At 52.1% G+C, this 107,891-nt stretch overlaps 2 protein-coding genes across 4 annotated transcripts; one reads left to right on the top strand and one right to left on the bottom strand.

Annotated features, from left to right (window-relative positions):
* Window positions 1-5,763: 5,763 nt before the first annotated feature.
* PACSIN1 (protein kinase C and casein kinase substrate in neurons 1) lies at window positions 5,764-65,025 on the top strand. Of its 3 annotated transcripts, none has more exons than XM_054569239.1 (10): window positions 5,765-5,903; window positions 56,723-56,848; window positions 57,757-57,913; window positions 59,112-59,347; window positions 59,760-59,915; window positions 60,013-60,188; window positions 60,592-60,712; window positions 60,810-60,937; window positions 61,552-61,739; window positions 62,275-65,025. In XM_054569239.1, exons 2-10 carry the CDS (start codon window positions 56,786-56,788, stop codon window positions 62,382-62,384), a joined length of 1,335 nt encoding a protein of 444 aa, XP_054425214.1. In that variant the 5' UTR covers window positions 5,765-5,903; window positions 56,723-56,785; the 3' UTR covers window positions 62,385-65,025. The 3 variants fall into 3 exon arrangements, with proteins under 3 accessions (XP_054425216.1, XP_054425214.1, XP_054425215.1); XM_054569240.1 differs by lacking the exon at window positions 5,765-5,903 and adding an exon at window positions 48,097-48,229; XM_054569241.1 differs by lacking the exon at window positions 56,723-56,848 and having other exon boundaries at window positions 5,764-5,903.
* Window positions 65,026-67,688: 2,663 nt separating this feature from the next.
* Window positions 67,689-84,678, bottom strand: SPDEF (SAM pointed domain containing ETS transcription factor). The gene is made up of 6 exons (XM_054568707.1): window positions 84,585-84,678; window positions 74,234-74,698; window positions 71,898-72,095; window positions 70,479-70,526; window positions 70,200-70,346; window positions 67,689-67,967 (listed from the first exon to the last, which is right to left on the bottom strand). The coding sequence occupies exons 2-6, from the start codon at window positions 74,667-74,669 to the stop codon at window positions 67,789-67,791; spliced, it is 1,008 nt and encodes a 335-aa protein (XP_054424682.1). The 5' UTR covers window positions 74,670-74,698; window positions 84,585-84,678; the 3' UTR covers window positions 67,689-67,788.
* Window positions 84,679-107,891: the final 23,213 nt, after the last annotated feature.

Consider the following 107,891-nt stretch of genomic DNA (forward strand, 5'->3'; position numbering starts at 1 on the left):
TTGTCTCCTCCTTGGCCTTACATTTGGCTACGTGATGGAGAACCAGCTGGGAGGAAGGGCCCGGGCTCTCAGACTAAAAATAGCAAAGAAGAGACCACACAGCTGAAGGGGTATTTTGCAGCAGTGAGCCTCATTGCAGTGCCTTTGTATAAACCTCATCTTTTCCTTCAGGTGGGGTTGGCTTTGGAGGAAGTAGAGGCTGAAACGCAGCCCAGGATGGGAGAGGAACAGCCCTATAATTGAGAAGACCGGGGATTATGACACCTGCCTGCCACTGACTCACAGGACACTAAGGCACGTCACCCAACATCTCTGGGCTGAAAGGTGGAACCTTGACCTAGTGGGGCCTCTCCAGTTACAATGCCAACTCAATCAATGTTTCTTGGACAAGCCTTATTTCCTCATTTAAAAAAGTAGGCATGGCCCTGGCTTGTGTGGCTCAGTTGGTTGGAGTCTTGTCCCATGCACCTAAAGTTTGCTGGTTTGATTCCTGGTCAGGGCACATACCTAGGCTGTGGGTTCATTCCCTGGTTAGGGTGCATACAGGAGGCAACCGACTGATGCTTTTCTTTCACATTGATGTTTCTCTCTCCCTTCCTCTTTCTCCAGAGTCAATGAATGTATCCTTGGGTGAGGATTTTTAAAAAATGGGCATGAAAGTAATACTGGTTTTGGTAAGAGTTTAATGAGACAATGTACGTGAAAGCCAGTGGAAAACTAAAAAATCAGCACACCATGCATATTCTCCTTTCTCCAGGTGTTAATTTTGAGGATGACATTACAAATGGTGAACTCTGCCCATAACCATGCCTTCAGTATAAAAGGTTATTATTAGTGAACCATGCTTCTCTGTTGTTCAGGACACAGAAATTAAAAATCAAAACCAAAACACAAAGTCTTTTTTGAGTGTTGAACTTGACATCCAGCATTCTGCTTGAGTATTCTGCCTGCATTTAAGGTATTAGGCCACTAGGTGGTGATGGTGTCTAGGCCACTAAGGCCTGTTGCAGAGGAGCTATCCTATGAACCATCTCAAATATCCTTCCTTTTTATACATTGAGAGACCTCACCAAAGGATACGAGGAGCTTCAGTTTCCTCATCTGTAAAATGGGGATAAGAGCACAAATTGAGCTTATGTAAAATCCTCCTGCACACAGTAAGACCTTCTGTAAATGTTTGCTTCTTTCCAGAGTGATGAAGATCACAATTTAGGCCCTGACTGGTGTGGCTCAGTGGATTGAGCACCGACCTGTGAACCCAAAGGTCGCCGGTTTGATTCTCAGTCAGGGCACATGCCTGGGTTGTGGGCCAGGTCCCCAGTTGGGGGCATGTGAGAGGCAACCAATCAATGTTTCTCTCACACATAGATGTTTCTCTCCCTCTCTTTCTCCCTCTCTTCCCCTCTCTCTGAAAGTAAATAAATACAATCTTAAATTTAAAAAAAATCTTGGTTTTAGAACCAGGCTGTTGGGTTTAAATCTCAGCTCCACTACTGATCAGCTGTGTGACCTTGGGAAAATTACCTAACCTCTCTGGGGCTTTGTTTCCCTGTTTGTAAGTAGGGCTAGTAATCATACTATTATTTACATGTGTAAAGTGCTTAGAGAGGACCTGCTCCAGTAACAGTGCTCTGAGTTTGTCATTGGCTGTGTATGTCCTGTGGCAAACCCTAACTCCTGGCACTTCTCAAGTTGAGGGCCTGGTCAAGATGACATGTCTTCAGGGCATGTTTTTATCCCTCTTGGAATGAATCATGGACAGAGAAAGCCACAATTCCAAGACTGCTGACAACCTGGTCTAGGTCCTGGGATACAGGCCACAGTTGACAGCAACCTCTGTCCACCAGGCAGGTGATGGAAACCAATTTGCAAGTGTGAAGCCAGCTGGTTCACAGCTGGAAGGTTAGGAGAGGGCAGAGGGGCTGCGAGGCTGTTTTAAAAGTAACTTTTGTCCCTTTGGGATGTCCTGCTCACGTCCCTGTATGCTGCTGGGAGGCAGCTCAGAAAAAACACCATGGGGCCACTGGGCCAATCTCTGGCTAGCTCTGTCCTGCTGCACCTTGATGCAAGTTGGTGGGGGAGGTGGAGGAATATGGTGACGACAGCACCTGACCAGAAGGCAGATCTGTTTTTAGCCCAGCTCTGTCACTGATGCGCTACGTGACCTTCACCAGTCACTCTTCCTCCTTTCTGGGCATGGGCGTCCTGCTCTGTCAAAAGTGGGACATTCTTCCTGCCTTCTTTATAACCAGAAATGTGATGAGAATAGAGAAACTCCTCAAAACCTCAACTCCTCCTTGAAGCTTTCCACCTTGGATGGAACAAAAGGAAATCCAAAGCCTCCCCACCTCCTTCCAACTCTTCCAGCATAAACATGAGACATTAATAACCAATCCATTATGTGTCATTGATGGATCGATTCCACACACTTGTTCAGTGCTGGTCTGCCCTCCTGACGGCATGTCCTGTCTGTCTGGTCCGCATTTGAAACTCCTCCCGGGCGGGCTGTGCCTATCTCCTTGCTCTGCATGGCGTGGAGAGTGTAGCAGGGGCTTCTGACAGAACGATGCCTTGGGGCTCTCCGTGAGGAGGAAGGTCCCATGGAATCCCAGATGGGTCAGAACTTTGAAGGACTGAGAAAAAGCAGGAGATAAGAAATGTGAAAAGCACTTTGAAAACTGAAAAGTGCTGTGCAAATGAGAGAGTCTTATTCTCTGGACAGGGGCATTAAACAGTTAGAGAGGGAGAGGGTCGGAGTAGTTCAGCTTCAATCACCAGGAGTTTTGCAATCAGAGAATCTAGAAGGAGGTTAGGTCAATCTTAGGGAGCATGAAAGTTGTGTCGATTTCCAAAATAGCAGTTATTTTGGAAGAAGTGTGTGTATGTGTGTTTTCCACTGATTTTTTTTCAGGGCTTGGGTCTCTAAGGTCCTAATACCAGACAACCTCAACTCCAGATGGAGTAAGCCTAGCTTGTCTGCTCCCTCACTCCCTCTCCCTGCCACCTGACCCCGCCACCACCAGCTGCCTCTTCAGGTCTGCCTGTCTTTATCCTCCCACAACTGTCCCAAGTGGTTCTGGTTTCTTCTAACCTCTAGCCTCCAGCCTCTCTCAACCCTTCGCGTTGTGACTGCATCCTCTGCAAATGTCTGCCTGTCTCACTCTTGCCATCGCCATCAAATGCCTGGCTGCCAAGGAACACCTAGTGTCCTCTCTAGAGTCAGCATCCTGTACTCTGGACTTCACTTCCTCTGGAAACGTACCGGTCCTGGGCTCCATTCCATCTGCACCAAAGCCCGATGGCACACTGAGCCAGGCTACCGTAAGGGCAGGCATGCTAGTCTGTCCATGCTGGATTGCACTTTAACAGCCTCTTGGGAAACTAGTCTCCTCACTTTAAGAACGTTCTGTTCAAAGGGAGAATTTCACAGAGATTTGGGGGTGCATGTAGTCAATGCTAATAATAGATGCTATTTATTATTAGGCTTCAGTCACTTTGCTAGGTGCCTTACATCCTTTGTCTAACTCCAACAACTCTGTGAGGCAAATGTAAAGTGTCGTAGTAATAAACACAACAAAATTAACTGAGCACTTAGGTGCCAAGCAGTTCACTTCGATTGTCTTGTCTAATGCTCACACAACCTGCTGCAGTGTTCACTTTCCAAACAAGGGAACCAAGGCACATAGATCAATTAAGAAGCTTGATATACAGTTATTAAGATAAGGAGGCTGAACCTCAGAGGGTTTAAATAATAGCGCCCATTTTTACCCAGCAAACATGCAACTAAGTGAAGTCCGTGTCTCATTCTCTCCCTCTCCTTAGGCTCATCATGCCTTCTCCAGGGACAATGGGAAATTTCAGGATGAAGTGAGGACAGCTGGGACTAGAAACTTCTTGGGGTGGGGATGGGCATGGGACTTCATCAGCTCCAGACGCTAGCATATCCCATACATGAAGAGTATCCACAAATGCTCCAGGACCCCAGCCCCAGCCACCTGCCAAGTGTCCCCTGACTTTGCTAACTTATTCCAGTAATTCTCCCCTGTCTCCTGCTTCACATGTCCCATCAGAATCCCAGCTACCATTCAGCCCCATTGGAATGCTGTCTCCTTCAGGAAGTCTTCCTGGATGGCCCTAAACCAGATCCCTCTCAGCCTCTCAGGAACGTTATCCACTCACTTAGCTGTCCTGTTCATCCTTCAGGTAGGTACTGCCATCTGGCCTCCCTAACCAGATGTTGAACTTGTCTAGGCTTTAATGCCAAACATGCAGTCAGTGTCCAGAGAATCCTTATTGAGTGAGTAAATACTGCACTTGGGCATTCCCCTGGGTCATTGGGATCATGAACCTCAGTACCCCTGGTGAGGGGAGATGGAGAGGAAGGCAAGAAATATAAACGTATGACCAGCCCAGGTGCAAACAATAGGGGGTGGTGAGGTGTGTGCCAAACTTGCATCTGCATCCCTTCCTGAGGGTTTCTGATCGAATTCAGCCACCACCACTCCCCACAATAGCTGGGACCTAATTTTTCCCTGAACACCCTCTCTTTCCCTAGCTTTATTTTCCTACTTCATGCATTCTACTATAAAATATACTCTATATACTATTGATTCTATTTGTCTGCCTTCTGTCACAAAGGTGAACTATCTGGGACCTGAGATTTGGTCTGTTTGTACTCTGCTGTAGCCCAGTGCCTGGCACACAGTAGGCTCTCAATAGATAGGTTTAAAAAAAAAAAAAGTCTTCACCCGAGGACACATTTATTGATTTTTAGATTTTTAGAGAGAGAGGGAGAGAGAGGAACATCGATGGTTGCCTCGACTGGGGACAGAACCCTCAACCTGGGAACAGAACCGGTAACCTTGGTATGTGCCCTGACCTGGGACTGAACCACAACTTTTTGGTGTAAGGAGGACGCTCCAACCAACTTAGCCACCCAACCAGGGCTCTACAGATAGATGTCGAGTGAATTATCAGCTCCTTGCCTGTCTTTGCAGTAAAGCGAGCTGCCCCAGATGCCCCCCACCCCCGGGCAGTGTCCGGGCTCCTGGAAGCATTCAGGGTTCAAGGTAGGAAGAGTGAAGGCCGCTGGTGGTCACAGAGATCCCCAAGGAGATGGCCTGGAGTCTGCCTTGGTGACAGCAGGTCCAGCTGGAACTAGGGCAGAAGGGTTAGTGACTACCCCAAAGGGTTAACAAGAGCTCTTCTGGGAGGAGCTGATGGGGTGGTGTTTTGGGTGGGATAGTCGGGGAGAAGGGGCCGTTTCTCTACAACACACGCACACGCGCGCACACACACGCCCCTACATGCACCCGCACGTACCAAAAGACGCAGGATTAGGAGAGGCCAGAAACGGACAGACAGACAAGGCCGGAGGAAAGTACAGGGAGGTGGGGAAAGGGTAGAGAGGGGAAGGGAGCGACATCCCTGGGTGCACTGCGCACCTGCAGGAGGGTCGCAGAGGAGCGCTCAAGGGAGCCCCTCTGCCCCGACTGGGAGCATCCCTGGGGGAGGGGGCCGGCCCGGGAGCCGGGGAAGCTAGGGGTTCTCCCCGGGACCAGCTAAGCCGCTAGCTGCCTCCACAGCAGCCTCGGCCCTTCCACCTGCGCAGGCACCGCACCGCCCTGCGCCGCCTGTCATTGGCTCGCTAAAAATGCCTCTCTAATCTGCGCTCCTCTGTGTACGCCTCCTCCCTCAACCACCTCCCCCCACCCCCCACCCCCCGGCTCTGACCTTCCTCCTTCGCGCAGCCTGGGCGAGATCCCGGAGACGCGGCGGCGGCGGTGGCAGCGGCAGCGCAGCCTCCTCTTCCCCCGGGAAGCCGTCCGGGCTTGAGGCCGGGCCCCAGACGCCACGCTAGGCGCCGTGGCGCCGCCGTTGGTGCTGGGCACTCCTGCCCCCAGGTATGGGGTCTGGCCCTTGGATAGAGAAGGTGGGGAGGGAGGGGGGTCCATTTAGGGAGTGCGTGTTGGCAGCGGGCGCAGAGACTGGCGTCTTCCCGGGAGAGCGCGGGGGAGGACTGGGCAGTTACCTGGGGAGAGGTGAGCGCGGCTGGCCGGGGTGCTTTACAAGCGCTGGGGTTTGCGGACATCCCCCAGGCAGTGATAAGATGCCCCTGCTGTGGGCCCCTTCGCAGCAGGAGCTGGCGGCGGAGGCCTTCACCCATGGGAAAACGCAGGAAATGGGTTCCTTGGGAAGCTGGGACCCAGGCCACTGGAGTACCAGCGGGGTTGGTGGGCTGGTGCCAGCTTGGCGCAGAGGCCATTCATGGATCAGAGTGGGCTGGGGAGAAGCACAGCAGCTGATGAGCCCTGTGCCCTGTCTGGTTTACAATTAAAGATATTTTCTTCAGTCCCTCTGCTCCTTCCCCCGCAGCTGGGATGGGAGTGGAGAAGAAGGAGGTGACGTTAAATGGCTGACAGATACAGCAGAAGCCATGGTCAGTCTGTCACTGCCCTTCCTCCCCACGCCACTTGCTGCCTGTTGAAACTCCCCATATCCCCCCCCCCCCAATTTTTGCTGTACAGGAGGCCATGAAAACAATAAAAGGTCATCAGGGCGTGAGGGACGCAGTGACAAACCCCAGGGCTTGGCCAGAACCAGTTTCAAGCCCCAGCTGCCTCCCACCCCCTTCACCCTGCTCTGCACCCCACGTGCAGTGACACATGTGGCCGTTTTTTTCTGGGCATAACCATAAATAACCCACATTGCCCTGGCTGCGGCACAGCAGAGTGCAAACGGAACTGCCAATGATTTTGGAGGTTCTATCCCTCACCCAACCTGGCCTTCTCATCACATGTCCGAATCACCATTCAAAAGCCACCCCCTCCAGGCAGCTTCCTTGATAGACAGTTGAGATCCTCAACTCCTGCCCTGCGTTGTCTCTGACCTAGTCTGCCTTGTGGTTTGGCTACTTATGTCTTGTCTGTTGCTCTCTAGACCTTCCAGGTATGAACCTGTTTCATTCTTCTATGTCATCAACCCTGCATGTGACCAGGGTCTGGGACCAAGTAAATGTTTGTGAAATAAGTGAACGAATGAACTTGAACTCTGGGAAATAGCTGGCAACCTGAAGGAAGGGGCTGAGCCCCTTTCTAATGTTTTCCTTCCATCCCCCTGGGACTGAGGAGCCACTGAAAACGGACAATCCCATTTAGGCCCTTCCTGGACCTGGAGCTAGTGGGAAGCTATGGCATTTAAAGATAAACGCTGCAGTCTCCAGACGGTCTTTCTGGGACCCTGGTTTGAGTGCCCTGGCCTAGTCTAGGCTTAGTGGAAGACCCTGGGTGAAGATTTGGCTTTCCTTAGGCCCCTGGGTTGGCACTTTTTTCCTGGGGTACTCAGCTCAGACCAGAGCTCTCTGTCCTTCTGTCCAAGCCCTTGGGAAAGTCACAGTCAGCATTAGGGAGTCTTGGAAGCTTCAAACTCGGCCATTCTCAGCCTCTGGTGTCCTCATAGTGAGCTCTGAGCAAATCTCATGACTCCATTGTGTGGAGGAGTAAACCCAGGCCAGAAGAAGAGGCTGCCACCAAGGGTTCTCATGCTTGTGACAGACGTGGACATTTGCAGAGCTTTTTCCCACCCCTTGTTACTTCTTTGACAGCCATGCTGATAAGACATCTGTGAGTCGTTCTTGTCCTTGTCCTACAGAGAGGGAGACTGAGGCCCAGAGAAGGTCAGCAGCAGAGCTGCGTCGACACAGTTCCTGGTTCAAGGGAGTTGGGGTGAGGCCACAGAGCCAGGTCTGAGTGTCTGGTTGTCCTAGAGCCCAGAGGATCCTCCCCTCTGGCTCTGTCCTGGCCCCTAGCAATGGAGAGAGTAAGAAGAAGGTGCTTCGGGGGTCGAGGGAGGCAAGTGGAGGGTATTTTAGTTAGTGCCTTCAAGTGGTTGGCCGTGGGGACCTTGAGGGGGAGGGTGCAGTGGTAACAGTAAAAACTAACAGCACATAGCGCTTGCCATGTGCCGGGGCCTGTCCCAAGTATTTTTAACTCATTCAATCCTCACAGTAGCCCAATGATATAGGTACTATTATTATTCCCATGTTACAAATGAGAGTGAAGCACAGAGAAACTATCTGTTCAGGGTCACACTTTGAAAATGGAGGAGAAAGAATTTGAATCTAGGGTCCGGAGGCTGTGCTCTTAACCTGTACTCCCTATTGCCAGATCAAGAGAGCTGTGCACCTAGCTACTGGGGACATGCTCTATCTGTGGAGATACAGGCTTCAGGTACGCCATGGCCAAAGTCCCTGCATTGTAGGTAGTATGTGCATGATTACATGTGACTGTGATAATTGTGGATGAGTAATAACACCATATCAATGGGTCTCACAGAGCAGGAGAACAATCTCTGTAAAATGCTCATTGGAGTCTGTCACTCCCCTGCTCCGCATCCTTCAGTAGCTCCCCAGTGCCCTGAGGACAAAGTGCAGTCTCCCTAATGTGGCTGTGCTTGGGCTTCCTCTCCCTTTTCACCCTCCTTCTGCCCATCAGCTGCTCTAAACTTTTCAGTTCCTCAAATAAGTCAGGCTTCTTCCACCTGCAGGCCTTTGCCCTGGCTGTTGCCCCTGCTAGAGTACCCTTCCTCCTCCCCACACACTCCTCACCCTCTGGAGTCGCTGCTCTTCCTCCCAGAAGCTTGGGCTTGGGCTGGGAGCCCCCGTCCTCATACCTTGCTCACTTCCCCTCACACAGTTTCTTCCGTGGCTTTGGATTATGGCCCCCCCCCACCCGCATCCCCAGGCCGTGAAGTTCATGGGGACAGGGTCTGTGTCCAGTGTCCTGTTCATGGCATCTGCAGGGCATGGTACTGAGTAGCCCTAGCTTGCACCTGCGCAATGAGCCAGTGCCTATTGGTCCCATCATTCCTTTCCTCTCCTCACCAGTCTTAGAACTCATACAGCATTTTTCTTCTTCCAACAGGAGATGAGGAAACAAAAAATTTGCATATAACACCCAGCAGGGACAAGCTGGTGGTAGAAGCCTTCAGTGGAGAAGTGAAAGTGCCTGTGGGCCTAGCAGGACAGGGAAGAACGTTTGAGTGGGGGAAATCACTGATTTGGGGGAGACCTCCCTGGGGAAGCAGGTGGAAGCAGTTGGGGAGGGGAGGGGATGCCAGGTGGGTGAGGGGTGCTTGCTTTGGTTTTACATTTTTCTTAAAGAAAAAAAAGCTTTTATTGTTTTCTTTTATTACCAAAGTGATACATGATTGTTGTGGAAATTTTAGAATGTACTGGAAAGCCAAAAAAAGAAAACGTGTTAGCTAGCACCAGACCCACCAGCTGTGAGCACTCTGTGGCTGGTTTCCAGCCCAGTGGACTCGAGGGGACGATGGGGACTGGGGACTGCTGGGGCAGGCCAGGATCCCACAGAGCAGGTGGGGGCATTAATGTGTGTGGAGGGGGAGGGAGGTCCCTGAGCCTCACCTGTGGACAGCATGGGATGGAAGCAGGACAACCAGAGGGACAAGTAGACCTCAGACGCTGGCCCAGCAGGAGCCCTCAGGGACCCAAGGGGTGCTCCGGAACTAGAGGGGCCCTTTAGAGCAGAATGTGCTTGGAATGGTGAGGCCTTTAGACCTCAGCCTCCATCCGGCACCGGGCCAGCGCTTGCGCTTGGCCGCATGGCTTGCAGCAGGAGTGGCCCCGCCCCCAAAGGGCTGCCACCCGAGGGTCATGTGCTCACCGCATCCCCAGCAGCTGGGGCAACAGACAGTGCTCACCACCCAAAAAGGGACATATTTGTACTTGTACTACAAATTTCACTTTTTGCTTATCTGAAAGCCAAACTTTACTAGGTGTCCTGTATTTTTATTTGCTAAATCTGGCCCCCTGGATTGGGATGGAGGAGAGTAGAGAGAGAGGGAGGGAGTGCCTGGGGGTCCTAATTTTCTCTTATTTTGTATTGGGGAAGGGGTCAGTGGGTACTTGTCTGAATTTGGCGGTTAAAAAAATGTCCATTTTTAGAAATTAATGACATGTTTCAAATTTTGCATGTGTAACTGTTTCCGTTTACTGTCTAGAGAGTAGCTCCTCATGTGTAGCTTTTGGTTCCCTAGTGCTGCTCAGAAGTAATACAATGATATATCCTCTTATTTATTCAGGGGGGACAAAAGGAGATTTGAGGACGAAGGGTGGAGTCATTAAATAAGGCTAATCCATTTGAGAAATAGGGACACTGGAACCCTCACATCAGCCTGGGAGAACAGGTCCACTCTGCCTTTCCAGCCATTAAAGTTTTGACCTGGCAATTCCTCACCAGGGATTTCTCCTACAGACACCCTCTCAATAGGGAGCAAAGAGACCTGGGTGGGGATGGTCAGTGTGGCCAAGCCAATTGTCTGCCAGGAGGTGTGTGACATAATCAGGACCTCTCCAGACCATGTGATTTTAGGCAGCAGCTCATGCTTTCATTCAGTCAGTGAATCTTGATGCAAATCTTCTGTGCACCAGGCACTGTTTTAGGTGCTGGGGACACTGAGAGAAAAGAATGGGACAGAGCTTAATACCAGGGTGGAAAGCCAGAACATGTCATCTAGTTTAGGCAAGTGATTTGTGGAACCTGATGTGGTATGATACCATTAAAAAATACATGTCTCTCCCTGTCCATATTGCGTAAAGATGTCCAGAAGGCTGCAGACCCGTTGGTCATCAGAGCTTACCTCAGGGACAGGTGTTATGAAGCCAAGTACAGGCAAGAGGAGACCTCTGTATTTCAGCACCCTGTGCTGTTTGCATTTTATACAACAAGCATCATTCCTCATAAAAACATAATTAAAATTATACTTGATAATACCTGAGATTTTTCTTAGAAATCTGAAAAACAAAAAGAGCATTCCCCTTGATGGTGGCATTTGAGTCAGATGCTGCCCCTTGGGTTTGGAGAGTGTTTATTTGTGGCTGGTTTCTTGTTTTTCCTTTCCTCTTCCCAATCCTGGGGTGGGCAAAACCTGCTGGGATGGGGAAGGGGAGGTTAAGTCCGGGTATCAGGAGGGCAGTATTTGGGAGAGTGGTAACCAAGCACCCGTGGTGTGTGGGACATTGGAGTTCTCGTTGGGGGGCACAAGGGAGGGAGGCAGGCCCTGGAGGCCGTGCCAGGGGGCTGAGGGGCCTGAGATCCACTGACACATGCCAGGAACTGCCCATACCTGTTACCTCATTCAGTATTCTCAGGAACTTAGGAGGTTATCCCTATTTTATAGATGTGGAAACTGGGTTTAAGTGACTTGCACTGCAAGTAGGTGGCTGAGGCAGGATTCACAGCCATGCAGCCTGGATCCAGAGGCTGTGCTCTTACCCTCTGTGCCCCCGCACTGCCGGTCAGGAGTGGAGATGGCCCCTGGCTCAGGGTGCAGGCAGGCGTGCTCCCGGAGACCGGGCTGATGATGGAAGGTCTTCTGCAGGAGGCAGACCTGGAAGGGAAGGATGGTGCATTTAGAGGTAGAAGATGTCTTCCAGGCAGAGTAACAGCGGGGACGGAGATGCAGAGGCTGGACTGTGAGAGGCGGGCGTAGGAGCTGGGGAGGAAATCAGTGCAGGAACCTGAGGAAGTGGGAAGTGAGGCTGGTGGAGCAGAAGCCGGATGTTTTAGATGACCAAACTCGCCGGACTTGCTGGTGCAGGTGGCCCAGGGCTCTCCCTTCTCCTTGCAGGACTTGGCGGAAGCCCAGCGTCCTTCTGCCCCACTCTGGCCCACCTGGGCCTTCCCCAGGGCCACACACGCTCTCCCTGGCCTGCTTGGGTCCGGCCTTGACCAGCTGCTGGAGAAGAGACCACTGAGGCTGGGCAGGAGCGTGGGCTGGGTCGGGAGGCCCAGGGCGAGGTCCTGACACTGACTCACAGAGGGGCCTTGGGCCGTTCAGTGCCTTCCCTTGGACTCGGCTTCCTCTTCTTTTCCTTTATTTTAAAACTTGTTATTGTGGACAAGTGTAAACCTTTATAAAAGTAGAGAGAACAATAGAATGAACTCCCATGTACCCATCAGTCAACTTCAAATGTTATCAACTCATGGCCAATCTTGTTTCATTTCTACCCTGCCCCTCCCATAATAATTCAAACCAAATCCCAGTCATCATTTCATCACAAATACATCAAGATAAAGATCTTTCTTACCATAATCATAATACTGTTATTGCCCTTAAGAAGTAGCCTTTGCTTTATATCATCAAACATCCACTCAGTATTCACATTCCCAGTTGCCTGACATGCTTTTTTTTTTTAAGTTTGTTCAAATCATTGTCCAAATAAACTCCCCACATTGTGATTAGTTGATATGTCTTAGTCTCTTTTAATCCAGTTTCCCCTCCGTGTTTTCCTTTTTCCTTGGGAATTTATCTGTTGGAGAAGCCAGGATATTTGTCCTGTAGAATCTCCCAGTCTGGATTTTGTTGACTGCATCCTTGTGGTGTTAGTTTAACATGCTCTTTGGTCCCTTCTGTAAATTGGTGGTTAGGTCTGTCTGCCCCCTGACCCCTCAAGCAGTCATCGGCAAGTCCTCCTGGTTCTCGTAGATTCTGGCCACTTACCTCCTCTCCTGTCGCTCTCCTGGATTTTTGCGGCAGCTTCTGCCGGGTCTTCCTGCCCTTCTCTTTGCCCCACCAGCCAGAGATTCTTTTAAAACCTAAATCAGATTACATCCCTCCTTTGCTTAAAACTTCAATGACTTCTCTTATTCAGAATAAAGCCCAGAGTCCCATAGAAAGTCCTCTAACAGCCTGCAAGGCCCCGAGTGATCTGGCTGCCCGGTACCTCTGACCTCATCTCACAGCACTCCCTCCTCACCGCGCCCCTGGTCATTTCTTGGGTGTATCAAATATCCTTGTGATCATGGCCCGTGCACTGCCACTCCATATGCCCGGCCCCGGGGCCTGCACCTGCTGTTCCCTGTGCCTGGCCTCTGGTGTTCACATCTCTGCCCCTGTTACCTTCTCAGAGAGGCCTTCCCAGAGCGTCTCTTCTGCAGTAGCCCCGGTGGTCTCCGTCCCCTGACCCTGCTCTATCTTCCCTGAGAGCGCTCACGCATCCCTGATGTCACAGTCTTCTCGGTTTCCCTCGGTCTCTCCTACCTGCCTGTGAGGCCCATGGGGCAGCGGCATGACCCTGCCCACAGAGTGTACTTCTTCCTTCTCACATGGCACTGCCTGTTGCCTCCTCTTCTTTTGGGAGCATTTCCTGGAAAATAAAATAACACCATATATGTGCATTTTCTTTATAGTTTACAAAATATTTTCTGTCTTGGGTTGGATTCCCTAGAACCAGAGCCCAGCACAGGGATTCCTGAGCAGGTGATTTATTGCTAGCGAGTACACAGGAGAAGGGAGCCAGGGCGCCTATTAGGTGAGAATGTGGCTGGGAGAGGCCAGGGCGCCTATTAGGTGAGAATGGGGCTGGGAGAGGCCGCTTTCAGCAGAAGCCTAGCTCTAGGCTCATCCCGCAGGGAGCTGTTTCGTGGGAGCAGCGAGCACTACAGGCTCGTCCTTCCGGAGGCCCGGGGCCAGACCTTTGTACCCCCTCATCAGGCTGTCGTTAGCTGCCTCTGGGGCAGGGCATAACCTCCCAGGCATTCGTAGGTGAGCAGCTCACACAGAAGCCAGCATTGCCTCTCAGGACAAGAGGGCATCTGTGAGCCACTAGCAGGCAGAACCCACGGCCGCTGGGGGAGGGGTGTACCCCGCCCCCCATAAAGGGACACCAACAGCCCCTGCTACGTTTCCTTATCCATTTTGTTTTGAGCCCTGCAATAAACCTATGAGGAAGGCAGTCATTAATTACTATCATTTCCATTTGCTAGATGAAGAAGCGGAGGTTCTTGGAGTGAAATGACTTGCCTGGGGTTGCTCAGCCAGGAAGAGGCAGACCTGGGATTTGAGCTCAGATTCTTATTGGAGATCCACTGATTGGTTGATAAATTGTCTTAATGGCTACTGATTTGTAGTTTTACTCCCATGCATTCATTCAACAAATAGGTATTGAGTTCCGGACAGTGGCCATTTAGTGGTGAATGAATGGCTTTGTCCTTCCCCGCTGGAGCGTCTAGTCTATGAATCTGTCCAGCATTTAGCTATCTACCACCCTACTCATCCCTGCTGTGCCCAACTCCATAATGACAACCTGTGAATTTTGTCGAGCACTTAGGGTGTGCATTGTACTAGGCTCCTTGTGTTGACTAGCTCTGTTCACCTTCATAGCTTCATAGCACCCCATTTTCAGATGGGTAAGCTGAGGCTGCAGAGGGGTTAAGGCTTCCAGCCAGCATCCCTCATTGAGTGTGTGACAGAGCTGGGATTCAACCCTGTTCTGAACTCGCCTCTCCCCATCCTGCCTCCCCTCCCCCGGCCCCACCCACGGCAGGATATCTGGTGTCACCTCTATCAGCAGCTCCATCGGACACCAGGCTGCCACCACCTCCTGCTCCCTGAGTGTTGGGTGACCGGCTGCCATCTCACCTGCCCCACTTGGCCCTGCCCCAGATGGAGCACCTCAGATGTAGGCTTCCTCCAGTTTATAGGGCCCAGGATCCCCACCTCTGCTCTCCTCCCCAGCCCCTTTATCACTGGCCTTGACTGGCTGGGTGGGCCCTTCCACCACCCCCAGCTAAGCCTGGGCATTGGGGGCCCCTCCCCACTCGCACCAGCTGGCCTGGTAAGCTGCGAAGCTGGCTTGGCTCCCGTGCCCCTAGGCAGGGCCGGGGCAGGGTGGCAAATCACAGCAGGCTTCCTTCCCACCTCATCTCTCCCCAGGCAGGGCCAAGGCAAGACCCGCAGGGAGAAACCAAGGGATGTACAGGTGCGGAGGGTCCCCCAGACTGCCTTGGTGATGGGGACGTATGAGGCAGAGGATGGGGGTGGCGCCCCAGGCTGTGTGAGACCGCTGCTCCCACTAGGACCCCCTTACTACCCCACACCGGGCTGCTCTGAACCTTTGCTCACCTGAGCCGGGCCCTGAAGGCCTGGGCTCTGTCCTCAACCTCAGGCCTGGAGGTTCACTCCGGGGGCTGCACTAAGGAGGCGCCTGTGGCCCCCTTGGCATAACTCCTGGAATATTTGTCCAAAGTTTAGACACAGAATAGCATGCAAAGCACATGCAAATAAGCCCATCTCCCTGTTGGCCTGGCTAGAGAAGCGGTCGTGGGCAGTCTGCTCGCAGCCTGGCCACGATGGCTGGAGTGCCGTTGTCTGCAGGAAATCGGGTGCCTGCGCAGTGGTGGGGCGTGGGGGGATGCAGGGGGCGGGAGAGATGGGGAGCCCTGAAGGCTGTGGTCATCCCACCTTTGTTGCAGGTTAACATCTGATGACTGTTACATTTTTCTCCGTAACAGATGGTGATTTTTCTAACTTGATCATTTTATTTGCTTAGTTATATTTCTATAAAGAAAAACTTTATGCCTATTTTGTCATTGTGAAATATGCTACGCACACTAGGACAATGTCTCCATTCTTTCCCTTTACCAATTTTTAAAGAAATGAGTTTGTGTTCTAATAACCCCCAAAGATAATCAATGAGTGTTTTTCCCCATTTTTAAAATATAAAAGTATATAAAATAGGTTATGCATTTTATTTTATCTTTTTTTCTGAGGGGGAAAAGGAGGGAGAAAGAGAGGGAGACAAACATCGATGTGAGAGAGAAACATCAATTGGTTGTCTTCTGTACATGCCCTGACTGGGGACTGAACCCGCAAACCTAAGTATGTGCCCTGACCGGAAATCAAACCCATACCTTTTGGTTTGCGGGATTGACAGCAATCAACTGAGCCATACTGGCCTGTGCAACAGGTTATGCATTTTAATAATAATAAGCCAACATCCAAGTTGCCACCATTTAGGTCAAAAACAGAGAATTGCCACAGCTTCAAAAGACTCCCTGGGAACCCCCTTCCAAGCATTTCTCTCTTCCAGAGGTACCCTCCTTTCTAAATAGTTAGGGCTACCAGCTGCTTTGTTTTTGGTTTTATCACATATGTAGGCATCCAAAACCAAATAGTTCCATCTCTTTTTGAATTTTAATTCACAGAATTATTATTTTATGTTTGGCTTTTCTTCAATTAACATTTTCTTTTTGCCATGTATCTAGCTTGTTCTTCATAGCAGTAGTCTTTTCATGTTTCAGCATTGCCTAGTATTCCAATATGTGAATATACCATGATTAACTTCTGAGTCTACTGTTTACAGACATCAGGGTTGTTTCTGACTTGTGGCTATTGTGAAAGATCCTGCTCAGAACATTCTTCTACACGTCTCTGGGTAGACATACGCATGCAGTTCCACAGTTCCTGGGTCGTGGGGTATGTGTATCTTCAGACTTACTAGATAATGCTAAACTGTTTATCAGGGAGGTTGTACCAGTCCACACATCACAAACAGTGTGTACAGAAGCCTAGTACTCCAGATTCTTGCAGATATTTGGTTATTGGCAGTCATTGTGGGTTTTTAAATTTTCATTATCATTATGAATTTTTATAAATTTGTTGAGTTTCAGTCCTTGCACATATTTCCCTCAGCAGTGCTCAAATTTCCCTGGCTTAGGGTAGCGGGAGCCTCTTCAAGCTGACTCTGGCCCCCTTCTCACCCACCACACCGGTCTTTGACAGTGTGCTTGCTCCCTGGGATGATGTTCCAGGCTCCTCAGAGCTGCTGCCATCGGCTATTTCTCAAAGGTGCTATGGATCATTTCATATTTGTTATTTGACTTTTTTTTTTAATTTAATGACTTTTAGCACATTTACAAAGTTCTGCAACCATCACTTCTATCTAATTCCAGAAAATTTCCATCCCTCTAAAAAGAAACCCCATGCCCATTAGCAGTTACTCCTCAATTACCCCTCCCTCAAGCTCCTGGCAACCACTAATCTACTTTCTGTTTCTGTAAATTTGTCTATTCTGGACATTCATACAAATGGAATCATAGAAGTCTTTTGTGACTGGCTTCTTTCAGTTAGCATAATGTTTTTAAGGTTCATCTATGGTGTGGCATGTAACAGTACTTCATTTTTATGACTGAATGCTATTCCATTGTGTGGTTATATACATTTTGTTGATCCATTCATCCACTGAGGAATAGTTGAGCTGTTGCCACTGTGAATTGTTATGAATAATGCTTCTATTAGCACTTGTATGTACAAGTTTTTGTGTGGACATAAATGTTTTTGTGTTTTCATTTCTCCTATATACCTAGGAGTAGAATTGCCAGGTCATATCATAACTCTGTGTTAAGCTTCTGAGGAACTGCCAGACTGTTTTTCAGGCTGCACCAGTTTACACTCCTACCAGCAATGTATGGAAGTTCCAGTTTCTCCTTACCCTCACCAACACTTGCTATTGTCCATTGTTTTGATCACGGCTATTCTAGTGGGTGTGAAGAGACATCTTATTGTAGGTCTGACTTACATTTTTCTAATGACCAATGATGTTGAACATCTCTTCCTGTGCTTATTGGCCTTTTGTTTCTTCTTTTTGGTGCAATGTCTTTTGTCCATTTTTAATAGAATAATTTTATCTTTTTATTATTGAGTTATTCTAGATACCAGACCCTTATCATATATATGATTTGCAAATATATTTCCCATTTCTGTGGAGGGACTTTTCTCTGTGGATCCATTTAATAGGGAGTTGTCTTTAGAGACTCAGTCTGGGTGTTAGAGCATTAGGCTTCTTGAATTCTAGAAACCAACCTAAGAACCCACCCACCCATAGACTCAGAGGCTCTGAGCAGTAGGGTGTCATCTCACAGTGGCCCTGAGAGGCTGAGAATGGAGGTGACCTATGCAGGGGTACCCAACTGCTATGTGGCTGTAGGACACCAGCGTCAGGTCCCCAATTTAGCTGCCATTGCTCCTCTCAGGGTCCTCACTCTAGCCTAACCCACACCCTCCAAACCCCAGACTCAGCCATTCCCTTCACCTCAGGGTCCTCACTCTGCTTTCTTGCTCTCAGCCTTCTTCCTTCAAGAAGAAGCCTTCCTCGGTTGCCCTAGCCTGGGGGCTTACCCTCCCCGGGTGGGCTCCTGTGGCCCTAGGAGGTAGGAGGTTAGACTTAGATGCATTATGAATGGTCAAATTTGGGAAAAACTGGATTCACGCAAGGTAAAGAATTTTCTTTTCTTTTAAATTATATTTGATTGTTTGTTATTATAGTTGTCCCAATTTTCCCCCTTTGCCCCCCTCCATGAGGCCTTCCCCCACTCCCTCAGGCAGTCCTCACACAGTTGTCCAGGTGTCATGCATATATGTTCTTTGGCTACTCAGTTCCCTACGCTGTACTTTACAACCCCATGACTATTCTGTAACTACCAATTCATGCTTCTTAATCCCTTCGCCCTTCTCGCCCATCCTCCTGACCCCCCACCCATCTGGCAACCATCAAAACGTTCTTTGTATCTATGATTCTGTTTCTGTTCTGCTTGCTTGTTCATTTTTTTAAGGTTCAATTGTTGATCACTGTGTATTTATTGCCATTTTATTGTTCATATTTTTTATCTTCTCCTTAAAAAAGATAACATTTCATATACTGGTTTGGTGGTGATAAACTCCTTTAGATTTTTCTTCTCTGGGAAACTCTTTATCTGTCCTTTGATTCTAAACGATAACTTTACTGGGTAGAGTAATCTTGGTTGTAGGCCCTTGCTTTTTGTCACTTTGAATATTTCTTGCTAATCACTCCTTGCCTGCAAAGTTTCTTTTGAGAAATTAGCGGACTGTCTTATGGGAACTACCTTGTACGTAACCAACAGCTTTTCTCTTGCTGCTTTTAAGATTCTCTCTTTGTCTTTAACCTTTGGCATTTTAATTATAATGTGTCTTGGTGTTGGCCTCTTTGGGTCATGTTATTTGGGATTCTCTGCACTTCCTGGGCTTGTATGTCTATTTCCTTCACCAAGTTCGGGAAATTTTATTTCATTATTTTTTCAAATAGGTTTCCAATTTCTTGCTCTCCCTCTTTCCTTCTGGCAGCCCCATAATGGGAATGTTGGTGTGCCTGAAGCTGTCCCAGAGGCTCCTTACACAAACCTTGTTTTTTTTTAATTCTTTTTGCTTTCTGATTTGTTGTTTTTTGCTTCCTTATATTTCAAATCATTGATTTGATTCTTGGCTTCATCCACTTTCCTGTTGATTCCCTGTAAAATGTTCTATATTTCAATTAACATATCCTTCATTTCTGACTGGATCATTTTTATGCTGTTGACGTTCTTATTAAGTTAATTGAACATCCTTATAACCAGTGTTTTGAACTCTGTGTCTAGTAGATTGCTTGTCTCCATTTTTTTCCGTTCTTTTTCTGGAGTTTTAGTCTGTTCTTTGACTTGGGCCGTGTTTCTTTGTCTCTTCATTTTGGCAGCCTCCCTGTGTTTGTTTCTGCGTATTAGGTAGAGCTGTTATATTTCCCAGGCTTGGTAGAATGGCCTAATGTAGTAGGTGTCCTGTAGAGTCCAGTGGTTCATCCTCCCCCATTACCCAAGCTGTGTACTCAAGGTGTGCCCACCATGTGAGCTGTGTACACACTCCAGTAGTAATGGAGCCTGGATTGCTCTTGGCCCATCCATGGTCAGCAACTACCTGTGTTCTGTCTGGGGTCACACAGCATAAGCTACAAAGTGATCTGCAGATGGCTGCTACTTGTGCTGGACTTGGAGGTGCCCTGGCAAGGCCAAGCTGTGAACCAAGGCCAGCTGCTGCTGGTGCTGCTCCTGGGGCAACTTAGCAAGAGGTACAGAACTCACTGAAGCCAGATACTGCTTTTTGGAGAGAATCTAAGAAAATCTCAAGCATGGCCAAAATGAGCCATCCATATGGAAAAGCCACTGGAAACAGCTTGGGTGGGCCTGAGAGTTGGGTGGGGCAGGCCTTGGAATCACCAAGGTGGGGCAAACAGTGTGAGCAAGGCTGATGGAGTTTCAGATATGGTGTCCACCTGCTAGCTCTGCAGCTCTGTGGGAGGAGGGCTCAGCAAAGAAACAATGTTCTCTGCCAGCTCTTCTGTCTGGGAGAAAGCTGCCCCCCACCTCTCACCCCAATGCTGGACAAGTAAGTTCCTCCCATGGCTTTGATGCCTCTCAATCCCCTACCCTTCATACTGGAGCTCAGAGGCAGTGAGTCTGAATAAGTCTGTGCATGGCCTCCTAGGAGAAATTGCCTGGAAGTCCAGCTGTTTCTGTCTTCCACAGCCTCAATTCCTGCTGGTTTTTAGCCAGAAGTGATGGAGACTCATCTTCCTGACACTGAAACCCTGGGCTGGGGAGACTTCTGTGGGTCTAAGACCCTTCGTTCCTGAAATATCCCTCCTGATATTTATCTGCCACGTGTGGGTGTGGGACCAGCCTGTTCCACATCTCTACCCCTCCTACCAGTCTCAATGTGGTTTCTTCTTTAATTCCATTGTTGTAGGACTTCCATTCAGCTTGTTTTCTGATGGTTCTGAATGACAGTTGTTTTATAGTTTAGTTGTAATTTTGATGTGGTTGTGTAAAGAGAGCTGTGTTTACCTATGCTGCCATCTTGACCAGAAGTCAAGAATTTTCTTTATGCAGGACTCATCAGCACTTTTAACCTGCAATTGTGTATTGTGAGTATCAAAGAATTTGATTTCCAAAATGTAGAAGCAACCAAAATGTCCTGTAATAGGTGAATGGATAAACTGGTACAACCAGACAATGAATATTAATCAGCACTTAAAAAGAAATGAGCTATCAAGCCTTGAAAGACAAGGGGGGACCTTAGAAACATTACTAAGTGAAAGAAGTCAGTCTGACACAGGTACATACTGTTTGGTTCCAACCACAGAACATGCTGGAAAAGGTAAAACTGAAGAGACAATAAAAAGATCATGGGTGCAGGGGTGTGGAGAGGGTAGGCGGGAGGGGGGAACCCATAGGTGGACTACAAGAGATTTTGGGGGCAATGAAATTATTCTGTATGATACTATAGTGGTGGATACATGGCATTATACATTTGTTAAAAGTCCATGGCATGTGCAACACCGAGGGCAAATGCTGATGTACTTTATGGACTTTGGGTGATGATGACATGTCCATGTTAGTTCATGGATTGTATTGATGTTCGGCTCTGCTATGGGACGTTGATGGTGGGGGAGGCTGGGGGGTCGTAGGCGGGGAGATGTGGGAATTCTCTGTATTTTCTGTTCAATTTTGCTGCAAACCTAAAACTGCTCTAAAAAATAAAAGTCATTAATTAAAAATCAGGGAGTGAAAAGTGTTGCAAAGGAAAAATAAAACAGGGTCAAGGGACTAGGGGTGGGCTGGCTATTTTAGAGGGGGTGGGGAGTCAGGGATATTGATTAGAGACCTAAACAAGGGGAGGAAACAAGCCCTGTGGACATCAGGGGAAGAGCATCCTAGCTCTGGGAGCAGCAAATGCTACGGCCCTGCAGCAGGAAAGAGCCTGGTGTGTGTGAGGGATGCACAAAGGACAAAGTGGCTGGAGGGGCATGAGGAGTGAGGGAGTATTTGCAGTGAGGGCAAGCAAACAGGTTGGGACCTCCGTGTTCCACCTGTAGGCCCAGCAAGCACCAGGACCTTGTTCTCAGTGAGATGGTGAGTCACGGGAGGGCTTTGGCTAGGCTGTGACATGTCAAAATTATATTTATGTTTTAAAGAGGACAGTCTGACAGATAGTAGGAGGCAAAAGCGGAAGAAAGGGCCCTTCTTAGGAGACTGCGCAGTCTTCCAGATGAGAGAGACCCGCGTGGCCATAGCACAGGGATGCAGGGTGGGGTATGGGGCGAGGGAGGGAGAAGAACCTAGGTCTTTGGCTTGAGCATTTGGTGGAAGAGTGGTGGTATTCTCTGAGTGGAGAAGACCAGGGTTGGAGCAGGCTCGGGAGCAATCCGGGGGTCTGTCAGGGACATGTCAACCTGTTCGGTATCCAGATGGGGCACGTGGAGGTGGTTGGACTTATGAGGCTGGAGTTCAGTGGCAGAGTTGGGCCTGGATGAGATCACTTTGAGAGCAGGTGGGGAAGAGGCAAGGCCCCAGGCCTGAGCTTGGGGACCAAGCAGTGACAGAGGTAGGACATGGTGTCAGAGAGGCTGAGGGGTCATATATGTCAGAGCCTGTGTGGTGACAGCAGAGCAGCCTTAGGGGGAGGATTAAAGGGGAGCAGGGGCTTTGGTACCGTGAGGGTCAGTGGCGGCCAGTGAGAGCCAGAGCCTGATGGGAGGGCCCTCAGGAGGGAGCGGAAACAGGGCGGCTGGACAGCTTTCCCAGGAGTGTCCTCCCTGGACCCACAGGGTAGGAGCTGAGGGCAGGGCGCAGCCTGGGGAGGGTTTCTTTTCTTTTCTTTTTTTTTCAGTGAGAGGAACACCACCATGTTTCTATTGAAGGGAAGGATTCTGTGTGGAGGAAAATGGATGTGTTGCGGGGGGTGGGGGACACTGTTGGATGCAGTGATGTGGTTGGGGAGCCCAGGGCAGCGCCAGGGCCCCTGTGGGAGGCAGGCCGAGCCCAGGGCCGGGTGCAGGGCGTGGGGTGCGTGTGTGGCAGTCTCTGTGGTCTGCTCCCATTTTCTTAGAATAAGCATCACAGTCATCAGCTGAGAGTAAGGGAAGAAGGTGTGAAACTCTGGGCTTCCGTAGTGGTTCTCACAGCTGCTGTGTGAAGCAGGTGCCATCATTGCCACTTTGGGGAGGAGAAAATGGGCCCAGGGGTAGATGTCAGGAAGGGACAGGACTGGGATTTGAACAAGAGCACTCCTCTAGGTGACCCTGCCAGAGAATGGGGATCAGGATGAGGCTGCACCTCCTGTCCTTCACCTGCGGGGTGGACCCCAGGGCCCAGACCTGGGCCCAGACGCTAGGAATTCATCAACTGGGCCCCATGAACTCTCACCCAGATGGGGGCCTTGATGATTTTTTTGGGTTCCCGGCACTGACAAGCATTTGGACCCTGTGTCTAATAGTACTTGAAATGCCTGGATATCTCGCTTTCTCCAGTGATGGTTACCCCAATAAATGGCTGTGTAAGTCCCTCTGGGGAGGGACGGTGGAACCATTGCTACATATGCTTGTCCTGAGGTCGCAGCGCTGTTACTCCTGGGCTCCTGGGCCCTCCTTCAGTCAGCTGGCTCTGAAACCTTGTTCAGGTCTGGAAATTGGACGGGGAATCAGAACTTTTCGTTGGGGTACAGCCCTCAGTCCTCGGCCACCAGGCCTTGGCTTCTTTTGACCACAGGGAGTGGCAGTGTCCTGAAGGCTGCCCCTCGGCTGCCCCTGGGGCTGTGGGGCTTTATTTCTCTATTTATTATTTGAGAGAGGAGACAAACTTCGACTGGTTGTTCCACTTATTTATGCATTCATTGGTTGCCTCCTGTATGTGCCCTGACTGGAGATGGAACCCCAGCCTTGGTGTACTGGGGACAATGCTCTAACCAACTGAGCTACCAGGCCAGGGTGGAATGTGGGTTCTGTTAACTGTTTCCATAGGTGTGTTGGTCAGGCCCTTCCAGATGCTACTCTGACCCTGCCAATAGTTCTGATAATTGCACCCACTTTGCTATTGCTAAGTAAGCGCTGCCACCTGGCCTCTAATTTTGGGACCCTATCTTTCATCCCCGTTGCTTTCTGGGTGCCCAGTTCTGTGCCAGCAGCGTCTACCCTCAGGTCTTCAGAGGATGCTCACCTCTGAGCTTGTCTGTCTGCTGTGCCCCTTGCACTGGTGCCTTCCTGTGACTTTGGCAAAGGAAAGAGAGACACCTGGTGGGTCGTCTGGCTCGACGTGGCCTACCCACCTGCGCCTGCCCTGGGCTCTCCAGCCACATCGCTGCATCCAACAGTGTCCCCCACCACCCGCACTGAGATGCATTTTCTTCCACACAGAATCTTTCCCATCACTAGAAACATGGTGTTGTTTCTCTTATTTTTTATGCCTCTTGCGCAGCGTGACCTGCAGCCTTGGCAGTTCTACTTCTTGTGCTTCGGCCACCACTTTCTCCCAGCTGTGTGTTAACACCAAGGTCCTTGCTGGGACCTTGTATCGTGGAGTAAACTCCCTTATCTACCCTCCTCCCTCACCTGCCCCCTGATCCAGCCCCTCGGGGCGGCATCCTGCATGCTCTGTTGGCTCCTGCCAGGCCTGATAGCTCCTGCAGCGGGGCTGAGGTGTGACTTACCCTAGTTATTGGTTGGTGGCCAGGAGAGGGGACACCTCTGAGGGAGGATCTTCAGCACTGTCCTCAAGCAGGGGTTGTGCTACAGTCTGAGGGGTCACTTCCACACCCCACTCTTTCCCACTCTTTCCCACGCAGGGCCTGACCTTGGTGCTGCAGATGCATTGTGGGCTGAGAATTCGGCCTTCTCTGATGCTCTGCTTCACTTATAATTAAGCCCCTTGCCTGCTTCTCAGCTTTCCCCTCCCCTCCAGCTGCAGGAGAAAATTTATATGCAGCTAAGGAGGCCCTTGGCTTTCACACTTGGCCTTAAATTAGTGATTAATCACTCTCAGCCCTTCATTGTCTTTCTCCAGTGTGTGAGAGCCCCAGCAACAGCTTCTGGGCTTTCTAATTAATTACCCCTCCTCCAGCCTCTCAGACTTTGGATATCCTGACCCTGAAGTGCACGCCCACCACTGCTCTCCCAGGAGTGTTAGTTTCCTCGCTGCTGCTTGCAGGCTCTGTCCTCCTGTGCAGCCATGGTCCCCGCTGCTGGGGAACCAGCTCCCACCTCAGTGTTCAGGGGCTGTTTCTTAGAGAAACTCCTGACCCCAACCGGCTAGGCTGGATTCCTGGGGAAGCCGACTCTGAAATGAAGGTTTGTGAGGGACGGTCATTTAAGTTGCGTTCTCTGGAGCAATGCTTGCAGGAGGTAAGGATTGGGCGGAGAGAGGGGGAGGTTGAACACAGGCCACATTTGGTCCCATGGGGTACATCGCAGCTGGGCTGGCACTTCAGAGGTGTCCTGAATTAAGGGAAGGGATCCAGGCCTGTGTGAGCCAGTTATGGGATGCAAGCTGCCCCTGGAAGGGGGCTGTAAGGTAGGAGGCAATTCTTGGAGAGGGACTCCGAGAACTTTCAGCAGTAAATACTCCCCACAGTTGGGGGAAGGAGTACCTTTTGTCCTGAAGCAGAACTTCTGGGCGATGCTGCACACAGCACAGCACAGAATTTAATCTTATAACTAGTGATGAACACATGGATTGTTTTGGGTTAATATGAATACCCTGCTGTGAATATTCATGTACGTGGCTTTGGTGGCCACATGTACTCATTACTGTTGGGTGTATACCCAAGAGTGGAAATGTGGGTCTAATGTGTATATGTAGCTATTGCCGAATAGTTTCCCAAAGTGGCTGTACCATTTTACATTCCTACCATCAGTATTTGAATGTTCTGGATGCTCTGTACCCTTGCCAACACTTGCTATTGTATGTCCTTTTATTTTAGCCATTCTGGTGGTCCAGGCATCAAGGTGAGATTTGGGGAGCCCTGGGACCACCTCCATCTCATCTAACTGTACCTGATATTCATTTCCAAGGGCCTTCTTCAAAACCAAATTCTGGCAGGTATATTAAAATGTTATAAGAGAGTGAAACTTTCATGTGACTTGGTTTTTTCAACTCCTTTCCACCTGAGAGTCTAGCTCGGAAGGGCTGTGGGGAGGAAACAGGTAGATGTTGCTGCCTGTGAGGCCAGGCTTCCCATGGGGTCTCTTGAGGACACCAGGGGACAGCCATGGCGATTCATCCTGTCCAGTGTTTCATGGTTTCCAAAATGCTTTTTCATCTTGGTTCCTTTGGCCTTTACAACCACTATAAAAGGCAGCTCTGTTTGACAGAAGGGGAAATGAGGCTAATAGCTTATGCAGAAGTCATACAGCAAGTTAGTGGCAAAGTGAGCTGTGAACCCAGCAGCAGATTCTAAGTCTTGGACCTCTTAGTTTGATTGGCCCCCTCTCTTCCTTTAGAGAGCTGCTCAGGGCTGGCTCCGTAACACCACCCCCCACACAACATGTTTCATGGTGTTTCATGTTTCAAGCCCTGCCTCTTGCCCCTCAATGTCCTCTTAGAAGCAGGAAATCCCCATGGCTCTCTGGGGCTAAGTGCTAGTTAGACCAGAGCTTCTCCAACCTTGATGTGCTCAGGAGTCCCCTGGGGACCCTGCTAAAAGATTCTGAGTCAGCGGGTCAGGTGTGTCCATGATTCTGCATTTCCCACAAACTGCCAGGTGATACCAGTGCTGCTGGTCCACAAACCACCCTTTGAATAGCAAAGAGACCACTCCTCAACTGTGAGCTGTTGTGCTTGGGTCTCCCCCATGGAGCTCAAGCAGACACTGGTTAGTTACTGTCTGGCATGAGTGTTAGTTACTACAGGTTCAAGCCTCTCTTCAGTTTTTCCATTATGGGACATACCATTCAAGTCATATGGCTCAGTTCAAAGTCCTTTACTCTTACCACTTCTCTCACCAGCACCTCTCTTTCCTCCTTCTTCATGCTCTCTTCTCTTTCCTCTTCTATCAATGCTCCTAATTCTCACCCTCCTCTCCCCCACAGCAGGCAGAATCTCAGCTAAGCATTAGGCAGAAAGCTGGCCGAGTAAACTTATTTATACTAAAGTGTGAATGACTCACATCTCACACCTTAACTCTTGCAGTGGTTATTTATATGTGAAAAAGAGTTGACAGTGAGGGAAAAAACAGCAAATGCTCAGGAATTCTTTCCTGTACCTCCTAACATTTCCCAAAACTGGGTTGATTATTGAAATTATATGAGGAAACGTAAAAAAACAAAGGAAAAAAAAAAAAAACCAGGAATACTTCTGTATTATGCCAGATTGACAGAATCAGAATCTCTAGGGTAAGGTCCAGGAATGTACACTTTTCATAAAGGAGATTTTGTTGCACATCCAAGTTTGGGAATTACTTTCCTAAATCATACCATGGGTGCTGTATACAAATCTGTCTCCCCTCTGTTTCTAAAGGAGAAACAATTACTCAGTTATTCTGCCTCGTCCTGGAAACTGTGCAGCGGGGAGGAATGGGGCCCAGATGAGGTGTTGAGTAAGGGCTAACTCCTGCCGGAACTCACCTGTTGGCAGGTGACTCGTGCTCGGTGAGTGTGAGCCTGTTTCCTCATCTCTGCAGGGAGGATGAAGCCAGCTCCCTGAAGCCACCCCTGCAATTTTGGCTGGATAGTGGAGAAGCAGCAGGTTGTGAAGATGCTGGAGATTATGCCGTGGGACAAAGGGCAGCCTTGATGGGGTGGGTGGCTAGAGCATCTTGGGAGCTTGGCACCTGTGCTGAAGCCTTGGTCACAGTGGCTCATGGGGAATAATTGCTGTGGAATTATGAAGATTGCACAGGCACATGAATCCCAGTTTACATTCTGCTCCCCTGCAAAGGTCATCTATTATTGCCTGACTTCCTCCCCATGGTGGGTAGGAGGCTGGGGAGGGGGCCTGTCGGGGGGTCTCTGCCAGCCTGAGCGGGGAGGCAGGTGGGCAAGCCCCCAGCACAGAAGCCGCTCTGCCTCCCCCTCGGGGTGATGCTCTCGCCCCCAGAGCACTGCCAGCTGAACCTGCTGGAGGCCTGTCCTGCCCAGCGGTCTATCTGGAAGCCTCAGCCCCAGCTCCCCCTCAGCCTGATATGCTATGGGGCTCAGGCTGTCACCTCCTTTCTCAGGTTGTCTTTCTCTACAAAATGAAGGAGTTAGGTCAGACACAGTGGCTTGAGAAGCCCCTTCCAGGTTCAGATTCTAGAAATCCAGCCTTTGGTCCCCAAATTTCATGGAAGAGTATGCTTGGGCTTTGGAGTCTGGCAGAACAGAGTTTGAATCCTGGTTCAGTCTTGCAGTGTGATAGTGGGCTACTGACTTTACCTCTTTGATTCCCAGTTTCCTCTTTTAAAAAATAGAGATAATGGTATACATCTCTTAGGGTTGCTGTTAAGATTAAAGATGATAAGGATGGAATATATAGCTGGCCTTATTGAGTGCTTCCTCTGCGTCAGACACGGCGTCCGGGCCTTCTTCTGTCCTAACTCATGTAAGTCTCCCAGCTGCCCTGTGAGGTGGGTGCTGCTGTGAGCCCCCATTTCAAGATGAGGAAACATAACAGTGGGAAGCAATGGCCACACAGGCTTCCAACAGATCTCTGCTGCTGTTACCATGACCCCTTTTATCCCCCTGGGAAGCTTCTCCTGCGAGGCCTCTAGATTTGCTTTACACCTCTGCTGTGGCTCTTCCTCCCCTTCCTCTCTGGTTCTCCAAGGCTGCCCCCCAGCCTGGCTCCAGGCCACCCTCCTCAGCAGCCAGACCTCTCTGATTCCGTGGCACAGACAGCCTATCCCCAGTATCCAGCACTCTGTCACCATCCAACTCTGTGGCCTCTCCTGAGTCTACCCATGTTCCCCTGGGGTTGAACCCCTGGCTGGTTCTTGTTCATCGCCTCGGGTGCACCTGGCACAGCATTAGGCAGGCATGGAATGTGCTGGAGAACCCAAGTGTTTGAGGAGTTCCAGAACTAGAATCCCACAGTCACCCCAGGCCCAGCATAAACCCCTCTGGCTGCCTCCACGAGCCATGCCTGTGTTAGAAAGTGGGAACACAGAGACCAGTTCGAGGTGGCCCAGGACTAAGAATGCTGCAGTGCGGTAGGAGCCCTCAGCCTGAGGGGCCCTTGGGAACCACCTGGGAGCTTTGAGTTACTGGTGCCTGGACCCCACCACAGAGATGAAGTTGGACCCTTATCTTACACTTACCTCAAAGTGAATCAAAGACCTAAATGTAAGGAATAAAACTACAAAACTCTTCAAAGAAAACATAGGGGGAATCTTCATGACATTGAATTTGGCAGTGATTTCTTAGATATGACACCAAAAACAAAGGCAACAAAAACAATTTTTTTCTGACTTCATCAAAATTTAAAACTCCTGTGCGATCCAAGGACACTATTGAAAGAGTGGAAAATATGGGAAAAATAGTTGCAGATCATATATCTGATAGAGGATTGATATTCAGACTCTATAAAGAACTCTAAACAACAAAAAACCAAACAAACCAGTTAAAAAATGAGCAAAGGTCTTGAATAGGCATTTCTCCAGAGAAGATACACAGACAGCTAATAGGCACATAAAAAGCTGTTCAGCATTATTAATCACTAGGGAAGTGCAAATCAAAACTATAATGAGATATTACTTCACACTGCTTAGGATGCCATTATTTAAAAACAACAACAGCAACAACAACAGAAAATAACAAGTGTTGGTGAGGATGTGGAGAAATTGGAACTCTTCTGCACTGCTGATGGAAATGTAAAGTGGTACAGGCACTTCGGAAAAGTTTGGTGGGTCATCAAAATGTTAAACATAGAATAGGACCGAAAATTCCAGTTCTAGGTATCTGCCCTAAAGAATTGAAAGTAGAGGTTCAAACTGATACTGGAACACCAATGTTCATAGCAGCACTATTCACAATAGCCAAAAGGTGAAAGCTCCCCAAATGTCCATTGGTGGATGAATGGATAAACAAAATGTGGTATATATAGAATGGAATATAGTTCAGCCATAAAAAGCAATGAAGTACTGATACATGCTACATGGATGAATCTTGAAAACATTATGCTAAGTGAAAGTAGCTAGACACAAAAAGAAAAATATTGTGTCATTCCACTTAATAGGAGGTGCCTAGAGTATGCAAATTCATAGGCACAGAAGGTAGAATGGTGGTTGCCAGGGGCTGGAGGGAAGGATGTATGGGGAGCTATGGTTTTATGGGTACAGAATCTCAGTTTGGGATGATGAAAATGTTCTAGAGACGGATGGTGATGATGGTTGGATAACAATGTAACTATACTTAATGTACTGAACTACAGTACCACTTAAAAATGGTTAGAATGATAGATTTTATGTATATTTTACCACAGTTTAAAAGTGTTGCAGGTAATTCTCATGTGCGTCTAGGTTGAGAAGCACTCTAAGTTGGGCCAGAGGATCAGCATGAAAATAGTAGCTACACTTAAGTATTACAGGTCTGTGATAGACCAGGGTGTGAATGTGGAAAGGTCAGAGGTCAGGGAGAATTTTTTTTCCTCTAGGAGGCAGGCTACTATGATGATTAGGTGAGTTCTAGAGCTACACTGCTTGATTTCAAATCCCACCAAGTCAGAGAGTTATATGCAGTAAGTTGCTACTCTGCACCTCAGTTTCCTCAACTATAAAATGGGGATAATAATTATGCCTGCCTTACAGGGAAGCTCTGAGGTTAAACAAAGTAATTCATGTTAAACATTTAGGACAGTATCTGCTCAGTATATGGAAGCAGTGTAATGGGAATATGAACATATCATAACTTAATTATCAATTTCTCCAACTATGGACATTTAGGTTTTTCTCCCTTTTTTATTTTTTTAGAATTTTATTTTTTTTTAAGATTTTTAAAAATTGATTTTTTAGAGAGAGGAGAAGGGAGGGAAAAGAGAGGGAGAGAGACATTGATCAGTTGCCTCTCACACACTCTTTTGGGCCAACTGGAAACCTGGCCCGCAACCCAGGCATGTGCCCTGACCAGGAATCAAACTCGTTACCTTTCACTTCACAGGCTGGCACTCCACCCACTGAGCAACTCCGTCCAGGGCTATTTCTTTTTAGTTAAAAAAAAGAATTTTTTTTATGTGTGTTGTGGAGCTTCCAGGCAAAATAGATGCATAGATAGATATGATTCACTTCCTTACACAACCGAAAGAAGGACAACCACCAACTTAAAAACAACCAGAACCGCCAGAAAATCGAACTGTATGGAAGTCCAATAACCAAGGAGTTAAAGAAACATTCATCCAGACTAGTAGGAGGGGTGGAGATGGGAAGCCGGGGCAGTGAGGACTCACCGCAAGGCAAGGTAGCGTCTGGTGGACGAGGACAGGCGAGGCGACAGCTGGTGGACCCAGCAGTCCCACATTCACATGCCAATAAGTTGGAAGGAACAACTGGGGAGTGAGACAGATCATGCAGCCCAGGGTTCCAGCATGGGAAACGAAAGCCTCAAAACTTCTGGCTGTAAAAATCTGTGGGGGTTGCATGGCAGGAGAAACTCAGACTCACAGGAGAGCCCTTTGGAGGGGCCCACAGGGTCCTAGAATGTACACATACCCTCCAACCCAGGAATCAGCACCAGAGCAGCACCTGAAAGGGCCCAGTCCACTTGTGGGAAGCAAGGGAAGTGACTGAAAGTGGGGCGAGAGCCAAACAAGCGGCACTGTTCCCTCTCTGACCCCTCCGCACATACAGCACCACCACACAGCGAGGTGGGTTGCCCCACCCTGTCAAGTACTTAAGGCTCTGCCCCTCACAACATAACAGGTGCCCTGAGACAAAGAAATAGGGCCCAAATGAAAGAACAGATCAAAATTCCAGAAAAAGAGGCTTACTGTAAAGTTAAATTTGTACCTAATGGAGTAAAAAAATGTCTTCTTCATTGATTGTTCCTCTTCAATTCAAGGTTTAATAGACTTATTCATGATCTACAGAGTTGTTTTATGAAGGAGAAAGTCAATTCATTTGAGCTAAATGTGTTTTTATGATGTGAGAACATCAACTTTTTTGGGCTAAACTACAAATATATTGAAGGTTAGGTAGAATGGTAAGGAACTAATATTAATGTTTTATAGTGGACAAATTTTAAATTGTATAGCAGAAGAAATGCAATGATGTTGCATCTGTAACATCCAAAAAGTATATATTTCATTGTAGTTCTTATGTTATATCTTACTAGTGGAATTTTTCTATTAATAATTTGTACTGTTTCATTTCACATTGAACACAGAAAGATTTTGGAAAATATTTTCCAACCTAGCTAATTGATGATAAACATGTAATGAAAATTAATACTGTTTTACATTTATTAAGCTCTCATCTTCTTCTCAATGGCCTAAGAATATTAACAACTGATGGTCCAGGCCCTCAGATTATCTCAATTTCTAATTTTCTGGGGCCAATACTACCTATTCCACAAAAGCACTCCTTTCACTATCCTGGATTCTATTTACAGCAGTTATTTAGTGAACGCCTACTAAAGTAGATAATGAACAAAATAGGGTAGTTTTTTTTTCAATTTGCTTTCAGTTCTCAAGGATTTTAACACCTAGCATCTAAGAGGCCAACACATGGTTACCAGTTAAATAATAATCAAATGTATTTCCATTTGAGTGTTTCGAAAACATGTAAGCTGTATTCAGAAGTAACCTTGTGTGAAAATCATACTGTGCAAACACATAAAAACAGATAATGCTCTGGTTGAGCAGCTGCCTCAGAGGGTCCTGCAGATCTAACTTGAAAACCACCACCAGGAGGAGCATAATCTTTAGAGTCAGATAGAGCTGGGTTTAGATCAAATTCCACTCCTTACCACTTTTATGGCCTAGGGCAAGCTGCCTGACTGGACTGTCTCAATGTCCTTGCTTGTAAAATAGGAACAATTATAGCAAGGTTGCTTTATGAATAGGGACAGTTTCTTTATGAAGTGCTTGACATATGGTAGGTGCTCAGTAAAACGCTAATTTGAAAGATACCATTTAAAAAGAAGGGATAGAGGAAAGGAATAAACAATTTCCTATTGTGTTATTCAACTGATGTTCCCTTTAAATAATTTTCATGCTGCTATATTGTACGTATTTTCAAAAGCTACTTTAAATGCTTTTGGAAAGGACCACAGTATATAGGCATACATGCTAACATAACACATCTATATTATATTTTCTTCTGACCCTTCACATTCTAATCACTATAAAAATATTTTTCCCCACTGTGGAAAAAAACTGTTTTATACAGACTCTTTTTTTTTTTTAAGATTTAAGCAGGATCTGTCAAGCTTAATAAAAATATAAATAAATAAATATCACTGTCTTAGCAGGACGCAGAAGACCTTATAGCTGAATGATAATATAATAGCATCTATGCCAGCAAAGAACCAAAGCAAAAACTTTAAGGCTTTTTTAAACCTTTAAGTGTTCTTTTATTTATTTTTTGGGGTACTATCACAGAATCACTAACCTCAAACTTCTCTTGCTCTAAAAACACCCAGGGAAGGTTGCCTTCGAGCACATAACAGACACTACCCTTGCTACTTGAACTGAGCTGTAAATGTCGTTACTTCTCCATGGCCTGCTTCCACTGTCTACCAGCAAGGAAGTCTTAGTCTAAGCAGCATGTTGAGTGCAGAGGTTGGAAATGGAATAAAATGTTTTAAACCCATTAAGACTTATCCAACTCACTAGCAATATTATTTCTTGAGGAATGGCCTCTTTATGAAGTAAATTTTAAAAAGATTTTATTTATGTATTTTTAGAGAGAGGGGAAGGGAAGGAGAAAGAGAGGAAAAGAAACTTCAATGTGTGGTTGCCTCTCGCATACCCCCTACTGGGGATCTGGCCCACAACCAGGCATGTGCCCTGACTGGGAATCGAACTAGCCACTCTTTGGTTCGCAGGCCGGCACTCAATCCACTGAGCCACACCAGCCAGGGAACTTGTGAAATAATTTTTAAGTACATAAGCTAATAGAAAGTCTGCCTTTAACAATATCAAGAAGAGCTTACTTAACATATACTACATGCTGTGCACTATTCTAAGCCCTTTGTATATATTATTTTAATGAATTCTTTCAATAGTCCTATATGATAGACACAAATATCATCTCCCACAATTGGATCATGCAGCTAGTGGATACAAGAATCTGCATCCAGAGTCCACACTCTTCATTAGACCAACTGCATTTTATTTGCCTCTGTTTGGGAAATATGTATCATTTTCAGAAGCATTACTGAGTAGGGTGTATTTTTATGGAGGTGATAGAAGGTGGGATAAGGAAGAGATGTGCCTTTTGGAGGAAACACTATAGTTTATTACCACATAATTTGTGTACATTGAATCTTATTACCTGAAAGTACTTGTACCCTTTTTTAGTGTCTATGTATGTTTCCATATAAGCATACTTTGAGTAACTATATATGACAATTATCAATTGTCACAGTAATGCTGTATAATAAACTATTCCAAAATGTAAAAAACAACAACAAAACAAACAAAAAACACCCAACAACAACAACAACAACAAAAACCTCCAGAAAAAGAACTAAGCAATGAGGAGATATCCAAACTAAGCAACGAGGAGATAGCCAACCTATCAGATGCAGAGTTTGAAACACTGATAATCAGGATGCTCACAGAAATAATTGAGTATGGTTGCAAAATAGAGGAAGAAGTGAAGGCTATGCAAAGTGAAATAAAGAAAAATACACAGGGAACCCAACAGTGAAGGGAAGGAAACTGGAACTCAAATCAAAGATTTGGAACAGAAGGAAGAAATAAACATTCAGTTGGAACAGAATGAAGAAACAAGAATTCCAAAAAATGAGTAGAGGCTGAGGAACCTCTGGGACAACTTTAAACATTCCAACATCCGAATCATAGGGGTGCCAGAAGGAGAAGAGGAAGAGCAAGAAATTGGAAACTTACTTGAAAAAATAATGAAGGAAAACTTCCTCAGTCTGGTGAAGGAACTAGACAAGCAGGTCCAGGAGGAGAAGACACATCATAATTAAATTTTCCAAGATTAAAGACAAGGAGAGAATCTTTTTTTTTCACAGGGGAAGGGAGGGAGAAAGAGAGGGAGAGAAACGACGTCAATGTGTAGTTGTCTCTTGCGTGCCCGCTCCTGGGGACCTGGCCTTCAACCCAGGCATGTGCCCTGACTGGGAATCAAACTGGTGACCCTTTGGTTTGCTGGCTGGTACTCAATACACTGAGCCACACTGGCCAGGACTAGGAGAGAATCTTAAAAGCGGCAAGAGAAAAGGAGAAAGTTACTTACAAAGGGTAACCATAAGACTATCAGCTGATTTCTCAAAAGAAACCTTCAGTTACGAAGGGTCTGGAAAGAAGTATTCAAAGTCATGAAAGGCAAGAATCTACAACATAGATTACTCTATCCAGTAAAGCTATCATTTAGAATGGAAGGGCAGATAAAGTGCTTCCCAGAAAAAGTCAAATTAAAGGAGTTCATCATCACCAAGCCCTTATTATATGAAATATTAAAGGGATTTATCTAAGAAAAAGAAGATCAAAACTATGAACAATAAAATGACAGCAAACTTACAGCTATCAACAACTGAACCTAAAAAAAACAAACCAACTAGAACAGGAACAGAATTGCAGAAATGGAGATCACATGGAGGGTTATCAGCAGGTAGGGGAAAGAATGGGGAAAAAAGGTACAGGGAATAAGAAACATAATTGGTAGGCACAAAATAGACAGGGCGAGGTTAAGAATAGCATAGGAGATGGAGGAGCCAAAGAACTTAAATGTACAACCCATTGTACATGAACTAAGGAAGGAATGCTGGGGGTGGGGGGGAAGGGTGACGCAGGGTGGATGGAACAACTATAATACACTCAATAAAATAATCAATAAAGTACACTTTAAAAAATATGTTTACCGAGCCCTGGCTGGTGTGGTTCAGTAGATTGAGTGCCAGCCTGCAAACTAAAGGGTCTTTGATTCGATTTCCAGTCGGGGCATTTGCCTGGGTTGTGAGCCAGGTCCCCAGTAGGAGGCGCGCGAGAGGCAACCACACATTGGTGTTTCTCTCCCTCCTTTCCCCTCTCTCTAAAAATAAGTGAAATCTCTTAAAAATTGACTAAAAATAAATAAAATCTTTAAAATATATAAATAACACTAGTTGGTGTAGCTCAGTGGATTGAGTGCTGGCCTGCGAACCAAAGGTTCATTGGTTCGATTCCCAGTCACACATGCCTGGGTTGTGGGCCAGGTCCCCAGTAGGGGGCACGTGAGAGGCAACCACACAGTGACGTTTCTCTCCCTCTCTTTCTCCCTTCCTTCCCCTCTCTAAAAATAAATGAAATTTAAAAACTATACAAAGAATTTAAAAGTATGTTTATTGATTTTAGAGAGAGAGGAAGGGATAAAGAGAAATATTGATAGGAGAGAGAAACATCAATCAGTTGCCCCCCATAGATGCCTTGACCATGGGTCAAACCGGAAAACATTTTGGTGTACAGGATGACCCTCCAACCAAACTGAGCGACACAGTCCAGGGCTGGTTTTCTCCTTTTTCTGATGTAACAAAATCGCAAAGGACATTTCTGTGTTTGTTTTCCTGAGCACATGTAAGATTTTTCCCAGAGTGCTTTATAAGAAGTGAAATTCCTCTGTTGTAGCTGTGGACATGGTAAACTTTATGAGATGTGGCCAAAATGCAGACTTTGAGATAAAATTCTCAGTGTGGGTGGGGCCTGGAACTCTACATTTCTAGCAAGCTTCTAGGTAATGCTGATGCTGAAGGTCAACCAACCACACATTCAGTAGCAAGGGTTCTCAAACTTGGCTGCACATTGAAAAAACCTGGGGGAACTTTGAAAAAATACTGAATCTTGGGTCCTACACTCAGAGATTTCTGACTGAATTGTTGTGGGGCAAGTTTTTAAAGCCTCCTAGGAATTCTAATGGGCAGCAAGTTTCAGGAATTACTTGCTTAAACAAAAAGAATACTTCTTATGTCACTCACCAGGATCTCCTGAGGACAGCTTCAGCATCGGTTAGTTCTATGACTCCACTTCCAGGAGGCAGATTCTTTTCATCCTCAGTGGGTAGGTTTGGCCCACAAAATAGCTCCTACTGAGGTCACAAAATGGCTGCCACAGTTCCAGACATTAACACAGACTCCACAATGTCTAAGAACGTAAAGACAATTTTTTTCCCAAGTTTTTTTTTACCCATAAGGAAACATTTCCTGGAAGCCCTTTCCACTGCTCTGACTGTCCAGGGGAACAGGAGTGTCACAAATGACTGAGGCCAGTGGTTCCCAAAGTGGGGTCCCTCAATCAGGAGCATCAGTATCACCTGGACATTCAACAGAGATACAAGTTCTTGAGCCCTACAGACTTACTGAACCAGCAACTTTGGGCATGCGGACCTGTGTTTTCATAAGTCCTTCGGATAATTCTGATATGTGTTAAAGTTTGAGAGCCATTGGCTTAAGGTTTAAGGCATAGGCCAATGGTTCCCAACCTGGGTTGATTTTGTCCCCCAGAGGACATCTGGCAAACCTGCACGCATTTTTGGTGGTTATCAGTCAGGTGCTATTGCCATCTAGTGGGTAGAAGCCAGGGATGCTACAAAGTATCCTACGTTGCATAGCACAGCCCTCAACAAAGAATGGTCTAGCCCCAAATGTCAGTCATGCTGAAGGTGTGATCAGGCCAGTCAGCATTTCCTCTGAGTCACTGCAGTCGGGACTTTGGTCAGCAAGGGCAAAGGAGGAATGGCTGTTGGCTAGACAATCAACAGCATCTGCTACTAAGAATTCCTCTCACAATAAATCAGGCATCCCCACCATCGTTCCCACACTGTCTCCTTGCAGAGCAGTCCTTGCTTTAGAAATGACACAGAAATACTATAGAATACAAAGTATGGGGCCTGCAGTGTCAAAGCGGGTTCTGTTTGTCAGGACTCGCGGAAGCATAGCCCCTCACTGTCTGGGAGGGCTGGGGGCCCCGAAGTGGGGTTGGTTATGGCAGGGGTCATGTTTGGTGGCCTGCTCCAATGATTACTATTATTGGAAATGCAGTTTTATCAGGAGCTGCTTCATCATCTCTTTACATTTAGTGTGTGATTTTAAAGGTTGGCTGCGCCCCCAAGTGTGATTTTTGTACTCTTTTGGAGCCAATTTTTTTTTTCCAAGAACTGCAGCTCCGTTGTATCATGTGAGTGACAAAATAGCTAAAGTTTGATGTGTAGAAACTCTGCTTTTGGGTCCCATCAAGTGTGTAATGTTACCATGCCCACATCTGTGCACTGTCTGGTATGGTGGCCACTAGCGGCATGGGGCTGCTGAGCACTTGAAATGTGGCTATTGCAACTGAGGAATTAATTTCATTTTTATGTAGGAATTGAACTTGCAATTTTATTTCATTGTGTTTAACTTAAGTGTAAATAGTTGATGGTCAGTGCCACTGTGGACGCCCTGAGCTACCCGTGGCTCTTGGCAGGGTGCTGGCTTGTGGTGCGCCCTGCGAGGCATGCAGCACGCCGACCGCTCGCTGCTGCGTGGGCCTTAGAGGGCACCCTGTCCAGTCGTTCTCAGCTGAAAGCCCCCACTGTTGCAGACGGGCTTGGTTATTTAAAATATTGCAGAAGGCTGTACCCTAGTCGAACATTTCCCAAGTGGAGGCAACTCAGTCTATTCAATACCTCAGAGCTCTTTGCTTTGGGTGGGAATTTTCTCAGTTTAACATAGAAATATTGGTTGTCCCATGCCAATCAGAAACTCCACCTGATAATTCAGTAAAACACTTGTTTTTCAAAAAAAAAAAATTACTTAGCATGTGTAGATTGTTAGGTAGAGAAAAATCGTTCAATTCAGGGTCCTTGGGTTAAGAAATACGTCAAGGGTCCCTCAGTGGGGCAGAGGTTAGAAATTGCTAATCTGGTACAAGGTCCTCACTTTGAGGGGAGTGACCTGTGCAGGGCCACCTGGCTGGAATGCGTCCGAGTCAGGAGTAAGAACCCAGGCTTATTGAAGAAGCCAGTGTCTGAATAACATTCTTTTCTTTCTTTCTTTTAAATAATAAACACTTTTTTTTTTTTTACATGAGCTAAGGTAAGTGGGCAGAGGATTTACTTGCCTTTCTGGGCCTTGATTTGCCTCACTTAGAACTCCAGCTCCTTGGCCTCTAGCACAGGGCCACCTACTCGGCCACACGGGCCTAGTGTGGGAGCGATGCATGCAAGAAGCTCGCCCTGCCGGGACTGCTCCTCCAGAACACGGCTGGTTGTGGCATTCTTTTTCCTTTCATCGTATTTCTTCTGAATTTTCTTTGACCATTTTTTGTTTAAAATCCCTTCATCCTCAGGAGTCAGCGTGGCCCTATCTTGTGGCCAGGAGGCAGTGCCTAGCGGGACTGGTACCACAGCCAGCCTGGTGTGCTGTCAGCAAGCGTGACGTAGTTCTTACCAGGGTCTTGGTGCGGATGTTGTTGTAGACATCGACAATTGTTCTGCACAAACAACACCCAAAGCCCCAGGACAAGCTGTCCGCAACCAGCCTCAAGGCGGTGGTACTTTTTGGTGTTGCCCCGCAGAGACGTCAATGCCAGGGGACCGGCTGATTCCACTGTTGGCAGTGGGGCGTCCCAGCTCCTATTTTTGCTTCTTGTGGTAGGTCTTTCTCTTTGCCCTGCACTTCTGCCAGTCATCCCAAGAGATGCCCATGGCTTGGTGCTGGCTGGAAAGAGTTAATTTTTCAATAACATTTTACATACAATCCTATCTTAGTTTCAGGAGTACAGGAGTGATTAGACATTATGGAACTTACTAAGTGACCATCCTACTGAGCCTAGTACCCATCTGACATCATCCATAGTTATTATAATGTTATTGACTATATTCCCTACACTTGAATAGCATTCTAGTGTTCCAGTGTGTGGCTCTCAGCCCCCAGGACAGCTGTGTGTGGCACTCCCTTTGATCAGTGACAAAACAGGTGGGGAGATTTAAAAGCTTCTCTGATGGGGGCATTATAGAGTAGATGTTATAGGCTAGGACCAGTTCTTCAAGTGTGGCCACTGGAACGCCTGTGTCAATCACAGTGGTGGACTACCTAGAAATAAGGCCGTAGCAATGTCAATTCTGGGGCCCTGTCACAAGACCAGCTGTGGTGGTCTGGTACATTGGTGCTTCCTACCGCACCCATGAGCCCCACCTCCTGCTAGTTAACCCTGGTGTAGCCCTCCACACACACACACACACACCTGCATGGACTCTGGGTTTGGCCATGTGACTTGCTTTGACGGGCACGACAGAGGGAGAGGCTTGACAGATGAGTGCTTATGCGCTGGAACTTGTCCTTTTGGAATGTTTGCTCTTGGAGTCTTGAGCGACCATGGAAGTAGGTCCAGGTCCCCTGCTGGAGAGACCCCGTGGTGGGGAGGGCTGGGGAAGGGGAGGGGGAGGGACAGGCTTGACTGCCAGCTACTCCAGACATCTCAGCTAAGGGTCAGTTGTGTGAATGAAGAAGCTGTCTTGGACATTTCAGCCCCAGCTGAGGCCACATGGAAGAACACCCAGCTGGATCCAGCCATCCCACAGAATCACAAAATATAAGTCATTGTTGTTTTAGGTCACTGAATTCTGGGGAGCTTTGTTATGCAGCAACAGACAGCTGAAACCCCTGCTGAATCAAAATCTCTGTGACTGTGGCCAGGATTTCCATTTTATACAAACTTCCAGATGGTTCTGATGCTTGCTAAAGCCTAAGAATCCCTGGAAGGGGAAAAGGCCTAATTCAAGTTGCCATGACCTGTGTGACTTTGGGTAAATTCCTCACATCTCCATTTCCTTGTGTGTAATACAGAGGTGAGTACAGACTCCAGAGATGAACAGGGCTAAGGATGCTCTGTGAATCTGAACCACCAGATGGAAGTGAGGGGTTATGGGTACCGTCAACACTGTTGGACACCCAGAAGCATGTGTTGAGTGCCAGCTGTATGCCCAGCACTAAATCTGGTGTGAGCCGCCGTGTCAGACTTCGGTTATGAGCATCTTTGTTCAATCTAATTTCCCTGAGATAGCAGAGGTAAGGAAATGGCTGGTGGTGTTAATAGGGGTGGTGTCATGGGGCACAGTCTGTACAAATGACAGCAAGGCCTGTGACTCCACGTCAGAGGGTGCCCTGAATCAGACTTCACATTGGACCACCACCATTCACCTGGGCTGTTGCAACAGGCTCTTTTGTTGTTGTTGTTGAAGTATAAGATACACGGCGAGGTTCACAAATCGTAGGTATGCAACTTAATGCGTTTGTACATGTGCACACACCTGTGGAAGCGCCACTCGGTCAGGACAGAGGACATCTCCAGTATCCAGAAGGTACTGCATGCTCCCTCCTGTCGATGCTTCCAGAAGCAGCCGCTCTTCTGACTTCTCTCTCTATAGATTAGATTTGCCCATTTTTTATTTACCTGTAGTGTGTTTGACTTTATCTCTTTGTATAGATTTTTTTTTAGTGGTTCTCCTAGGTATTACTTTTTTTATACACAACTTACCACATTCTACTGGTGTCAATATTTACCAGTTACAGTGAAGTGTAGAAAACTTTCTCTTTTTAGGTCCTTTTACCCTGCCCCACTTGTGATCTAATTTTAATAAGCATTTTCTTTATATACTTTAAGAAATACGTCAGTCAGTGTTACAGTTTTTGCTTTGACTCTCAAACATAATTTAGAAAACTCAGGAGGATGAGGAACGTCTATCCTATTTACTCATATTTTTACTTTTTCTACTGGTTTCTTTTTTCCCCTGATGGTTCAAGATTCCTTCTTTCTTTTCCTGTCTGTCTCAAGAATTTCCTTCAGCCATTCTTTTAGGTCACGTCTGCTAACAACGTATCCTCTCAGTTCTCCTTCATCTGAAAAGTCTTGATTTCTCCTCATGTCCTGAAGGAGGTTTTCACTGTGTGTAGTATTTTGAGCCAACAGTCCTTTTCTTTCAGCAACTGAAACACGCCCTGCCACTTCAGGCCTCCATGGTTTCTAATGAGAAATCCAATCATTTGAATTATTTTTCCCTTTTGGGTAAGATGTCATTTCTCTCTCTGCTTTTGAGATACTTTCTTTGTCTTGAGTTTTCAGGAGTTTGATTCTGATGTGTCTTGAGTGGATTTTTTCCAGTTTACTGGTTTGGAGTTTACTAAGCTTCTTAAATCTGTAGATATGTGGGTTTTTTTGCCAAGTTTGGGTGTTTAATTTTCAGCCAGTACGAGTATTTCTTTGAATACCTCTTCAGCCCCACACTTTCTCCCCTCCATCTGGGACTCTAACAGAACATCACAGCTTCTGGTAAAGGCCCACAGGCTCCCGAGGCTGTCCTCGTCATCTCCTCCTCCTTCTCCTTCTCCTCCTCCCTCCTCCTCCTGCTCCTCCTGCTCCTCCTCCTCCTCCTCCTCCTCCATTTCCTCTATGTTCAGATTGGCTAATTTCTATTTTTCTGTCTTTAAGTTCACTGACCTTTCCCATCCTGTTTTATTCTGCTGTTGAGCTCATCTAGTGAGCTTTCAATACTAAAATTTCAGTTAGAGTCTTCTTTATATCTTCTATTTCTTTGCTAAAGCTTTCTGTTTTTTCATTTGCATCAAGTGTGTTCATAATTACTGTTGAAACATTTTTAAGATTGCAGCTTTAACACCCTTGTTAGATAATCCCTGTTATTTGTATCAGCTTGGTGTTGGCATCTGTTGGTTGTCTTTCTTCATTCTAATTGAGATTTTCCTGGTTCTTGGTATGACAGGCGATTTTTTTCTTGTATCCTGGGCATTGGGATTTTATGTCATGAGACACGGGTCTTATTTAAATCTTCTGTCTTGGCAGCCCCCCTCCAACACTGCCCCGTATTGGTGCCAGGTGGGGTGGTTGTCCCAGTCCCCCACTTGACCTTAGGTGACACCCTAGTAGAAGATAGGGGTGCCTCCTTACTGCTAGGCAGGGGTGGGCGTTCCAGCTGCCCACTAGACCTCCACTGGCACCTTTCTGCCTGGGAAGGGAGGGGCCCCTTGTTACTGCCCCCTATGTGTTCTTTACGGACCTGTTCCTGCGGAGGGATGGTGACAGTCCTGACTAGGCTCCCCCTGACACCACCCTAGTGTGGAGAGGAAGGTGCCTTATTACCACTTGGTGGGGATGAAAGCCCCGGCTCCCCACCCATTCCTCTCTCTCACCACCCTGGTGGTGGGGCGTGGCGCGCACTCAGTACAGCCAGGCCAGGCTCCCCACCTGGCCCCTGCTCATGGGAGTTGGGGTGGGGCTAGGGCTGCAGTGTTTTCCATAGTGCTTTGCTACAGTAGGGCATTTATTGTTTTACAGGTTTTTGTCTTGCTAGGCTGCACCTTCCCAATCCTCTGGCAAGAGAAATCAGGCTTTTCTAGGAGCTGTGTTCACACACTCACTGGTATTTCTGGGTTGCTGATTTCTCCAGCAACAAACCTGGGATATAGGGAGCTAAAGGAAAACCCAGAGAACTCATTGCTGTGTTGTTCCTGGGGACCTGAGGTCCCTAGTCAGCCAGGCTTCTTCTCCTCTCCCCTTTTAGAGTCTGCAGAGGTTTATTTTATATATTAATGCTCAGGATTTTTTGCTGAACTCCACAGCAGGGATAGGGAGAAAAGCATCTACTCCACTTTGCCCAAGAGTCAGAAATCCAGATTTACCTGTTCTTGAACTTAATATAAATAGAATCCGCCCTGTATACTGTTTTGTGTTTGGCTTCTCTTGCTCAGCAAGATGTGTTGAGATTTTCCCACATGGTTGTTTTTCATTGCTGTATAGCAGTGTCTTTCAATGTTTTTCATCTCATGGCACACAAACTAATTACTAAAATTCTGTGGCACATCAAAAAATGTATTATACTTTTTGCTGATCTGACAAAATAGGTATAGTTTTTATTCATTCAGATCAGATGGTTATTGTTGTATTGGCTGTTGTCATTTTTTAATTTGACAGTCTAAGGGGAAAGAGGTCAGTGTCCCTATCCAAATAGTCAGGTACTGCATATTGTAAAGATTCTTGGGGCACACCGGTCGAAAATCGCTGCTGTATAGTATTCAGCTGTGTGAACAAATCACATGGTGGAAATTGCACAGTGAAAAAGCAAACTACCCCTACTACAGGCAATAACCACACAAGTTGTTTGTCAGTCCTGGTGTGGATGAGCATTTGAGTTGCTTCCAGTTTGGTGCTATTGAGAACACGGCTGCTACAAAGGCTCTTGGGCATGCATTGCAGTGGCCCCAGGCACTCATTCCTGTTGGGAATAACCATTGCAAAAGCCTCTTACATGGTCTTCTTGCCTCAGCCATTGCCCCTTTCTAGTTATTGTCACATAAAAGCCACAGTAACCTTTTGAAAACATAAATTGGACCCACCCCCACCCCGCTTAAAAATACTAATAGCTTCCCTTTATACTAAGGATAAAATCCAAAGTCCTCCCCAGCCCTACAGGCTCTGGTGCCTGCCTGCCTCTTCTTTACTTCTGCAGGACCAGCTTCCCCTCCCTGCCATCCCTTCGTCACTCCCCTATCTGTCCATCCATCCATCTGTCCATCCATTCAGTTTTGGGCTGCCTTCAGTGTGCCTAGCTTACTCCCACTTCAGGACATTGGTCCTTGCTCTTCCTTCTGCCAGAAACACTCCTTCCCCCAAATCATCCCACACCTCTCTTTCCCCCTTCATGTAGGTCTTTGTGCAAATGTCACTCTGAAGAGGGATTCTAAAATGGCCCCCACTCACCCTCTCTATCTTTTTACCACGTGTTATTTTCCTTGATAGCACTAATCAACCATGTGAGTTTTTACTGTGTATTTGTTGTGTGTCTTCCTTTTGTGACATGAAGCATTCATAAGGTTACCTCATGGTTATCTGCTATGATCCACTGCCTAGAGCAGTATTGTACAAAGTAGGTGCTCAGGAAATATTTGTTAAATGCATTAAAGGCACAGCCCGAGGTTTGGTCAGACACACCTCAGCTCCAACGCCAGCGTCATCTCCCGGCTGCGTATCACAGGGCAGGTCCCTTAACATAGCATTCTGCACACTCCCATCCCCTAGGATCTTGTGACAGTGCAGATGCACTTTCAGGAGGTTTGGGTGAAACTTGAGATGCTGCATGTCTTCTCAGCTCCCAGGCAGGACCCAGGCTTTGAGCATCGGGGTCCTAACCACTCTGAGCCTGTTTGCACACCTGTAAAATGGTTCATTGTGGAAAACAAGGGGTAAAGTGCATACTGTGCACCATGCTGGGACTCAGGTGCTCAGTAAGTATCTATTGTCCCTCCTCTTGCGCACTTTTCAGAGTTTGAAACTTGCAGTCGCCTCAGGTTCTCTCCCTCTGGTCTTGTCCCCATATATTTAGCCCCATATAGACCCTCAGGGGAGCCTTGTCCATTTTCATTCCTGGCCAGCCCTGCCTGTCATGGGCAGGGGTTCAGGGAGGATTCTGGCATTTTGACAGTCATAGGGACATTATGCAAATGAGATGCAAAGCAGCAGCAAATGAGCCCTGATTGCATTTGCCCTGGGAGCACGTGGGATAACTGTGCCTGGCTGGGGTGTAGGGGCAGTAAATGCTTTTTGGGTTGGGTGAGAAGGCAGTGACAGAAGGTGTCTCCTGGGAGCAGGAGGGCAGGTGCTCTGTGGCCTGGTTGAGGCCACATTTGTAGTCTGATCCTGCCTGTGGACTGGAACATGGTTAAAGTCCAAGACCAGGCGCTGAGGTTGGGTATGGGGTGTGTTTTGTCTGGGGCCTGCAAGCGAGGGGGAGAGGGCTGCAGACAGGTGACTTGGAGGCTCCTCCCAACAGCAGATGGAGGCGGATCAGGCTGGGGCGGGGAGGGGAGGGATGCTCCCCGAGCTGAGGAAGGAGGGCATGAGAAAGGGGTCAGCTTCTGCACAGAGCCTGAGTGTGGGCGGGCAGAACTCAGGGGCCTGCCAGGCAGCAGATGGGGCGGATCAGGCTGATGGGAGGCTGGGTGGGGGCAGCTGTCCTTGGCGTCCCTGGATGGAGCCAGCTCTTTAGTAGAAAGATGATCCTGGGCTGGGGGCTGGCAGGCAGGCAGGGGGCTCTCCTTACAGCACCTGGAACCCAATCTCTCCCTGACTCCTAGCTGAGACCTCCTCGCTTTCCAAGGAGCCTGTGCTCTCAGGTGCCAGGCATCCCCACCCTCCTGGCCTGGGCCTTAACCTAACCCTCGGCGGATCCCCAGGCCTAGGGACACCCAGCTGCATCCTCTACCCAAAGGAAGTCTGGGCCGAAAATCACTCGTCATTCTGGGGTTCTCACTCATGCCTGCTATTTGACTGGCATTTCAAGCTTGTATGATCTCTCCTGCCTGTGAGCTAGGGGTAAGAAGCACATTTGACTGTGAAACTCCTAGGAGTTGGCATCTTTCTTAATGAAACCAATGTAGAACATTGACAAAAACTTGGTAGACAGAGGGTTCAAATTCCAGCCCAGGCACTTATTGGCTTCATCACCTTGGGCAAACCTCTCAGTCTCTCAGAGCCTCTGTTTCCGTATCAGTCCTGTGACCTCATCTGCAGGGCTGCTGTGACAACCACTGACGCTGCAGAACAGGAGCTCAGTGCCCACTAGCTTCTCACCTCCAGGGCTGGGACTCTGGCCCGCGGTTGTGTCCAGCACCTAGAACTGTCCCTGGTGCGTGGCGGGTGCCTAGGAAATATCTATTGAATGAATGTAATGCCCTGTTTCATCCATTCCAAGATGATTTCCCCCCTCACAGTTGACTTCTCTGACACTAGGATGTTTCATACACTTTAGAGCATGTCTGATTTAATTGGCCTCAGTCTGGTGACTGAGAGGGATCTTAGATGGGATGGAATATGGAAGAGGCCATCATCAGCCAGAGGCAGCTTCTGGCTTCCTTTTCAGTGGGCTTCTGGTTCTTCACGATTGTATCTGCCCTCTCTGGGCTGTGTGGGGTCTCTGAGAGTTACCCTGGGGCACAGGTTCTGCTGTCACCCCTGCCTGAGGTCCTCTGAGGTAGTGTGGGCTGGCGACAGTGCATCCTGTGAGGCAGGGTGTACGTCCTGGGCCGCAGTCCCCACTTGGTCTCCCCGCTGTGGGGTCACAGGGCTGTCTGAGGCACGGAATTCCCTCTGAGGAGGCTGGGCCCATTTTACTCTATCCTGCCATAGCTCCAGGTCCCAGAACTGGACAGCAACCAGGAAGATGGGTGGGGACATCTGTGAGTCCCGTATGCCAAAGGGCTTAAGGAAGGATCTAGTCTGGACCAGGCAGCAGACTTTCAGGATGAGGGAGGGCCTGCAGGAGAAGGGGCCCTGTCTCCACCCCAACCCCACCCCCTTGAGCAGCAGAGCTGAGACAAGATAAGCAGATCAGTGGCTGATCCCTAGAGGGGGGCTCAGAGCAGAGTCAGACCTCTCAGGGAAGTGGCTCATTACTCAGTCCCCTGGATGGGACACTTACTGTGTCCCTGTCACTGGTCCCTTCTAATGAGGTGAGGGTTGGGGACTTGAGTGTGCAGCTGTGATTTGGTGTAGGAAGGGTTTGTGTGTTGTATGTTCTGGATCCATATGGTGTGCATTGATGTTAGTGTTATAGTTAGGAGTATGTACGTGTGTGTTACTTATGCACACATAGTCAGATACTCGTACACAGGCTTGTGGGAATGCATGGGCGCAAGTATGTGTAATGGGTGCTTGTAGGTGTGTGTGGCTGGGGTGCACATGTGCATGGATACATGTTGGTGTGTGTGGATCACGTGTGTAGCGTGAGCCTAGATGTCTGCTCTCGGGGTGTGTGGCAGCCGTGGCCTGTGGGAAAGCACCAGAGTTGGAATCACAGGCCTTACTACCAACAGTGAGCCAGGGAGCCATGGATGCTCAACTTGTTTTACCACTGTGGGCCTCAGTCTCCAATCTGTAAAATGGGTATGGAACTTCATAGAATGAGACTGTGCACAAGCATCTCACACTCAGCCTGACCCAGAAAAGACTCAAAAGAAAAGGATGAGAAGAGACTGAAGGTAAATGAATGAGTAAGCAAATAGAAATGTTTACAGAACTGCGTGCAGTCAGATTTTAAGGACCTGAGGGAGGTTCAGTTTACAGCGTCTGATAGGATGTCGGGAGGGGGAGGCGGGGTCTTGAAGGGAAAGAGAGTTAAGAGGCGGAAGGAGGGTACCCCCTATTACACCCCACCCCCTGTACCAGCACCAGCACCCCCCCGCCCCGCCCCCACCCCCTTCCGCCGCCGTCCAGGGTAGCCACGTGAGCGTGCGTGTCCACCAGCATCGGTGAAGGTGAAGTGTGCACGCCCGTGGCGTTGATGCAGGCACCTTGTAAGCGCGGGCGTCCCCTGGTGTTTGTGGGAGGGAGGCTGTCTGTGCGAGCATTGCCGGGTTGCCATAGAAACGAGCTGAAAGAGGTGGGTGGCTGGTGAAGGAGGCGGGTCGGGAGGAGGGAGGGAGAAGAGTCAGCCGTGGGGGCGGGGAGCTGGCTTCTGCAGTTCTGGCGCTGCCTTCCTGAGCAAGCTCGGTGGAAGGGACCCAAGAGGACAGAGCCCCCAGCCCAGGCGTCACGCCCCTCCCTGCTCGCCACCACGGAGAAGGAGGAGGACAGCCAGCCCTTCAGCCCTGGCCTGGCCCAGCGGGGGCAGTGCGCTCCTACCTGCCCCTGGCTTGGTACCAGCACGGGCCCAGGTAGGCATCCATGGGGACAGCTGGAAGAGGCTGCATGGAGAGCGGGGCTCCAGGACTCCCCCACCTTCCTACCAGCATCCTGGTAGCAAGCAGAGGGGCCAGCACCCTGGAGGCGCTCTTCAGAACCTGGGTCCCCGTTGCCTTCCTCTTCTGTACTTCTGCCCTCCTCCACCACTGCCACAGGTCCTGACTATAGACAGGCCCCCTCCCTGGGGGAAGTGTGCTGAGGGGGGCTGGAGCTTACAGAAACTCACCTCCCCGGGCTGAAGCTAGAGAGGGTGGGTGCAGGGAGAAGTGAGGTTGTCCCCCACCCCCACTGAGGCACTGCTAGGCCTTGGCCACTGGGAACCAGCTGATCTAGCCCCCTCCCGGTCCCACACACAGCAGCACACCAGCAGCCTCCCTGCTGGCCCCAGTGGTCCCAAGCATTGGGCTTAGAGCCCCCTGGTCAGGAAGGAGCCGTATTTCTCCTTTCCTTTCAAACTCAGGTCCTTCCCCTCCTTGTTTTCCCTGCAGAACTAGATCCCCAGATCTCCCAGAGGAGCCCTGTCCCACCCCCAGCAAGCCCAGAGCCTCCATGTTGGGGAAAGGACAGCAGGTCTTGGGTGGGGGTGCCTGTGGCCCTCCCTCCCCCAACTTCTGTCCCTCTGCAGCATTGCTCCTGGGGACAGTGTCCGCTGCTGCTGGGGGAGCTGGGGCACTGCAGAGCAGCCTCAGCCACTTCTCACACAGGGGTGGGGCTGAGGCCTGGGCTCCAGGCACCCAGGGGCAGGACAGGCCTGCAGTGATGCAGTGGGTGGGGTGCACCTGGTCCGGCATTGCCCTGGGACAGAGCTGAGGTCCCTTGGCCTATGGGAGGAGGTGATCCTAGTCTGAGGGGTGTGAGGGGTTGGTGTGTGCAAGCTTGGGCAGGCTCAGGGGACCGGGGAGCAAAGGCTCTGGCCCCTTTTCCTGCCTGCCTTCTCTACCCAGCACCCACTGAGAACTCTCCTGGGTCCTTCACTGAGCTCTGGCACCACATTGTGGAGCTTCCTCTTCCCTGGGCTCTTAGGGGTCAGAGGACCTTGTGCAGGGGTTGAGGAGGGGGCCCCTGGGCCTTTGATAGGGTAGAGGAATACACACCTTGAAGCTGACATGTTCCCATTCATTTCTGCAAGTGTTAACTGCACCTGATGAGTATTAGGCACTGGATGTCCTGCTTTAGGGTTAGGAACCTGGGGAATGAGAGGGCAGGTCTCAGGTGGCAGGAGCAGGGTGGGGGATGCCTAAGATCTAGCAGCCACATAACCCAGGTACACCGTCATCCTCTGCCTCCTGCCTCTCTGAACCCTGTGACCCTCACCCCCACCAGGGCCTAGGGTGGGCGCCGGCGTCTGCCCTGCCTCTCTGCTGCAGCTGGGCTGGCCTCCATCCCAGCCAGGACAGCGGTCTGGTGAGGCCTGGAGAACAGGCTCTTTTGGCAAGAGCTGGAAGGATCTATTCCTTCCCTAGACCCTCCAGGCCTGGCCCTGACCTCCCCTATTCCTGACCTCCCTTCTCTAGGCCATATCCCCATCTTCTTTAATTTTTTTTTCTGCTCCACAGGCCCCAAGGGTCTGTCTTTGCTTGTTCTGTCTCTCTCCTACACTCTGTTGCCCCAGACTCTGCAGCAGTGAGCCCACCAGACTAGCCTTCTGGGGCACATATCCTAGCCCCACCCATCATACCCAGTGGGCCCACTGCCCAGAGCACCTGCCTGCAACCCAGGCTGGGGACTTGCCCCCCTCCCGCTCCCCCAGCAGCCCTCCCTGAGTCAGAGGGAGGGGAAGAAAGGCCCAGGAGCACAGCCCTGGGGCTGAAACAAGTTTCGCCCCAGGCTGGCCCCTCCTTACATGGCCCCCAATGCAGGAGCTCTGGAGAGAGTAAGGGAACATGTCCACTTAGCTCTTCATGGGCAACTCAGGGCTGTAAAACCGAGCTTCCATCTCCCCCAGATTGTTCCTCCCACTGGGCTCCCGGCCTGCCAGCTGCCCAGGCCCAAACCCCGCAGCCATCCTTGACCCCTTCTCACACATCCAAACCATCAGCGAACCCTGTTGGCTCAAATGTCACAGTATTGCCAGAGGTCAAGCACCTCTCACTGCTTCCAGCATTCCCACCTTGGTCAAGCACCCATTTTCTCTCACCTAGAGGACTGTAGTCACCTGCTAGCAGGTTCCCTGTCCTCCTGGCCCCCTGCAGTCTGCTCTTCCCCCAGATGGCAGGGGTCCGTTAAAACCTAAGCCTGATTATACCCCACCTCTTCTCAAACCCGGCAGTGGCTCCCATCTCACTGGGGGCGGGGGTCAAGGCTTGTACTCTGACCTGTAAGACCTCATGTGATCTGTATCCTCACCCCTCCCTCTCTCCTCACTCACTCTGCACCAACCATAGGTTGTTCCTCAATCATGGCAACCATGCTTCTGCCTCAGGGCCTTTGCACTGGCCATTCCCTCTGCCTACATGCTCTTCTCCCAGATAGCTGCATGGCTCCCTCCCTGACCTCCATTTGATCTTTGCTGAAGTGTCTTCTCCTGTGTTAAATAGCCTCACTCCCAGCCCGCACTGTTCCTCCTTGTCCCCTTCCCTGCCTTATTCTCCACAGTCCTTGTCACCTTCTAACACTCTTGATCATTTACTTATCCCTCTGGTTCCTTGTCTGTCTAGCCCCAGTGGAATATCAGCTTCATGAGGTCATGGATTTTTCTGTCTTGCTCACTACTGTGGCCCATAGCTGCACCGTAAGGATCAGGACTACAGTTTGACACCAGAAGTCTGCCTCAGTGGCTGGTCTCTACATCCAGCGTAATGGGGGCCTATGGCTCAGCCCTCCCAAGGGCAGGATCCACTGCCCCTCTGGCTGGGCAGTTGCCCCAGGGCATTGAGTTGGGCAGGATGTCCTGCATGGACTGGGTCCATGCATCTTGCCTTTTTCTGCTTTAGCCTTGGCCAGGAGAGCTCTATCTGTCCAGGAAGGGGAGCACAGTGAGTTGCATGTGTCCCACCCCCAGCCTTGCTGAGAACAAAGGGCACCTTACTGGTCGGAATCTGTGCTGTCCAGGAAGCATGCTGCCCACTGAGCTGGCAGCACCCGAGTGTGGTCGTGGGGAGAGAGATGCACCTAGAGTGGAGAAGATGGGCCTGTCTTCCCAAGGCTCCCACTTCCACCTCCCCATCTGTGGTGTCTCTGTTAGGGCACCCCCAGAAGCCAAGCCTGGGACATGGATCTGACTAGGGCAGATCAGAGAGAAAGACACCCTGGAACTGGACCCTGACAGTTGACCAAGAGATGGAGAAGGGAATGGCAGGAGAAACGGGGGGGGCTGGAAACAGAACAAGGGGAATTGAGACCCCCCGCCTTGTCTTGTGGCATTCTGGCTCTTGGTTGTATCACCATCATTATCAATATTTATTAAATGCCTACTGTGTGCAGGTGACTGTTTGGCTCTGGGGTACAGAATTCAATGCTTCTGTTATTTAATGAATGAATATTCCTGAAGGTCCTTGACATTTATTCATTCATTGAACAAAAATGATCATGCATTTACTACCATGTGCCAGGCACTGCTCTGAATGCTAGAAATATAGCAGAGAACAAGACAGGCTAAATTGCTGACCTTATAGAGTTGACATTCTAGTGGGAAAGGAAGACACTAAACATGTACTATAATGTTGACAGTCTGTCAGATGGTGACAGGTGCTGTGGAGAATAATGAATGAGGACAGGGAGAAGGGGGGTGGTGCTGGTGATGGAAACAGAAACAGAATTGCAAGTTTAAGTTGGGGGAGGTCAGGACATTTGAGCGGGCCTGGAAGTCTTGGCGCGGGAGATGGGGGGGCCACTATTCCTAGCAGGTGCAAAGGCCCTGGGGTTAAAACAGCAAGGAAGTCACTGGAGTTGGAGGAGAGTTAGAATGGTAGGAGATGAGGGGAGAGGGGTGAGAGGTGGGACAGCAGGTCATGCAGGCCGTCCTGGCAAGGAATTGGATTTCACTCAGACGAAATGGGGAGTGTCTGGAGAAAAGGGGATCTGACAAGTTTTCCTCTGGTCGCTGTGGGGGAGGGGGAGGGGCTGGGGAGAGGATGTTGAGAGACAAAGTCAGAGGCAGGAAGACCAGTGGAGAGGCAGCTCCAAGGAGGTGAAGGGGCTGCTCGGGATCTGCTGATGGGCTGGGGGTGTGGTGGGAGGAGAAGGAAGAGCTGCAGTTTCGCTGAGGCCTGTGGCGGGTTTGTGGCTGATGACACAGGAATCCACAAAGTGCCATCCACGCCTGCCCTCTGTGAGCTCATGCTCTGATTCCTCTGTCCCTTCCTGGTGCATGGAACATGCCCAAGGCCCTGCCCTCCAGGCCTTTCAGAGGCAGCTGGCGGTAGGCCTGGGACCTGAGAGGGGCACTTTTCACCCTGTGACTTCTCCCCAGAGGAAAGGTGCAGGCCAGCATGAAAACTTCCCATTTCCTCTGTGTTCTGTGTTTTTCAAAAAGAGCTTACTACGCTTTTATCATTTGATCTTCAAAATAGACTCAAGGATCATTTTCCGTCATATGAGTTAGAAAACTGAGACCCCCGAAGGGACTTGGCCGAGCTCTCACTGGCAGGTGGCAGAGCTGCAGCCAGAGCCCCACGCCCCTGTGCTGGGTGCCCAGGGCTTCCGCGTCCTTGTGCTGAGAAAGGCCTGGCTCCTTCCCTTGTTCCACAAAAAGAGAGGGCCCCGGCTGAAATGAGACTGCCACCCCACCACAACAGAAGTGGTGGCAAAGCAGCAGTGAGAGCTGTCGAGCTCTTTTACAGTCATGGCCCAGCCCCTGGGCTCTTGTCTGCAAGGTGGGGGTGAGGACTGCGCCTGTCTCACACTCGTGAGGGTTAGATGGATTAAGACATGTGAACCGTCCTTGGCACCAAATATGTGCTCCATAAATGTCACCTATTATTTCTAATGATAAAGGGCTTTCAGAACCACAGAAAAGTCAGATTGGGCATGGCATCCATTTGATGGATAGAAGAAAGTTAACAGTATATCGGGCTTGCCCATGGAGAATGGCAGATGCCGGCCACTCCAGCTTCCTGACTCTGAGAGATACAGCTCTTCAGTGATGGCAGCTACTGATCGCCCCTTAGGAAGGACAGGGCATTTAGTAAGAGTTAAGCCTCCCACCTGCCCCAGGGTTGGGGTGTGAGGCAGAGGGAAGGCAGGATGGCGTGTCTGGCCATATGGTGCTGTGGGCTCACAGGCCCCCTCCCACACCCCCTCCCCAACCCTGCCTGCCCGTCTTCCTGAGCCCCTTCTAGTGCTGCAGTGTGCCGGACCCTGCCCATCTCATCTAATCCTTAAACTGGGCTGGGTCATCCTCATTTCCCAGCAAGGCCCAGCCAGGCCATGTGAATTGCTCAAGGTCACACAACAGTTTGGTGGCAGAGCAGGGACCCCAAGGCTAGAGCTATGTCTACTATACATGCCACCACAGCTGGGAGCCAGGGAGGCCCATCCCCTGCCTACACCAAGGGAGGGACCACAGCAGGTCCCATCGTCCCTGGGCCTGGCCAAGGTGGAGAGTGGTCTCTGCCCTTGTGCATTTCTCCTCCCGCTACGTGCGGGTCTTAGCTGCACTGTCCCCGCCTCCATGCTTGAATGTGCCCTTGGTCCTGGCTCCCAGTTCCCTCTGCTCTCCTCCAGCAGAGCCTGGAGGTTTGTTGTTGTTGTTGTTGTTGTTGTTGCTTTTGCTTTAAAGACATACGCAATTTATGCATACAAGGCAAAATTTAAAAGTCATAAAAGAGCCCCAGTGAAAAATCTCCCACCTCATTCCCCAGCCACCCACTTCCCCCAACACAGCCACTGCTACCAGCTTTCCAAAAATATTTCTGCTTATATATTCCCACTCCCCATATAAGTGGAAGCATCTGCAGCCGTGCTCTTGTGCACCGTGCTCCTTTGGCTTTAGTGACATGGCTCAGGGAGGGCGCACTGAGGGCCAGAGCCTTCCCCTGCAGGCCTGCACCACCACTTACTTAACCAGCCCGCTGGATGCACATCCGGGTTTCCAGCCTTTGGCATTTTATAGGAAGTGCTGCAGTAAGTCGGATTGGGTGACAGCAGTTCGCCCAAGTGGCTGGAGGGTGAATTCCTAGGACCGCAGGGTGCTACCGGGTGAGGGATGTGTACCTCTGTGACTGTGAGAAAGGACATCAAGTTGCCCCCCCCAAGTTTGTGTCAAGTCATCTCCCCACTACCAGAGGTGGGTTTGACCTTCACTCCACGAGAGAGTTCCCCTGACAGCTGCACATTGTGCGGATCCCCAAGTTCTATGTGACTTCAGGGGTTCTAGATGGCTCCAGCCCCAGGCACACTGACCTAACCTGGCTGAAAGTCCTTCATTAAATATCCCTGCCTTTTACTTCACCATATCTAAATTCAAAATTTTCCTGTTCTTTTTTTCTGAAGATTTTATTTATTTTTAGAGAGAGGGGAAGGGAGGGAGAAAGGGGGAGAGAAACATCAAAGTGTGAGAGAAGCATCAATCGGTTGCCTCCTGTATGCGCCCCAACCGGGGACCTGGCCCATAACCAGAATCAAACTGGCCAACTTTTGCTTTGCAAGACAACACCGAACTCACTGGGCCCCATCAGCCAGGGCACAAATTCAAAATTTTCTTTATGAAGCAAGTACTGCTTTATAAGTGAAAAGTGCCAAATTAAGGAGAAAAAAAAAATCAGACTCATTTCTTTGTCCCTTAATGAATTCCAGCTGCCCTCTCCTCCTATTCCCCCAACCGTCACCGTGCATGAGTTTGTGGGAAAGTTTGAGTTTTTGCTAAGGGGAAAGAAACAAAATATACTGAGTGCTTGAGAGAGGCAGGAGGCAACACTGTGTTATTACTGGGAAAAGAGCACCAGCCCCTGGACAGACAGGAAGACTGAGGCCAGAGAGGGCAGTGATATCCTTGACCCAGGATCCTCAGGTGTTGGTGTACCTGCCCTGAGCCCGATGGCCAGCAGCTGGTAAGGGCTTAGGGCCCCCTGGACCCCCAGCTTGGGCTGATTCTTGCAGAGGCCAAGTGTCTTCATCCGTCAGTGTTTTCAGTCCCTGAGGTTACAATGCAGAGTCAGGGAGGTGACCCCAGCCCCAGGCTGTCAGCTTGTAGTGCGACTGGGCCTGGGTAGGCCTCACTGCCCCTTTGAAGACCAGGCTGGCCCTCTCCTGATGACTGAGCCATTCTTGCGTGGGGTGGCAGTGAAGCCTGGGTCGGGGATGGGGGTAGGGCAGCGCCCACACCAGCCCAGGGGCAGCGCATGGCCTCGATTGGACAGCCATGATGCTACTGACAGTTCCAGGCCACATACAGCTGCCTGATGCTCACACAGATCACAGTGGTCTGACCTGTGGGCCAGAAGCTGCGTGTCTGGGACTCTTAGAGACATAGAAGCAGCTAATGGAGGCCTTTGATTTGAGGCTGGGCACAGGGCAGCCAGAAGGGCATTTGCCAGGCCCAGCAGCTCAGGGAACTGAGGAGGAGCTCAGCCTGGGTGGGAGATATGAGGGGACCTGCAGCCAATTTCCCAGGGGACTTGGGTCCAGGCTGTAGGTGAGTGGTTGGGGGAGGACTTAGGGGCTGAGACCAAGGGCTTTGCATTGGTTGGGGTGGCGGTAGGGAGCTTAGGTGGGTGTTTGGGCCTGGTGCAAGGATCTGTCTAGGTCAGGGTGGGCGGTGCTGAGGGGGTCAGATTGATAAGTCAGCTGGGGTTTATTGAGCTCTAGTGGGCCCTACAGAGTGTCAGGCCTGGGGGGAGCGGGACGTGCAAGACATGCACAAAGATAAGCCTGATTGCTCGCTTTGAAGACCTGTGTGTCTATGAATCAAACTGCAGATTTTTTTAAAAAAAGATTTTATTTATTTTTAGAGAGAGGGACGGGGAAGGAGAAAGAGAGGGAGGGAAACATCAATGTGTGGTTACCTCTTGCGCATCTCCTACTGGGGAACCTGGCCTGCAGCCCAGGCATGTGCCCTACACTGGGAATTGAACTGGTAATCCTTTGGTTTGTAGGCCTGCACTCAATCCACTGAGCCACACCAGCCAGGGCAGCAAACTGCAGATTTATATAAAGCAAATATGCAATTGCATGGCTCTAACTTAGCTGTCAGTTCAGGAACACAAAACAGTGGTGGGCACCATGGTTCTGGTGGTTGAAACAGGCTTCTAAGAAGAGATGCCTACACTGGAGCTGGAGAATGGATTTAAGGGACAGTGGAAGGAGAGGAAATGGAGTGAAGCGCTTGTGGAGGAGGGTGGGCATAAGGGGTGCTTCAGGGTGGCTCTTGGGGTGAGCCAGTCCCTGGGCAGGAAGTCTCCACACTAATGCAAGGCTAATGCCTGTGGAGCCCTCATCCCCACAGAAAGTTGGGGCCTGGGCCTGGGCCTGGATCAGGGCATGTTGACATGTCCCTCATCTCCAGGGATCTCTCTCCTGCCCTCCAGCACATGAGCAGCCCAGCCTGCTGACCACCGCTCCACACCTGTCCATCCCCCCACGACCACACCATGTCCGGCTCCTACGACGAGGCCTCACTAGCTCCTGAGGAGACCACTGACAGCTTCTGGGAGGTGAGGCTTTGATGCCCCCAGTTCCTGGGAAAAGACAGGCTGGCTTTGTGGAGGCTCAGGCCCCCGCCCACCCCATGACCTCAGGCCTTGCTCCACAGCCCCTCGGACTCCTCCAAAACCTTACGTGTCCAACAGGCTACTAAGTACCCTGAGCCCAGAGCCCCTCAGCCCCACGGCTGTCCCTGGAGACATCCCATGGTATTTCATGATGTAGAACGGGCCCCTTATGACCCCCTGCTCAGGGGCTCTGGCACAAGTCCTGGTACTTCACACAGGCAGGTGAAGCACTTTACAGTTTACACAGCCTTTCAGTGCCGCTCCCTGCCCCTACCCTGTGAAGTGGGCAGAGGGCGGAGCACTGGTAGCTGGGAAATGGAATGAGTTCAGGGAGTCCTAGAGCATCGTAGAGGTGGAGACAGGACAGTATTTCAGAGCTTCCCAAAATATGTGAAACCCAGATTTTTTTTTTGTATTGGCTTATGAAGCCCAAAGTGAAAAGTGCCAAACCTAAATTAATAAGTGTTTAATGAGATGTCTACAAAGCATAATATTATGTGAAGAAGTTGCAGTTCAACTCAACATTTATGACTATATAAATATAATAGATTTAGCTCACAAGAACAAAATGAATAATTCATTTGGCTCAAGTCTAAATTATAAAAAACCTGCATTTTGTGGCAGCGATGTAAGGTTTAAAGTGGGATGAGGGAGTGTTTAGGCAGGGGTGTGGGCGCATGGTGCCAAGTCCCCGGAAAGTCAGAGTTTTACACAGCCACACCAGGAAGGCGGTGGCGGGCGCCCCCTGCAGGACGCGGCGGCCAGGGCGGACCAAGGCAGGGAGGCTGACAGAGGCGGGTAGGCGGGAGGCACAGACCCCTCGGGAGTCGTGTTCTTTGCTTGGCCACCAGGTCGGGAACTACAAGAGGACAGTGAAGCGCATCGATGACGGACACCGCCTGTGCAACGACCTGATGAACTGCGTGCAGGAGCGCGCCAAGATCGAGAAGGCCTACGCGCAGCAGCTCACCGACTGGGCCAAGCGCTGGCGCCAGCTCATCGAGAAAGGTGTCCCGCATACCCATCCCGTGCAGAGATCCCAGACCCTGACCCCACTCTCTGGGCCCTGGGAGCACCCAGCCACCTGGATGCACCTGCAGCCTCCAGCCACGGGGCCTTTGCAGACACCGTCCCCACACCTGAGCTTCTCCCCTCCAAGACCAAGCCAGGCCTACCTGCATTTCAACTCCATTTTGTGTAATTTTAGTTTGGACTTGAAAAACAAAGCAAAACAAACAAAAAACATCAAACTTTTTATTTTGAAATAATTTTAAATCAGAGAAAAGTTTCAAGAGTAGTGCAGAGAACTACATACTCTTCATCCAGATTCACCAGTTAACATGTTACCACGTTTGTTTTATTCCTGTTTATATGCATGTTTTTAGAAACCTTTAAGGTGGAGACATGCCCCATCACCTTAAACTCTTCAGGTATCTCCTAAGAATAGAACATTTACTTCTGTAACCACAGTTCGACCATCAAATTCAGGACATTTCATATGGCCCATATGGAAATTTTATCACAGCAATTGTTTGCTGGTCCAGGATCCGATCTAGAATCAGATAATTGCATTTAGTTGTCATGGCTCTAGATTCCTTTAACCTCGAGCAGTTTCAGGTTAAAGTTTACATGTATTGATTAATGTTCTTCTCTTCCACTAGACTCTGAACCCCATGAAGGCAAGGACTGGGCCCATACTGCCCTGCATGGTGCCTGGCACAGAGTTGATGCCTGTACACAGAGAAACAAATGAGTGTGGGATGTCTGGTCCCAGTGGCCTCCTGGTATCTGTCACCAGTTGGTTCTTCAGTTTTGCATTCAGCCAACATTCTAGAGTACCTACTGTGTGCTTGGTGCCATGCTGGGCTTGTGAGAGCTCACAGGGCCGAGGCTGCACCCCGCCCACCCCCCCAGCATGGGCGCACAAGCTGACAAGGAAGATAGGGAGTAGACACGGAGGCAGATGTAGGAGAATTCAGTGAGGGTTGCAGGCTGAGGTGTGTGATAGAGCAGTCAGAGAAGGTTTCCTGGAGTAGGTGGCTGTACTTGGGTTCTGGAGGGTGACGAAAACTATAGGGAGGGTGGAGAAGGGCATTTCTGCTGCCCTGGGAATATGGAGAAAGCCTCAGGGAAGAGGAGGTGTGGGGGGGGGGTCCTCTGGGCAGGGGGTCATGAAGGCCTCGTGACCCCATGGCCATTTCCTCAGGCCCACAGTATGGCAGCCTGGAGCGGGCCTGGGGCGCCATCATGACTGAGGCAGACAAGGTGAGCGAACTGCATCAGGAGGTGAAGAACAACCTACTGAACGAGGACCTAGAGAAGGTCAAGAACTGGCAGAAGGACGCCTATCACAAGCAGATCATGGGAGGCTTCAAGGAGACCAAGGAGGCTGAAGATGGCTTCCGCAAGGCCCAGAAACCTTGGGCCAAGAAGATGAAGGAGGTGCCCAGGGGGTGGCTGCTGCAGATGGGGCAAGGGTGGGTGGGCGAGCGCAGAGGGCCAGTCTGACCTGAGGGAGGGTGTCTATAGGTGGGGTGGTAGCACACTGCCCTCTGGGATTGTGCCCTTGAGGGAGCAGGACTGCCTTCCAAGAAGAAGTATCCACAGATGTGACAGGCACTGCAGTGCTCGCCAGGAGCGTGTCCTAAGGGCAGCAGGCAGTGCCATGCAGGGAGACATCCGCGAATGGGTGGGCACTGCTCCCAAACACCTGGAGCCAGGACCTGCATTCCTCCTCATAAGACTGTATACTCATAGCTCCTGGCAGAGTGGGCAGGTGGGAGGGCTTGACAAGTGACCACATTTACTCCTGTTCAGAAGTAGGAGGCCTGCCCCCTGTTCCCCCTCCCCACAGCTAGAGGCAGCCAAGAAGGCCTACCACCTGGCCTGCAAAGAGGAGAAGCTGGCTGTGACACGAGAGATGAATAGCAAGACGGAGCAGTCAGTCACACCTGAGCAACAGAAGAAGCTGCAGGACAAAGTGGACAAGTGCAAGCAGGATGTGCAGAAGGTGCCGGCCAGGCTGGGTTCTGAGGGCCCCTCGGAGTGGGCGGTGGCTGGCAGCTGTGGGCCTGGGTCTCACCCTACTTTCGCCCTGGTGCCTACAGACGCAGGAGAAGTATGAGAAAGTGCTGGAAGAAGTGGGCAAGACCACTCCCCAGTACATGGAGGGCATGGAGCAAGTGTTTGAACAGTGCCAGCAATTTGAGGAAAAGCGACTGGTCTTCCTCAAGGAGGTGCTGCTGGACATCAAACGTCACCTCAACCTAGCTGAAAATAGCAGGTAGCTGAGCGTGGCAGCATGGTGGACATAGGCACAGGCAGCAGAGGGTAGAACTGATGTGCAGGGCATCCTGGGCCCCACGTTATAGTGGCCGGAAGGGGAGAGCTGAGCTGTAAGGCCCAAGAGAAAAAAGGCTCCAAGCAGTGACTGCCTGGGTGCAAGCCAGTGCACACTAGGCACTCAAGAAATGTGTTTGGATGGGTGGGTGGGTAATTAAGGTGAGGATGGCAAAGGGTACCCACAGGCATGCCCACATGGAGATTGTTCCTTGGGAAGCCTGCCTGGTTCCTAGCTGGGGGCCATGCCAGCACCCTGGTTCCTGAACGGGCTCCTGCCCTCACCAAGGAAAAGAAGGGGCCATGATGCATCATGCCCCCCACCTCCCCATCTCCCCTGTGCACAGCTATGTCCATGTGTACCGGGAGTTGGAGCAGGCCATTCGGGGGGCTGACGCCCAGGACGACCTCAGATGGTTCCGCAGTACCAGCGGTCCCGGCATGCCCATGAATTGGCCCCAGTTTGAGGTAAGGATGTGTGGGGATGGGGAAGGAGAGTATGAAAAACCTGGAAGAGGCCTCAGGGAGCAGCCCCCAGCCTGACTGCCCCCTTGGTGCCCAGCAGGAGTGGAACCCAGACCTCCCTCACACCACCACCAAGAAGGAAAAACAGCCCAAGAAGGCAGAGGGGGTAGCGCTGACCAATACCACTGGGGTGGTGGAGTCCACATCACAGGCTGGGGACCGTGGCAGGTGAGTGCCTCCTGTGGAGCTTCCTGGAGGCCAGGGATCTCTTGAATTTTACCTCAAGAGACAGGAAATGGTCTAAATCACAGCAACCTCATGCTCCTTTCAAAGGTAATGATAGCTAGTCCTTTGAGAGCACCTACTGTATGCCAGGCTCTGTGCTAAGCATTTTCCATATATTAACTCAATGAAGCCTTAAACATTCTGAGAAGTGTGTAAATTCCCATTTTACAGGTGGAGAAACTGATACCCAGAGAGGTTAAGTGATTGCAGAAGGTCACACAGCTAGTTAGTAAGCCTCAGAGCCAGGAGTCTGGCTCCAAAATTATCACTCTTAACCACTAGATTTTACTGGCTCTCTCAGATGAAGAATCAGATGTTCTCGGGGTCCTCTTCAGCACCCCCTCACTCCAAGGCTGAGTAAAATTACCCTAATGGTCTTGCCTCACATCTGTTTAATGAGCTGTCAGTGAGGCTCACTGGCTCAGGATCCCTCTTAGGAGGCCCACCCCTGCTCCAGCCTTGGTGAAATATGGGGCCAGGGCCCTGACTGGGGAGAGGGTCAGCCCTAGGGATGAAGTGAGAGCCAATTAATGCTGGGTCCTCTCTCTGCCTCTCAGCGTTAGCAGCTATGACAGGGGCCAGCCTTATGCCACTGAGTGGTCAGACGATGAGAGCGGGAACCCATTTGGGGGCAATGAGGCCAACGGGGGCTCTAACCCCTTCGAGGATGACGCCAAGGGAGTGCGTGTGCGGGCACTTTACGACTACGACGGCCAGGAGCAGGATGAGCTCAGCTTCAAGGCTGGTACGGAAGCGGGAGGCGCGGGGGGGGGGGGGGGGGGGGGGGGAGCTAAGGGCAGGGGATGCCAGGATTGGCAGGGAGTGCGGTTGTGGGAGGGACCTGGTACAAGGCGTGGCCAAGACCAGGAGTGTGACCTGAGCCCTGGGGCCAACATTTGAACTGGAGGGCAAGCGCAGGGCCTGAGACTGGGCAACTGGGTGCCAGGGGTGGAGTAAGGACCTGAGAATAGGATTGAACGGGTTCGGGACCCACAAGGATTGGGGGCGGGCCTGAGCACCCGGGATGCCGGAACAGGGACACAGACCTGGGAAAGGAAGCTGGAGGCGGGATGAGACCCCGATTAGGTGGGTGGCTGCGGGCAGGACTTGGGTGTGTGGCTGGGGCTGGTCCCCCGGGGCAGGCATTGGGGCAATAAAGAGGGAGGGTTTAGGGGTCGGCGGAGCATAATAGCATTGGAGGGCTTACCTAGCAGTACGGGGGTGGAGGGACGGACTTCTTTGGGTCCCTGTCAACGATCTCCTCTGTGTCCCCTTCCCAGGAGACGAGCTCACCAAGCTGGGCGAGGAGGACGAGCAGGGTTGGTGCCGCGGGCGGCTGGACAGCGGGCAGTTCGGCCTCTATCCCGCCAATTACGTGGAGGCCATCTAGCTGCCCTGCTCCCCTCCACACTACCCCTCACTCCTTGCCCTCCCTTCCCAATCTTGTCACCTCCCCTCGCCATAGAGCTCCAGACATATTTTCCGATCAAGCTTTTATTTTTTTAAAAGTCAAAACAGAACAAAACAAAAAATACAAAGAGATGGAGCATTTGCAGGGCCCCCTGGAGGCCAGGCTGGAGGCGCTTGGGGTAATGGCCCCTGGGTAGGTCAAGGTCTTAGGACTTAGCCCAACAAAGACATCACAACATCTGCTCTTTAGATCCCACCAAAAAGTCCCCTCAGCCCCGAGAGGCATCTCCTGGGCCCTTTTATTCTGATTCAGTGCCCCCATCCCATCCCTTTCCTCCCCACCCCTGGCTGCCAGCACCTGCCCCACCCCCTCCCCTGGCCACTGTTTTCTGACCTCTTTCTCCTGCCCCATGCTGCTCCCCTTCCACTACCACTTTACTCTCAGAGGCCTCCCCTCCAACCCCAGACAAGGGGCCTCCCAGTGTCGAGTCTTCCACTGTGCCCTGGGGAGTGCTCTTCTTCTCTGGGCCTCGCCCCTCTGGAAGAGAAATAGTCACCCTCTTTTCCCATAGAGGTTTCCAGGTGTCTCTAGACTCTCTCAGGCATGAAGAGGGTTGAGCTGGAGTTGGTGACAGAGTCACTGTGGTGTAGGAGGGTGAGTGAAGGGGGAGCAGGCTCTCAGGCTTCCCAACGCCAGGATCGGCTGAGGAATGGGGACCCTGCTAGGGCCCTTCTTTCCAGCTGTCCGCACTTCAGGCCTGGGCTCTTTCTCAGAGCCATAGCCTTCGGTACTTGCAGAGACACTCTCCCCACAAAGTCCTCAGGCAGTGGGGAGGGGCCCCAAAGCACAGGGCAAAGCCAGCAACAGTAGCAGCCTCCTCCTATTTCCTGGGGAGGAGGGCATCTTGCTCACCCACCCACCCTCCTTCACTCCCCACACCCACCCTCCTTCCCTTTACATCCATCTAAAACTAGAGAAGCACTAGGTTCAGCCAGCCTTCAGGCCAAGGCTTGGAGTCTCCTATTTTCTTTCCCATTCTCTGGCCTGCCTGGGGAGATACCGTGGGCCCCATGGGAGCGTCCAGCCTGGGACCATCAGGGAAAGCCTGCAGCCAATAGCAGAGGCATGGGGTTGGCAGGAGGGAGGAGCCCTGGCCCTCAGGAGCAGGGCAGTCACCATGTCTTCCTTCTCCCCTCCATAATCAAGGCCCTGGCCCTGGAGCAACGTTCCCCCTGCTGGCAGCGCCTTCCCCCTACCCCCTACCCCCTACACCCCACCTCTCCAAGCCTGGGTCTCAGTTAAAGGACGGTGGGGTGAGAGGAGACAAAGGGCTTGCCCAGAGCAGCAGTGTTTCCTATGGCTGGTGAAAGAAAGTAGTGCTGGATTACCGTGGCAGTGGGGGCAGGGTGGTTGGAAAGCAGACCGAGGTGGGACAAGATCCCAACAAGTGGGGCACTGGCTGGAAGAGGAATCTCCCAGAACCTCTGCAGGGAGGCCCTGAGACTTCCTGCAGCACCAGGTGAGCCTTACGGTGATGCCACTTTCGGGCTTCAGGACTGTAGACACCCTACTCCCTCCCATCGCACCTGGCCCCCTGGGCCTCTAGGTGAAGACAGCAGATACCCCAGCCCCTCTGTCGCCCATCCGCCTCTTGCTCCTGCTTCTTCTCCCCTACAGTCTACTGGTAGGTCACAGGCCCCAGCCTCAAAGTCCTGACCCTGCGGTTCATGTGGCACAGAGAAACCTGGCATCCTCAGGCAGGGACCAGAGCTGGGGCAGGCCTCCCTCAAGGCCAGGAAAGTTGGCGGGTGGGGATGATGGCACCCCTAGGGACAGGCAGGCTCCCCTCCACAGCACACCTCTTCTTATCACTGCTCTGTAGGCCTCTGTTGCAGCCCGAGATATGCCCAAGGCCCCTTAGGGCCTGGAGCAAGATTTTGGGAACCTTCAGCCCTCCCAATGCCAGAACAAAAGCCCCTTCTGCCTCTCCTCCAAGCAGGAGCTGGAGTTGAGGGCCTCTGCCCTTTACCACCTACTACTGGAAGTCAGGAAGCTGCCACATCTGCACCTTGGAGCCTAGGCTCCCTCTCTCTGTGCCAGCAGTTTCCCAGCACCTGGGGAGGGGCAGTGGCCCTGGCTGTCCCCCTCAGCACTCTAGCTGCCCACTCGGGCAGGGACTTGAAACTCAATTCCTTCTGAGCACTGGGTCCCGGGCTCCTCAAGCCCTGGAGTGGGAGGGTCCCGCCTGGAAGACCCCCTGAGCTCCCGGGGCCCAGACCCACCTGCCAGTGCTGGTGTCAGGGCCCTCAACGTCAAGCGTGGGGCCGCGCTCCTCACCGAGCCCACCGCCTCCTGTAGCCCCCTGCCCGCACCCTCGATGCTGCACGGGCCACTCTCCAGGGCTCAGCGAGTGACGTGTCTCTTCCCAAGTTAACCACCGTTCTGCGGCCTGGCCCTGCAAGGAGCCAGGACTGCCCTGCCACCGCCCTCTGCCGCCCTCGGCTTCCTGACTCCATTAGTCCGACACTTGTGAAACTCCGAGAAGTGCTGTGGTCTCAGCAATGCACCTGTTTTGTACATGATTGTGTAATTTAAAGGTATATAAATACAAATATATATATATATAGGTTGTGATTGTATGGCTGTGGATAAAATCCAGAACTGTGTCAACCTGGCTGGGCGTTGTCATCTTGAGTCATGTGTCTTCTGAGGCCTCCGAGAGTTACCTGCGGTGGGGATGTCTGGCGGGGAAGGAGAGCCCAGGACACCTGGGGGCTGTCCTGGCTGACTACCAGTGGGCTTGCCCCTTCCCTTCCAGCGCCCAGGGTCTTGCCTGTGCGGGGTGGGGGGGGGGGGTCACGCCGGGTGCTCTCTGAGGTTCCTGAGTGGCCCCTAGGGTCCTGGGTGCCTGGCAGTGAGCACTGACCAGGAAAGCTGGGGCATTTAGAGTCCCAAACTCACAGTTCAGGGGTGAATTTGACCCCTGGAAAGGCTTCTGTTTTTAAAGCAAAACTCTAAAAGTGATTGCTAAAGCCAGTGGTTCCCGGTTGCCCACAGTCCCAGGCAGGGCAGGGAGAAAAGGTCAGATGGAGACGGAATCTCTTCTCCACCACAGAGCCTTTCTCCCCAGACCCACCTCCAATGACAAGAGCCTGGCTTTAGCCAAATGGAGGATTCTTCAAATGAACACAAAGGGTTGCCTTGTCTCATTTGCACAAGCTGTTTTGTGCAGTGATGGGGAGCCCTGGATGCGGACCCATGAGGAGGGTCAGGGACTACCTAGGCTAGACAGGACGGGGTTCTGATGGGCAGGTGTGTGGAGGAGGAAGAGGAATCCAAAGTTTGCGGCCAGCACACAAGGTGTCACTGGATGGGTGTGTGCCCCAGAGGGGACGTGTGCCTCGTGGCTGATCCTCAGAGCAGGAAGCTTCTTCACCGCACTCCCCACAGCTCCCCTTTCTGGAGTTCCCTGCTTCCCCCTCTCCTCCTCCCTCCCCCACCTGAGATCCCAGCCCCCACCTGAGATCCAAGGCCTCTGCGGGCCCACCTGGGGATTTGGAAGCAAGTGGCTCCAGGGACAAAGTTGGGGGTAGGACAGGCAGGCAGGAAACAAAACCAGTTCAGCAGAGCCAAGCTGGGTTCTGGCCAGGGTCCCCGCCTGCTCCCTCCTGAGGGGTGGGCAGACAGCAGGGGCCCAGGTAGGCACAGGCTTGGGGCAGGGCCCCCTCCTCCTCCGGATCCAATCCCAGCTGACAGGTGCCAAGGTGCTGTTTGCTCACTGCCAGGAGTAAACTTTCTTTTGAAGACAATAAAATTGAGGAGGGCAGAAGGCGGCAGTACAGAGCAGCATTTAACCCTCAGTGGTCTGGGCCGCACTGGCTGGTTCCCAGCCTCAATCCCTGGAAGCCTGTCCTCAGAAGGTAAGTGTTACAGAGGCTAAGGGTGCTGACCAGTCATGAAGCAGAGAGAGCCCTGTCCTGGTGGGTTTAGTTCTTGGTTCTGCTGCTGATTGGCTGTGTGTGAGCAAGGCAACTGCTCTGAGACTCAGTCTCATATCTGAAAAATGGAGGGATAACCCCTATTTTTTGCAGTGGAAGCACATAGCCCTCAGGGCTCCTGCGCTTGCTGAACGGATGTGAGGAAAGCATGAGGAGGAAGCTGAGTGAGCTGGTTTGCCCAGGAGAGTGGGCACTGGGTCCCATCTCCCCCAACACTCTCTCTCTCTCTCTCTCTCTCTCTCTCTCTCTGTCACCACACCCTTTCCCCAACAAACCCTCACACCCCACCCACAGGGCTGGCAGTTTCAAAGAGGGCACTACTGAGATCTGTGACCTCCCCCTTCAGGAAGGAAGAAGCTCAAACAAGGCAACCTCTCTTCCACCCTGTTCCTTGCAGAACCAGTGTCTCACGAGGGGCACTGAAGCACCCACCCTCTGTCACACCTCTGCTGCCCCAGCCCAGAGCCCCCGTGGCTGGCCAAACGGAGACAAGAGCTCTTGGCCCCCTTGCAGGAGGGCCAGGCCCTGGCCCACCCCAGGCAGAAAGTCCTGATCTACAGCAGAGCAAGAGGATGGCCGAGGACCCTGCCCTCTCCGCACTCCTAAGTAGAGACTCTTGTCAGCTCCAGCCCCTCCCTCCTTTCAGGCCCCACTGGAGTTGGGGTAGACAGGGGACATTCCAGCCCCTTTTTGGCCTTGAGGACTCACTGCCACTCTCCCACAGTTGCTACCAATCAGTCGTTCCTTTCCTTTTAGGCTCAGCTCAATGCCACCTCCCCCAGAAAGCCTCCCTCCCTTGACCACCCCATGCCCCTGTGACCAGAACCCCTTTGAGCATTGATGGCTCTTTGCTGTGCCGCTGACTCACTGCACAAACACTGGGGCCATGTCAGTTTTCTAGTATCTTTATTACCCGTGCCCAGGGGCACACCTGGCTCCCCAACTCGGGGATGCAGACATCTCCTGGCACCATGCCAGGCACGGTGCAGAGTGAGTGGAAGAGAACAGTGGACTGTGTGTGGCCCTGGGCAGGTCATCGCCATTCTGCTAGCTCTGCTCTAGAAATGCTGAGACCAGAGGCTGGAGCGGAGGGCAGTGTGCATACTTCCCTGGGGAGTGTGCATACGGAGGACAGCCCCAGCTCCCTCCATCCTGCAGTGGGCTGGGCACGTGGACAGTCAGGCCTGCGGAGGAAGCTCCCCACCCAGGGTCCCTTGGGCCCCAGGGAGCTCACTTACACGCCTGGGAGCCATCCCCTCCCTGACCTTGGACTCCGAACGCCAGCACACTCCCTCGCCCCCAGCTTGGGGTCTGGCCCAGACAAGGGCAGACAGGAGGGAGGTCCAGGGAGGGTGAGCTTCAGGCCCGGGCCTGGCCCTTGGCCCTCAGATGGGGTGCACGAACTGGTAGACGAGGCGCTGGGAGATGTCCGGCTTCCGGATGATGCCCTTCTTGTAATACTGGCGGATGGAGCGGCTCAGCTTGTCGTAGTTCATGGCGGGGCGGTTCTTTCGGATGCCCCACAGCCGGGCCACCTGGGCGGAGTCCTCAATTTTGAAGATGCCTGGGGGAGCAGGAGGGCCCAGAGACAGCCAGCAGTGCAGGTGGGCAACAGTCAGAGGGAGAAAGACCGAGACCAACAAGTCAGTTTCTTGGAAAGCCAAGCCAGCCAGTGTCCTCAGGGGCTGCGCCAGGCTGTGGGGGCCACAATACCTACTCCCAAGGTTGTAGTGAGGGCTAAAGAAATGTGTGCAAGGAGCATGCCACAGGGCCCAGTAAGTGGTAAATAATACTATGGAGGCTTGAACCTGCTGGGTGCAGGTGACCCTGGATAACTTAGTGGATTATTCGGGGCCCTGAAGGCCTAGCCCTCACCAGCCACTGCTCCTACTGTGGGGTTTGCACACTTTACAGAGAAGCTGAGCGGGGCCTGACTATGCCCACAGCTCACTTGGCAAGCCGTCCCCTCACCCCACCCCTACCACCTTGGAGTTCCCAAGCCTGAAAGACCTCTTTGCCATTTTCAGACACCTCAGCTCACATAGCCCTTGCTGGCAGATTTAATTCAGGGGAGGTGGGGGAAAGAGTGGATTTGGAGCTGGGCCAACCTAGGTTTGATTCCTGGCCCTGCCATTTTCTACCTTTAGAAGCTGTCCGAGGCCCCTTTTTCCTGTCTAAGTGGGGGTTGAGTGGTTACAGAAAGTGCTTAGAGTGGAGTCTAAAGGAAGTGCCCCTTGGGAAGAACCATTGCATTGTTAATACCCCCAGTTCTCATTCTTAAACCCTCCTGGCAAGGCCCAGGTCAGCACACTGCCTTTGGGCAGCGTCCCCAGACATCCTCACTCTCCCTGACCTCCTTCCCTAAAACTCTACCATGGGACCTTCTCCCCAGAGCACCAGAGGACCAGTGGAACAGCTACTTCACTCTCAGTCTTAAATTTACACATAGAGTCATCACACCTTGTGCAGGAACTTCTCTTCTACCCCTTCTGGTCCCCTCTCATCCTCCACACTCAGCCCCAGAGTCACCTCCTCCGTGAAGTCCTCCTTGACCTGGGCACGGCAGCCCCCACGGTCCTGTTGCAGCCCTGACATGCTCTGCACACCAGCTCATTTTACTTCTAGTTCCCCTACAAGACTGTAGGTCCCTTGAGGACCGAGTATAGCTGAATCCCCCCCCCGAACCCTCAGGACACTGTAATTCTTTGTAAATGTCCTCTGAGCAAGGGATGAAAAGATTTGCTCAGTGAGGTCTGTTGGGTGATTGAATCTGAAGACTCAGGTCCAGGCACCCATAGCTACTAATAACGAGATGGGGCTTAGAACCCAGGTTTCTTGGCTCTGAGCCTTTGCCACACACACACACACACACACACACACACACACACACACACACCATGGAGCCCTGCAGTGTCCAGTGAGGTAGCCACTAGCCACAGGTAGCTCTTGAGCACTTGAAATGTGGCAAGTCTGAACTGAGGTGCACCATAAGTGTAAAATGCACATCAGATCTCAAATACTTAGTAAAATATCTAATTAGTACATTTTATATTTGTTATATGTCAAAATTATAATAAGTTATGATAGAGTTAAATAAAATTATTAATACAGTTGATTTCACCCTTTAAAAATTTTTTTACTGTGGCTGCTTAGAAACCTAGTATTACATATGTGGTTCACATTGTATTTCTCATTGGCTACCATCAGTATCCCTGTGAAGCTATTTTTTTTTCTTTTTAAAAGATTTTATTTATTTTTTAGAGAGAGGGGAAGGGAGGGAGACAGAGAGAAACGTCATGACATGCGAGAGAAACACCCTCAACTGGGGACCTGGCCTGCAACCCAGGCATGTGCCCTGACCAGGAATCAAACTGGTGACCCTTCAGTTCACAAGCCAGGGCTCAACCCACTGAGCCACACCAGCCAGGGTGAAGCTATGATGTTTTCAGGACAAAGACTGTGTCCCATTCTCAGCAGAATTTCAAGCGCATACTACGTTCCAGGCGTTGTGTGGCGCTGTGGATCCTGAACAGGCAGAGCCTGGCCTGCAGACAGGCAGGCAGACAGGCAGACATGGACACAAATTGCATAGAGACCCAGAGTGGGTCCAGTGACAGCAGCATGTCTGTCATTCAGGGCAAAGGTGAGGGCCAGCTCCATCCCCCTGCCCAGCCCCCACCCCTCCCTGGGCCTAGTGCCTGTTAGGAACCTGGGCAGTCCTCACTGCCCCTAGCACCCCCTTGTACCTTGTCAGGGCCCAAAGCCTCACAGTGCCCCCACCAGACGCCCAGCTCACCCTTCTCCTTGTTGAGCCACCGGATGAAGCGGCCGTAGCTGTGGGGCTTGAGCAGCAGCTCCTTGAGGAACTGCCACAGGTGGATGGGCTGCCCGGAGCAGGATGAGTCCACTTCGCTGTCCGTCCAGCTCTCCTCGCTGGTCGAGGCTGGGCAGCCAGGGAGGGTGGCGGTGAGGGGGGAACTGCAGCCACCCCCTGTTTCCGTGGCAGCCACCCCTCGACCTCAGACCTCAGACCTCAGGGCCCGGCCCCCTCACTGCCCTGCCCTGCCCTGCTCACCGCAGAAGTGAACTGTCCCAGGGGAAGTCCTCTCTTTCATCCAGGCCGCTGCAGGACAAGGAAAGGAGGTTGGGGACCCAGGAGAGACCCCAAGGGGATGGAGGACATTTTGGTGGGACTGTGGGGCCACAGAGGCCCCACTATGGTCCAGATTTTCCAGTGGCTCCCCTCCCTCCGGCCAGTCTCCAGCTACTTCCGTGAAGGAAATTTGGAATGTCAGAGCTGGGAGGGGCCTTAATAGGCCTGGATGCAGCCCCTTGTTGTTCAGACAGCAGAGCCGAAGTGGAGCCTTGCTCACCTATGAAATGGGGTCAGGACACTTCCGCACAGATCTTGTAAGGATCCTCAGTGATGAAGCCTGCACAGCGCCTCGTTCAGTGTCCCGTATAATATACACCCACTATCCGCCAGCTGCCAAGTTCACCCAGTACTTCCAACCCTCCTGCTCTCTGCCCAGCCCTCTCCCTGTTTCCCCATCCCAGCCAAGCAGTGGTGGGGGTGGCAGGGGGTGTGTGTGAAGGCAGCCAGTTTCCAGCCACACCACCACCCGGCACTCAGCCTGATACTGACCGCTGCCCTTGGCAGCTACTGGCAAGGAGCCTGAGTGGGGCAGGGCACTGGTCTCTGACTGGGTCATATGAGAAGGTCCTGTCCCTTTGTTCACCGGGGCCCCTAAGGTCAGGGGCCTTGGCGCACTGAGCAGGCACTTCCTCCAAAGCACATTGGTCTGTGCAGGGCCCACAGTGGGCGCCCAGTGAGATGGAGAGGGAGTTGGCATACAGCCTTTAAAAAGAATAGGGAAGCAACGGGGTCCTGATGGAGAACAAGATCCAGGGCACCGTTAAGTACAGAACAATGTATCCTCTGATACTATTCGTGTTGTTTTTTTTTAAAGGATTAAAAACCACACATATATATTTGCTTGCATATGCACAGACTTCCCAAGAAACTGGTAACAGTGGTTGCCTCCAGAGAAGGGGATTGGAAAGCGGGGGGCCAGGAGTGAGGGGGAGAATTACTTTTTATGATACACTATTTTTCACTGAGTTTTTTAAAAAAAGTGTACACATTTATTATCCCATTACTTCTCCAGCGAAAAACAGCTGGAAGCAAATGAATGAAATTTTAAAGGGACAAAGAAGGACTTTATCATGTGCACGGTCCCATCAGCTGTGACCTCCCATGTCCTCACAATCTAACTTCTGCCTTCTAACTTCCCCTGTGCTCTGTCCCGAGTTCCATGGGCTTGGCCGGGGCTGGTGATCACCCAGGCTCCAGGGAGGCAGCTGCACTAGGGGCTGGATCCAGAGCAGAGGCCAGCGGAGAGTAACCTCCCAGTGGACATCTTGGCCTGAGCTCTCCTCGGTGTCCCTGGCTTGGAGTTTAGAAGGGGCTGCTCCTGCCCACGCCATGTCCCACCTGATTTCCAGATGTCCAGGTGGGCGTGCAGCACGTCCCCGCCCAGGGGTGAGCGCTGGCGAAACTGCTCCTCCGACATGGCACACAGCTCCTTGCCCCCCAGCTCCTGGAAGGCCTTGCCCACGGGGGGCAGCCGGTACTGGTGCTCCGTCCACAAGAGCCACTTCTGCACGTTGCCAGGACTCCAGTCCATGGGGTCTGGGCAAGAGACACTCCCTCAGCTCCAGGGGGCTGCTTGAGGGCATTACCCAGAAGGTGGCCCACTGTGCTCGGCCGGCACCCCTGTGGGAACTGGGAACTTGTGGCCCAGGATTATGAACTCCTGGGTGGGGACAGGACAGGACAGGCCCTCTTGAGGGGCCCTGAGGAGGGGGTACCCAAGAAGAGACTGGGGTGAGAGGGAGGAGCCAGGGCCTTATAAACAAACGTGGCTCAGGGCAGGATAGCCTGGGACCTCTGTACTTCCTACTTCACCCAGACTTTGGGTTCTCCCACATACTTCTAGCCCCTCCAAAGAACCTTTTGGGTAACTACAGCCTGGAGGGGACAGTGACATTAAACCAGAAACACATGAACTTCTCTTCCAGCTGCCCCTTGCCTTCCCAAAGCCCCTCAAGGAACCAGAGAAAAATCCAACCAAGAATTAACCCTATAACCCAAACCCCCATCCCTCCGCACTGTCCTGTATTTCACAGATGAGAAAACTGAGGCACAGAGAGTTCCATCTCCTCAACACCTAACTAGGGGCTGGGTGAAGGGTAGCTGCTCACTGCACATGCGTTGAATGAATAAATAAATGAACGGCAGGTCTCAGGGTCGTCAGGGGCTACCGCAGGCCTCAGAGGCTGGAGGGGAGTTGCTGGCTAGATGTCTCCCTGGGGAGCTGCTCTGGGGTGAGCCTGGCAGAGCTCATGGGTGGAGGCCAGGCTGGGGGGCACAGTCACAATGGGGTTTCAAGTGAACACTGGTCTAAACTGGTTCCCTAGCTGGGTGACCTGAAGACTGGGCTGCCTCCACTTAATAAACCCATTTTCCTCTCCAGGGTCAAAGCGATTTGTTTCTGTCCCCATTGTTCAAGGACAGGCCACTCCCTCCCCCGCCCAGTGAGGGAGTGAAGGCACCGTGGGAGACCTCCCTGGGGGTAGGGGCCTGCCTGGGCTTTGGGCAACTGGAGGGCTGGGGCGTTGGCAGGAGCTCCCTTAAGGCAGCACCAGCGGGGGTCAGGGGCGTGGTCAAGATGTTTGATAGGAGGAGGGGCCGGGCCTGAGGATGCCTGAAGACCCTCTGTGAGAGCAGCGCTGAGTGATATGTTCATGTGCCGAGGACCATGTTCATGCGAGGACCATGTTCACGTGCCCGGGACCAGGGACCAAGGAGACGGGTCAGGGCTGCCCAGAGCTGCAGAGATGGTGGAGGGACAGGGCTGGAGACCCAGCAGCCCTTTGGCCCACAGCATCAGGCCATAACCACGTCTTTCAAGCTCTGGCAGACACATTCACGCCCAGCCTCCTGATGTCCCTTCACTTTACTTACGATCTGTTTCCCTCACTCTAGCGTCACCTTCATAAATGGGGAAGTTTTGTATTGTGTTCATCACTCAATTCCCCAGTGCTAGAACAGGGCCTGGCATATTAAGTTACTGTTTACTGAGTATAAGGTGCCATCTTAGGACTAGGGACGTAACAGTGAACAAAAAAAATGAAAATCGTGTCCTCTGGGTGTATACATTCCAGCGGGGGAAGACAGAAAATGAACAAGATAAATAAATACAATATGCGGCATATTAGATTGTATGTGCTGCTGCGAGAGAAATAAAGCAGACGGGAGGGACAGAGGTGGGGTGTGAGCAGCAATTTCAACAGAGGGGTCAGGCAAGGCCCGTTAGGTTGGGACCATCGGAGTCAAGACATGAAGCAGGTAAGGGTGGGCCAAGGAGACATTTGGGGGAAAAGTGAGCAAGGTTGAGGGACCACAAGCAGATGCAAAGGTCCTGAAGTGTGTGTTGTACGAGCAGCAAGGAAGCAGGTGTAGCGGAGGGGAGAGTGGAGATGAGTCTGAGAGGAGGCGGTGGCCAACTGGTGCCAAGCTCGAATTCGCTTCATCCAGCAGGGGCTCTGGGCTGGTGCAGGAGGGGCACACAGAGAGTCAGAACCTCCCAGCCTCCGTTCACCGCTTTGTGCAACGGGCTGCCTGTGTGTGTAGAAGCACCAGTATTCCTGGGGCTGCCTGAGGCTGGGCAGGGGCGGCCAGAGTGCAGCAGGCCGTGTCCCTGACCCTCAGCAACCTCAGCCCAGTCTGTCCCCACCTTGCCAAGGTGCATGTGCAGAGGGACTCACCTGCCGTGATGTTGAGCAGCTTGCAGGCTGTCTCAATGTCTTTGAGCACCTCGCCCACCACCATGGACTGCACCTGCTCCAGTGAGTGCTCCTCCAGGGTCAGCCCCCCTGGAACCAAGTCCAGGCTGCTCCCAGGGGCTTGGCTGTCAATGACCGGGCACTGCTCGGGCTCCTCAGGTGGCTTGTCCTGAGTGCTGACTCCGGGGCCCTTGGCGGCCCAGTTGCTGTCCTCGGGGTACAGCATGTCCAAGTAGGAGAGGTAGAAGGCGGACAGACCCTGTTCGGGGGTGGCAGGTGGGCTGGGGCTCCAGTCCTGTCTCTCAGCCCTAACCACGCCGGCTGTCACCTTCTCTGGGCCTGTCCGAAACACAGTGTTGGGGGAGAGCAGGAGGCGGCTGGCGGGCAGGCTGCTCAGGCTGGGGCTGGTGCTGCCCATGCCGCTGCTGCTCAGGCCAGCAGCCGCGTCTACAGAAATAAGAGAGGAAGGAGTCAGGTCTGGCTGCTTCCCCGTCCCCGTGGGGGTCGCTAAGCTGGTTTCAGGGGTGAGGGGCCCCATGGGCAGTGGCTGGGCCTGGGAGAGAGCTGGAGATTCCGGGTCACTGGGCAGCGAGAACAGGGCCAGGAAAGACATGGAGGTGGGAGTTGGGGTAGGATTGTCAAGGGAGCCATTTGGCTGGCTCAGCAAATCTTTGCATGTGAAATGTGCTTAAAACAACTTTCTGAGTTTCTGGACCTCCATCAGTCCTCACAACAGAAGGCATGATTAGTCCCATTTGACAGATGGGCAAACTGAGGCCTAGAAAAGGAGCCTTTAATATCTAGTCCTGTTCCTAAGCCCGCCCATACCCAGATCCCAGTCTACTGTCCTGCACAGGAAATTCCTTCTGAGAGCTAACCTAAATCTTTCCTGCTGTAGCAAAGCTTGTTTTCATTTATTCTGTCCTTGAAGGAAGTAGGGAAGGGAGAGAGTCCCCATCACTTTGATGAGCCAGGTGAAAGAAGAGAGGTGCAAGTGAGGGCTGTGGAGGGGGGTAAAGCACCTCATAAGCTGGGCAGGTGGCCCCCCCACCAGCATAAGGCTAATGAAGTGGACGATAAGCAACAAAGTGTAGATGTGCTTGGCGCGGCTCCCACTCACAGCTGGTACCTATCCTACGCCGACCTCCCCTGAAAGTGGCTGCCCATGGGGCTCTCTCCACTCCCATGGGGCCTGGAGGTGCTGTTCATGTGCTGACCTACAGGCCCCCTTTCCCAGGGCAGCAGGGGTTGGTGAGAAGGCCCAGGCACCAGAACAACAGAGGCCCTCAGCGACTCCAACACCCACTCCTCTCTGAGGCCCCAGAGCCCCGCAGGGGTGGCAACTAGAGGCTTCCCTCCCCATTGGTCACCCGGCTCTGCTGTGCCCAGGTCCTTTTCCCTGCCCCTGCCCCTACTAGAGTACGCTGTTTGGGTGACCAGGGCAGCGGAGAGAGGGGCACACACCAAACAGTGGGGTTTCTGGGATATTCCGATTAGGTGCAGGCTCGAGACTCAAGAATGAATCAGAGCAGAGGTGGAAGATTACCAACAAATACATGTCCCCAATAATACAAGGAGCCATTCAGAAGGGAGACAAGGAGCATGGACGTTCAGGGCAAGCTAATGTGTCCCTTCTCAGGGGTATCTATATTGAAAGCAGAGGTTCTCAGAATGTGGTACTGGGCCAGCAACATCAGCACGGCTGGAAGCTGGCTAGGAATGCGAATTCTCAGGCCCACCTTAGAGCCCTGGATCAGAAGTCGGGGGCGAGGCTGGCGGGGAGGCCCAGCAGTGCCGGTCAGTAGGCGCTGCGGGTGATCCTGACTCGTGTCCACGCTGGAGACTCAGACTCACTGCTTTAAAGGCATCTTTAAATGCCGGTCAGTAACAGGGGGAAGTTCTAATCAAAGGACTGGTAGGTTCCCTGATGGCGGACTTCACCGTGCCCCCGGGCCCGTGAGGGGGCCCTCTGGGCCAGCTCCAGTTTCCCCAGCGATTGCCCTGCCCTACCTGTGTGACAGGAAAAGAACCCAACTTGGAAAACACCTCTGACTTTTCCTGGGCTGCAGCTAGCACATTCCACAACTTTGTTCAACACAGGAAATGACGCCTTTTATCTCTGGAGAGCAGAGCTTGGTGAATGGAGCCCAGGGGACGACAGCTCCCTCTTGTCCCCCATCTTGTGCACTGCCCACCTTCCCAACTTCACTTGGCAGCGCCGCAGTTTACCCTGGCAGGGAGAATGCCAGCAAGGGAGAAGGGTGTTCCCTTTGACTTCGACTCTCTCTTTCAAGGGTTCCTTTAGGTGACAAGGAAGGAAAGGTCGGGGTGGGGTGGGATGGGGAGGCAGGGACAAAGGGGGGCGGGGTTGCGGGGGACAGAGGGCAGGCCTGGAATCATTTCAAGTCCTTCTGTGCAAACACACGTGTGTGCCGTGGGCCTACATTATTTACCCAGGGAGCACCAACAGCCCGCTCTGCCCCTGGGTCCCCCACCCGGCCTATGTCCACACCCTATCCCTAGGTGACCCCACCTCTAGAGAGCCCCTCTCAGCCTCCCACCCCTCCCACCTCTCCCGCCCCATCCACATCCCCAGAACTGCCATGTCTGCCACGTTAGGACAGTTACTGCCAACACCCTAGGCCATATGCCAGGGAGACGAAAGCTTTTCCAAGAAGCAGGAGCATTTGCCTCCCTCGTGGCCCTCCTGTTTGCTTGGCCTCAGCTGCAGGTAGGATGGAAGGGAGCTACTATGTTTCAGGGCCCAGTGGCATGAGGGGTCAGTGAGGATGAATGGGCAGGGCAGGTGGCAGTGTTTGCCAGGCGGGGATGTGATGACACATTCCTGACACGTTTGTCAACCGAACTGCATAGCTCCCTCATTCTTCCCCTCCCTGGGAGAGAGACACCATGGGACTTATTCTCAGGCCCATGTGTGGATGGGGAAGTTAAAGTGCAGCTAAATGACTTGGATCCAGGTCTTCTGACCCCTGCCCCAGGCTTCCTTCACCAGCAGGGAATTCCTGCCTCCTCCTCCACACCCTACACTCTAGCTCCCCGTCACGTTGCTCCTAAATGCCTAGGAACCTGCTTTCAAACAAGGCTTTGTCCCAACTCCAACACTTTTCTGGAGAAAAATGCTCACTGTTAAGAAACTTTGAAAGCAAGAGACATACACAGTCTAAGTGTGTTCAAAATTAACTGTGCGGCCGGAAGAAAGACCCGGTCATTCGCAGGTGAGCGGTGGTAAAGAACGTCTGAGCCCTGCACCCAGGTCTGGGGGCACCTTGGTTTACCCATCAGGGAGCCAGGAGCTGGTGTGCCTAGTCCGCAGTTCTGGCCTCTCCTCCAGGCTCCGGGGCCAGACACGGTGGGAAGAGAGAACTGCAGTGAGCACCTCTTATGCCCACGATGTTTGCACACCTTCCCCCTTTTACTACTCGCAGCCTGGGGGACATGGACGCGAGGGCCTCATTTTATAGATGTGGACAGCGAGACCCAGAGAGGCCGTGCAGCATGCCCGGGGCCCCAGCTGGCCGTGTGTGAGCTCTGCGCGTGTACCGCCGCCCCTCTGAGCCCTCTGCTCTGGCCAGTTCCGTCTTCCCAGGGTCCTGCCCACCTCCTCATGGGACAACTTGATCCTCCGAAATCTATTCCCATCTCCTGAGTTCTCATTCCACCCCACTGTCAAGCACATTTCTCTCCACCACCCTTTCATCAAGCAGCCCTGTGCTCAAAAACCTCCCATAGCTCCCCATTGCCTGTCCTGCCTGATCCCAACGGCTGGCAGGCACCTCTGAGCCCGCCCCTGAGCCCACCTCCTACCCAGCCCAGGTGCTCAGAGCCAGACGGAACCATATGTTGTGTGATTATATTATAGAAAGAAACAACAAAGCCCAGAGTGCGGAAGGGATTCATTTGCTGGTTAGTGACAGGGTCTGGATCAGAACCAGGGATCAATAGACATATCCAGGTTCTAATGATAACAACATTTCTCCCTGTCCCCTGTGTTGTAGGCAGAACATGGTTATTTGTCTTGTGTTGTCCCCCTGACCGAGATGCCACTCTCTTCTCATCACAGTTAAGCCCAAAGCCCTCTTCTCCCAGGAAGCCCTTCCCAACAGCTCCTTTGTTTGATTTCCCAGCTCTCCCCATCTATGCCACGCAATTCAGCCCTAATTACATTCGCAGGGGACTGTTTGCCCATGGGGACACATGTTTACTGAGAAAAATGATGCTCAGAGAGTGGTAGGGACAAGCTCATAGTCACACAGCAGAGTTGGGACCAGGCTAGAGGCCTGATGACTCTCAGACCACTGCTCCATAGGCCTGGGGTCCTGGGACAAGCCCGGTGTTTGCCAGGCCCAGGTCCCTCGAACAGCAAGGGGCTGCCCGTCTCCTGAGTGATGCCTCCAGCTTCCCAACCTCGAGCTGATCTTTTCTGGATTAAGACACATGTCTGGATTAAGGTTCAAGGTGTCCTGGCTCCTCCTGCCCCACAAGCTTTGGCTCTGACTCCAGACAAAGAAACTTCGGGTAACAGCTGGTGGAAGCCAAAGCTCAGAGACAAGGCCAGACCCTGGGGCAATGGCCAGAGGGATTAGCCACTTCTGGCTCCTTGTCTTAGCACCTCCTACTCCCCAGGAAGACAGATCAAGGAAAGAAGGCAGGGGGACCCAAAGTCACAGATTTATAGTAGCTGTTCCCTGCCACTGCCTGGGCCTCTCTCACCCTTGGGGACAGGAATGTGCTCCTGCAACTCCCCTGCCTCCAGGGTTCTCACTCCCACCCCGACCTGGCATCCGAAAAAGATCCCCTGATAGCTTCTGAAACGACTGAGCTGTCACGGTTTGGAGCCTGTCTCCCACATTCTGCTCAGCCCAGGCTCCCAGATCTTTACCCCTGGGGATTGTAGGTAGGGTTAATGTACCCAAGTCCCCACTTCAACCCTGAGGCCCAAACTCGGTCTGCCCAGAGCCCAGGACCCTGGCTGCAGACCCCAGTGAGAAGAGCACTGAGGGACAGTGGGTGGGGCAGGGGGTCACAGAGCCACCACTCAGCCCTGCATCAGCCTCGCGTCCACAGAAACAGACCCCTCAGGCTTTCCCACTGGAGCCCGCTGCCCTGGCTGTCAGCCCCGTGCTCTCTCCACCCAAAGTGCCTCCTCTAATGGGTCAGAGTCCAGGGGCTGCTGGGGAGTGACTAGAACCTGGCTGGGACCCATGCAGAGTGAGCAGGGGCCACATGGGCCTCCCCTCAGCCTGCTGGTCAGCACCTTGGAGAGAAGCCGAGCCTGGCCAGGTCACAGAAGTCTGGGGCCAGTGCCGATGACCAATTGAGCCTTCCCAGCCCTGAGCTCAGACTCCTCCCTCCTCTAGACATTTCCTGCTCACCTTCCTGCCCTGTCCGAGAAGAAGTGCCCCCTCACTTCTTCTTGGACAGCGCTGGCCCTTCCATGCAACCCCAGCTCCCTTGCCCTTTGAAACTGCCCTTCAGACTACCTGGACTCAAGAAAAGCGCCCAGCCTCCTCCTCACTCAGCACTCTTCATGATCCAGAGTGCTGGCCTCTGCCCAGTGCACAGACCACCCTCCTACCCAGGAAGAGGTCCCCGATGACCGCCTCCAGGCAGCTCTGGCCCTCTCTCAAGCACCAGCTCTGGCCATCCCGAAACACCTGCTGCCACCGGGGTCCCTGTGGGCAAGAGAAGGGAGATGGGGTCCTGGGAGCACTTGCCTGTCTTGGGCTCAACTTAAGACTAGAGGAGGTGGGTTTCTTCTAGACCCTGTGGCTATCCCCCCATCTCAGATTCTGGAATCATCCAGGACACTGACCTAACCTCCCCAGGAGCCCTGTTCTCTGGAAGGTTCAACTTGAAGAGCCAGCAAGGGGGTCCGAGAGCTGGGATGTGGGGGACACTTGGGGGATCGGGTGAGGCCATGGAGGAACCAGAGGGTAGGTAGGGAGTTGGGAAGCAGGGCCACGTAGCAAGAGGATGGGGCACAGGAAGCAAAAGGGTCAGGGAAACACCGAGGATATCGGGTCTCTACCGCTGTTCCCACAGTTCCCATGGGCAGCCAGGAGCCTGTAGCGCAGTTAGATCAGCTCTGTGTCCCATTCACTTCTACTGCCTCAATGACAGCACTTCCAACCCCTTTGGGTCCAGGTGAAGGCCAACTAAATAAACCCTTCACGGGGCCTTCCCAGCTCTCCCCAGTATTATTCCTGCCGGACAGACGAGGCTGCTGTGACTGCTATGCGTGCCTGGCCCTGGGGACTAAGTAGGGATTGGAACTCAAGACTGAGAGCCACCCTCTGTTTGGGCGGCCGTGTCTCCCCCCTGCACACATCCTCTGGAGTTGGTATCCAGAGCCCCTGGAAGACTTGGCCCACCCTTCTGAGCAAGGAGGGCCACCCACCCTGCTGCGCCTCCCCTCACACACTGCCCGCCAGGCCCGGCGCCCAGCCCAGCAGCATCTCTTCCCCAGCTCCTCTAGCTGGACCAGACCCCCAGCCGAGACAAGCCTGGGCCAGGGACCAAGCGAGGCTCATGTCAGGCCAGAACCCTGACTTCCCGTCACGTCAAGTACAAATCCTGCCAGACTCTCTGTTTCCAGAAACAGCAAATCACTTCATTCAGCTCTGGTTGAGCACATACTGTGTGTGAATATATTTCATGTTTCAGCACTCAGCCAAGTTCCTTTGCCTCACCTGGGCCGCCATGCGCGGCCATTGGCATGTCCTACCTTTGATCACCACGCAATGGCTGACGGGGCCGGGCCTGCTCTCTCCGTTGTCATCTCCACAAACCCTCTTCTGCAGCCCCTTCTCTTCCCTACTCCACTAGCGCCTCATCTATACCCCCAACACTTGCTACCAGGCAGGGCTGTGAAGTTTCATGGGCATCTGGTCCCCACATTCCTGCCTCCGCTGGGCAGCCAGGCCCCTGCTGTGTGAGCACAGGGTTTCACCTGCTTCTGCCTGTCGCACCTTAACCGATCCTCTGGGCCCCAGGCAGTCAAATGGGGACTCATAAAGACAGCGTGCCGCCGGGGTTTGGCACGACAAGGCAGAACAGTGATGTGAGCACACATGCCAGTCTCCCAGGAGGTTCCCCTCATCTCTATTCTCACGGTCTCTGTAGCCTCCTCCGGGCCCAGCACAGCGCTGGAGAGGGAGGGTGCCCCACGGACTCTGGGTGAATGCGTGCAATGCTGACAGGGCTGAGGGGGGAACTGTGTTCTGAGCCCCAGTCTGAGGGCCAGGGAGCACACCTCGGGGCTCGGAAAGGGGGTTTTAGGACAAAGTAAAGGTACTACAACATTCAGAAAAGGATAAAAAGTCCAGAATGAACTGTCTTAAGAGACTAAGAAGAGAAATTTCTTCCAAAAAAGGTTTACACGGGGGTGTGTGGATTATCAACGGTTTATTGGGACCCCAGGCAGCTACCCTCAGACCTCTGTCCTCTGCATCCCAGGGCTGGAGGGAGAAGGAAGGGCTCCTCCATTCTGGTGGTGGCCTTTCTACAGTCCTGGGTGGTCGCCGGTCCTTCCGGCCACCAGCAGGGTCACACCAGATTCCAGCTGGGAGGAGTGGTTGGAGGGAAAAGGACACTGATTGTCCCCTCGTCTGGAGGCCCCACTCCACCGCTGAGAGTGGGGAGAGGAGAATCTGGCAGGGACACCTCCTGGGCTGGGAACATGCAAACGAGGCATGGGAAGGAGCCAGGCATTAAATGTCAGGAAGAGCCCAGGGCAACTCAGCTTGTGCAAAGTTTGCTTTGGGAAGAGTTGTTCCACCTGACACACCACTTGTTTGGCTGGGGGCGCAGGGTGGGGCATGGAATGGGACAGGTTGGGGGGATGGTCCCAGATGGTCCCAGGTTTGAGGCCCAACTCCTTAGCTCTGGGACTAGGGCAAGTGACTCAGCTTCCTTTGAGACTCAGTTGTCCCATCTGTTAAATGCACTGTGAAGACCACGTCTTAAAGGGGGTTGTAAAGATTAGGGAGAAGATGGATTAAAATCCCTTGTGAATTACAATGGGCTGGGCATACATGAAGGTGCCACCTGGGAGCAGGTGAGGGGATGGGGCTGGAGAATAGGGAAAGGAAAGGTAACAAGGTGCAGAATGAGGAAAACAAAAGAGCCAAGCAGTAACCTGGGTGGAGGGGCAGGGCTACAGGGCGGAGTCTGAGGGAGAGTTGAGGATGGCGGTGAGGGAAGCCTGGGCCTTGCCCTGAGGTCATCTTGCCCTGAGGTCATCTTGCCCTCTGGCCCAGGCCAAGGCCGCTGTCGCCTTCAGCTACCCCTCCCTGACCTCTAGGAGGAGCCAGAGCCAGAGCCAGAACCAGAGCCGCCGGCTCCCCCCGACCTCAGCCTGGGAGGCAAGCCTGGGAAGGTACACGAGTCTTGCAAAGCTGGCAGATCTAGCCAGCCAGCCTGCCTCCACCAACTCCTGCACAGCCTTCAAATCCCAGCTCCAGCTTGTCCCCTCCACAAAGCCTCCTTTAACAGACGAAGCCACCTGTCCCACTTTCTCATCACAAAGGCAAGTCAGGGAGGAAAAGGCAAGTTCAGGGAGGAAAAGTGACTGGCCCAAAGTCACACACCATGGACCTTACTTAACCCATTCCTTCTCTCCGTCCACCCAGAGGGCCTTTGTCCCCCGGTCGGCCCGAACTGACCTCCCAGGTTACACTCAAGCTGCACCAAGTCGTTTAGCACAAAACTATGCTCTAATTGTTTGAGAACTGTTAATTTTATATCTGCGATGACCTCAGTGGTAAAAAGTGGGTTCTCCTACGTTCTTCTACTTGCTGCCCGGGTGACAAGTTCTGAGCATTGATTGAGCACCTACTGGGTGCCACCTATTCCCTCAGGCTTGGTTGACAGAGTAGCTCTATCTACTTCAGAGGGTCCTTGTGAAAATCAGCGGCATCGTATCTGCTAAAGTCTGTTATAATTGGTAACACAATAAGCATGTCCGGTAGGGACTGAGTTTTCAGCTCTGGGTCCCCTGTTTACCTAGAGTGGAGGAATCGCTTATCCAATCATGGTTACGGGCTCTCACAGGGGAAGGTGGTCCCCGATCCCATGAGAGACCACCTCTTCCACTCCCCAACCTCCCTGGAGCCCTGAGGATGTACCCTCTCCCCAAATTTCTGTGTACTTAGCATGGTGAGGCTCCAGGTGGGGGAGTCCCTGGCTCTGCCCCACCCCCAGGCGGTCAGGGGGCAGGCAGGACTGTCCCCCTGCTGGACTTGGCCATGGTCTGGGTCTACCTGCCTGATGGGGCATCTCCTGCCCATCCCTGCCTGCCACCTCAGAGCTGGGCAGCTCGGTGCCTGTTTGCTTTGTTACTCAGCTGAGCAGCTGGTGCTGGGGAGATGCTGCTTTATTGGGGGTGCTGTGAAGCTGTTTACTGGGGAGGTGGGGGCAGGAAATGAGGCCAAGCCCCAGCTCTGGACAAGGAGGAAAAGAAAGGCCATGACCTCCATAGAGGGGACAGGCCCTGAGGCTTATGGCTTGGGTGTGGACTGCTGGGTGGGCCCAGCTGGCAGGGCGAGGTGAGGGAATCCGGGGCTAGCTTGGTGGGCCTGCCCGCTCCCGAATGTGCACAGATGGACACACATACACACATGCACACGTGCATGTGTGCACAGGCTCACACATGTGCACACATGTGCATGCACACATGCATGCGCAACCGCACATATACACATGTGCACACACAGGCACACATGGGCACACACAGGCACGTACCTTGTCAGGCCCCAGGGGAGCCCCCAGCCATCCAGGCCCTTCAGCTTTCCACCCTGTCGTCTCTGCCATCTACCTGCCTATCTCCGGAAGACATCTGGCAAGTCTTAGAAATAAGCACCTTCAAGGACACTTGTTTCTTTCCTAGTGTGCCCAGGCTGGGGCCCGCAGGCCTTCTGCTCCTCCGTGTACCCTTGCAGCCAGCTGTTTGCTCCACAGCTCCCCAAACACCTGGTTCCTGTGCCCACTGCTGCCCTGAAGGGCCCCTGGGCTCTGGGCCTGTCTCCACTGCTCCAACCTGGACCCTGGCTGAGCTTCCCTCCAGAATCCCGCAAGCCCCTGCCTGCTTGTGGCCCGGCCCCAGAGAGACCCTGCCCTTGGCCGAGCAGCCGGAGCTGGCGGCAGCAGAAAGGCTGCTGTGCTTTGCTAGCCAAGCAGAGTGGCCAGATCTCAGGGCCGAGTGTCTGTATCTACAGAGCCGCCACTGTCAGGTGGGCAGGTGGACTCAATGGCAAGCCCAGATGGGAATATCACAGACACAGCGTGCCGGGCCTCGCCAGGCCACGGGACTCACCCAGGCTCTGGGGTCGGCCCAGGGAGGCAGATCTGGCAGCATGCAGAGGCAGGGGCTTCTGAGGGTAGAGGACCCAGGTTGCAAGGTCAGTGGTGCCTGGAAGATTCGTTCTGAGCTTACAAAGTGCACCTCTAAGCCCTCCCAGTCGCCTACCTCCCCACAGCTGGCAGAGCACTCAGTACCTCCCACTGGACTTACCTGTTAGCTGCCTGGTGCCCAAGGAGTTGCCTGCTGCAATGGCAACCTTGGAAGCCAGGAGGAGGTAGGGCAGCTTGGGCCACTGCTGGGTCTCAGCCAGGCATCTGGGGAGCCAGTGGGACCACGGGCCAGCAAGGCTGGGGGCAGGGGTGACACTCAGGTGGGCCTGGCCAAACTCGAAGGGCGGTCTCTCAGGTCTCAGGGCTGCCTGCCCTGTAGGGATCCCGCAGCCCCCAGACCAGGGCCACCTGTTGTTACTGTGGCAAGAGGGGCTTACAGGGGGGCCACGGTGGGCTCTGGGCACCAGGTCTGGGTCTTCGGGGCAGTGTGGACGCAGGTGGAGTGCAGGAATGTGCTGGGAGGAAGTCACGCAGGGATGAAGAGTTGGCTGGGCCTGATTTCCCATTATAAGTAATCCTTCCTTATTTACCTGAACAAATACGCTCCCTGCTTACCTCAGATCACAGGCGGGCTCTTGGTTAACCCTTGAGGGCCTTCCCCTCCTCAATGAGGAATCTATACCCTGGCAGCCAGGGAACTCAGTCACTCATTCACTCACTCACTCACTCCCATTCGTTATTTGATGCATAGTTACTGAGCTTATGCTATGTGCCAGGCACAAGTATATATCAAGAGGGAGCTGGGTGGGGCACTAAAGGGGGTCAGTCGAGGCTGGGGGACAGACAAGCAAGCAGCAGTGGAAATTCAGAGCCACAGTGGAGGGCTGTGGGAGCCCTGAGGTAACGGAAATCAGGGAGGGCTTCCTGGAGGCAGTACTATCTAGCTCCCCCGTCCAGGGTTGACGGGAGCTTCAGAGAACCCTGAGTAAAGAGACCTGAGGCTCATGGGCCCATGTACCCTGTGCGGGAACTGCAGTCCCTGTGCCCCATAGACACATGCCCGGCACACAGTGATGCTCAGGAAGGACTTGTAGCTCGTTTTCCCAGCCCCAGCCCCAGCCCCAGCCCCAGCCCCAGGTCAGACAGTAGCAGCTTGTTCTCCCACAGTCCCTGAAGGGTGGAGGAAGGGAGAGGAGTCTGCGTCACACCCACACCCAGGCACCCACCACCCAGGCTCCTCCGCCTCCATGAGTCCAAGGAGGACCACGCGGTCATGCTCGCAGCTTCCTCCTCATCCTGCCAGGTGGGTTGAGGGATGTCTTTGGAGGGCAGGTCTGTGCTCCTTTTTCCCTGGAACAGCTTGGAAGGCTACTGACCACCCGCTACCTCCATTCTGTCACACGAGAGCATTTTAGATACTGTTTATTGTTATTTTCTAATTTCAGAAGGAATTGTGTGACTGCCCACAGCATGAGTATTCTAGAGCTTCAGGAAGATTCCAAGGCCTGCAGAACTAGTTCCCTCCCCTTAACTGATGCCATAACTCTCTGACACATGGTTGCACTTTTCACTCTGGAGAACCCTGTGCTTGGCTATTATTGTTACTAGCACCTTGGTGAGGATGAGGTATCAGAGTTGTTCCTAAGAAGGCTGGGGTAGGATGGGATGGAGGGGATAATACAAAGTCCTAAAATGGCTACAGTCAACCACCCCTGCTCTCCAGGGTCAATGAAAAGAAAGGTCCTACATTCCCAGGGAGAACCTCCTCCAGGATGTTCTTCTATACTCTGCTCCCTTGCGGGCATGCAGCCCTCCTCTCCATTCTCACAGAATCTTGTGCTTACATCAGCACTCTGATGCAGTCACTAAAAATAATGGCCACTGCTTAATAAGCACCTATTCTATGTCACGCACTTTTCAGTGCTCATGAGATGATGTGATATTAATCATATTACAAATACTATAACATGTGTAAGGACAAGGAATACCCAATAGATATTTATTGAAGGGATCAGGTGTCAGAGATAGTTACCTCCAACACCCATCAACCCCTTTCCTCTGTCACAAGCCCCTAATTTTTAGCTAGGAACTTGGCTATCTGGAATTAAGACTATCCCAGTCTCCCTTGCAGCTAGATGTGATCAAGTAAAAGTGTCATGTGCCAATTTCTAGGAATCTTTCTTAAAAGTAAGTGGGCAGATATCATTTGACCCTTTTCTTTACTCTTCCTCGTTTTGCTGCCTGGAATGCAGCTGTGATGGCTGGAATTCTGGCTACCATATTGGACCATGAGGACAAGATGATGGAGCAGTGAGTTCGAAGGAGCTAGGTCTCTTGATAACTACATAAAACCTTCATACCAAGTTTTGGACTGCCTGGTAAGGACTTTTGAGAGTGACAGTCCTTTTGATTTTGTTAAGTAGGATCTTTTATTCAAAGCCAAGCCTGATCCCAGCTGAGACAGCCCAGAAGATGGACAGATAGATAAAGATAGAACACTCTTTCAGCCAGAGATAATATCTCACTTCTGGGTGGCAATGGAAAGGTGCCTGCTCACACCGTGCAAAACTTTGACCTTGGGAAATCTTCCTTTTGAATACTGGGTACGGCCTTATTCTGGGCCCAAGGGAACATTTTATGGGTGTTTCCAGGGAAGGGTGGGCCTGACAAGGCTAAGGTGTGCTGAGTGTGGACAGTGATTCTACCTGTCCAAGTCTGGAACAAGGGGAAAAAAAGAGTGTTTTGGGCCCTGGTTGGTGTGGCTCAGTGGATTGAGTGCCAGCTTGTGAACCCAAGGGTCGCCAGTTCAATTCCCAATCTAGGGCACGTGCCTGGGTTGAGGGCCAGGTCTCCACTAGGGGGCGTGTGAAAGGCAACCACACCTTGATGTTTTTCTCCCTCTCTCCCTCCCCTCCCTACTGTATAAAATAAATAAATAAAACCTTTTAAAAAAGAAGAAGAAAAAGAGTGTTTCTAGAACCTAGAAATGTCTAAGAGAGGGCAATGAGAGGACTTGCCATTCCCTCAGCTCAGACTCACTTGGACGAAGGTGCTAAGAGGCTGCTTGGTGGATGTTGATGGTGGGCTCATGGCAGGTTTGGTGTCTGTCTGGGGCAACTCTGGTGAACTCCAGTGGGAGGGATGACCAAATGGGGCACATCTTAATCCATGAGGGGACCCTGGCGACATACACCTTCTCAACACCTTGATCCATCTAGCATGGTGTCATGGCACCAGCTTAGAATTTGACCCAAATATATATCTTGGTTCTGTCACCTTCCACCTTCATAACTTTGGCCAAGTATCTGAAATGTGCTGAACAAGCCTCTCCCTGTCCCCAGAGAATTCTCAAAGCTGTTGTGAGGGGTGAGATCATGTTGGTCAAAGCGCTCTGTAAACCTAGATGCTCTGTACCAGCACCTTGCTGATCACCAACCATATGCCATGTGTTTGACATGTATCATCATCTTATGCCCCGTAGCATTCCCTCCAGGTAGATATTATTATGCTCGTTTTTCAGGTGAAGACACTGAGGCCCGAATGTTTAAAATGTCTTGCCCAAGGTCAGTGGCTGGGAAGCAGACTCAAATTCAAGTCTGCAGTTTCCTTGACCACCCATTACTATACCCCATCCTCTAAGGGTCAGCTCCCAGGTCCCTGGCACGGGCCACTGGGTACACTAGACCTCCTGCCTTCTGCCCACTGCTCCCAAAGGCTGATCTCCTCTCCACCCTCTTCTGGCCGATGACCACAGGGTGAAATGTGTCCCATCTGTTGTGGGTGATGGCTGCCCCATATCTACACTCTCCAGCCCTGGGGTCTGGCACACCACTCATGTTGGCCCAACCTGACTTCATCCTGGAACTTTCTTCTGACCTACTGAGATAACATCTTCTCTCTTGCCACTGGGGTTTCTGAGCCATAAGATGTGAGTTTGTAGCTGTCACCCCAGGGAGAGTGTGCTGCGACAGGCCAGGCAAGGGCCGGAATTCCTGACATGCTGCATGAACACTAGGATGAACCAGTCACTTCCTTTTCCTGTTGTTCAAGTGGGTTTAAATCGAGACTCTTCTACTTGTGATGGAAAGAATCCACGTCCTTCAGCCCATCTCTAGAGCCCTGTCCTACAGAAGGCTTTCCCACAGCCCCTCCAGCCCTTGTAGATGTCACAAGTCCCCATTCTTTGTGCTCTGATTTTTCCCTGCAGCCTTTCTTTTCTTCCCAAGATTCTAACTCCTTGAGGGCAGAGACCCTGGAGCAGCTGGCAGCATCAGACCCAACACACAGATTTTGACTCTGGAGCAGCTGGCCTGAGCGTCCCTCCCTGCCTGGAACTTCTAGCCACCAGCCCCTCAGAGAGTGGAGAGCACTGAACAGGAAGAGGGACGCAGGGCGCGGGCGCAGGTGCTGCTCTTTACTAACGGTGTCATGACCAGCTACTCTTGGGCCCCTTCCGGGTCCCCCTCACGTCCTCTGTGAAATGGAAATACTTGCCCTGCTGACCTTGTAGGGCTTGTGATGAGTGAACATCAATTGACAAAGGAAGTGGACGCACTTTGGAAAAGGCAGACTGTCTCTTCCGTGGGTCCTAGCCTTTTTTCTGCCCTCAACTCCCACGCTTTAGGAGCTGTAGTCTGGAAGTGACACAGGGACGAGGCTGGGACCCACACGAGGCACTGAGAAATGGGGCTGCCCTGTCCCGGGCTCTGGCTTTGAGAAGGTGGGAACAGGGGAGAGGACTCCCCTGCTGAGGTGTGAGGAGCCTGGGACTGGTCACCCCATGGGCCTAGTAGGCACCACAGAAGTAACCCTGGTTTGTGAGGCCCAGAGACCATTAGCCCTCGTGGGACAGCAGAAGACCCCGAGACCAGAAAGGCTAGGGAGCCGACACAAAGGCACACAACAGGGCGGGGATCCAAGTCCTGACCCCAGCCCGTGCTTGTGCGTTCACTTAATCCTAGTAAGTCCAGCCCCTGAGGGGTTTGTTGGCCTTCTCATGCACAGGTGAGGAACAGAGACTCCTTGAACTTCCCCAAAGTCAAGGCTAAAAAGCGGCAGAGGCAGGATTTAGGCTGGGTCTGTCGGAACCCTTTTTTAGGATACTATACTGCAGCTGGAAGGTGTGGACACAGGGACCAGAAATAGCCTCTGGGGTGGTGGCTGTGCCCTCAGGGGCCATACAACTAGGTATTTCCATAAACTGGAACATGCCCCTGGGCACCTGTGGGCCATGCCACACTGCTCTGCTCAGGCCATCCTACCTTGATTGAGCACCTAATCCGTGCCAGGCCCTGTACCAACGCTGGGGGCCCGGGGCCAGGTACACTGTGTCTGAGACTAGTTCGTGGTCCGGGGGCTCTCAGAGGCATGGGCGACTCCCAGCACCCCTCCCCAGGTGAGGCGTCCATGAGCTTACTGGTTTCACGAATGCCTGTTGTACGCAATTGAAAAACTGACAGGTAGGAGATGCCAGAGGTCTTTCCAGCTTGTGACCTTGTTCCCCAGGCCCTGGGCATCCTGACCAGTGTCATCTCCTGCTCCTCCCTAGACACCCAACTCCCCGAGAGGGCGGCTGAGCGGCTGGGCCAGGCTTTCCTGTGTCTGAGGCCCGGCTGTGCGCCCCCCAACCCTTGCTCTTAGCCTCATCCATCCACCCCCACTGCTGATTCTCCCCGGGATGCCATCTGAGGAGGCCTCACCTCAGGCCCCAACACACGCCTCAGGGTCCCCAGAATTTCCCTGTGTACTGAGCCAGGCAGGGCTCCTGCCAGGGGTGGGCTCTGAGCCCGGGAACCCTGCGGCTTGTCTTGAGGGCAGAAAGCACCGCGCCGCATCCCTGTTGCCCACCACCCCCGAAGACCACCACACACACAGCCTCTTTCCTCCCCACTCCAGGCCCCTGCAATGGTGGAGCAAGGTCATGTTCCTGGCCTGGTCTGTGTCTCATAAATCCTCTCACTCCACAAATATACGCTGTGGCCTATGGCGAGCCAGGCATGGGTCGCTGGGACATGTCAGCGAACCTCTCTGGGTTTCTATTCTAGAGGAGAAAAACAGATGGTAAACAGTAAAACTGATAAATGAGTGCAGTGTATAGTACACTAGAAGGCGATGAGTGCCACAAAAAATAGGATGCCAAGAGTGCTGGGTGGGGCATGGGGAGCAGCACCAAATATGGTGGTCAGAGAAGATCTTGAGAAGGTGGGATTGGAGCAAAGTCATGAAAGAGGTGAAGGCATGAGTCCTGCCTTTAGCTGTGAGCATTCCAGGTAGAGGGAAAGCTTGAGCAAAGGCCTCGAGGTGGGCTCATGCCTGGTGTACCTGAGAAACTTTGAGGAGTCGGGTGTGGCCGGAACGGAGAGGGGGAGTGAAGGGAGACACGGCCAGAGAGGCAGGGTGGAGCTGGGCTGCGGGGCCTGGAAGCCTGTGCCCCTCACTTCCAGAGTCCTTTCTGCCAGGCACCGCGCTCAACTGGTGTCCTCTGGGAACCAGGTGCCATGCCAATTGTTTTACAGAAGTTAACTCATTTGATTGATCTAACAGCCCTTTGCAGTAGCACTCCTTTCATTAGTGCTTTAGTTTAACTCAGTGAGGAAACTGAGGCACAGGGAAGGCATGGTGAACCATGGAGCCAAGATCTGAAGCAGAGCCCTACTCTCAGCCTTGGCAGGGCCTCCTCCTGCTCTGGGGCATTGGTCAGCTGTCCCTCTGGCCTGCTCCTGAGCGCCAGCTGCACCCCCCACCCGCCTCAGCTCCGGCCCCTCATCGTGGGGGGCAGGGGTGGAGGGGCTGCGTCACTGCCCACACCCACAGGAGAGCGGAGAGCGGAGAGCGGCACTGCCTTTCCCCCCATTAGCAGAGCCAGCGGGGCCTTCCAAAACCGCAGTCCCAGATAAGAGCACAATTGGAACCTGTTTTGCTTGCAGGCCTTCTGGGGGGGTTGGTGCTGGGCCTGGGGCGCAGGGAAGTTGGGGGAAGCTGCTGGCAGCTCTCTGGCTCTGCTATCAGCAGCCCTGCCCACCCCCTTCCCCATTAGCCCCTTTGAAATGTACCCGCCTTATCAGGGGGCCAGCTCTGAGGGAGGCTGTTGGGCCTTTGTGTCCAGCTGTCGAAGAAGGCCTTCCGCCTGGCCCGGCCTCTGCCTGGAGGAGACGATATGGGGGGGACACATGTGGCCCTCGGACACCGAAGGGGGCCTCTCCTCTCACACACAGACCGGGGCGGAGAGAACATTCTGCCCAAGTGCTCCCTCCCTCCCCGCTTGCAACAATGCACGCTTGCGCTGAGCCTGCAGTGCCCCCAGCTCTCTCGTCCTTTCATGCAGACTTCCCTCTGCCCATTTTGCTACTCAGTGCCAGCTTCCAACCCCTCCTCGTGTTCCCGAACAGCTTTCCTCAGAAACCCAGGCCCGTTCCAGGCCTGACCTCCCAGTCACACCTTCAGCAAATGTTTATTGAACAGCTACTACATGCCAGCCACCGGGGCACAGCAGTGAACAGGACAGACCCACTCCACTCCCCCATGGAGCTTCAGTGAGACAATAAACAAATTCAAATAAGTAGGATATAGAAGGTGTCAGAGAGTAATAACTGCAGCTAGGGAACAAAAACGAAGCAGGGATGTAGGATAGAAAGTGTTGGGGCAATCATAAGTGTGTGTGCGAGCAGTCAAAGAAAACCTGCCCAAAAGGGGGCTTGAATCAAGACCTGAAGGATTCTACAGCCCTTCCTCTGTGGGGTTAGAATGACAAACACAGAAGGGGAGAGCCAGAGGAGGCCAGAGACCAACCAGTCCACAAGATCCCTTTTTACTGAGGTTCAGAGAGGTCAGTGAAGTGCCCAAGATCACACAGCACAGTGGCAGCAGAAAGGAACAGGAATTGGAGGAGCCCAGACAGGACCCTTCCCCTCCCATTCCTGCTGCCCCCAGCCTGGGTAGGACAGTCTGGCCATTTCGGATAGTCTGTGGTATGTGGCCTGCAAGGCAGGAGGCAGCCGCTTCAGGTGTGTGGATGCACAGACTAGGATGGGAAGATTCTGGGGTTTGACTTGGGTCAGCTGAGCTCTGAAGACACGGGTGAGAAAAGGGTGCTTTAAGGGAGCTCCTGCGACCAGGCCGCTGCTGGGAAGCCCCTCTGGGCTCTGGGTTGTGGGGGGTGTTGTCCAGAGGCCCTCGGGTCACTGTTCCTATTGCGCTGGAGAAGCTCGAGGCAGCTGTGCTGTTGGGGAAGAGAACTGAGTCCAGAGACTGAGTTCAAATTCCAGTTCCGCTGCATTCTCACCAGGTGCCCTTGAGGGCTCTCAGCCTCTGTTTCTCTTCTCAGTGAAAGAGGAGCAAGAATTGCTTCTTTAAAAGGATGTTGAAGGAGCAAATAGGAGACAGTGTGACTGCCTGGTCCACAGCAGGGTCCTGTCAACATTGGACTCTCTCCCATGGGGATCTCTGTCTCTCTCATGTAGACTGTGGCTGAGCTTAGGGAGCAGCACCCAGCATGTGCTTTTAAAGTACTTTAGAAGTGTTTGTTTTTAGGGCCCCATGGTTCATTTGATCAACCAGATCCTGGGTTTATGACACTCACTCACCATGGGTCCAGGCATGACCCTCTCTTAATTTTTAATAGTATAACAAACACTGCCAACCCAGGATCAAGGTTATTATCAGCATTACTACATGTGTCGACTCACTTATTTCTCTTATCAATCTTATAGTTTAGCTCTAAGGAGTCCCCATTTTACAGATGAGGAAGGTGAGGCAAAGCTGAAAGTTCAGGGCATCCTGTCCCCTGAATAATGCTGAGACGCGCTGGGAACATTCTTCCCGTTGACTTCCTGCGGGCTCCAGAGCCCTGGACCACGACGTGCTCACGAGACTCTGCTGCTCAGCTGAGGGGATTATAGCCACAGGCCCAGCCCACCTCCCCCTGCAGGGCCCCGCCCCCACAGCTGTGACACCTGGGGGCACCCCGGAGGGAGCCGAGCGGCCTGCCTGGCTCCTCCTCCCAGCCCAACTTTCAAACCAGAGCCTGGTGCTCCTAACCACCCTCCCATCTATCCTCCTTCCAGGCAGCGCCCAAGAATAAACAAAGGAAATTCATAACTGCACAATAAAAGAATGATGATGCTAGAAGAGGAAAGTGGTTCTGAGAGCTGAGGGTGGAGAGGGGTGGGGGTGGGGGGAGGAGGTGAGACTCGGCTTCAAAGATGCCCCTCTGCCAGCTGCTGCACTCAGGGAGCCCCTGGGCCCCTTTGGCTGTGTGGATACGATCCTCAGGGCTGTCAACGTTGGACTCTCGGCCCTTGCCCTGACCCTGAGTCCCGCCCCGTCTCCCACGGTGACTTCCCGGACACCGTGGCGGCCACAGAGTTCCCAGAACCATCCTAAGCTGATACAGATCAAGCTGCTCCAGGGACCTGGACTGTGGGCAGGGCACCCCTGCCAAGCAGCAGCAACACCCTTGGGGCCCTTGCCTGCTGCCAGGAACGCCAGCTCCTGATGCAGAGTTAGGGAGGGTTTGGCGTCCCAGGCAAAGTTAGGGTTAGGCTAGGATTGGGAGGTCCTGGGGGCTGAACTTTCTCAGCAGCATCCATATACAATGTCGGGTGAAGCAACTTTCCCACACATGTGGGTCTTGGCCTGTATGGGGAGCTGGCCACTCATGAGAATCTGCTGAAAGCTATGGAGCACCCACCTCAGAATATACACACACACAATTCCATGGGCTCACATTCCCCTGAAACTCCCCACCTTCATGAACCTCCGACTGAGTCCCTGTCTTGGATCGTGGGTCATGTGTGGGCAGGAGTGGAGGATTCACCTCCAGCGCCAAGCAGAACATCTGGCATGCACTAGGTGCTTAACATATGCTTATTTCCACAATAAGCTTGTTGGGTGAAGGAAAGAGCACCTGGGGCTGAGCTGAGCATTGGATCAGAGTCAGAGTCGGGAGAAGGGAATGGAGGGCAAGGCAGGGTTGTCCTCCACTGCTTATAACCCTCCCATGGCTCCCCGTTGCCCTCACAGAACGTGCAAGGAGTCTGTGGGGCCCAGGTGGCCCTGCGGGGTCTGCCCCAGTCACCCATTTTGTTTCCGCTCGTAACCACGTGCAGCTGCCGGGAGCTCTCCCCTGACAGCCCCCATTGCACGCTCACTGGGCAATGACTGCATGCCACACTGTTCCAGACATTAGGACAGTGCCCTTGTGCACCGACGATGGCTCTTTCTTCCAGGCTTTTCTCTGTGCCCTCATATGGGATCAGCACGTATCGGTTTCTTCTTGTCTGTCTCCAGCACTGGGCTGGGAATCCCCAGAGACAAGGCCTTTGCCTCATTTGCTTGGCATCCTTGGACTCCAGGGCAGTGCCTGGCAAATAGCTGAGCATGGAATAAAGGGATAAACAGATGGATGGACTGACAGATAGACAGATGGATGGATGGTTGGATGGAAGTTGTTGGGGCTGAGGGTACCACCTAGGAGGTGGGAGAAGAGTAAGGGCTGGGGGTGAGGAAGGTCTGGGAATGTCCCTGGGGGAGGACAGAGGGTGCAGGGCTGGGCTCCCTCCTCCTGGTTCCCGTGTGAGACCTGATTGCCTTGGACAACAATGGCCACAGGCGTGTGGGAAAAGGAGGGCCAGGGGAGGGGTGACGGAGAATAAGATTTGCTTCCTGGTCTGGGGTTCCCAGCTGTTCCCACCCCACCCTGGGGCACCCCTTCCCCTGAAGTGACTCAAGGCCTGCCAAGTGGGAAGGGCTGCAGGAGAGGCGGGTGCTACAGACCACCTGTCTCCGGGCCCTGGGGGTGGGGGACACTGAGCTCCTGCCTCTCTGGTTTGTGACCTCTGTGTCACCGGTTCCAGGAGGGGCTGCAACATTGCCTGCCCTGTGCTGAGACCCCAGGACCACCTCGAGGAGGACAAGGGGGTTGCCTGAGCTCGCACAGCCGTCCAGGCCGGACTCCTGGCCTCTGCCATCTTCATCCTCAGGCAGGGACTGCCCAGCTCGGCCACACCAATGAGGGAGCTTCTCTGAGGACCCTCCCCCGCCACGGAGGGCGTCAGCCAGGCCTGCCTTTGAGGGCCCCACCTCAGTCGGAGGTGAGCAGCAGCCTGGCCCAGCAAAGAGGTCGATCCCTCTCCTCCTCCCATCACCCCTACCCTGTTACTGCCTCTCCACTTCCTTCAGCACCAGGGCTTTGCCTGCCCTTTGGTTGCCATCCTGGAGGAGGGGAAAGGAGGGGGAGAGAACATCAGCTGGGCAGGGGTCCTCTCCTCAGGTGTGAAGGACTGTAACGGCAGGAGGGGTGTATATGGACCCAGCGTGTCCCTCCACTCCCCAGGGCTACAGATCCCAGAGCTAGGAGGCACCTACAGCTGAACTAGTCTAATGATTCTTTTTATAGGGATGCAGTGGAGGCCCAGAGACAGAAGGAACTGGCTCAAGGTCCCTTAGAACGGCTGAGCTTAGGGTGTTTCCTGTGGTAGAAGTCACTTTTCCATGTGCTTTCTACATATTAACTCCTGAATCCTTCCAGCCACCTCATGAAGTAGGTGCACTATTATAATCTCTACGGCACAGATGGAGAGACTGAGGCACAGAGAGGTTCAGGAAGTTGCCTGAGGTCACCCAGCTTGCAAGTGGCCGAGCTGATCTGTGAGCCCAGGCAGCCTGGCTCCAGGGCCTCCTGTATTATTCCATGCTGTGTGGCCTCTTGCTATAGTTACAAGTAGGAGTCTTAGTCTCTTCTTGGCTTCTTCCTGCTATGTGGCTTCAATTCAGTCTCTCATGGTCTCTGTGCCTTTAGACTGATAAATATAATAACAGTATTACTACTTGCATTTATTGAACCCTTTCTATGATATAGACACTGTGAACTAAAGTCTTTTCTATATAATGTAATTTAATTCTCATAATAACCCTATGGGGTAGGTAATATAACTTCCATTTACAGATGAGGAAACTGAGGCCCAGATAGGTTATTAACTTGCCCAGGGACAGACAGCTGGTAAAAAAAACAGCCAAGATGCAAAGTCAGCCAAGCCCGAGCTCTGAGCATGACTCTGTCCTGCCTGTACACGGGCCAGGCTGGATGAGGGCTCACGGAGTCAGTCAGCCCCAGCAAGGTCATTTGACCAGCCCCTCCTTCCACCTTTGCAGAACTCCTGCTCTGTGCACCTTGCGCTGGGCCCAGACGGCTGGTGGTCCCCAGGAGCTGCCCTCCCCCCTGCTGATGACCCTTGCCCCCGTCTGTCACTTGACACCATTCCTGCGTCACAGGGAAACCAGGATCCCCGAGCCCAGTCTGAGATGAGGTTGGCGGCAGCTGCAGGAAGCAGGACCCCCTCAGCCTCTCCGGAGTCACTCACTAACCAACCCCCTGTGGCCCAGGCTCATGCACTGCTTCCCCCGTCAGCCACACCTTCTTTATCTAGCCCCAGTGAGTGCCCTGCCCTCTTGGAGCTTACGGTCTGGCTGGCAGGACTCCAGGAGCAGGAGGGGGCGGTCTCAGGGGTCTGAGAGACTGGGACGGTATCAAGGCAGAGGCAGCAGGAGCCAGAACAGGAGGAGGGCTAGGCTCGGACAGGTGGAAGGGAAGGGAACACACAGGTGTTGAGGTTTCCGAGATGGGGCTATGCTTGTGTTTCTCACATGTGGAGCACGTGTAGGAGTGGGGTGAGGTGGGGTGCACAGACCTCATGTGCACCTTGTGCTGGGCCCAAGCAGTCACCTCACATCCCTGGGCCTCAGTGCAGACCTCCAGGTGAATATTAACGTCTTTAACCCATGAAAAGTGGAAAATACACGCTGGTGCTGGGAGCGGGGCCTTGGTTCACCCGCTGGGTCCTCACGACAACCCTGTGTGGGGTTTATCATTATCTCCACTTCAGAGATAAACTGAGGCAGGGCAGGAGTGAGGTGCCCTGCTCACAGCTGAGCAGCAGCAGAGCTGACTAGGGCGAGGCCTGCCTAACCAGGCCCCCCAGGATGCTTGAGGGAGGAGTGGGTGGGAAGTCTGGGGTCTGGAGGGGAGTGGAGGCTGGATTCCCTCTTTTCATACCCTTCAAGGTGGGCGGGCCAGGGGCCTGCACTAGGGGTCCCAAGACCCGCTTCTAGCCTCTGCTCTGCCTCCAACTTGCTGTGCAACCTCCACAGTTCCTTTCACTCTCTGAGCCTCAGCCTGGTCTTCTGAAGCCGAGAGATTAAATGACATAGTCTGTCGCTAGGTCCCTGTGGGCCATCCCCGGACATGCCCACAAGTCCTCTCATTGTGGGGAGGGACCCCTCTTTGCCCCTCCATGCTGTCTCCAACAGCATTATCAGGTTGACTGTGCAGGATGTTTACATTTGTTGTCTCATTTTATCTCTTCAGACAGTTGTGAGGAATCTTTCATTTTCAGTTTACAGATGAGGAAAGAGGCCCAGGCGAGGTAAGTGGGCAACCCAGGCCCTACAGAGAGTAGGCGAGCGGGCAGAATGAGGATTCCAGAATCTTCGTGCCCCTGCGGTTCCTCTTGGGGTCGGTGGTCACCGGGCCCAGCGGAGACCATGACTGGCTTGTCCACTAGCCCAGCAGGCTTGGGGGAGGGGGATTTCAGGACAGGGTGCCTCCATTTGTCAGGCAGGTGGCCGCACACCGCCTGGGGCTGGGATCCTGGGTGGCTGCCGCACCACCCTCCCATGGTTGGGTCTTTTCCCGCACGGGGGCTGGCACCGTGCGTCACAGTCCCCCTGTGTGGCTCCGTCAGCAAGCTTCCCTGAGTGCCTCCATGCAGTGTGAGCCTGCCCTCTGGGAGTCCCTTTCCCTCAAGAGTAGAGGAGTAACAATTAGTCCATGCACAGACCCTCTCAGTTCTCAGTGCTTTACATATACTAACTGTTTAAGCCTCATATCCATCCCATGAGGTGGGCACTACTATGATCAACCCCATTTTACAGATGAGGCAACTGTGGCAGCAGAGAAACCTGCCCCCTAGGTAGCACAGCCAGCAAGCGCAGACCGAGGACTTGAACCTGGGCAGCTTGGCCCAAGAACCACTGACCTTTACTCCCTCCAAAACACATGAAACAAAGGAAAACAGTAGTGGGCAATCAATCTGTACCTAAGGATGGAACTATATGGGACAGACTGTCTATGCCCCAGCTGAGTGGGAGATCAAAGTTTCAGAGAAGAAAGCTGTGAGTCCTGGCTCTGAGGCACCAAAAGTGGGGTGGGGTGGGGGGTCAGAGTTGACACATAGGTCTCCTGGGAGAGGTGTTTAATCCATCCCAGATACCAGGTGCCTGTGCCATGGGCACTTAACCCAGCCCCATGCCAACCTGGCCACTCCCTTGCACAGATGGAGAACTGAGACTGAGCTCTGTCCAGCAGGGCCCCCAGAGAAGAAGGATGGAAGGTATCAGGCCAAAGAGATGGGCTCCTGGAGGGCCAGGAGGAGGTGACAAGGGCCCAGTTTCTGTGACCTGAGGCCTCAAGTTTCCAGGCTTCCTGCCCTGCCCACCCAGAGAAGGGTCACCTCACCTCCTCCCGCTCTGCCCCTCTCCGCCGCAGGAGAGAGGAGGCTGCCCTTCACCTGGGGCCTCCCAAAGCACCCTTCAGCTCTCGCAGCCGGCCCAGGAAGGAGGCCATTTTACAGAGAGAACCCAGAGCTCAGAGTTGCTGAGACTTGTCCAAAGTCATACAGCTGATTGGCAGTGGCCTAATTTGCCTCTTTTGAAGGAGGAGGAAGATCAGAAAACAGAGAGAAAAGAGAGGAAGGAGGGTGAGGAAAGGAAAGGGGAGGGGGCATTCTCCCTCTCCTGAGCCCATTCTCACAGCTCTTTGCCCTGGCCTCAGCCTTCTGGTTGGCTTCCCCTCCCCTTTCACAGAAAGGACTGATCATAGCCCCAGGCCTGAATTGCTGCCCCTCACATCTGGCTCCAGGTAGGAGGCAGCCCACAAGGGGAACGAGCAGGTGAGGGTTCCAATGGGGTGTGGCCTTCTGGGAGAGGCTGTTTGTTCCCAGGTGGCCCAGGTTCGGGGATGGTGCTTTATGGTGCCATCTGGAAGATGTGGCATGGGGCGGGTCCAGATGGCACAGGGCCAGGGCAGGGACGGGGGCACCAGGGCACAGTGGGGAGCTGCCCCCCAGCTGTTGTCTGGCCCCTAGAGAAAGGCGGAGGCTCAGGTGGGCGTGAGCCACCGCAGTCTGACAAGGACCCCTGTGGATCAGGAACTAGTTCCACTTCTTGGGTGGGTATACTGAGGCCTCACAGAACAGCGAACTGAACAGGGTCACACCTGGCCAGGTATAAGTGACACTGTCCTGCTGCCTCTCTGCAATCCCACATGGGCGCTGGGCACCAAGGGTAGGCTTAGAGCTTGGACGTCCTGGCCCAGACATCCTGGAACCTTGGGCAAGAGTCACCACCTCCATAGGGCTCAGTTTCCCATACCGTAAAATGGGGATAATATACAGAGTGGGAAAGAGTAGGTTTACAGTTGTGAGTACATAAAACAGAGTTTATTTTTGTATTATTTTCCACATGAACAACTGTCAACCTGCTTTTGCCCCACCTTGTATAGCTTCCAGGCGGAGCGAGGGGAGCATAGCTGAGACAGTATTCATGAGCACTGTCAGGGGGGTAAGAGGACAGCAGTCCCAGGGATGGATGTGCCTTTTCATCATGTGGGTTTCCAGCTGACGACCCCGCAGTGCTCACTTTATCACTTGGATAAAGTACTAGCCTGGCATCCAAGACCCTGACGGCAGGCGCCCCCCTCTGTATCCCGCCGCCCCATTCCCTCTGGGGGAGTTTGTGCAAGTTCATCTCCTCAGACACTCAGACTTCTCACCTGTCAAGGGGGCGGGGTAGGCAACATTCTCTACTGAGGATCCATGGGAGGCTCCAGGGAGCCCCTGGATAAGAAAATGTGTCAGATGCACATATCAGGTATTACTATGTAACAATAGCACCAGCACCTTAGGCAGCATTAGTCCTTAGCTCCTCAGTGAGCTTCCCGAAGGCCTCAGAGATATTCTGGTGAGATGAGGCCTGGGGCAGCAGCACTTGCACAAAGGGACAATCTGGGGAGCCAGTCTGGTCTCCTTCCTTCCCCAGTACCCTGAGGCAGCTTTCTCCATGGAGAAGGGTGCTCAGGGCTTAGCAACTCTTCTCCTTGGGGTGAAAATTCCTTTTCTCACATGGCCAGCTTGGAGGTAGGACTGGCTCCCCTCCAAGCCCAGCGAGCTGCCAAGGGGGTCTGCCTGGGGGTGTTAGGGCCTGTCTTCTTCGTCAGCACTCCTGGAGTCCACCATTCACCTGCACCCCTGGGACCCAACCCACAAGGGAGGACCACTCAGGGGACCAACTGGGATCACAGTCTGGGACCTTCAGCAATTGCTGGGTATCTCGACCTAGTGGCTCCTCTGAATAGCCCCAGTCGTGGCACAGGACCCCAACCTGCACCCCCTGTGATTTTTCGGTCCCTTCTCCAGGCTTGGGCCAACTCCTGCGTTTAAGATCCCGGCACCTGCCATCTGCCCTGGCACCTTCCATCTGGGGCTGTGTTCCATCACCTGCCCCTCAAGGGTCTACAGCCTTTGGATTCAGGGCCACTTTCTTGAGAGCTCCATTCAACACACATTTGTCCAGGCCGACTGCGTACCTGATGCTCCCTGACCACCTGGCTAATCTCCATCTACTGCCTTTTCCTGACTTACCTTCTTGGCACGGAGAGGAGCCTGAAACGGTCTGCGTTAGGTTTTGGTCTGTGTCATGGCATTCTCTCCTCATTAGAGTATCAGCTCTTTGGAGGCAGGTTCTGGATCTGGTTGTGTATCCAGCTCTGGTCTCTGCCCCACCCATCTGGTGGACACCACAGGCTGCTTTTCTCTGTTCTTACAATTAACTCCACCCTCCCCCTTTCACTTGAGCAACCCTGGGGGTTTCTGTTACTGGCAACCCCAACGGATTCCGAAAATGTGCTGTTGGCTCCTTACCAGAGAATAGGTGGGTGGGCATGAGAGTAGAGGGCCCTCACAGGTAGAAGGAACAACATGAGTTTTTTAAGAAACAGATGAAAGACTGCAGGGCATGTATAGGGAAGAAAGTGCTAGTTGCCTCCCCAAAATTCATTCTCTCCTTATTTCTTACTAATGGAATCACAATTTTCTTGTATGAAATACTGCCAGCATTCCTTGTAGATAGAAGGAATAACTAACTAAGTTCTGGCCAATGGAATCTACATAAAGTTGTTGGGTAGGGATTTCAGTAGAGGTCCTTAAAAGGGGAACTAATTCAATATCTCCCTGGAACTGGGATGTGATAGCTGGAGCTGTGATCACTACATTGTGATCATGAGGATGCCTTGAGGATGGAAGCCAGAACTGTAATTCTACTCAGACTTCACATTTAATGACAGAAAAATAAATCCTTGTCTTGTTTCAGCCACTATCTGTCAGGACTATGTTACTTGCAGCTGAATGCTATTTCCAAGCAACTCAAGAGGGTCTGTCAATATCTCCTTTACCAGCTTCTTCTTTGTCTAGATGGTCTTGGGTAACCATTTCCTTTAAGGAGGACTTTGAGAAGCAAAGGAATGAAGGAAAGGGGAACAGAGCCTAGTAGTGGAACCAATCCTGGGAGGAGGTCAGGGGGTACGAGGTCCCCTAAAGATACCAGGCCCAGGAGTATCCAGAGAGGATGAAGTCTGAAGGGACCTTAGCCTCAGCTCTCACCCACTGTTCTCTCAACACAATAAATATGCAGATATACATGCCATCCAAGGCACATATAAATTCTTAGTAATGCCACCCCCTTCTCCCAATACTTGACAATGTTCTAACATCCAGGAACTATGCCAGGGTCTTCCCTCCTGCCACTGTTGGCCACTGCATTTAAGGCACCAGGGCCCTGAATTGAGGCTGTGGCCAGCCCTGGAGTGGGGGTGGCCAGGCCCAAGGCCTTGTGTGGGACTCTGCCAGGCCCTGTCACCAGACCAGGGGTGACCACAGCAGCTTTGCCTCTGGTTGAGGGCAGGCACTCAAGGAAAAAGAGAGTGCTGAGGTGGACAGGGCAGGTTATTATCTAAGTTTTACTTCATGTGGGTGAAAAGGCAGAGCTCAGAGAGGAGGAGTGGTTCCATCAAAATGACACAGCACTAGGGGCAGGGCAGGTGCCAAAATTTGCATTTCACAAAACCCACTAACAGCATCTGAGTACAAAGGGCACCTGCTTTATTTTTTTACCTTTATTTTTTTCTGTTTATAGGCAGTTCTCATCTCCTGGGATGCTCTTCTCCCAGATATCCACAATGATCACTCCCTCAGCTGCTCCACATTTTGCCTCAAATGTCACCTTCACAGTGGGACCTCCCTGACCTCCTAGTTCAAGTTCCACTTCACACTGCCTTCCCTACCCCTCGTTTCTCCATATCCCTTTTGATCACCTGGTGTACCATGTATCTCACTGAATTGTCAGCTCCATGATGCAAGGATATTTTTGTCTGTTTCACTGTTGCATCCTCAGCACCTAGGACAGAGCTGGGAACAAGGTGGGAGAGTACTCAAATACACATTTATGAACAGAAAATGAATGACTGAATAAATGAATGAAAGTCAAGCTTTGACAAAAGGGCTCCTGCAGGTGGAAGGCATGATGAAAAGGACTGAATGGCTTTTTCTAGTGCAGAAGTATCCTCAAAAGCGCCCCTCCCGCCCCACACATGATGCCCCTGGGCAGGAGCTGCAGCCCCAGGTCACAGACATCCATTTAAGGGTAAATTGTAAACAAAGCTTAAATTGTCTCTGCTGCTTTCTTCTTGGAAAAAACAAAATAGTCCTTTCCACCGCTTTTGTGATCGTGGCCCTCTATTAATGTGAGGGTGCTGCAGTGTACATTAAGGGTATTTATTTATGCAACGTGGTGGTCTGGGGTTAGAGAGTTCCCAGTCTTGCCAGTTGTTAGTATGTGACTATTGATCAAACCCTCAGTTTCCTCACCTCTTAAATGGGAATAACAGAACACTGGCTCCTCTTGTGTGGGCTGTGGATTAGAAAGCACGTTTGGGAGCCAGCTGGGGCACTGGGTATGTTCTAGGCCATGGCATATATAAATTACCGAAATTCTGCGGCACACCAAAAAATGTACTTTTTGATGATCTGACAAAAAATAGGTATAATTTTGATTCATTCACACTGGATGGCTATTGTGTTGGCTGTTACTTTCTATTTGACAATCTAAGGAAAAAGAGGTCAGTGCCCCTGACTAGTGACTGCATTTTTAAAAAATTCTTGTGGCTTACCAGTTGAAAATAGGTTCTAGATCTTGACCTTGGATGATGGCTACACAGGCTGTGCATCAGGCTGAACCTCTTAGGTTTTGTGTACTTTACTATTATGTAGAGTATACATCAATAAGAAAGAAATGATAGAACTTATTTCCAAAGGTGATTGTGAGGAGGGAATAGAAAGAATTTCAAATATTCCTGACTTAGAGGGAAGGCTGGTAACAAATACCAACTAATATTAAGTATTATTGAACAAGAGCCTGGCCGTGAGTGGGCCTGCCTAGGGCCAGTGTAGCGTGTGGGTTTTTTACTTTGTGTAGGAAAGATTTGACAACATGAGTCCAGGTGACTATGAGGATATATTTATTAAAAAGCTGGGGACAGTGAAACAAGGAAGGGCTTAGCATAGAAAAAACAACAGGAGAGCCTAGGCTGGGCTGCCTTAGCTCACTGAGAAGTCAGAGAAAAAGGGACTTTGGGGACAGACTCAGGAGCTCAACCTGGAACAAGCTGCCAGCTGTCCATTGACTTAAGAGTTTAGGTGATGTGAGCCTGTGAAGTACGAAGTGGGGAAAAAAGAAGGGAATGATACAGACTGCTCCCCAGAGGGAGAGCAAGTGCTGTGACTTTTAACTTACGGCCTTTCCCTCTCTCTTGCAAGTTGGCATCTTAGGGGAGGTCCCAGGGGAGGGTTTCAGCAGCGTACTCATCGGTTCTCCGGGTGCGCCCTTTCTGGCCCTGGTCTCCACTGACTGGTTGGTGCCCGGGCAGGGGGTCTTTAGTCACTGCGGTTGGTTCTGGCTTCACCCACCTGAAGCCTAGATGTTACCGCTTGGAGGTGACCTTCCATACCTGGCTGTGAATTACTCAGATAGTCTGGTTAGCCATCTGCCTCAGTTGCCTTGTTTCACTTGCCAAGGAATGTTCTTAGCTTCTTACTCTCCTGTCACATTAAGTATGAACATGTGCATGTGCGGGAACATGCTGAGATGAAAGAACCCTCAGGTGTGATGGCGTATTCAGATAAACTCATGTGATGAGTGGACACCTGTGTCAGTACATGGATGCACGTGTTGTGTGAACATGATTCTGTGTGTGGTGTGTGGAACTGCACATGTATTTTGAGTACGTGTGTGTGAATGTGCACGTGCATGTGCAGGGGTGTAGAGCACTTGGCTCCTCTGCGTGCTCTACACAGCAGAGCCTGAACTCTGAACAAATGGCACTGGGACTCTGCTGTGCTCCTGGCACCAGGTAAGGTGGGGGCAGGTGGGCATAGGGCCTGCTCCCCTTACACCCACACCACCCAGGCTGAGGTAGGAGGTTGAAGACCTGGCTAATCACTACCAGTGCCCTAACCCTTCTCACAGCTGTAACTTCTCAAAGATGCAAATTCCTCTTTGCTCCATGCAAATGAGACCCAAGAGCCAAGGCTGCCTCCCCTCAGGCCCTGCTACCACCACTATGATTGGACTCCCCTGGACCCCACAACCTGGCTGCCTGGCTTGGGGATCAGAGCCCTTTGGGAGTCTGTCCCTGTTTCCCAACGACTGATTCCTTCTCTTCCCTGGGGAGTCTTGGCTCTCCCAGCTGGCTCACCGGTCCTGGAGACAGCCTGGGTTGGGAGGGGCCCACACTGGCTGTGGGACTTTGTGGAAGGCATGCCTTCCCTGGTCCCATGTTTGGGGTCACCTTGGTTACCGTCCCTAACCCTGGAGAGAGCCCTGGTTCTCCCAGACCCTCCTGCAGGGCATGTTTTCTGTGGGTACCACTCACAGGATCCTAGGCCTAAACCAATTCCCTGCCGGTGCTCACTTTTCATCTCTGAGGCTCCATCTTCCCAACAGAGACATGTGTCTTCATTAGCCCTGGATGGCACACATTTGCAGGGGCTCAAGACATGCATAAAACGCCCTCCTGACCCATCTTGGTAGCAACTGCCCCGAAACTACCAGCTGTCTGTGGGCACCCCAAACCCCAAGCCTTCACTCCATGGCTCATAGTTAAAATGTGCTCAGGGAGTCAGGGTGTGTGGGAGAGGAAAGAGAAGGAAACAGCATGAAAGCAAGAGCTGAAGATGCTAAGAGGGTCTGGGTGCTGTCTCACACCAACAAAAGCCATGAGGATGGTCCCTACCTGTGGCCTGGCTTTCACTCCTGGCTCTGGTACTGCTTTGGGCCCTTGCGGAAGCAAACGTGTCAGCCCCAGTGCTCCGCCCTCGGAAGCGGTAAACCATAGTGGCCAAACCAGTTCGCAGGCGCAGGTTTCTGGGCTGTCATTCTCAACCTCGGCACACCTGTGACACCCCTAGCCCCCCCTCCCATGCCTCTCAGGAGCCTTGCCACTGTCTGGGGTCTCACCTGGCTGGGCAGTGTCCTCCAGAAATCAGGCTAGCCCAGAACAGGCAGTCTCTCTGACACTTTTGTTCTCTCTTCATCCAATGAACATGCATTGAGAACTTCCAGGATGCCGATGCTAAGTGCAGCCTCTACCCAACAGAGCCTCTTCTTAGAGGAAATTAGGATTTCCTAGATTCTCTTCCAGCATAGTCCTTTCCCGTTACCTCAGTTCCCAGCCCACACCAAGAAATACACAAGGCAAGAATTTGCTGGAAAATAAGGGTTGTGGGCCAGGGAGAAATTCCTGGGCAGCCTATGAGTTTTTTGGACTCTGCCTCCCAAATGCCCAATGTCCCAGTCCCCTTTCCGGCAGAGTCCAGACCTCCCACATCTAGCAGGTCACAAAAGTGTAAAAATGGTCACCACGTATTGGACACTTACCAGGTGTCAGATATACAACACTTAACTTTCATGGTTTTACTTCTCATGATACCTCTGGAGGAAAAAAAATGTCCTCATTTACAGATTAGGGCATTGAGGTGCTTAGTGTTTAAATATACATGCAGCAGAGCCTACATTCAAACCTGCACTTGCCTCTGTGGAGTGGAGAGAAGCAACACGGACTGCAGCGGGGTTTGGGAAGCATACCTACACGGGGAGGCTGGCCAGCCCAGTGTCCCTCCTCCCAGAGGTCTTGCCATGTGGTGCCCTCTGCTGGCCTAGGGCCCAGGCTGCACCAGCTCTGAGGGGGCCACACTCCCAGCACCAGGCTGTCCACATTCCCCCTCCTACCTGGAATGCCTCAGGGGCAACCATACCCTCCTGAAGCATTCCTCACAGCTCAGCAGCAATCCTTCCGGCTCTTGCTGTCTCACTGAGGGGGGGGGGGGAGGGGGGCGGGGGAGCCGCGGTGGGGGGGGGGTGGGGGGGCGGGGGGGGTGGGTGTGTGTGTGTTGGGTGGGGAGGGGGAGCTTCTGAGAGGCTTGGAGCAGTGGCAGCCCAGCCTTACAGGGATCTTGGGTGTCTTGGTTGCTGACCAGGGCTAGGAGCTTGGTGCAGGCAAACAAAGCCCTGCTCATACACACCGCCCCTCTTCTCTCGGCCTTTTTTTTTCCCCAAGGCCCAGTAGGAGGAATTTCTCGAGCTTGGCTCCAGGGCCCCAAGGGCAGGACCACAGGCACTAAGCAACACTGTGCTGGGGCCCTGGCTTTACTGCTCCATGCCCTTGCACCTGGCTCCTGAGTGGGGGCCACTACTGGCCTGGACAGCACCTAGGCCCTGTTCTCTTCATACCCATCTACAGAAATGAACATCAGGGAGAAAGCCGGGATACAAGGGTCTACAGACAGGACGAAAGAGGTCAACTGAAGTCATCAGGGCTCTGAGTCTGAGGAGGGGTCTTCTGGAAGCTGGGGCAACGAGCAGGCTTTAAGGGAACATGTGACAGGGGAGGCCAAACTCAAAGACACTCCTTTGATGATGTCACCTAGTCCTGAGACTTCAAATTCCATGTAATGGCTGATGACGTCCAAGTTTGTGAAGCACTTCCTTAGATCACAGTGACTCAGAACTAAGAGCTAAAAATGATATTAAGACCCTGCCTAGTGTGGCTCAGTTGGTTGAGTGTTGCCCTACAAAAGGAAAGGTCACTAGTTCGAGTCCTTTTAGG

This window comes from Pteronotus mesoamericanus, unplaced genomic scaffold (genome assembly GCF_021234165.1).
Source record: "Pteronotus mesoamericanus isolate MK-2021 breed Mesoamerican mustached bat unplaced genomic scaffold, CSHL_Meso_final contig_20, whole genome shotgun sequence".
NCBI lineage: Eukaryota > Metazoa > Chordata > Mammalia > Chiroptera > Mormoopidae > Pteronotus > Pteronotus mesoamericanus.

Coding starts and splice junctions, on each gene's coding strand:
- SPDEF (XM_054568707.1), bottom strand. CDS start 74,669: ATGGGCAGCACCAGCCCCAGCCTGAGCAGCCTGCCCGCCAGCCGCCTC. Junction 72,096..74,233: donor GCTGCTCAACATCACGGCAG/GTGAGTCCCTCT, acceptor TCTCTTGCCCAG/ACCCCATGGACTGGAGTCCT. Junction 67,968..70,199: donor GTGGCTCAACAAGGAGAAGG/GTGAGCTGGGCG, acceptor CTGCTCCCCCAG/GCATCTTCAAAATTGAGGAC.
- PACSIN1 (XM_054569239.1), top strand. CDS start 56,786: ATGTCCGGCTCCTACGACGAGGCCTCACTAGCTCCTGAGGAGACCACT. Junction 57,914..59,111: donor GCGCCAGCTCATCGAGAAAG/GTGTCCCGCATA, acceptor CCATTTCCTCAG/GCCCACAGTATGGCAGCCTG. Junction 60,189..60,591: donor AACCTAGCTGAAAATAGCAG/GTAGCTGAGCGT, acceptor CCCTGTGCACAG/CTATGTCCATGTGTACCGGG.